This window comes from Nerophis lumbriciformis, linkage group LG22, assembly GCF_033978685.3.
Source record: "Nerophis lumbriciformis linkage group LG22, RoL_Nlum_v2.1, whole genome shotgun sequence".
NCBI lineage: Eukaryota > Metazoa > Chordata > Actinopteri > Syngnathiformes > Syngnathidae > Nerophis > Nerophis lumbriciformis.
Genome location: NC_084569.2, coordinates 21,453,567 through 21,597,745, shown reverse-complemented (window position 1 = coordinate 21,597,745; position 144,179 = coordinate 21,453,567). Strand labels below are relative to the sequence as shown.

General features: G+C 40.9%; 3 protein-coding genes and 2 long non-coding RNA genes across 14 annotated transcripts in view; 2 read left to right on the top strand and 3 right to left on the bottom strand.

The window, feature by feature from the left end:
• cabp5b (calcium binding protein 5b) overlaps positions 1 to 2,689 on the bottom strand; it is a 42,735-nt gene extending 40,046 nt beyond the window's left edge. For all 4 annotated transcript variants that reach the window (XM_061974082.2, XM_061974084.2, XM_061974080.2 and 1 more), the window contains exon 1: positions 2,630 to 2,689. The gene's annotated coding sequence lies outside the window, so the exon portion shown is untranslated. The remainder of the gene's footprint in view (positions 1 to 2,629) is intronic.
• Positions 1 to 51,488, top strand: part of LOC133615457 (uncharacterized) — a 62,926-nt gene extending 11,438 nt beyond the window's left edge. The window contains exons 3-13 of one of the 3 annotated variants that reach the window (XM_061974065.2): positions 20,590 to 20,635; positions 21,476 to 21,784; positions 28,597 to 28,920; positions 28,997 to 29,290; positions 30,261 to 30,572; positions 30,638 to 30,922; positions 32,495 to 32,821; positions 34,518 to 34,829; positions 34,898 to 35,185; positions 35,252 to 35,400; positions 51,224 to 51,488. In XM_061974065.2, the coding sequence (XP_061830049.2) occupies positions 20,590 to 20,635; positions 21,476 to 21,784; positions 28,597 to 28,920; positions 28,997 to 29,290; positions 30,261 to 30,572; positions 30,638 to 30,922; positions 32,495 to 32,821; positions 34,518 to 34,829; positions 34,898 to 35,185; positions 35,252 to 35,400; positions 51,224 to 51,256 (2,679 nt within the window). In that variant the 3' untranslated portion in view covers positions 51,257 to 51,488. Of the gene's footprint in view, positions 1 to 20,529; positions 20,636 to 21,475; positions 21,785 to 28,596; positions 28,921 to 28,996; positions 29,291 to 30,260; positions 30,573 to 30,637; positions 30,923 to 32,494; positions 32,822 to 34,517; positions 34,830 to 34,897; positions 35,186 to 35,251; positions 35,401 to 35,510; positions 35,607 to 35,899; positions 36,091 to 51,223 lie in introns of those variants that run through there. The other 2 variants (XM_061974067.2, XM_061974066.2) reach the window with 2 other exon arrangements.
• Positions 51,489 to 72,755: 21,267 nt separating this feature from the next.
• Positions 72,756 to 91,768, bottom strand: LOC133615470 (uncharacterized). 2 transcript variants are annotated; one of them, XR_012051085.1, is made up of 6 exons: positions 91,661 to 91,768; positions 85,727 to 85,870; positions 82,962 to 84,322; positions 75,209 to 75,656; positions 73,441 to 73,566; positions 72,756 to 73,376 (listed from the first exon to the last, which is right to left on the bottom strand). It is a non-coding gene; the product is annotated as an uncharacterized lncRNA (long non-coding RNA). The 2 variants fall into 2 exon arrangements; XR_012051084.1 differs by having other exon boundaries at positions 72,756 to 73,566.
• On the top strand, positions 82,943 to 131,284 carry LOC140676661 (uncharacterized). Of its 3 annotated transcripts, XM_072915695.1 has the most exons (13): positions 82,943 to 83,005; positions 83,076 to 83,392; positions 100,503 to 100,548; positions 101,389 to 101,697; positions 108,500 to 108,823; positions 108,900 to 109,193; positions 110,164 to 110,475; positions 110,541 to 110,825; positions 112,398 to 112,724; positions 114,349 to 114,660; positions 114,729 to 115,016; positions 115,083 to 115,231; positions 131,136 to 131,284. In XM_072915695.1, the coding sequence occupies exons 1-13, from the start codon at positions 82,963 to 82,965 to the stop codon at positions 131,166 to 131,168; spliced, it is 3,039 nt and encodes a 1,012-aa protein (XP_072771796.1). In that variant the 5' UTR covers positions 82,943 to 82,962; the 3' UTR covers positions 131,169 to 131,284. The 3 variants fall into 3 exon arrangements, with proteins under 3 accessions (XP_072771796.1, XP_072771795.1, XP_072771794.1); XM_072915694.1 differs by lacking the exons at positions 82,943 to 83,005; positions 83,076 to 83,392; positions 131,136 to 131,284 and adding an exon at positions 115,731 to 116,305 and having other exon boundaries at positions 100,436 to 100,548; XM_072915693.1 differs by lacking the exons at positions 82,943 to 83,005; positions 83,076 to 83,392; positions 131,136 to 131,284 and adding an exon at positions 115,342 to 115,437 and having other exon boundaries at positions 100,436 to 100,548.
• A 10,186-nt stretch (positions 131,285 to 141,470) lies between these two features.
• LOC140679712 (uncharacterized) overlaps positions 141,471 to 144,179 on the bottom strand; it is an 8,803-nt gene continuing 6,094 nt past the window's right edge. The window contains exons 2-3 of one of the 2 annotated variants that reach the window (XR_012051088.1): positions 142,946 to 143,178; positions 141,471 to 142,745 (exon numbers count right to left, since the gene is read on the bottom strand). This is a non-coding gene — a long non-coding RNA (uncharacterized lncRNA). The remainder of the gene's footprint in view (positions 142,746 to 142,945; positions 143,179 to 144,179) is intronic. The other variant, XR_012051089.1, reaches the window with a different exon arrangement.

Here is a 144,179-nt window from a genome sequence, read left to right as displayed (position 1 = left end):
CTTACAAGAAATAACTAGAATATAGGAAACTTCACCTGCAGTGTCCAGTATTTATTTCACAGTCACACTGCTTGTATTTTTGACTAAAAACTTTGGCTTAAAGTTACCCTTAATCGGCAATTATTATTTGAATCGAATCGTTGTAAAACGAATCATAACTCCCCTGATAAAATTAGTTTTTGTAATTGAGTTTATTATTAACACATCTTTGGACATTGACAATAAAGTGAACCGCATGAAAATCTGTCGAAATTAGGCAAGTTGTAATTTTTTTTCTTTCTTTTTCAAATACACAATACATTGAACATAAAACAAGAAACCGATGTGTACAAGAGGAAAAATGTGTGTGACAAAAAGATTATACTGTGTACATGCAGGGCAGCACGGTGGAGAGGGGTTAGTGCGTCTGCCTCACAATACGAAGGTCCAGGGTTCGATCCTGCGCTCGGAATCTTTCTGTGTGGAGTTTGCATGTTCTCCCCGTGACTGCGTGGGTTCCCTCCGGGTACTCCGACTTCCTCCCACCTCCAAAAACATGCACCTGGGGATATGTTGATTGGCAACACTAAATTGGCCCTAGTGTGTGAATGTTATCTGTCTATCTGTGTTGGCCCTGCGATGAGGTGGCGACTTGTCCAGGGTGTACCCCGCCTTCCGCCCGATTGTAGCTGAGATAGGCTCCAGCACCCCCCGCGACCCCGAAGGGAATAAGCAGTAGAGAATGGATGGATGGATGGATGTGTACATGCATAGACACTTTTATAGACATTTAAAAGTGGCTGTTCTCCACCAGTGCTGACGTGTCTAGGGTGCTCCGTCGTCCTTTTTTTTGGTATAATTTGTACATTATAAAATTTTGTTTTATGACGCGTTTATTGTTAGTTATTGTGTATTATCCCCCGCACAGTAAATGAGTAGTTAGTGGGACTGTAAGTTTAGACAGCATGTTGTGTAGTCAAGTACTCTTAACTGTTAATGACAAATAGGATTGCAGAGGTCTTAAATACAATATTGAGTGCACAATTGCGACAAGAAGAATTTTCACATTATTGTCGCGTGTGATTTTTATTATTAGGTAGTGGTTGCTGGGACATGAATCAGCGAATAGGCTGCAATGCAAGTTTTTCATGTGGGCAACATATTCATTCTGTAATTATATTGATTATATCGATGTTTGTAATCACAGCTGAGGACACATCTTCTGAACACTCTCACCCATCTATCAAGTCTTAGGAAGTAGTAATGATTAAGTCCGGGTCAGTAAAGTCAAAGTCCAAGTCGAGTTGCAAGTCTTGGATATTTTCAAGTTGAGTCCGAAGTCATCAAAATTGTGACTCAAGTCCACAACTCTGATCACAATAGAGCAAAACCATTCAAGCACCCCTGCCGTGTTGCCTGTGCTAATATTTTGTGACAAATGTACGCACTTTTATCAAACTCCAAAGTTTGACCCCAAAAGGCAAACAGACTTGAAATTTCTCATGCAGTTCAATGTGCTCTACAGTGGGTAAAAAAAACCTGCAACTTTATGTTGTGAAGCCAAATTGCCACAAAATGTGTTACAAATCTTCACCAGATGGACAAGGACATGTCTGCAAAATCTGACCAAGATTGGTTGAAAAAACATGGCAACCATTAAGCATAACATCTTTGATGGGGCACTGGTGCGACTTAGCAACTTATTGCCCATAAGTCAGTGACTATTGATTATACAACTTTGAGGATATCTGTGTTAGATGTATGGGCAACACAAATATTATTCAGTCACCTGATGGGGTGTTTTAATTATTCAATGTCAATGTATATATTATACAGTGACATTAGTTTCACTAACCTTAACAGATACAATTGTTGAGAGACACAATGTTTAACCCAGAGATTCTCAAACTGTGGTACGTGTACCACTTGTGGTACGCCAACGAATCACTTAATTAAAGTACAGTGTTATATTTTGCTATATTCAAAAACAGTGTTACTGTTCAAACTGTGTGAAATGTTAAGTCAGGCCAAAATGATTGAATGTACTTGTTAAATAAAACCCCTGGCCTGTTTTTAATGAATACTTAGCCCTACCATGCTAATTTATGGTATGTTGATCATTATGGTGGTACTTTTGAGAGCCAAATTTTTTCTGAGGTGGTACTTGATGAAAAAAGTACGAGACCCACTAGTTTAACCAATAAAACAACCTGTACAGGAATTTTTTTCGTCAAGTGTTTACATTTCCAACTGCCATGCAAGAGTAAAGACAATTTAACCAATGCAAAAAAAAGTTCTACATGAAACTGAAATAAAGTAAAACAACTTACTGCTTTGACTGTTCTCTCTGGACTTTTCCTTGATAACAGTTTGACATTTAAGACTTTGGTCAATGTTTTAGACATTCTTTGACTCTAAATTGTTGCTCTTTACCTTTGTAGGTATTGCTGTTTCTGTTTGAAAATATACTGTGTGCATCATATTTTTATTAAATATTATTACAATTGCTATTTATATATATATAGACACCTTACAGGCTTCTACAATTTGCTGTTCCAAAGTGTCGAAAAAATATATTTTGTACACATATACCCTGCCAAAAATAACATTTAGTATATTTCAAGTCTTTGTTAAATAAAAAATTTCCTACCTTTTTGTTTCTGTGTCCAAAAAAAATCCTCTGCTACATGCTCGACTGGTGTGGTTTTGGTATGGGCATGTGTCACTGTGGTTATACGACGGGGTGGGGTGGCACAGTGTTACACATCATAACAAAAACCTTTCATTATTCAAGCGGTGTGCACACCCTCTGATGCACATTGTTAGCTCTAAAAGGTTGATACGTATTTTCCCCAACTAAATCATAGTCAACTAAATGACTGTATAAACTTTTAGCTCAATTAAAAACAAGTTTATTTTAAACAAAACATTAACACTGTAAACATTAGACTTGAAACCATTAATACCTTTGCTAAGTTGTGAACTAAAACACATGTGTAGTTGTTTAGTTTGTATCACATGGCTGGAAATAAGATGTGTTAAAGATATGCATTTTGTGGATTATAAATTCTTAATATCACTAATCTGTAAAGACAAACTTTTGAACTTATTCTAAAACATTATGGTAACTATAAATTTACAATAATGGGTATGCATTTGGGCATACCAATCTGGCGCCCTAGGGGGGTGGGGGGGGGGGGGGGTGGGGGGGGGGGGGGTGGGGGGGGGGGCGTAATGTTGTAACAAATAATTTTTCTATTAAATAGGCTTTATTTTGCATTTTAATTAACATGGGATTATTTTTTGTATTTAGAAATAATAATACCAACTTTTTTTTTTTTTTTTTCCTTCTCCAACATTTGTGGCACTGGCGTGGCGCCCCCTGATGGACGGCGCCCTTAGCATTTGCCTATACGGCCTATGCCACGGGCCGGCCCTGCATTTGGGGTTTAACGAAACGCCATAATCCCGGTTTAGTAAATACCTTGGTTTTAATGTCACGGTTTGGTTCATCTTGGGGGCAGTAAGGGAACAAAAACGTAAACAAATTAAACTGCTATAGTCTTGTGTAGAATGCTTTAATGTTTTTTTTTTTTTTAATCATAACTATTATTAATCTATTTGCAAATTTACTGGTGCAATCTGGTTACTTTCTGTTGTAACTTCATTGACTAATTACATTTTTCATCACAATTATAAAAACAATACACAAATTGGCTGTCCGACAAAAGCTAACAATTCAATATTTAAATTAATGTACTATTTAATTTTAGTACATACAATATTTTTGAGCAATATACTTGTATAGAGTTATACTTGTATAGAGCTTTTCTACCTTCAAGGTACTCAAAGCGCTTTGACACTATTTCCACATTCACCCATTCACACACCTTCACACACTGATGGCAGGAGCTGCCATACAAGGCGCTACCACGACCCATCAGGAGCAAGGGTGAAGTGTCTTGCTCAAGGACACAACGGACGTGATTAGGTTGGAAGAAGCGGGGGATCGAACCAAGAGCCCTCCGGTTGCTAGCACGGCCACTCTACCAATACCACCCTACTAATAGTTTCGAGTAAAATACATTTGGAGGTGCAAAATAACCAAACATAAGTGAAAACAACTATTGGCTCTGATTTAAAGTCCTAAAGTCCCGTACACAACAACAAAACAACTAAGAATAAAAAATATGGATCTAATCACCGTAGTATTGACTATATACTGATACTACAGTAGACTTGGTATAATTACAGTCAATATTCGTATCAATTGGCCGCCGGCCCTTGTGTACATTCAAGAGATCTACCTTAGCATTGCTTCTTGTATAAAGTCCTAAACTCCTGTAAACAATAACAAAAGAATGACAGAATTTTTATTTATTTATAATAGTAAAAAAATATCGATCTAATCATTGTAGTATCAACCATATACCAATACTATACTTGGCATTGTTTCTGTCAAATATTTGTATCAGTCTGCCCACCCCTGTTTACATTCAAAAGCTCTAGTTTAGTGATTAGCATGGCTTATTGTGTCCTCCTCTGATGTTTAGTGCAGTATGTTTAGCTGTTCCTCATCCTCTAGTCCTCCAGTGATAACGTCACTTTAAAGAATGTTAATTTTATTGTTGCTTATTTTCTTGCCATGGAGGCTAGGATTAGTTAGCCACCATCTCACTTGCAAAGACATTGTCACGGCACGGTCTCGAACTCACAATTCTCCTGCAGCAAGATCCACCAACACTCAGGCTGGCAGTATGCCGGGCTCTTCACACCTACGCAACGCCACAGCTGCAGACTATTGGCTATCAGCGCACATGGCAATAATCAGGGAGACAGCATAAAGACCAGTGGACCCTTGGAATCAACGCCGGAACGTCGTTAACTCATCGTAGTAAGCATTTACGTCTCTGGCTTCCCTCCTGTTGTCCTCGCATTCGTTCTCCTCGTCCTCCTTGTTCCCTCGTCTCATGTTCCTTGTTTCTCCCGCAGTACCCGTACGTCTTGTCCCGTGTGCTCGAGCTCTGTGCCTCGACCTCCCTCCAGACTTTGGACTGCCTTCATCGATCCTCGACCCTTGCCCGGACACGGACCTTGTCGCTTCTCTCCTGCTCTCGACCATCTGCCTGCTTACGGACACCCTTTTTGCCTCGCTCTCTTGGCCTGCCGACAGATTCATCCGTCACGCACGTACAACATCGTCTGGTATTATTCACATGGTTAAAATCACACACAGTCCTGCAACAAACACAGAGTAGCATACACCTCCCACTCACTCATCAAAGGTTACAATAAACCCGGTAACCTGAGTTTCTTTGGGGTGTCGTCCCCCTCCACCCCTCACGTACATAACAGACAATGCGTTGAGGAAACGGTCATTCGCTTGTCGTTGTCAAATATGCGTAACATGACTAGAATGTGTCATTATCACAATAACACAATAGTATTAAAAACTCTATCGTCTATCATTTATATCATATATCTAAATATATATCCAAAACTGCAAGCACTAATTTTAAAAGATAAAATAAAACTGATATAATATACCATAGTTGCAACATTTCTTTGTTTTAGTCAAATGAAACAAAGCAGTAACTGTTTAAAAAAAGTATTTATTTTGATCTGCTTGTCTCTACCTGTTGAAATATTTCACAGACACGTTAACAAAACTGCAGAACTAAATAATTCTGAACAGCTCGGCATAATTTCTGCAAACCTCCTGCCCCGGGTTTAAGACCAACTTGTTGTGTTTTAGGCCTTTTTTTAAAAAGGTAATGCTAATGATGCTAACAATGTAAACAGCCAACATGCTAACAACAGATGTGGTACATTGTAATATAATGGAAGCATCTTTTGATTCAATCGATGGTTGCTAAATTGCAAAATGACCATGTGATATGCAAAATGCTAATTGGCTAAGGCTAGCATCTATAGAATGTACCAGAAGTGCAGTACCTGGACAAGTGGAAGGAGAGAGCTGATTGGAGGAGACACAAGGATCACGGCAAGACACAGGTGTACTAATGATGGAACAAGGTGTAGACCATGTAACAATGAGCACATGGACAACAAAGACAGCAGGAAACAAGGTAAAGAAGGCTTATATATAGTGTGAATTGAGTGAGCAAATAAATTAGCAAAATGCTAATAAATATCTCATAAAAGAAATGTTGAATTTCTTATAAAGCTTTTTGAATGTACAACTAATATCAACATCCTGTCTGGTTGATATTAATAAAAGACAGGAAGCGACAGTTTCTTCAACAGGTGTTTTGTAAGATAGCCAACAAACTGAAATATTGTAAGCCAAGAACACAACGGATAAAAAGATACATGTTGTCACCAGGACACAGGCAGATGCCTGGGGCCCCCAGATTTCCACGGGCCCCCAGAATTCTCAAAAAAACGATGATTAAAGTTTCCTTCTATTTAAAACAAGCATTTACTTATTTCTGTCTTAATTTATGTATTTAAAAATACTTAATCAAAGATGACTTGTCACGGCCAGGGCGCATTGGAATGCGTCCTCATCCTTGCGCGCTGCAAGAACCGCGGGACACGCCCACGACTGTGGCGCAGATCTAGGGACGCGCCGCGCACGTCTCCGCCCTGCAGCTGCCGCCAGCTGCAATCACTTGCCGGCAATCATCACACCTGCCTGGAATGAAGGAGCTGCCTTCATAAGCCTGGACATCTTGGCATGCCGGCGCCGGAATATAATCATCTGTTGGCGTATAGTAAGCGATCATCCTGCTTGATGCAATACTGTTCTCTCTGTCTGTTTTCCCTTCCGTGTTTCATTGTCGTGTCATCCTACTGCAGACCTCTGTTCCCGTGTTTTGACGTTGCTGTGTGTCTCGTTATTTCTCGTCGTCGTTCCCCTGCTTCTCGGACTGCTCCTTGGATCTCGACCTCCCGCTTGGACACGGATTCCCCTCTTCCCCTGGACTTCCTCATCTCTCGTTCAACACTTGGTAACGCACACCTCAGTTAAATACTACACATAGTCGTACACCATACACACTCTTGGATTTTGCCACACTCCATTTCCTTAGTTCATATATTTAGTGTTTATTATTATATATATTACTATATATAATAAATCATTGAACATTACTGCCATCTAGTGTCTGTTGCCGTCACCTCCTCTGCAAACCTTAACATGATTGTTGGGACAGATCTCCTCTCCCTTCTCACGCAATGGAGTATTACACGTTATTTACTGCCAGAGGTGTGGACTCGAGTCACATGACTTGGACTCGAGTCAGACTCGAGTCATGAATTTGATGACTTTAGACTCGACTTGACAAAATGTAAAAAGACTTGCAACTCGACTTAGACTTTAACATCAATGACTTGTGACTTCACTTGGACTTGAGCCTTTTGAATTGACATGACTTGACATGACTTGCTACTTTCCCCAAAACCCAAAGATGAAAAAGTTATTCGGGAGCGCCCCGTATTTTTCATTGTGTACTTGTCTATCAGCGTTGCGTGTGTCAGCTGGTGTGGTCTCAGTACAACAGCCAATCAAATTAGATCTACTTTGTTTTCATCACACAGCATTCATCCAATCAAATTGCAGGACAACCAAGGAAGAAGACATGTCCAAACCACACGCCAGTGAACAAAAAATGATACCTAAAATAATTTTGTTTGGGTATAAAAATTACGAGGTGGCAACACAAAACGGTTTGCAGTATGCAACACATGCGGTTCGAAAATTACTGATGGAGAGGAAACAACTTCCAACTTCGTCCGGCATTTGAAGTTGCACAAAGAACGGTAAGTTTTGAATGAAAGATAACGTTTATTGGCTAAGTAACGTGACTTTTATTTGCTGTGTAGTTAAATCAGTGAGGCTGTAAACTCACTGCTAACGTTATAACGTTATTGCAAACACGGGAATCTGTTGCAGTTCACTACCTTATTCATACTTTTTGTTCAGTGATTTTTTTTAAGCAGGGTTACGTTAGTCAATATATCACATGTAACGTTAGACGGCGGTCAGCAGCACCGCGTATTTTAGCCACCTAAAAAAAGACAAAAATAGTAAAATAAAGGTCAGTTAAAATGTATACTATATTATGAATATGTGTACCGTTTTAGCTAGCTTTCTGACATACTGTTGGTTGTTTACCTCAGTGGTCCCCAACCACCGGGCCACGGCCCGGTACTGGTCCGTGGATCGATTGGTATCGGGCCGCACAAGAATTTTTTCTTTTTTTTTCTTTTTTTAATTAAATCAACATAAAAAACACAAGATACACTTACAAGTAGTGCACCAACCCAAAACAACTCTCTCCCCCCTTTTGTTCTGGGCATTGAACATGAAGACTCTTCCTTCACTGTTCCGAGTGGCCATGAGAGTCTTGGCAGTGCCTGCCTCCAGTGCTCCAGTGGAGCGAGTTTTCAGCCATGGTGGCATCATACTACGCCCCCATCGTGCACAAATGACTGACAGACTCTTGGCTAATTTGGTCTTTTGCAAATGCAATGCAGCATAGGGCCCTGACATATAAAAAGTACAACTTTTTTGTTATGTTCACGTATATGTCATGTTTTTTCAATGTTAACACTTTTGTACAAATAAGTACATTTGCACTTTATTTTTCAATGTGTTTGTTCTGTAAAGGAATGAGTTAATGTTTAAAATGACTGGTTAATAGTGCTATTATAAAGTGCAATGTCAGCACAATTTTCTTTCCTGCAATTTAAAATGCACTTGTTTTAATAAATAAATACAGCGTTTGAAAAGCATACACAATCTGTGTTAATATATTAGTCTGTGGTTAAAAAGGACTTGAAAGGACTCGAAACTCAAAATTCAGGACTTAGGACTTGACTTGAGACTTTCCAGTCTTGACTTTGGACTTGACTCGGGGCTTGCCTGTCTTGACTCGGGACTTGACTCGGACTTGAGGGCAAAGACTTGAGACTTACTTGTGACTTGCAAAACAATGACTTGGTCCCACCTCTGTTTACTGCACATGTGCAGACTCGTTTCAGGAAGACATTCCAAAACAAACTTGTTGGCGCGGTTAGGAACAGTTTACCCAAGTGGAGCAGAGAACAGAAAAAGGTGAGAAGAAAATAGTTTTAATTGATGATTCAATGACACTGAATGTACTGTAGAATTCGGCGTCCAGTATCGCGGGTCCGGGGAACGGTACCGATTCATGACGTATTTGCTACATAGCCGCACAGAAACATTAAATCATTTATAAAGGACTGCATTTTCTCCGACTTAACTTTCGCCTGTCCCACGAGACACACCAATAAGATTGTTTATAGATGTACAATAAAACTCCTCATAGGAAGTTGCCATTTGTTACATTTGTTATAACTTTGTGACATGATACAATGCACATTAATGAACATCCATCCATCCATCCATTTTCTACCGCTTATTCCCTTTGGGGTCGCGGGGGGCGCTGGAGCCTATCTCAGCTACAATCGGGCGGAAGGCGGGGTACACCCTGGACAAGTCGCCACCTCATCGCAGGGCCAACACAGATAGACAGACAACATTCACACTTACATCCACACACTAGGGCCAATTTAGTGTTGCCAATCAACTTATCCCCAGGTGCATGTCTTTGGAAGTGGGAGGAAGCCGGAGTACCCGGAGGGAACCCACGCAGTCACGGGGAGAACATGCAAACTCCACACAGAAAGATCCCGAGCCCGGGATTGAACCCAAGACTACTCAGGACCTTCGTATTGTGAGGCAGATGCACTAACCCCTCTGCCACCGTGAAGCCCACATTAATGAACATATAAAATATAAATGTGACAGATTGTAGCTGAAGGCTGATTTCCATCTGCAGTCCCCAGTAGGTTACCATCAACCTGCTGGGGATCTCATTGCAAAGAAACTAGCCCCCCAGCGTTATAGTGAGTTGTATTTTTCTTGCACTTATTTTTGCTGTATTTTTCTGCCACAAATGGAAAGCCGGTCCCTGAAAATAATGTCTACATTAAATCGGTCCGTGGTGCAAAAAAGGTTGGGGACCATACTTGCCAACCTTGAGACCTTCGAATTCGGGAGGGGGTCTGGGTGGGCGGGGCCGGAGTTAAGGGGGGAGGAGTATATTTATAGCTAGAATTCACTGAAATTCAAGTATTTCTTATATATATATATATATATATATATATATATATATATATATATATGTCTTAATAAGGTTATCCAAAAAATAGTGCTCGATACCGTAGTAGAGCGCAATATATGTATGTGTGGGAAAAAAAATCACAAGACTATTTCATCTCTACAGGCCTGTTTCATGAGGGGGGGTTCCCTCAATCATCAGGAGATTTTAATGGGAGCATTCACATACCATGGTTTATATAGGGCACAGAGTGGGTGGGTACAGGCTGGCGTAGGGGCGTGGTGATTGGCTCATGTGTTACCTAGGAGGTGTTTCCGTCTGTGGCGGCATGCTGTTACAATTTCGCTGCGCTTGTTGAGGGATGACAGGTCTGGACGGTAAATAATAAACAGTTTCTCTTTCAAGCATAGGTTGCATCTTTTATTACCACTATTGTAAGGTGTGCTGGATGCAAGAATTTGCCATGTTATTGAATATTCAACATTATTGTCTTTGAGGTCCCAAATGTGTTGGCTGAGTTCTGTGGTATTCCGCAGGTTTTGGTTCCTGAAAGAAGCCTTGTGATTGTTCTATCTGGTTTTGAATTCTCCCTCGGTTAATCCTACATATGTGTCGGATGTGTTAATGTCCTTGCGTATTACCTTAGATTGGTAGACAACTGATGTTTGTAAGCACCCCCGTTGAGAGGGCAATCAGGTTTCTTTCGACAGTTACAGCCTTTGTTGGTTTTGGAGTCGCTCTGTCCGGGGGCCGACGGCTCATTTGCAATTGTTTTGTTGTGGTTTGAGATGATTTGTCGTATATTGTTCATACAGCTGTAGCTCAATTTAATGTTGTTCTTGTTGAATACTTTTCTTAGGGTGTTGTCTTTGGGAAAGTGTTTGTCAATCAGATTGAGGAATTTGTGTCCAATGTTAGTTGAGACGTTTTTGCTGTATGGGGGGTTGTACCAGATGATGTCGTTTCGTTTTCTGTTCTTTTTTGGCTGGTTTCCTGGCGTGGGTTCATAGGTGAGGGTGAAATTGTATCCGCTTTCATCAAGGGCTTTTTGGTACGGGGGGGTTGCTTGGTCAAATTCAGCTTTGCTAGATGACAGCATCGATAGCCTTTTATTAATTCCGGTAGGTATTCTTTTCGTGGTGGTGGGTGGGTGGTTGCTGTCATGGTGCACGTATTGGAGTGTTGTGTTGGGTTTCGTGAATGGTTGGTAGCTGTTATTTCTCAGGTTGAAAGTGACGTCAAGGAAGTTGACGGTTTGCTTGTTGGCTTCAATCGTGATCCGTAGGCCGTTCTCTTTGAAAATTTGGCATATGCGCTTCTTGGTATTCTCGCTGCTCCTTGGCGAGGCGCGACACACTGCCAGTCCGTCATCACGGTAAATACCAAGGTTCAGATTCAGGCTAGCGAGCTGGGAGAGGAGGAAACTCCCAACGAGTTCACACGTTTCTGCTCCGTCAAAACTTCCCATAGTGACGTCAAATGTTGCATTGTTCTTTTTTTGCCATGGTGTACTGTTGTGGATGAGAATGGAGTTTTTTGCGTGGATGATGATGTTTCTTTCGTTGCCTGTGATTGAGTCGTAGTCTGAGGCGAAGTCTAGTGCTTGAGTCAGTAGGTCTTGCGTGATGGAAGGGTAAAATTCTTCGATATCAAAGGAGATAAAGTTGTGCTGTTGTTTGTCTTGGATGTTGTTGAACCATTTGATTACTGCTGCTGGATTTCTCCATTGGTTGAGTGGTGTTTTGTACTTGATTTTTGTGTTGACTCTGGGGAAGCCAGCTTCAAGGGTTACATATATATATATATATATATATATATATATATATATATATATATATATATATATATATATATGTATGTGTGGGAAAAAAAAATCACAAGACCATTTCATCTCTACAGGCCTGTTTCATGAGGGGGGGTTCCCTCAATCATCAGGAGATTTTAATGGGAGCATTCACATACCATGGTTTATATAGGGCACAGAGTGGGTGGGTACAGGCTGGCGTAGGGGCGTGGTGATTGGCTCATGTGTTACCTAGGAGGTGTTTCCGTCTGTGGCGGCATGCTGTTACAATTTCGCTGCGCTTGTTGAGGGATGACAGGTCTGGACGGTAAATAATAAACAGTTTCTCTCAATAATGTTGAATATTCAATAACATGGCAAATTCTTGCATCCAGCACACCTTACAACAGTGGTAATAAAAGATGCAACCTATGCTTGAAAGAGAAACTGTTTATTATTTACCGTCCAGACCTCTCATCCCTCAACAAGCGCAGCGAAATTGTAACAGCATGCCGCCACAGACGGGAACACCTCCTAGGTAACACATGAGCCAATCACCACGCCCCTACGCCAGCCTGTACCCACCCACTCTGTGCCCTATATAAACCATGGTATGTGAATGCTCCCATTAAAATCTCCTGATGATTGAGGGAACCCCCCCTCATGAAACAGGCCTGTAGAGATGAAATGGTCTTGTGATTTTCTTCCCCCACACATACATATATATATATATATATATATATATATATATATATATATATATATATATATATATATGTAACCCTTGAAGCTGGCTTCCCCTATCCCGGGTCCGTCTAGTCCTCGGTCTCCCTATGAAGTCTCTGCGTTGTGTATTGTATTTTTTGTGTGCGTGAGAAGACGGAGAGAAAGACCAGGCAAGGAAGCATAGGATCTGGGTGGAGTCGTCTTTATCTCAATTCTTCACCTTTAGAAAAGACATGGAGTTGTCACAAAATACAAAATATGTCACACTATAACACTTTATATCTTAAAACACAATCAACTTCTCTCATCGTGACCAGTAATATACCCAGCAGGTAACGTGTGTGTGTGTGTGCGTGCGTGCGTGCGTGCGTGTAAGCATAAATGACTGAGTGAGTGGATAATCAATTGAAAAGAGCCAAAACACACACTGGCATAAAACTTAACAAAATCCACAGTCTCTTCACAATTTACAAAACCCCCAACTTAATATAACTCTTAGCCATCATATTTTGTGAATAAATCAGCTTAATAGTGCCAAACAATAACTTTTTTTAATCTTTTAACTGAGGAGCCTGTTAGAAAAGACATGGAGTTGTGACCTAAGATGGCCACAACCAACGAAGAAGAACATTCACAGACAACAGTGAACAGACCACAAAGTGGCGCCCCCTGGAGGTTTCCCTAACAACTGTCCCAACCTTCTGAAAGAACCTCTGCAGACTCCCCACATCAGTTCACGTCCTTACATATATATAAATAAAATAAATACTTGACTTTCAGTGAATTATATATATATATATATATATATATATATATATATATATATATATATATATATATATATATATATATATATATATATATATATATATATATATATATGTCTTAATAAGGTTATCCAAAAAATAGTGCTCGATACCGTAGTAGAGCGCAATATATGTATGTGTGGGAAAAAAAATCACAAGACTATTTCATCTCTACAGGCCTGTTTCATGAGGGGGGGTACCCTCAACCTCCTGATGATTGAGGGTACCCCCCCTCATGAAACAGGCCTGTAGAGATGAAATAGTCTTGTGATTTTTTTTCCCACACATACATATATATATATATATATATATATATATAGAAAAGAAATATTTGAATTTCAGTGTTCATCTACTCATTGTTGTATTTGAAAGAGCAATGCTTTGCAGCCAGTAGCAATGTGAAATTTAATTTACAGGAAAGGAGTGAGTGTAGGGTTGAATTTGTCCATCCTCGTTCTATTCTCTGTCACTCGTCGTCGCCATGACTGTCTCTTCTTCGTTCTTCTGCTTCGTCTCCTTCTTGTTGTGTGTGCAGTTGTGCACTCTCCAAAAGCCATAGATGTTATAACGTGACTGGGCCGGCACGCTGTTTATATGAAGGATAAGCGGACGTGACGACAGCCTGTCCTCACTCAGTTCCACACGGACCTGGAGGGGGCGTGACTTAAGTCCGGCTGGAAATCGGGAGAAATTCGGGAGAATGGTTGTCCCGGGAGATTTTCGGGAGAGGCACTGAAATTCGGGAGTCTCCCGGAAAATTCGGGAGGGTTGGGAAGTATGTTGGGGACCCCTGTGCAGATGCTCTACAACAGCACCAGTCAGAGGGCGTTGCTGCCTGTCAGGATGCAGAGGTGAAGTGGAGAGTGAAGCTTTCATCACAAACATGTGAGTATTGGTGCACTCAAAATGGTAACCTATTGTAACTCAGGCAGAGGTGGGTAGAGTAGCCAGAAATTGTACTCAAGTAAGAGTACTGTTACTTTAGAGATTTATTACTCAAGTAAAAGTAAGGAGTAGTCACCCAAATATTTAATTGAGTAAAAGTAAAAAGTATGTTGTGAAAAAACTACTCAAGTACTGAGTAACTGATGAGTAACGTACACACACACATACATATACATTGATATATACAGTATATAATTTATATGTATTTATTTTGCTGTTTTTGTTTACATGTTAAAGATGTTTTAATGAATATACATGCATGTTTAACATATAGATTCCTTTCTTTCATGAAGACTAGAATATAAGCTGGTGTATTACCTGATTCTGATGACTTGCATTGATTGTAATCAGACAGTAATGATGATAACGTCCACGTTTTCAAATGGAGGAGAAGAAAAGTTCCTCCTTTCTGTCTAATACCACATGAAAGTGGTGGGTTTTTGGCATCTTATTTGTACAGCTTCCATATTCGTTTTTATACACTTTACAAGAAATATATTGGCGTCAAACTCCTTAGCTTGCTAGCTTGTTTGCGCTGGCTTTCGGAGACTCTTGTTTTGAAAGCGCAGGCGCGATGGAGCGGCACTTTTATTGTGAAGACAGGAACTGTGCAGTCAGTCTTTAGGCTTTTGACGGGGTGTACGGTTGAAATATATCTTTTTTCCTTCACACTTTTGATTGATTGATTGGAACTTTTATTAGTAGATTGCACAGTACAGTACATATTCCGTACAATTGACCACCAAATGGTAACACCCCAATAAATTTTTCAACTTGTTTAAGTCAGGTCATGTGACCACCTGGCTCTGTTTGATTGGTCCAACGTCACCAGTGACTACATCTGATTGGTGGAACGAAGTGAAACGTCACCAGTAAGGCAGGCACTTTGAAGGTCTGTCTGACAGACCAAAACAAACAAAGCGTGCATTAACAGATCGATAAAAATTAGTAGCGAGTAGCGAGCTGAATGTAGATAAAAGTAGCGGAGTAAAAGTAGCGGAGTAAAAGTAGCGTTCCTTCTCTATAAATATACTTAAGTAAAAGTAAAAGTATGTTGCATTAAAACTACTCTTAGAAGTACAATTTATCCCAAAAGTTACTCAAGTAGATGTAACGGAGTAAATGTAGCGCGTTACTACCCACCTCAGAACTCAGGGTATGGTATAATATAGTGCTAGCTCAGCTGAAAGGCACGCTACATCAGTGTTGTTCTCAGTGCTGCCTTCAATATCATTGATCAGAACATTCTTTTAGACCGCATCAAATCGTGTATTGGTATGTCAAGTTTATCATGTTTAGCTACTACCTCACAAAAATAATTACCTAGTAAAGAGTAATGGGAAATAATCAATAAAATGGTGCTCGTAACACAGTGAATGGTGGGGAGAAAAAAGGCCACCTGAAGAGAGTGCATGGGTCCATCCAGCCATCCATCTTCTTCCGCATATCCAATGTCGGGTTGCGTTGACAGCAGCTGAAGCAGGGAAGCCCAGACTTTCCTTTACCCAGTCACTTTGTCCAGGTCCTCCCGGGGGATCCCGAGGTGTTCCCAGGCCAGCCGAGAAACACAGTCTACTAAACGTGTCCTGGGTTTCCCCCGTGGCCTCCTACTGGTCGGACATGCCCTAAACACCTCCCCAGGGAGTCGTCCGGGGGCATCCTGACCAGATTCCTGAACCACATCATCTGGCTCCTCTCGATGTGGAGGAGTAGTGACTTTACTTTGAGCTCCTTCCGAATTACAGAACTTCTCACCTTATCGCTAAGAAAGAGCTCCGCCACCCGATGGAGGAAACTCATTTTGGCCGCTTGTACCCAGGATTTTGTCCTTTCTGTCATAACCCAAAGCTCATGATCATAGGTGAGGATGGGAACGTAGATTGACCAGTAAATTGAGAGTTTTGTCGTCTGGCTCAGCTCCTTCTTGACCACGATGGACCGGTGTCCGCATCACTGCAGACGCCACACCGATCCGCCTGTCGATCTCACGATCCACTCTTCCCTCACTCGTAAACAAGACTCCCAGGTACTTGAACTTCTCCACTTGGGGCAAGACCTCTTCCCCAACCTGGAGATGACACTCCACCCTTTACTGCGCGAGAACCATGGACTCCGATTTGGAGGTGCTCATTCTCATCCCAGTCGCTTCACACTTGGCTGCGAACCGATCTAGTGAGAGCTGAAGATCCTGGCCAGATGAAGCCATCAGGACTATATAGTCTGCAAAAAGCAGAGACCTAATCCTACAATCACCAAACCGGATCCCCTCAATGCCCTGACTGCGCCTACAAATTCTGTCCATAAAAGTTACAAGCTCTGACACCGATCATACAGGAAGTGGACCACCACAATCAGACGGTCCAATACCCCATACTCTCTGAGCACTCCCCACAGGACTTCCAGAGGAACACGGTCGAAGGCCTTCTCAAAGTCCACAAAGCACATATAGACAGGTTGGACAAACTCCCATTCACCCTCAAGAACCCTGCCGAGAGTAAAGAGCTGGTCCACAGTTCCACGACCAGGACGAAAACCATACTGCTGCTCTTGATCCCAGGTTCGACTATCCGGCGTAGCCTCCTCTTCAGTACAACCAGATACAACTTACCGGGAAGGCTGAGGAGTGTGATCCCACGATAGTTAGAACACACCCTCTGTTTCCCTTTCTTAACGAGAGGAACCACCTGGCAATCCAGAGGCACCGGCCCGATATCCACACAATATTGCAGAGTCTTGTCAACCAAGAAAGCCCCACAGTATTCAGACCAGGGGTCGGCAACCCGCGGCTCCGGAGCCGCATGCGGCTCTTTGATCACTCTGATGCGGCTCAGCAGCTTACTTGCTGAACCCCCCGATTTTCCCGTGAGACTTCCGGACTTCAGTTTCTCTCGCAGAAATCTCCCCCGGGATTAATATTCACCGATTTTCACCCTTACAGCTATAATAAGGGCGTACCATGATGGTACAACATTTGGCGCCTTCTACAATCTATATCAACAGCGTGCTATCCCAACACTTGTTATACAATATACATCTTCTGCTTCCACACGTACGTGACAGCAAGGCATGCTTGGTCAACAGCCACACAGGTTACACTGACGGTGACCATATAAAACAACTTTAACACTCTTACTAATAATGCGCCACACTTTGAACCAAAACCAAACAAGAATGACAAACGCATTTCGGGAGAACATCTGCACCTTAACACAACATAAACACAACAGAACAAACACCCAGAATCCCATGCAGCCCTGACTCTTCCGGGCTATATGAGACACCCCTGCTAACACCAAACCCCGCCCCCACCCCAACCCTGCTCCCTCGCACATCAACCCCCCCCCACCCCCCCACCCCTCTCTGTGCGTCAGTTGAGGTGTTTGGTGTGGGTTCACAGTGTAGCGCATTATTAGTAAGAGTGTTGAAAAAATTTTTATACCGCCACCGTCAGTGTAACCTGTGTGGTTGTTGACCAAGTATGCGTTGCTGTCACCTACGTGAGCAAGCAAAAGCCACATACAACGTGAGGCTGATCAGGCACGCTGTTCATGGTGGGTGCTATATGCTGTACCAACACAGCACGCATGACGCTGACAAGCGCCATTCAGTTAAAACCCGCGTGCCGCACCAGCTTTCAGATCCTATATAAAAGGTGTGGGCAGCGTGTCTGAGACCCCTGGTTTAAACATAGCACAAAGTAAAAAAAAATCTCTGTATACAGTGTTATTTCATTTAAAATTTCATAAATTTTTTGCGGCTCCCATAGTTTTCTATAATTTGTGAAACTGGTCAAAATGGCTCTTTGACTGGTAAAGGTTGCCGACCCCTGATCCAGACCCTTAACAAACGCCGGGCAGATCTCATCCACCCCTGGGGCCCTGCCACCGAGGAGTTTAACTACCTCTGCAACCTCAGCCTCAGAAATAGGAGAGCCCACCATAGATTCCCCAGGCACTGCTTCTTCATAGGAAGACGTGTAGGTGGGATTGAGGAGGTCGTCAAAGTATTCCCTCTACCGATCCACAACGTCCTGAGTCAAGGTCAACAGCACACCATCCCCACCATATACGGTGTTGACAGTGCACTGCGTCCCTCTCATGAGGCGGCAGATGATGGTCCAGAATCACTTAAAAGCCGTCCAGAAGTCTTTTCCCATGGCTTCGCCAAACTCTTCCCATGTCAGAGTTTTGGCTTGTCAGTACCTGTCCGCTGCCTCTGGGGTCCCATGAGCCATGAGCACTTTCCAGTACTCCCTCGAGGGAATCCAAAAAGGGTGGGTACTCTGAACTGCTGTTTGGTGCATCAGCACAAACAACAGTCAGGACCCGTGCCCCGACCCGGATTCAAATCCAACGTACGGGCTTTGAGCCGAGGGGCAACAAGAATTTCCACCCCGGCCCATCTCCGCTCACTGCTTGCAACACCAAAGTGCATGGGTAATTTAGCAAATTTAATTCCAAAGCGTTGCACCAGCTCGTTACGTTTTAAGGAAGTTTTATGTGAGAGAGGCAACACACCACGAAGAAAAATAGACCTTGAGACTGCAGTATCACGTAAAATAGTAACTGGGACTTTTACGTTGCTATCAGACAGTGAGGCAGCACCCTTCATAATAAAAGGGGAATAAACAGCTGGATCCGCACACTCACTTTTAAAGGAATGTAGCACTGAAGGGGCCTTTACAAGAACTACTGGTTTTGATTTGGTTCACTTCAACAAGGGACAGCTGTTTATCAAAGACTAGGTTTCTTGCAGTATGTGCACATGAGCCTTACTTTAACTGTGCCATCAGTAGGCTAAATGAACCTCTTCAACATGTGCCATAGTTAGATGGTGCCACATGTTGCCTACTTATGTGATGGTGCGTGATTGGACCATGCTGCGATGGAGAAAAGGCTTTATTGAAGCTTCCTTTGTGGGTCAGAACATACTCGTCTGCTAAAATAGCAGCAGACATAGTATTAACTCTTTGTACCAAAATGGTTATTATTTTTGCATCTTAACTCCAAGAAAACGGACATGTTGGTTAATGTCCTGCTAGAAACAAGCACTTGTTTGCGGTTACCACTTTGAATTTCGATAATAAAACAATTGTCCAAAGCGACTCTGCAAAAAAATCTTGGCATTATTTATGACCCAACTTTCTTGTTTCTGCTGCATATTAAGAATGTTTCTAAAGCAGCAGTAATATCACTAAAATCAGAGTCAGAATCAGATTTATTGGCCTAGTGTGTTTAACACACAATTAGTTTGACTTGAAGACTGTGCTCTTTGTTCAATGTAAGAAATGTGTCCCATTTTGTCCATTTGTGACTTATAGATCATTATACATGCGTTTGTTACGTCTCGTATTAATCATTGTATTATTCTAGGGTCTCCCCATGTCCAGCTTTAAAATATTTGTGTTTCAAGTACGCAGGCTTATTAGAGACCACCAGTGCCCTAAAAAATGTTTGCAGGCATTAAAGTGTTTTCTATTCCGGCTGCATTCATCTTTCCTTCTACCCTGACCAGTCTCTGTGTTCCTGTCGCTGAAAATCATCCCCACAGCATGATGCTGCCACCACCATGCTTCAATGTGGAGCTGGTATTGGCCTGATGATGAGCGGTGCCTGGTTTCCTCCAAACATGACGCCTGGCATTCATGGCGAAAAATTAATCTTTGTCTCATCAGACCAGAGAATTGTGTTTCTCATGGTCAGAGTCTTTCAGGTGCGTTTAAGCAAACTTTTTACGAAGAAATGGCTTCCGTCTGACCACGAAACCATATAGGCCTGATTGGTGGATTGCTGCAGAGATGGTTGTCCTTGGAGAAGGTTTCCTTCTCTCCACAGAGGAATGCTGTAGCTCTGACAGAGTGACCATCAGGTTCTTGGTCACCTCCCTCACTAGACCAACATGTAGCGATCAGAATTAAACTTAAGGTAGCGGAGTGAAAGTGGTAAAAGTAAAGAGTATGTTGTATTAAAACTACTCAGACAAGTACAATTATCCAAAAAGTTACTTGAGTAAATGTATAACAAAATAAATGTAGCACATAACTACCCATCTCTGGTTATGCACACATATCCAAACACAATCAAAACGTTAGAGAGCACACCGGAAAAAATATCAAATCTCAAGGGAGTTGCTTGAGAAATAATTTTTGAGGAACAGCTTTTCCTGTGTTCATTTTTTTTTAATGTAATAGTATTTTCATTGTAAACACATTATGTTCTATCACTGTGACAGCTATGAGTACTTGGACTTCTGGGGTAAAGGAACGCAAGTCACAGTTACATCTGGTAAGTAATTCTTACGTCCTTTTGAGACATTTTTAATTCTATATTTGGAAAGTTTTTGTATTAGAATGCTCTTACTTTTTGTCACTGTGGTATTTGGACTACTGGGGAAAAGGAACCCAAGTCACAGTTACATCTGGTAAGTCAATATTTGTGGTAATTATATTCTACTGGAAAGGACAAGTACATTATTTTAATATTTCTGATTTAGTGCAATCATTTATTGATATCAAGTAGTTCCAGTATTCGAAGAGTAGAATTAGACCAATCTATCTTACGTTGACAAATATATGCTAAAATCTGTGAGATATTACAAAACAATTTAAAAAAAACACCTGAAATGAGTATAATGGTGCTTTGGCGAGTCCAATCTTCTTGGTTGTTTGACAGGTTATTATAGCATATATTAGCAAACTGATCTATCATCGACAGCAACAGAGTCTTATGAAATATGACAATGATTATTTTGCTCAAATTTGAGTTTCTGCGCTGTGGTATCTTAATAATCAAACAGTTTTTGTTTTTCTAAGCTTTTGAGTGAGCTATTCCATTTATAAAGATGTTTTGCAATGTTAAGAAAATGTTCACTCAAAATGTAAAATAAATAAAAATGAAATCATTTGTGATATTTAAAATAAAATAAGGTCTTTTGTGCAATTTGATCTACAATTTAAATATGGTTTGATATGGTGAGTGTTATCTCTTCACCATTTTCATGGAATTGTATCATAACCGACTACTTGTTTTCTTTTCCTACAATTTGAATATGGTTTAAAATGTGTCTTCCCTTTACTATTTTCATTTAATTTGATCTCAACTGACAACTTGCTTTTCCTTTCACAGGCACACCAGTCCCACCAGTCCCACCCACTGTCTTTCCTCTGATGCAATGTGGCTCCGGAGCAGGAGACATGGTCACTCTCGGCTGTCTGGCCACCGGCTTCAAACCCCTTCCACTGACGTTTGCGTGGAGCAAAGACGGGGCCGATTTGTCTGACTTCATTCAGTATCCTTCAGTGGAGACGGACAACCTCTACACGGGAGTCAGTCAGATCCGAGTGAGGCAAGCCGACTGGGACAGCAGGGCCAAATTTCGATGTGTCGCCAAACATTCAACTAAAACTGTTGATGCCGTGATCACCAAAACAGAAGGTAAGACGTGTTTACAGCATATCTTTTACTGTAGTCTTAAAATAGGTACAATGAATGTGACACAGCTAAAGGTAATCACAGTAATGTGCTGTCACTTTTGTAGTATATTTGGATTCGGTGTATTTGAAGTCGTTGAAAAAATATATATTGGTTTTTAGATGCCCCGGTTTTAGTATGATTCAAAGTGGGTTATTTTGCATTCTACACAAAATAACCCACTATGGAGCCAAATTAAGTTGTAGTGTACAGTAATAGTCAAATAAGAGCCCTAGAAGACGTATTTCCAGACTGTCACTGAATGCACCACACTGCTAGTAGCTCATCCTTGTCAGTAGTCCTCCAAAAAGGTAAACGTGAGGTTAAAAACTATACCTGTTTTTAAAAATATAATTAAGCTCTGCAAAAAGTGTTTTGTGTAAATATATTTGGATATCTGGAACGGGGTAATGAGAATTAGATGATTTTTTTATGTTAAAAATGTTTACACACAACACATTTATCTGAAAACTGCACATTATTTCATACTATCCATACAAATGATGTTATTGTTGGTGCTAAAGCCAACAGTAAGGTGGAAAGAAAGGTCTGACTCTTCCTTGTGCAGCTGCTTACTCTGCCTTGTCTGTCAGGGAAATAATTGTTGCAGCAGTTTTTTGCTTGCTTTTTGTTTCATCTACGCTTGCTTGTCTCACATGCAGGTTGTGTACGATCTAATCTTGCTGTTTTATTAGTGTCGACCCTTCAGAAGCCATGAGTAATAGCATTCAAATGACGTTTTGTGTTGTGTATATATATTTGTTGTGCAGACATATACTTAATATGTTCGTGTTTCAGAGTCCTTTTACAAGTTGCCAACTCTGAAAGTGTTGGCCTCCTCTCATGGTCAAGATGAGGCTTCAATCGTCTGCTTTGCCAAAGATTTTTCCCCAAATGTTTATGACTTCAAATGGCTGTATAACGAAGAGGACATCTCCCACGGAATAGAGCAGGTCATAACTTTGTCTAAGGACAGAAAGACTGCAAATGGAACAACGCTTTACAGCGCGGCGAGCCTCATCACGCTCAAGTCCGACGAGTGGTCATCTGGCACCACTGTAAGGTGCGAGTTTAAGGGGAGGGACGCACATGGAGATGTTTATATCAACTCATCTGTGAGCAACACGCATGCCACGGTTTCATATAGTGAGTACTTTTCTATTTGTTTATTTTAGGCTGTGTTCACACTTTGGGTAAATCAAACTCTGATTGCAAACAAAGCATGCAAAAATTACAAATATGTAAGACTCTTTGTGTGTGACAACAGGGTGTTTGTAAAAATTAGTGCGGTCAAATGATTAATTATTCAAATCTGATTAATCACACTTTTGAATTGGCATGAAATATACATTTTTACCTGCTTGCATTATTTAAATGACCCTAAAAAGGCCCCCGTAATTGGGCACAAATGTTATTTTTAACGTGACAATGACATACAGCAACATTTTAAAAAGGTTTTACTTGAATGCATTGCTCAAAAATTCAGAGAAAGTTGTATCCTAAGTCCCCTCGGGTATATTTTGGAAATAAATATGCCAGAGAGCACACCAGTCGGAGTCCTCTCACTCATCTCACTCTATAAATATACCAACCCACGCACCTTTCAGGTAAAAATCCACGGTTAAGATAAAGGAGCATGTGCGGTCAAAATAAATTGCGTGATTAATGAATGCAATTTTTTGGTTGATGAATCACATGAGTTAACTCGTTACATTTAACAGCATTAGTTTAATTATATTTTTACACCAAAAAATATTTTGCAAAAATTGATTTAAATCAAGCATTGATCCTCACCTCAAGAATTGGGTGCATTATGTTTGTGGTACAACAAAAAAAGTATGCCACCTTTCAAGTAACCATCTGCAGTTAAAGTAAAGGAACATGTATGCTCAAAACAAAATTTGTAATTAAAATCCGTGTACCCATGATTAATGCACTATGTTGTGATTAATCACATGATTTAACTGCCCTAGTACAAATATAAGCTGGTAAGAATAGCAAAGTCTAAAAAAACAACTCATTTTGGTTTGAAATAATTGAGGTAGGTCAATAAAGGTGTCCAATCAAGTCCTTCAATGCATATATTTTTTGTCCGAACCACCAGTGTGACCGCGGGCTAAAATGCAACACACTCAATGTAAATCGCACAACGGCCTTGAAAAAGTCTTCCTGTCCATTCAACAGGCGAAGGATGCCCGGAGGCGGATGTCGATATACAGATCAGCGGCCCCACAATGGAGGACATCTTTCTGAACAAAAAAGGCACCGTGATATGTCAGGTCAAAGTTAGCAGGCTATCTGTGCTGAGTATTTTGTGGGAGGACCAGGATGGCAACGAGATGGCCGGGACCTTGAAAGCCACCCCGCCGGGCCATTCGGGCCCATTTGAGACTCGTCTTGACATCACGTATGACGAATGGAGCAAAGGGGTAGTGCGCAACTGCGTGGTGAAGCATTCAAAGATTGCGCACCCAGTAAAGAAATCCTATAAAAGAACTGCTGGTAAGAAAACTGTAAATGATTGATACTACTTCCTGTGGTCAAATGTTGTTCTGTCGCACTTGCAGATAAATCACCTCAAAAACCTGCGGTGTTTATGATGTCTCCAGTGGAACAAACTGATAAAAACATGGTTACCCTGACTTGCTTAGTGAAAGACTTCTTCCCCCAAGAGGTTCTGGTGTCTTGGCTTGTCGATGACAACCCCGTAAACTCCACATACGTCACCAGGACCACCCAACCTGTAGAAAACCAAGGCGTGTATTCAGTCTACGGCCAGTTAACGCTCAGCCTTGATCAGTGGAAAAGGAACGGTGTGGTGTATTGCTGTGCCATTTACCACCAATCTGTGGCCAACACACCCAATGTCCCTGTCAGGTCCATTTCATACAGAACCACCGATAACGTCAACATGGACGACCCCAAATTGTGCAAGGCCCTGTAGATGTGTTCTGTGTCACTCTTGTCTTCTCTTCTTTGCTCTTGGTTGTTTGCTGCATGTTTAATGATAGTGTGTGTCCATTTAAAATCAAAAATAAATAAAAAAAATCACTTTGCAACTGTTGTATGTCGCAAGCTGTTCATGTTGTCGTTATTTTTAGCTACGTGTGACTTGCAGTGTCACTAATCATGCAACAAGGATTAATAGTATGTTGGAGTTTTGAAAGAGAGTATTAAAGTCCTTACTCGTAGAGATAGGTGGTCTGTGTGACTTGTCTTCGTACGCGTCTTCTTCCTCTCCTGGGTCTTGCCCTAACAAACACAAACACAAGAGAGATCATGTTTTAAAGACAAACACTGAATTAATGGAGTCTTTCAAAAGGCAATTCAGGGTCTCCAGTTATATAGCACTACTTGTACTCATAAAATCAACATTATAGGACACATTTGTTTGTATAAACACATAATACAGTAATAATAAATACAGTATGTATTGAAGTACTACTGTACATCCACCAGACTTCCTGGTGGAGATGAGCCACCAGTGGAACAATGCTGTGGAAGCCGAGCAAGATAACATGGGGAACACGGCGCTCACCTTCATCATTCTCTTTCTCATCACGCTGCTGTTCAGCATTGGAACAACTGTCTTCAAGGTAATAATACAACTTTTGTTTTTGAGTTGAACACTTAACTGCACCTTTACATACTGTAGGTGAAAATAAGTCTGCAATATTTCTGAAGAACATTGGTTGACGGTAAACATTTTGTACCCTAATGCACATTTTGGGGAATTTTGTCCATCAATCACAATCTTTCTGTGAGACCAAAACACACGTCATTCCTATTTTTCTTCATACTAAATAGTAAAAGACTGCTAGTAAAAGGCGGCGAACAATACAGGTAATTGTGGTACGATCTATTTCACCAACAAGCCCTTCAAAAAACATCCAAAAACCTCCCACACTGTTTTATACACATACTGTAAGTATGTACGTCATGTAGTAACAGGCACATTCATGATAACATGTAACTTGGTGCCACAACCTTCTACTATAATAATAATGGATTATATTTATATAGTGCTTTTCTAGACACTCAAAACGCTTACAGTGAGAACTTAGAACCCATCATTTATTCGCTAGTTGATGGTAGTAAGCTACATTTGTAGCCACAGCTGCCCTGGGGTAAACTGACGGAAGCGTGGCTGCCAATTTGCGTCCATTGGCCCCTCCGATCACCACCAAACATTCACTCACAATCATACACAGTGTGGGCGGCACTGGCAGCAAGGTGGGTGACATGTCTTGCCCAAGGACACAATGGCAGTAACTAAGATGGCAGAAGCTAGATTCGTACCAGGAACCCTCCAATTTCTGTACGGCCGCGCTACCATCTGAACCCTACCTTAGAAGCAATGCAGCAGAAAAAGCTAAAGCTCCTTCTTGTTTATTTTGTGGCGAGTCGCAGCCTACGTTGTTAGCAGCTCAAGCCAGCTAGTAGCTAGTAGCTGACTACGCACTATAGTGGTAGTTCTGTTTTTCTACGCCATAAAAGTAGTTCCTCTGTGTTACCTCCTATAATAACAATGTCGCTATAGGTCACGGCATGTAACTAGTGCATTGTTGGTGTTTTTTTTAAGAGCGCAGAGTAGATGAATCCGATAAGTCTGCATTGTTAGCCGCCTCTTATTAGCAGTTTTTCACCATTTAAAACGCACATACAAGATTGTCTGACATAAGGATTGTGGATAATGGGCAACATTTAAAAAAACAATTCCCTTTAAATTCTATAGACACTTTATAAAGTATTACTTTATTTGTTGGTTAGCCCTTGAACTGGAATTTAAATATAAATACTTATTTGTCCAAAAAGACAATAATACTGTAAAAAATTACACATTAATATTCAAGCAAGTAAATATTTAAAAACTTCAGTCTTAAATATAAATTACATACCAAATAGGCTATTGATTATGTACACAAATGTCTGCTTTTCAAAAAACTGCTCTACAATATATTGTACATATTATAATATTAACCCTTTAGAGTACAGTGGGTTTTATGTTGACAAAGTTACCACATTTTTGTCCAAACACACACATACAAGAGTCAAGACCGAAACTAATCATACCATTGGCCAATTTTTGTCCAAAGTCAATCAAAGTACATTTTTTGTTCAAATGTGAATACAATAAAAGCTTAAAAAACATTTTCTTCCCCACAACTTTTCCCTTTGTTCATCATCCTATTATCTCCTGTGTAATTTTCAAGCAAGAAAAACTTAAGTAACTTTAAGTTAAATTTGCAAGGTTTACAGTAGACCTATGCATTATTTTGGGTTTGACTTTGCACTTTGTTTGATAGACACACCATTATCCACCATCAATAGTGACACACACTTATCATTACAGTAGCAGGGCAGCCATGCAGAAATATTGCTGCATGCTTTGAATGGGAAAAAGTAGGGGTGTGACGAACGGGGCGCATGGTGATGGGGTTCGTTCTCTCAGGAATGCAGACGGGCGTCAGACACAGCGTGCAGGTAAGAAAGTATTTATTTAATAAATAAATTATACCGGAACAAAGAAAAGGGTGCTCATAGCACATAAGGCAAAAACTAAAAGAGCTAGCATGGGAGCTAGAAGGTAAAAAGGAGTCTAGCGTGGAAGCTAGCAGGTTTAGAGCAGGAAACAAAAGTCGTCATCTGTTGTATGAAAACAAACTAGGAAGCAAGACAGAATGACAGGGAAGGCAGGCTTAAATAATAATGTCAGTGATGACAAACAGGTGCGCGTCGGGAACACACGCGGCAGGTGAAAATAATAAGCAGCCATGGCAACAACTCAGGTGTACAAAACAGGCACTCAAGGAGTCCAAAACTAACAAAAAACACAAGTACCTCGAAAACGTAAACGAAAATATGATCCGGGCAGCGGATCATAACAAGGGGGAAGAAAAGTCTGGTGAAAAATATAAAAATTAAATAGAAAGAAGTAGAATGCCACTAGTCCAAATTGACATCTAAACATAAATTATTACATGAGTTTATGACAGGATAGTGTGAAATCAAAAATGGTGTTTTTATCGGTTTTAGAAGGAAATTTGTGTCACTGCAAACATATGTGTTGTTTTTTGTTTAGATGGTTGACAGATGGTGCAAATGGTTTGGAAAACAATTGAATTGCACAAAACATACTAAGGATCTCTTTTTGGATTTCCAATAGGATTAATGAGTCAGTCTGTTGTGTGTATTATTTGTGTATTTCTTTAATATATTTTTGGTTTTTTTCTCTTTCAGGTCAAATGAACATTTTTTTTTTAATGAACTGTAATATGTAAGTAATCATATTGATTTACAATTTAAAGAAAAATAAAAAATAAAATGTGAGTGATGCTTTTCTTGCAGTTTTTTCCTCAGAAATTCAGAATGACCTGAAAAAGCTGCAGCTAGAATCTACAAAAAAGGAAAATAAATTTTCAGTGTGTTATAAAAAAAACAAAAAAAAAACTTTAAAGATGTGTCCGTGTATGAAATGTATTTAAATATGTCATCATCTCTTCTCACACCTGGCTTTTGTCATGCACTGTTGCGCCTCGCTGAGTTTCACTTCTTCGTTTTTTCTGTACTTTTATTTCTTCTTTTTTTTTTAAATGTTGCTTATGCTCGCTCAAGCGGAACCCTTTCCACCTGACTGTTAGTACTATAAAACTACTTAAAACTAAAGTCACCTGCACATTTAGAATTGTGGCAACAATCTGAAGGTATGTGCAAGTAATTTGCTACATCTAGAGAAATAGCCACATGCGTCATATACGTATTTTCTATTTCAACAGAGAGGATGGAGAGGATTGTGTCTCCAAACATGACATTGTATCCGCTGTGGGAGGGCAACCTTGCAGGAGACTCCTCTGTCAAACTTAGGTGCGCCTTAAGTGGCTTCTTCCCGGACACGCTGAGTGTCGAGTGGCTGCAGGGCAACCGAATCATCGACGGCGTGCAAACCGTGAGCAAGTTTCAGAGTGTGACGGCCCCACAGACCTTCAGTCTAATCAGTGAGATTGAGCCTGATGTAAAAGAGTGGACAAACGGCTTAAGGTTTACCTGCAAGTTCACTCACAACAAGGTGGAAGAGAAAAAGTCAATCAGTATCTGTGAAAGTACGTATGTGTCTGCCGTCTCGCATTAACACAGCTATTGTCATCGTCTTGTAACAACGGACGTGTCGCCTGGCAGCACAGGCAAGCGTCCCACCTTCCGTTCATGTGGAGCTCCCCAGCTTCAAGGAAGTCATGACGGAAACATCCCAAATGAAAGCAACATGTTCGGTGCGCACCGCATTGGATGCCGTCGTCACATGGCTGCTGGACGGCAAAGCAGCCGGCGACCAAGCGAGCGCGTACGCTAATGCGTCTCACGTCATCAGTACTCTGACAGTGTTGCCTGATGTGTGGAGACAAGTCAGGATTCTCAAATGTAAAGCGGCGCATCTTTGCTTCCCGGACGTCGAGGAGACCGTACGTGTGTCAGGTAGGACGACTGAACAAAATCGGAGTAAGTCCACTCCTCACAACTCAACAAGTAGTCAGTGTACAGCTTGTCCATTTACTACGTACTGAAAAAATGACTCAACACTCGGCCATTATTGTCCAAACAGCTGGGAACAAAAGTGACTATACCAAGATAACATCATGGCCTGAAGATGCATGAGTACTGCCAGCACTGGTGAGCTGCGGTTCTTTAAGGGACATCCAACTGTGACATTGTGAAGTAGCCCACTTCCTCCACTGTAAAGTCAAACTACTGGCTGATAATTGGATTACTTGATATAAATATATTTACATTATGATGAAAAAGAGAGGACCTAAAATGGAACCTTGAGGAACACCACTAGTATAACTAAAGAAGTTGAACAAATGACTATTGACTGCACCTGAAGTAAACAAGCAACAGCAACACCTATAGTTACATAAAGTGCATTGCAAAAAAAAAATGTGTAACTGCCAAAAAGGACTTGAAAGGGTACCTTGAGGAACACCTCAGTTATGTAAATCACAAGGTTTGACCCCAGTTTTCTATGTTTGCTAGCAAGGTTGAAATGTCTGTGCAAAGATCTGCCAATGTGTTTACATTGGTCCAAGTTCCTCTATACTGTACAACAAGAGCATTCTTGTTTTTAGAAATTGGCTGCAAACATTTTTATTTGAAGATTTGAACTGAACTCGGGGGCCGATATGATGTCATTTTAATTTTCCTGAGGGAACTCTCCTGAAGGAATAAATAAAGTACTATCTATCTATTACCGGCGGCCGCCAGTTGAATAACCTTGCAGTACAAGATGTACACTGACTACTCTAAGTTTCATTTCCATCGTATTGTACTTTGAGACTATTAAATAAAACGTTAGCTGAAATGTGAGGGGTGTATTTACTGTACTCTGATGAGCTACTGTATCTTTGAGAGACTGAATTCCACCTTTTATCCTGTTATGATCACTTAGGTGTTGCAGTCACCGCTCCACTGGTGGAGATGAGGCGATCTCTTGCAGATTTACAGAATAACAACAGCGGCGTGTTCGAGTGTGACGTCACGCAACTGGACGCCATCGACCTCTACGTCACATTTCAAGCCGACGGTGTGGATATTTCTAACAAACAGTACGTCGATCTCCCTGAAGGCCTGGGCCCACATTCCATCCGTCCACGTTTCAGTTTGCACAAGTCCTACAGGAAGAGTGACGCAAATTTAACCTGCAAAGTGAACCAAGGCTTCTCCGACAGCTTCCGGTCAAACCCCATATACGGCCTTTTTGGTGAGAGTCTGACTCGTCAGAGCTGGATTCATTTGACACAATAATTTTAACTCATTTTCCAACAGTGGACCCATCAGTGGAACTCTTTCTGGCCCCCAGTGAGGAATCGAAACCTCAGAGGGTTCTGTGCTCTGGTCGGGGCTTTAACCCTCAAATTAAATGGTTCAGCGAGTCTAAGCAGAGAGCGCCATCAATTACTAGCATCAGCATGAGTGCGGATGGACGTGTGGCTGTGACCAGTCAACTCCACGTCCCACTGATAGAGTGGCAAACTGGGAAGGTCTTCACCTGTCGAGTGTCTGACAAGTGGCTGAATAAAAATGTCACCAACACCATCAGCATTTGCTCCGGTAAATAATCATAAGTACCCTATTGGCATGATGCATGAAAAAAAGACAACTCATAACATTGTCCTTCAAATATCTGCATTCGTTTGTCTCTCAAGAAAAATATTGTCTTCCTAAAAACTGCTGTGAAAATAATATTCAATATTTTTTCCACTTTAACTGTGACAGTCTTTCAAAATCACTTAAAAGCATTAAAAGAAATGTATACATACAGTATATATCATTTAACCCTTTGAAAGCAACTGTTTGCTGAACTATCCATCCATCCATCCATTTCACTACCGCTTATTCCCTTCGGGGACATGCACCTGGGGATAGGTTGATTGGCAACACTAAATTGGCCCTAGTGTGTGAATGTGAGTGTGAATGTTGTCTGTCTATCTGTGTTGGCCCTGCAATGAGGTGGCGACTTGTCCAGGGTGCACCCCGCCTTCCGCCCAATTGTAGCTGAGATATATTGTTCCTAAATTCAAAAACAAAAACTATTTCCATGAAATATATTTTAAGGAATATTTCCTTAATATTATTATCATTATCATTGTGCTTTATTTCAATATCATCATTATTATGATGTTTATTTTATATTATCATTAGGCCCTAAGATAGGTTAATGATTGACAACTTTATTAATTTTTCATGCATAAGTTCATTGCATTGTTTTTCTATTTCTTCAAAATAAATATTAAATATTCATTATATTTTGGGGCTTTAACCCTTCAAAAGCCATTATGCTTAAACCACACTAATATTTATTATTGGGAAATGAAATAAGAATAATAAAACACACGCTTGCCATTACAGTAAGGCACAAGTGCAGAATTGTTTTTCTGCTCGCTTTGAATAGGAAAAAATAGCGACATCTGGTGAACATTTAGGGCAGCACGGTGGAAGAGGGGTTAGTGCATCTGCCTCACAATACGAAGGTCCTGAGTAGTCTGGGTTCAATCCCGGGCTCGGGATCTTTCTGTGTAGAGTTTGCATGTTCTCCCCGTGACTGCGTGGGTTCCCTCCGGCTTTCTCCCACCTCCAAAGACATGCACCTGGGGATAGGTTGATTGGCAACACTAAATTGGCCCTAGTGTGTGAATGTGAGTGTGAATGTTGTCTGTCTATCTGTGTAGGCCCTGCGATGAGGTGGCGACTTGTCCAGGGTGTACCCCGCCTTCCGCCGGATTGTAGCTGAGATAGGCTCCAGCGCCCCCGCGACCCCGAAGGGAATAAGCGGTAGAAAATGGATGGGTGGATGGATGGGTGGACATTTATACAAATGTATACTGAAAGACCAGTAGTCCACATTAAGATCTAAACATAAACATTTGTAACTTCTGTTAAGATGAATGTCAAATCAAAGGTTGCATTTTTATTTGTTTTCATACAAGCATTTTTTGTCTTTAGATTACAACACTAGTGTAATAATAAAAAAAATAAATATCTTGCAAATTTTACCTACTGTATGCTCATTCATCACAACCAAAATGGCTTGCAAATAAAACCGTGAATGGCACAAAATGTTCAAAGATTTGAAAAGGATCTTAATATTTGTTCCTAATCTCACATTTCATGTTTTTTTTACAGTAACCCCAATATCATCCCAACAAGTTGGAGTGTTTGTTCACGGACCCCCACTCACAGAGTCTCAGCAGAGGGACAAGGTGACCATTACTTGTCTTTTGGTTGGCCCTCGACTTCATGATTTTGTCATCTCCTGGAAAGTAGATGGGAAGAAATACTCTCAGAATTCCCACACGGAGGAGCCGACTCGTCACAGCAATGGTACAGAGACCTTACGGAGCTTCCTCAGTGTGCCAGCAGATGACTGGGATGCATACAAACAAGTGTCCTGTGAGGGAAAACACAAGTGTTCCAACCAGGGCCATGAGGACTACATCAGCAAAAGCAGAGGTATTGTCTCAACATATATTCACATTTCCACCAGATAGCACTATGACACCATTGTTTTTCATCCTGGACAAGTATGTGTGTGTATTTGTATGAGTGTGTTTGCACAAATGTGTGTGTGTGTGTGTGTGTGTGTGTGTGTGTGTGTGTGTGTGTGTGTGTGTGTGTGTGTGTGTGTGTGTGTGTGTGTGTGTGTGTGTGCCATGTGGCATTTTGACACTGTTATAATTACACACTAAAAACAACATTGCATGTTTACTGAAAATAGCATTTTTTTCCCCTCTAAAACAACATGAGTTAAAAATGTTTACAGTTTTTATTTTTATGAAGGATAGTTGAGGTTTACGACTTTAACTAGTGAAGGTTTAAAGCAGATGGAAATAGTATTAATATAAAATTGTAAACATTAGGAAAAAAGTGCATTTTGATATTAACAGTATGAATGTAAGAATTTGACAAGGCATACTTAAAACAAAAAAAATCTGCTACCAGCAGAAAGAAACGCTGTTTCTTAAGAAAGTTGGTCTTTCACATAGGTTTAAAAAACTTTTCACATTGATCCTCCTTAGATTTCTCCTTTTTGCAGTTTAAAAAGTGAATTTTCCAGGTTTTAATAGTAACAAAAGAACACACACACACACACACACACACACACACACACACACACACACACACACACACACACACACACACACACACACACACACACACACACACACACACACACACACACACACACACAATGTAATTAAAAAAAACAACAACTCAGTTCATATTTTTTTGCAATATGAAGAGTTCAAACATTTAAAAACTAAATAATATACGTTTTTACAATTTGGACAAGTTTAGATTTATTTTAAAATGAAGTCTGAAAACAGTTGAAGATAATATCATATATTATATTTCAGTGCCCTCCAGGAATTTGCCAATTCACGCAAATTTGCACCGTCACCGCACATTTTGTCCTCCAGTGTAATTTTTGCCAATCAAATGTAATCATAATAATAATATTATGATTATTATTATTATTTTTGCCAATCAAATTTGTTTCTGTTCATCGCTCAAACGCGCACAGTAACTGTCTAACCAAAACTTATTTTTGTGTCTACAAAAGCAAGGACAGCAATGTGTAACAATATATTAACACTTTATTGCTCAAACCGCACAACTGTCATCCTCCCGTGTATAGCTCACACCTTCTTCTGGGTTCTGTCTATGGCGCTAAGCCTTCTGCGTAATGTAGTATAAGAACATTTAGCAACAGACCAGCGTCCCCACTTTCTAGTTTACTTGTATTTATATATTTAGCTAACCTTTTTTTATCCAGGGTAAGACAATCAAGAACAGATGCTTATTTGGAATATTGACCTAGCAAAGAGGCAGCATTTACATGTTAGAGATGTTGAAGTATGATGATAATCTCTCATCATCGTTTAATTACCAACAAAAATTACCGCAATAGAAACTCTCAACAGTTCACAAATGCTTTTAACGTGCGGGGATGAATGTGTTGGAATGTAAATGAATGTTTAAGAGAGATAAACTCTTTTCAAGTGTAAACTAAACATGGATAATGTCTCCAACTTCTGGCAGATGCACAATTAAGAGGTTTTTGGTCCTGTTTCTTTTGATAATTATTTGTAATTATCACTATTATCACTTGTCACTTATAAATGTGTTTTTGTGTTTCTCTTATCAGACATGTATCCACCAAGAGTGCACATAATACCACCGACCATCTCAGAGCTGTCACTGTCTGATGACCTCACACTGACTTGCCTAGTTTCTGGATATTTCCCAGATAACGTTATAGTGTACTGGGAGAAAGATGGTCAAAGATTGCTTGACTACACCAACAGCCCTTCGTGGAAATACAGCAGCAGCAATACTTATTCAATGAGCAGTAGAATTAATGTGTCTAAATCTGAGGACCACGAATCCAGCTATTCTTGCGCTGTCAGACATGAGTCATCTCAAAGTCCTTTTACGAGCACTATAGAGGACGTGTTTGGTGAGTGAAAGTCTTAACATGACTTTGTGTTTGCACTACATACTTCCTTACAACTTTCATCTCCACAGCCACAGTGACTCCTACCCAACCGTCAGCCATCTTGCTCCAGGGTCGTGGTGAACTGGTGTGTCTGGTGTTCGGCTTCAGTCCCGCGTCCGTTAACGTCTCCTGGTTTCTGGATGACACCAATGAGCTGTCGGACTTCAACACCAGTCAACCCAGCAGAGGCCCAGATGGGAAGTTCAGCATCCAAAGCCGCCTTCGTCTGTCTCAAGTCAACTTGTTACCTGGGGCGGTTCACACCTGCAGGGTGACACATGTGACCGTTACACTGACCTTGAATATAACCAATCCAGGTACTAATGAGCTGATTTCTGATTATCTTGCAGAAAAATAAACTCATTTAAAAAATAATTCCACAGTGATTTTGCCGGATTGCAACGTCTTGGATGACATCGCTCATGCAGTTGTTAACCAAGATATCAATGCGGAAAGCTGGTATATGTCTGCCACATTCCTTGTCCTCTTTCTCATCTCCACCATCTATGGTGTGGTGGCCACCCTGCTTAAGGTGAGATATAGAGAATAATTCTATTTTTAACATAATCTTTTTATTTTATACAAATGATAACATTTCATGTGAAATTTGACCTGACTTTATCCCGCTTTTTTCTCCTTTAGACTAAATAATTCTGTCAGTGGAACAGATGAATGCTTCCAAGACAGTGGATGTTTTATTGAACTACTTTTGACATATACATAAAGATTTGGTTCTAATACTGTATCACTGGATTATTTTTTGCTTTTAACAAAGCAGTATCACAACAACATAAAAAATAGAATATTGTTTCTGCATTAAAACAGTAAAAAAACAAAACTAAAACACCCTCAGTTACTCACATTGACCACAAGAGTGCACCAAAGTTTAAACTGTAGTAAAGCTTGCTTGCTTGACAGTTTCGTTATACATACTTGAAAATGTTAAGTATTGACAATACTTAACTAAATAACAATTTCTTTACAACAACAGATATGTGTTTTTTTATATATTATTTTCTTTCCATTTACAGCATTTTTGAAAGTATGTACACACTCCCACTATACTGTCTGCATGTGTTGTGTACATAGTGGGTTTAAAGGAATTTCCATCTTGGAGGGATGACAACTCAGCAACATCAAGGACAACTATTGGTTACCTCTGCTATGAATTGGCTTTGTCGATGTGTGATTGGCCCTGCGATGAGGTGGCGACTTGTCCAGGGTGTACCCCGCTGAGATAGGCTCCAGCGCCCCCCGCGACCCCAAAGGGAATAAGCGGTAGAAAATGGATGGATGGATGTGTGATTGGCCGGGGACTTGAGTTAGAAGCCCAAATTTGTGACGCTGTTGCTGGGATGTGGATGCAGCATGCGGATGCCATCCTAACTGCCAAGGGGCCGGTAACAGGGATGCATGGCATCAGGCCCACGGGACGGCCTGAGAGGGTGTCACTGTCTTTGACCACCGTCACATCCCATACTAACAAAACGAGTTACAGTATATTTGATAGGGAATTATGCTAATGTTTAGTACAATGTAGTAATGCATATGTGATTTGTAAAATAAACAGTCTTGACGCATCTATAAGATGGTATTTTTTACTATATGAAAAAACTCTGAAAAGATGGGTGTCTTGGAAATGTATACATGCTAACCACAGGTGTCACCAAACAACTTTTGTCCCCTTGCACTTTACACTCACATCCATAACCAAGGTTGGCTAGTTTTTGCGGCATAAAATAAAATGTAGTTTGTGGCTCCATTTCGGTCTTCATTATTACAAGGATTTGATTTGTAAGTAGCAAATCAAAGTGAACCCGCCAAAGTTTCAAATGTCACTAGTTATTGAAAATATAAATAGTGTGCATCTAAATTTAGACATAATACTTTGCACCAGAAGTGTAATTTTCCTCTGTCAATGGTAATGATCCTGCCACATGTTCGCTCTATATCTCCTCCCTCTTGGAGAGATTTTTAAGAGGCATGGAGTGTCTTATCACTTTTATGCAGACGACTGTCAAATTTACATGCCTATTTCAAAAGGCCACGGCCCCCTGACACCCCTTCTCAACTGTCTATGCGACGTCAAGGCTTGGTTAGCCCAGAATTTTTTAATAATGAATGAGGGAAAAACGGAAATTTTAGTGTTTGGTCGGGCCCTCACTGACTTGGGACCATTGCAAAATTATGTGCGTCCCAAAGTCACCGGCGTCACTATAGACAGCGATTTTAAACTTGACAAACAAGTCAATGGCGTTTTAAAATCGTGTTTTTATCATCTTCGTCTTTTAGCAAAGGTAAAACCGTTTTTATCTTTTAACCTTTTTGAACAAGTCGTGCATGCTTTTATTTCAAGTCGCCTGGACTACTGCAATGCACTTTATGCTGGCATTAGCCAAAAAGCTCTCTCCCGGTTACAGTTAGTCCAGAACGCGGCAGCACGACTTTTAACAGGAGCCAGGAGACGCCAGCATATAACCCCAATTCTTGAGACTTTGCACTGGCTCCCTGTTCATTTTAGAATTGATTTTAAAACCTTGTTTGTTTTTAAAGCTTTACATGGACTGGCACCTCAGTATATCTCGGACCTCATCCAAACTTACAATCCTGCGCGCGCTCTGAGGTCTGAGAGCCAGCTCCAGCTCGTAGTGTCCAAGACGAGACTTAAAACCAGGGGAGACAGGGCCTTCTCTGTGGTCGGCCCTAAGCTCTGGAACACTCTGCCCCTCCATGTTCGAACTGCTCCCACAGTAGAGTGTTTTAAGTCTCGTCTTAAGACCCACTTTTATTCTCTGGCTTTTAACACTACGTGAGTTGTGTGGTCCTCTGTGTTTTTAAAATTTTGATTTCTATTTACTGTTTTAATTGGTTTTACCCTTTGAAATTGTTTTTAATCATATTTATTTTATATTGTTTATAACTGTGTTTAATATTGTTGTGCAGCACTTTGGAAACATTTTGTTGTTTAAATGTGCTATATAAATAAAGTGGATTGGATTGGATTGAACATACAGAAACTTTGTTAAACTTTTACTTCCTCTATTTAAGTTTGATTTCTTCTCTGCGATGCGCCAAAGCCAAGGAACTCACTAAACTATGCAATCGCTACCGTATTTTTTTGTTTATCCGAGTGGTTGCAACTTTTTTTTCAGGTGGAAAAAATCGCAAATGTGATCTCTGTTTTGTTCACTTCAAAGAAACTCTGGATTTTTTAAATACATTTCTTTAGTTCACTTCTAATACACCTTTTCGGACATGCTATAATATAAACCTGAAAATATGGGCTGTATTGCATTGTTCAAAATAAACTGATACCACTACCACTTTGAAGGAATCACCAGATAGTGGCTAGATTCACATTAATGTGGCGTTACTGACACCTAGTGATCCATCAGTATAATTACTACCATATTCCACAATCTGTTTATTGCTCTTTTTAAAAAACATTGATTCAACTGATCATCAACTGTGGGCAAAATTTAGCAAATCAGAATCAACTATAAGAAGAAGACAGCCCTCGATATTAGAATATAGTAATGCACAAGTTTATGTATATATACCATCCAAACATATACGAAAAGGAGTAGGAAGTAGCATACGCTTACTTGCATCTTATCTTACCCCTTCTCCATACTTCAGTAAAACTACTTGATGTTTGAATGTTATCACTGATGTTCTCAATGTCTGGGGGCCCCCAGTGGCAAAAGCAGTCACTTAGGGCACATAGAGAGCCCGCAATTCTAAAAATAAATAATTATAAACTACTCAGGAAACATAAGCGATATGCAGCTTTTGGGTAAAATATTAAGATATACCTTACATTTATATTATGCAGTATACATTTTACAGATAAACTTAATTCAAAACCCTTGCACATGTCCAACTGTCTCAGTACTTTTTACACAACTTGCCAACCCTCCCGATTTTCCCGGGAGACTCACGAATTTCAGTGCCCCTCCCCAAAAATCTCCCGGGGTAACCATTCTCCCGATTTCCACCCGAACAACAATATTGGGGGCGTGCCTTAAAGGCACTACCTTTAGCGTCCTTCCACAACCTGTCGCCACGTCTGCTTTTCCTCTATACAAACAGCGTACTGTTGTGTACTAGGCAAAGGGAAGGAGGCGACACCAAGGCAGAACTGCGTTTTTGAAGGTTTATTTAAACCTTTGATGAATGTGTGGGAAGTGTATGCTACCACTAGTGAGTGAATGCAGACTATGTGTGGAATTAACAATGTAGAGTTTACCAGAGGGTGTTGTCGGTGCGTGTTGGATGTATCTTTCGTCGAATCCAAAGGGGAAGGCGAAGGGGTAGTCAGCAGGAAGGCAAGCAGTCGGGGGCTGGAGAGAGGCAACGATGTCAGGGTCCAAAACAGTGGTCAAGGATCGGGGAAGGCAAGCAACAATCCGGGAGGAGGTCGTGAGGCAAGACACGATCACGGAAAACACTGTGGAAGACACAAAAGACATCAAAACAGAAACGAGGAAGAGCACAATGAAGGCGAGCAAGGAACGAGGGAGAGGTGCCAGACGTGATGCTTACTCAGGTGAGATTGGCTACGTTCTGGCAAAGGTCGAGGAGCATCAGGATTGGAGCGGTAGAAATCCTCTAGAAGTGAGGGATCGGCAAGATAGGAGGCTGGTACCCAAGACCTGTCCTCTGGTCCATAACCCTCCCAGTCGACCAGATACACAAGCCCCCTACCCTGTCGACGGACCCTGAGGATTTCTTTAACCGTCCAAACCTGATCTCCATTTTCCAGGAACCTAGAGGGAGGGGGGGCAGGGACAGGGGGAGACAGAGCGCTCTCCGCTACCGGTTTTATCTGTGAAACATGTACTACCGAGTGTCTCTTAACCGAGGGTGGGAGAGCTAGCTTGATAGATACGGGGTTAATTATAGAGATGATGGGGAATGGACCAACGTAACGGGGTGCTAACTTCTTAGAAGGTACCTGAAGATTAAGGTCCTTGGCCAATAACAAGACTTGTTGGCCCGGCCGATAGGATGGAGCCGGGACGCGATGACGGTTGGCGTTGCAGCACATCTTTGCAGAAGCCTTCTCTAAGGCTGCTCGAGCGGCTCTCCACACCCTCTGACACTTCCTTATGTGGGCCTTAGTAGAGGGCACTGCAATCTCCAATTCTTGCTGGGGAAACAAGGGGGGTTGATAGCCCAAAGAACATTCAAAAGGTGACATACCGGTAGCGGAGCTCCTCAAGGAGTTGTAGGAGTATTCCACCCAAGGAAGGAACTTGCTCCAGGTAGTGGGCTTCTTACTGGCAACGCAGCGGAGCATGGTCTCCACGCTCTGGTTCGACCTTTCAGCCTGCCCGTTGCTCTGGGGGTGGTATCCCGAAGTGAGACTGACCGAGGCCCCAATCCCCCTACAAAAGGCTCTCCAGACTTGTGAAGAAAACTGGGGGCCCCGATCAGACACAATGTCTACAGGGATACCATGCAATTTGATGACGTGAAGGGTGAGGAGGTCAGCCGTCTCCGAAGCAGAAGGTAGTTTGCCAAGAGGAATGAAATGGGCTGCTTTGGAGAATCGGTCTACAATGGTTAATATGGTAGTGTTACCTCTGGAGGCTGGAAATCCTGTGATGAAATCCAAGGCGATGGGTGACCAAGGGCGGGCAGGGATGGGGAGCGGGTGAAGGAGACCAGCTGGGGGTCTGTGTGATGCTTTGCTGCGGGCACAAGAAGAACATGCTGCGATAAACTCACGCGTGTCTCTGGCCATGGATGGCCACCAGAAGCGTCTACGAAGCAGTAAAAGGGTTCTTTGGAATCCAGGATGGCACGAAAACAGGCTAGAGTGGCCCCAATCCAGGACTCTGGATCGCAGTTCCTGATGGACAAAGAGCTTGTTGGGTGGTCCACCCCCAGGTCCTGGATTGGAGCGCAGTGCAGTTTTAACAAGTTCCTCCACTTTCCAGGAAACCATCCCCACAATGCGAGAGGGAGGAAGAATGGGGACATCCACTGGGCGCTCAGAAGGTTCCTCCATAAACACTCTGGAGAGAGCGTCCGCCTTAGCGTTCTTGGATCCAGGTCTGAAAGACAGCAAGTAGTCGAAGCGGGAGAAGAATTGTTGCCATCTTGCCTGTCGATTATTCAGCCTCCTGGCAGAGCGGATGTGGAGGAGATTGCTGTGGTCAGTTAGGATCTGGAACTGGTGACGAGCCCCCTCCAACCAGTGTCTCCATTTGGCAAGAGCTTCGTGGACCGCCAACAGTTCTCTGTTCCCAGCGTCGTAGTTCCGCTCTGCCAGGGATAGGCGTCTGGAAAAAAATGCAACTGGGTGAATGAGATTGTCAATCTTAGAGCGTTGAGAAAGTACAGCTCCAATCCCGGAATCTGAAGCGTCCACCTCCACAAGAAAGGCAACGTCCAAGTCAGGGTGGACGAGGACAGGAGCGGAGATGAATCTCTTCTTCAGCTCTTCGAAAGCCTTGTTAGCAGTATGAGACCAGACAAAAAAACCTTTAGGAGAGGTGAGGGCATGGAGTGGTGCGGCAATCCGGCTGAAGTCCTGGATGAAGCGTCGGTAAAATCCAGCGAAGCCGAGAAATCTCCGCAACTCCGTTTTAGAAGATGGCTGAGGCCAATCCACTACAGCATCCACTTTCTTGGGGTCGGCTCGGATGTGTCCCTTCTCGACTACAAAACCGAGGAATTCCACTGAAGAGGTGTGAAAGTTGCACTTCTCGGCCTTGACAAAGAGCCGGTTCTCTAAAAGTCTCTGGAGTACGAGTAACATGTTCCTGGTGTTCAGCCAAACTCTGGGAAAAAATCAGAATGTCATCAAGATAAACAACGACAAATTTATCAAGCATATCACGCAGAATGTCATTGACGAGGGCCTGAAAAACAGCTGGGGGGTTCGTGAGTCCAAAAGGCATGACCCGGTATTCGAAGTGCCCAAGGTGGGTGTTGAACGCTGTCTTCCACTCGTCCCCTTCCTTAATCCGCACAAGATGATAGGCGTTCCGGAGATCCAATTTAGAGAAGATGGTGGCTGGTGCCAATGGTTCGAAGGATGAGTTGAGAAGAGGCAGGGGGTACTTGTTCTTAATAGTAATGTTGTTGAGATGACGGTAGTCGATGCAAGGCCTGAGTGAACCGTCCTTCTTGGAGACAAAGAAGAATCCAGCTGCCAGTGGAGACTTAGATTGAGTGATGATTCCCGAAGCTAGACCCTCCGTGATGTATGTCTTCATGGCCTCTTTCTCGGGGAGTGACAGATTATAAAGCCGGCTTGCAGGTAGCTTAGCCTCCGGGAGTAGCTCAATAGCACAATCGTATGGCCTATGCGGGGGTAGACCCTGTGCTTGCTCCCTGTTGAAAACCTCCGCTAGGTCATGGTAGCAGGCAGGTACACGGGACAGATCCGTCTGGGGGGTAGCAACACTGGGAACGTGGACCGGAGGGGAGGCAGCCCTGAGACAGTTAGCGTGGCAGGGTGTGCTCCATGCCAAGATCCTGCCAGAAGACCAAGAGACGTGGGGGTCATGTTGACGGAGCCAAGATCTACCCAGCACCAGCGGGGCGACGGGGGTCTCCAGAACCCAAAGACTGATGGTCTCGCTGTGGTTTCCTGAAATGGTCATGGTAATGGGTTCAGTATGAAACCTGATGGGTCCCAAAGGTCGTCCGTCCAGGGCTTGAGCAGGAAGTGACCGGTTCAGGTGGACCAGGGGAATGCCCATCCTTTGGGCAAATTCATAGTCCAGGAGACTCTCATCGGCTCCAGAGTCCAAATAAGCCTTTACTTGGATAGATTTAGAGCCCCACGCTAGGGTAGCGGGTATCACGAAGTCGGGGTTTTCCTTATCTTGGGGAAAAGAAGTATGGCTCACCAGGACCCCCTCAGCTGGCGAGCCTGGTCTTTTGGTTTAGCCGGACAAAAACGAAGGATATGTCCGGTTAGACCACAGTAAAGACAAAGACGTTGTCTGAACCTTCTCTCTCTCTCTTCAATGGTCAGCCGAGTCCTTCCCATCTGCATGGGCTCCGGGGCTGTCAGCATGGTGGTTGGAGCCATATGTAGCGGGGCTGGAGCTTCAAAAGTGGGTAGCAGTTGAGGCCGGGTACTGATCCTTGTGGCTCCCTGGGCTCGCTCAGCCGCACGTTCCGTCAATCTCTGATCGAACAAGAGTGCAAGTTCGATGAGGTCCCTGCAGGATCTGGGTCTGTCCCTCAGTAGTCCGTCCTTAATCTCCTCCGAAAGTCCTCGACGGAACGCGCTCTGGAGCGCCCGATCGTCCCATCCGCTGTCATCCGCCAGGGTCCGGAATTCCAGAGTGTAGGCCGCCACCGAGCGAAGTCCCTGCTGGATGGAATGTAGGTGTCCCGCGGCGTCCCCCCCATCCTTGGGGTGGTCAAATACGGCCCGAAATTCGGCCCGGAAGGCAGCGTAGTCTGTGCTTAGCCCCAAGGTCCTGTCCACGGCAGCCGTAGCCCACTTGAGTGCAGGTCCCGTGAGTAGGGCAAAAATAAAAGCGATCTTAGCCCCATCAGAAGAATAGCGTGAAGGCTGGTGTTGAAAAATAAGATCACACTGAACAAGAAATCCCCTGCACAGCTCAAAATCACCCTCAAAGGGTCTAGGACAAGCTATTTTGGGCTCTCGTTCCAGACCGCAGCGTTCCGGTCTTTGGACTGGGGAAGTGAGCTGCGGGGTAGCTGCAGTGGGGGTCACTCTAGGCATAAGGCAGTCCAGCCTAGAGTGAAGTTTAGAAAAAGCTCTCTCAAAATTGTCCTCAAGGGCAATAAAACGCTCTTGGTGCTCGTTAACCACAGCACTAAGCATGGACAAGCCAGAAGTCCTGGGGGATCGAGACAGGGCTTCTCGGGTGTCGCCCGGTTCCGCCATGTTTTTGGCCAGAACGTACTGTTGTGTACTAGACAAAGGGAAGGAGGCGACACCAAGGCAGAACTGCGTTTTTGAAGGTTTATTTAAACCTTTGATGAATGTGTGGGAAGTGTATGCTACCACTAGTGAGTGAATGCAGACTATGTGTGGAATTAACAATGTAGAATTTACCAGAGGGTGTTGTCGGTGCGTGTTGGATGTATCTTTCGTCGAATCCAAAGGGGAAGGCGAAGGGGTAGTCAGCAGGAAGGCAAGCAGTCGGGGGCTGGAGAGAGGCAACGATGTCAGGGTCCAAACAGTGGTCAAGGATCGGGGAAGGCAAGCAACAATCCGGGAGGAGGTCGTGAGGCAAGACACGATCGCGGAAAACACTGTGGAAGACACAAAAGACATCAAAACAGAAACGAGGAAGAGCACAATGAAGGCGAGCAAGGAACGAGGGAGAGGTGCCAGACGTGATGCTTACTCAGGTGAGATTGGCTACGTTCTGGCAAAGGTCTCCTGGCTTCGCTGTCTCTTTATGCCGCTCCCTCTCGTCAAGCCCAGGTGTGATGATGAGTGATTGCCGGCAGCCTTGTCGCTGCCCAGCGTGAGCGGGGGCGTGTCCGAGCGAGCAGCCAGAAGAGGAATTGTGACACTCAGAATTATGAGAGACACGGGTTCGAATCCGCGCCGTGACACGTACAGGCCCATTCATATAATATATGCAGCTTTAACACACACATAAGTGAATGCAACGCATACTTGATCAACAGCCATGCAGTTCACACTGAGGGTGGCCGTATGAACTACTTTAACACTGTTACAAATATGCGCCACACTGTGAACCCACACCAAACAAGAATGACAAACACATTTCGGGAGAACATCCGCACCGTAACACAACATAAACACAACAGAAAAAAATACCCAGAACCCCTTGCAGCACTAACTCTTCCGGGACGCTACAATATACACCCCCGCCCCCTCAAAAAATCCCCCCTCCCCCATCTCCCGAATTCGGAGGTCTCAAGGTTGGCAAGTATGCTTTTTACACAACTTGCTATTCTCTATTAAGCAGCTTAACTGTAAAATATACAGCAGGTGCATTTTTAAAAAAAGTATTTTTACAGAAAAACATACTGAACAGCAGTGTTGGGTTAGTTACTGAAAACCAGTAACTAGTTACAGTTACTAGTTACTTTATTTCAAAAGTAACTCAGTTACTAACTCAGTTACTTACACCAAAAAGTAATTTGTTACTGTGAAAAGTAACTATTTAGTTATTTATTTTGTTCTTCTTTTTTTTTAAAGCTCCCATTAATGCCCTTTTAGCCTTCATTTCAGTACTGTTGTTGCACTGGAGAATAATACAATCTGTTGATCAACTTGACATGCATTTGTATCTTCTTTTTAACATAATTAATGAAAAACAGTGCAACATAAAAGGCACTTCTCCTTTCTTTAAACTTGGACCAACGACCATTAATAAAAAACAACTTAAAGTACAACATAAGGCATATCATCTTCCTTGAAACATAGGTAGTGAAATAAAGACTGACGTCTGGAGTGATGGTGCTGTTTTCCACACTTGGAGCCATGGATTGTACAATCCTTGTTTTCAGTGGCAGGATCATTGACACAGATGGTGAAGTTTCAGTGCTCAGTAGAGATGTAACAGTTTTGAGGGGTTCAAGCACCTGGAGAACCTCCTCTGCCGCTCTCTCATCATCATCAGACTGGATGATATCTTTGACATTTGTCTTCAGGGTCTTGTGGGTCAATGCAGAGTATATAGCTGCTTGTGTAATCGCCCTGAGAAGGGAGATGTTTGAGTATACAGATACGAGTACACAACTTTGTTCTGCTCACGTCTGTATTGACTGCCAACAAATCAAACACCAAACATGTACAAGTACACAGTATTGCAACAAACATAAAATGCACTCCAGTATTATCATACAGATTTTACTTTCAAATAATCGAGTAGGTTTTCCTGTTCTTTGCACTAATAGACTTTACCTTATTGTAACAGTATTTGAAGATGTCTCAACAAGTAAATACAAAGGTTCACCCACTACAGTAAGCCTATATTGTTTTAGTAACAAAAGTCACTTATCATTCCTTAAGATTAAACAAACTACACTGAATTAGTCCCAGAAACTGTAGTAAATACACATTTCATCAGCAATATACACAGATTAATAATTAACTACGCACAGTACCTTTCTATATATTTAACACTGTTGCATCTGCTTGGTCATCGGCAGTGCAATTAGCTTTAGCATTAGCTTGGTCATGTATAAAGCCATGTCGACTGAAAAGACACATATCATAAAAATATACTCTTTCAAACATGTTTAAACACTATAAAGATACATTCAGGGTAGAACTATGTACATAAAAACATTTGTACCTGAGAAGGGAGATGTTTGAGTATACAGATACGAGGACACAACTTGGTTCTGCTCACGTCTGTATTGACTGCAAGCAGGAAGTCAGGTGTCCCCTAGTATAGCTCCTAGCACAACGCGCCCCCTGCTGGAGCCGTCCAGTACTACAATGGCTCTTATTAATGCTGGCATTACAATAACATTAGCTCCATATTCTACAAATAACGGTGCTTTACTGTTGTCATTAACAATAAACATTTTTAAGTTGTGAATATAAAATGACATAGTAATACAACTCAAGAGCTTACTTTGCTACTTACAATCACTGTATTCTACTTGTAACTGTATTCTACTAGTAACTAAATGTACATCCTGTCACACTTGCTGCTCCAACATATCATAAGTGGAGTTCCACCTTGTTGGGACATCATGTATGAGTGTATGAGTAGGCAGCTTTAGCGTTTCTTGTTTTGTCTTAAGCACATGAGCAGCTGTTGTGCTTGGGTGGAAGTAGGAAACCTCCTTCCTGATCCTCCCAAGGAGGCGCTCCATCCTATTGAGTGAGATTCCCTTCTGTGATGCCAAATTCACTACATGTGCAAAGCACCTAACTGTGGTTCCAGTCCTGCCTCATTCACTGCAATTATTTGATTTTGGGCATTATCACGTGTGACTGGGATATCTTTATCTTCCATTCCTCCACTGCTTGTGTCAGTACCTGAGCAAGGTGACTCCCGTAGACGGGGCGTGTCTTGTCATCTGCCAGTCTGCTGTGATGAAGTGAGCGCTTATCGTCACCTAGTTCCCCTGGACGTCCACCCGTCTGTCATGAGTGTCATATAAGTTGCTGTCATGAGTGTCATATAAGTTGCGTGTATATGTATGTGCTGCTGTTGCTTTAATGACGTTGCGACAGCTGCCGTAAAGGAGGTGCGTTGCTAGCGTGGTTGCTATGGTTTTGCGGTGAGTCGTAAAAGTGTTCGTCACATGTGTGTACCCTGCTAAAATCTGAGTAAAGTTATTCATTGGATATACCTTTTGTTTTTGAACATTATTACATGGTGTCAGAAGTAACGGACAATCACGTCGCGGCAAGGAAATGGCCAAGTTTAATCCTCCGGATAGTTTTGCGTTCGACCGACCAAATGAATGGGGAGATTGGAAACAACGTTTCCAACGGTATCCCATAGCAACAAAACTAGCAAAGGAGGACAGCGAAGTACAGGTCAGTTGCCTGATATATGCTATGGGTCCAAGGGCTGAAAACATTTCAAGTCGTTCACGTTGTCAGAGGATGATCAGAAAAAGTTTGACGTTGTGTTAGGAAAATACGACGAGTACTTTTATCCCAAACGGAACGTGATCCACGAGCGCGCATGTTTCTACCAGAGAGGACAGTGGCCCGGTGAGAAAGTTCAAATGTTTATCAGAGCTCTATATGATTTATCCGAACACTGTGACTTTAGAGCAGCAAGGGACGACCACATTCGTGACCGCATAGTTGTGGGTATTGTGGACAAAGACCTTTCACGCAAACTGCAGCTGGAGGCTGGTTTGACGCTAACCCAAACTATACAGACTGTTCGCCAGTCCGAAGAGGTGAATGCACAAGTGCACCAGCAACAAGGAGAGGCGTGCACGGCGGTGCAGGAGATCGCCCGCGGACGTGGGAAATTTGCATATAGAGAAAAACAACAGTGGAGAAATAAAAGGGAAAGTGGACAGCAAGAAGCACCAAAATGCCTGTGGCAGATGTGGAAAAACTTAACTTCCTTGGCCAAGTGATTGACAAAACAGGTGTGAAACCGGATCCCAATAAAGTCGAAGCCATCAGAGAGCTACCACCACCACAGAACGTACAGGAACTCAGACGTGTCCTTGGAATGTTCACGTTCCTGGGAATATATATCCCAAATCTGTCAACAGTGGGCCAGCCACTTTATGAACTGTTGAGATCCCAAACCGAATGGACGTGGGACCATGCACAGCAGGAGGCGTTCCAGCGCATCTAGGACATCCTGTCTACTTCTCCAGTTCTAAAGTTCTACGACGTGAATCGACCTACAACAGTGTCGGCTGATGCTGGTAGCTACGACATCGGCGGAGTGCTGCTGCAACTACACGATGGAGACTGGAAGCCAGTCGCTTATTGCTCACGTCGTCTGTCTGAGGCGGAAACCAGGTACGCCCAGATCGAAAAGGAGTGCCTGGCAAGCGTCTGGGCATGTGAAAGGTTTGAGAAGTACCTTGTGGGCCTTGAGAACTTGCCCTTGGTGGTGCTAATGAACAAGAAAGATTTGGATAATGTTCCGATACGGTGCCAGAGACTGTTAATGAGACTAATGAGATTCAAGCCAACCGCCGAATATGCACCAGGAAAGACCTTGACTCTAGCGGACACCCTGTCGCGTAGTCCACTGCAGAATGTGACAGAGGTGACCGACACTCACTCGGATGTGGAATGTTATATTTCAGCCGTTGTTGACAACATGCCAGCTACACCACAAAAGCTTGGGACCATAAGAGCAGCCACAGCAGCTGACAGCAACTTGCAGATGGTGCTTAAATGTGTCAAGTCAGGATGGCCGGACTATGTGGCTGATGTTTCACTTGCCATCAAAGACTATTACCCTATAAGGAGTGAACTGTCGGAGTACAACGGAATCATCACATGATAATCCCAAGCCCTCTAAGAGCAGATGTCCTGGATCGAATCCATGTTGGACATCAAGGACTGTCAAAATGCAGAGAGCGGGCTAAAACTTCAGTGTGGTGGCCTGGCATCTCAGTTGAAATCAAGCAGAAAATCCAGACCTGTCAGGTTTGTCATGAGATGAGACCCACTTAGCGCAAAGAGCCCCTCATCTCGACCCCTCTACCTGACCGGCCCTGGAAGAGAATTGCTATGCATTTATGTGATCATAACAAACATACTTACCTCGTCGTGTCAGACTACTTTTCCAGGTTCCTTGAGATACTCCACATGCCTACAACCACTGCCTCACAGGTGGTGTTGAAGTTAAAAGCAGTATTTGCCAGATTCGGTTGCCCAGACCAAGTAATTAGTGACAATGGGCCCCAGTTCACATGTGAGGAGTTCCGAGAGTTCGGTAGAGAGTACGACTTTGAGCACATTACCTCAAGTCCCCATCATCCACAAGGAAACGGACATGCTGAGAGAGGACTCCAAATTGCAAAGACTATTCTAAAACAAAAAGATCCTCTACTCGATCTCATGTGCTACCGCTCTACACCCTGCACCTCCACTGGTGCAAGCCCAGCTGAACTGCTTATGGGCAGGAAGATAAAAACAACACTTCCAACACTTGAGAAAAACCTACTTCCTAGATGGCCTAACCCATACTTGCCAACCTTGAGACCTCTGATTTCGGGAGGTGGGGGGCGGGGGGCGTGGGAGGGGGGGCGTGCTTGGGGGCGTGGTTAAGAGGGGAGGAGTATATTTACAGCTAGAATTCACCAAGTCAAGTATTTCATATATATATATATATATATATATATATATATATATATATAAGAAATACTTGACGAAATACTAAGTCAAGTATTTCATATATACATATATATATATATATATATATATATATATATATATATATATATATATATATATATATATATATATATATATATAAGAAATACTTGACGAAATACTAAGTCAAGTATTTCATATATATATATATATATATATATATATATATATATATATAAATATATATATATATATATATATATATATATATATATATATATATATATAAATATATATATATATATATATATATATATATATATATATATATATATATATATATATATATATATATAAATATATATATATATATATATATATATATATATATATATATATATATATATATATATATATATATATATATAAGAAATACTTGACTTTCAGTGAATTCTGGCTATAAATATAATTTGAAAAATATAATTTGAGAAATACTTGAATTTCAGTGTTCTTTTATTTACACATATACACACACAAAACACTCATCTACTCATTGTTGAGTTAAGGGTTGAATTGTCCATCCTTGTTCTATTCTCTGTCACTATTTTTCGAACCATGCTGAACACCCTCTCTGATGATGCATTGCTGTGTGGCACACACAAAAGTGCTTTCATCAAATGCACTAGATGGCAGTATTGTCCTGTTTAAGAGTGTCACAACATTGCTGTTTACGGCAGACAAACTGCTTTACGGTAGACAAAAACGTGACTGCTGTTGTTGTGTGTTGTTACCGCGCTGGGAGGACGTTAATGAAACTGCCCTCGATCATTCTACAGTTATAACGTCATTGGGCAGGTACGCTGTTTATATTGTGGGTTAGCGGACTCAGGTCCGCATGGACCTGAGTCCGCCTGAATTTCGGGAGATTTTCGGGAGAAAATTTGTCCCGGGAGGTTTTCGGGAGAGGCGCTGAATTTCGGGAGTCTCCCGGAAAATCCAGGAGGGTTGGCAAGTATGGCCTAACCTGAAAACCGTCAGGAGCAAAGATGCAGAGGAGAAGGAGAAACACGCGTTCTACTTCAACCTCCGACATGGAACAAAGCCCGTGCCGTCGCTGAGACCTGGTGATCCTGTCCGCGTCAAACTGGACAATCAGCACGCCTGGGGAACACCCGCTGTCATCACCGCTGACTGCGCAACGCCAAGATCATACATCATCGAGACTCAACAGGGGGCGACATTGAGGCGCAACCGTCGTCACCTGCAATAGGTTCCTGAGCCAACTGGAGACACAGCAACTCTACCTCCAGATGGACAGCTACTTGACACTGCTACGCAGCAGCCTTCCCCCGTCATTACTACTGACACTGTTTCACCAACACTCAATGCTCGTCCACCTCCTGCAAAAGATGGACTGTACACACGCTCAGGCAGACTGATAAAACCTGTGGTCAAACTGACTCTGTGAAATTGAGAGACTTACCAAAAAAAAAAAAAAGGGATGTGAAACAGGTACGTTAAATGTTGTGCATTCAAAAGTTTAGAGACCGTCAAATTAAGTTCACCTATAAACTTTATATCTGACAACAATTCCTGCATCTTTCTTCAGGAAACTCCGCCATTTCGTCCTTCCTTCCCATGAGCTTCTTCCAATTCCTGTATGACCTTCCATGAGAAAATAAAACTCTACGGTATACTGCCGGCAGCTGGAGCCACACAGCTTCCCCGTCCACTAGGTAAACCTCGGTTAACATTGATGACTGTAACACACATTCTGCAGCTTGCAAAAAGTCAGGCCAGCAACCTGCAACACTTGCTTGACCATGATATTGTTGTGTAGGACTGGGGAAGGAGACGGCACGACGACAGTAGATCAAGCTCAACAGATTTATTGAGTGCTTGATGAGTGCATGGGGTGTGTATGCTACTATGCGTTTGAATGGAAAACTACGTGTGGAAATTAACCATATGTAAATACCGTAAGGTCTGTTGAGGTGCGTGTTGGATGTACAGCGTCCAAGTCCAAGGGGAAGAAGCAAAGAGGTCCAAAGTCCGAGCGGGGTCGTAGGCAGGAGGGAGAAGTCCGGAAGTCCAAAACGGGGTCAAGGATCAGGAAGAGCAAACAGGGTCCAGGAGGGAAAAGCAGCAGCGGAGGCACACAGTGAAAGCTGAGACACGGGTGGCTGTAGGGAGAACGAGAGACAAAATGGGATCAGGAAAAAGGCATGAGGAAAAAAGCAAACGAGCGAGATCAGGAGGGAAGTCAGACAAGCGAAGCTTACTGATAGCAGAGCTACGTTCCGACGAAGAGAAGTCAGCGGCGAGGCTCTTTATCTTGTCGTCCCTCATCAAAGCCAGGTGTGTTGGTCGTTGATTGCTTCCGGCTGCGGCGGAGGCAACCACCACTGTGGTTGTTTTGGTGTGGAACACATTAAAGCCTTCTACAGAAAGCTAGGAGTAATCAACAACAATTTCAAGTTAGAAATAGTCTGAGCTGACGAGGTGCTTAATAAATTGAGCGCGCTCCACCTAAACAAGGCCACCGGCCTTGACAATTTTCCCTCCAGATTCCTCAGGGACTATGCCACCACCATTGCTCCTATCATCACACACATAATTAACCTCACAATTAAACAAGGCCACGTACCCAAGGATTTCAAGATAGCAAGAGTAAACCCCCTTTTTAAAAAAGGTAGCAAATTAGAACCTGGTAACTACCGACCTGTTTCTATTCTCAGGTCCATTTCAAAAGTAATGGAAAAAATAGTTTATGAACAGGTCGATAGATACCTTGTGTGGGGAGGCGGAGCCGGCAGACCGACTGCGAAGCGTGTCCCGCCGGGGCCGACTCCGAGATGGCGGCGAGGAGGTGTGGCTGGCGGTCCAGCGGCGAGGCAAGGCACACCGGAGCCCGCTCCAAGATGGCGGCGAGGAGGCGTGGACGACGAGCGAGAAGCGAGGCGGGGCGCGCCGGGAGCGACGCCGCAATCGAAATGGACTGCAGGTGCGTGGAACGGGCAGCTGGGCACAATTAATTAACTTCCTCTCACTGAATGAAAAGGGGAGCAGCAGAGGAGGACGGAGAGAGAAAGGAGACGGAGAGAGACGGAAAGAGACAAACACAACGAGAGGCGGATGCGGAGCAAGAGCGCAGGAGAGCCAGAGGGAGACGAAGACGCGCGCGGCTGAAAAGCAGGCGGTGGAGCGAGCAGCAGGTGGAGCCGGAGCTGAAAAGCGCCCGGAGAAAGAAGACAAAGGTTTATTGGAAACATAAAGAAGTCTAAACCTGCCTGCAGCTATGTTCTTCCTTGATGGTCCTAAGAACCCCGACGACAGCTGGAGTCTGTCACACCTTGCTACTGATAAACTCATGTACAAATTCCAATCCAGCTTCAGAACTAACCACTCCACTGACACATGCCTTCTCTATCTGACCGACCACATCAAACATGAGGTGGAGGCGGGCAAATACTGCGGCATGGTCATGCTGGACCTTCAGAAGGCCTTTGACACCATTAACCACGCTATACTGTTGGATAAGCTCAGAGCAATCGGATTTGACAAAACCTCATCGAGCTGGATGCAATCTTACTTGGAGGGGAGGGAACAGGTGGTAGAGGTGAACGGCACCGTGTCACCCCCCTCTCAGTAAGCTGTGGAGTCCCCCAAGGCAGTATACTAGGGCCTTTACTGTTCCTAATATACGTAAATGACATGTCATCAGCATGCGACTGAATTTTTCTTGTTTGTGGATGACTCGGCCCTGCTGGTATCCGGCAAGGACAAGTCACAGGTGGAGAAAATCCTCAGTGCTGAACTCCTTAGTATTTGTACCTGGCTTGCTGACAATAAACTATCCATACACTTGGGTAAAACGGAATCCATCCTATTTGGGTCCCACATAAATCTCAAGATTGTCAGTGACTTTACTATAAAAGTGGGGGACATTGTTATCACCAGGAAAGATGAGGTCACCTACCTAGGTTCCATTCTAGAGGCGAATCTTTCCTGTGATAAAATGGCAACCAAGGTAATCAGAAAGGTCAACCAACGATTACGCTTGCACCTCCAGGTACCCTAGCACCTCCAAAACCCTCAAATCTAGACTCCAAACATCCCAGAACAAGCTAGTCAGGTTACTTTTAGACCTCCACACCAGATCACACCTCACTCCAAACCACTTCTCCAAAGTGGGCTGGCTCAGGGTGGAGGACAGAGTAAAACAACTTGCCCTGAGCCTAGTCTATAAAATCCACTACACCTCCTTGATACCGAAGTACATGTCAAACTACTTCCATAACCTAAATGACCGCCATAACCACAACACCAGGGGGAGCTCCACAAACCACGTTAAACCCAGATTCCGATCTAACAAAGGTCTTAACTCATTCTCCTTCTATGCCACATCAATATGGAATGCACTCCCAACAGGTGTAAAAGAAAGTGCATCTCTATCCTCCTTCAAAACCGCACTAAAACAATACCTCTAGGCAACTTCAACCCTTGACTAACAATATTGTCGGCCATAAACACATCACCAAAACATTAGTAAAAAAAATGATATCTAGCAAAAGTGGTCATTTTCTGCAGTACAAACCAGACCAAAAGCAACTTTGTTATATCAACAGCAGCCACTCGCTCTTTCTCACGTGTGCCAACACTTGCACATATGGCACTTAGCCAGTGATGCGTTTACAGCCACACAAAAAGTCAGACAACTCCAACACCACACATAAAGTGTAATTCCAGGTCGTTACACTATGATTTACCAATCAAATGTGTGCTTATTCTAGTGTCATTTATTAGGAATCTTAATTTATAAATATTAATTATTAAATGATGTTAGTATATTAAATAAATACTAATAAAAATATATTTTTTACAAACAGGAAGTTGCAGGAATGTACACATGATCCCCTGCTTACATCTCATTGTGCAACATGTGAATGTTTTAATGGGAACTAAATGAAAGGGGTACAAACTATTTCCAAAGCAGGACCTCCACCCAGACAAACAATACAAGTACACAGTTCATGAAAAACAATATTTGTTGTTATTGTCATTGTAAGTGGGCCTAAACACTTATGTTAGAAATGGAAGTGACTGATGTCATTTGATTATAATAATAAGAGAATGTTGTCTGTGTATCTGTATTGGCCCTGTGATGGGGGGGGGACTTGTCCAGGGTGTACCCTGCCTTCCGCCCGAATGCAGCTGAGATAGGCTCCTGCCACCCCGAAAGAGACAAGCGGTAGAAAATGGATGGATGGATGGAGATTGAACTTGTTATTTAGTCAGGTTTGGGACAGGTGTGCTGCTGGTGTAGCCACAGTGTGCACATGTGATGTTGCTCACATGGGCTCCACTCATGCTCAGGGAGTTTTTGCGTTTGCTCACACACATCAACAATTAGAGGGAACATTGATTGACAGAGTGTGTGTACCTTCAGCGGTGAATGATGAGAAGAGGCATAGTTAATCCTTAAATGGTGGAGGTGAAGTGGCATCAGAGTCTCTGTCTCTCTTTACTAGCTTCGTCGAAGCATGTTGCTATGTAGCTTGTTTCAGCAGATTTGAATTGCTGTTTTGGGCAGTAGATGGGATCTTTGATCCAAAGCACAATTCACATTTAACTAAAATGTTATTTTCTTTGTGCTCGACAAAAGAAAAGTAGTGAAAATATCTCCATGTTAGCAAACTCGACTTCGGGCTCCGCCATGATCAGACACGCCCCCCTCCCCTCCCCACACACCCACACAGAGCGCATGTCTCTCTCTCTTCTCCGGCTTGTGACACAAGAAGAATCAGAACGATGACACAGCAGCGCTCCGATAAAACACACTTTATGCTACATAAAAAGTAACGTAAAATAACGCAGTAACGCATCATGTAGTAACGGTAACTGAGTTACTGAATATAAAAAAATAACGCGTTAGATTACTAGTTACCGCCGAAACTAACGGCGTTACAGTAACGCGTTACTTTGTAACGCGTTAGTCCCAACACTGGAAATGAATGTGTCGCTGTATGCTTGAAATGAGCAAAATACGTAATTACATTACGTTATTATGAATGTGCCTGTTACTACATTACATATATACTTACAGCATGGATATAAAACATTGATGGAGGGGTTTGGATATTTTTTAGACCGCTGAATAGGCGGAATATAGCGACTCACCGTGACTCAATTGTTAGCTGACTTTTGCTAACCTTTATTTACGATTTACAAAGCATAAAAAAAGAAAAACATGTGTCCTTGTCTTACATAAGGACTGCGAATGATAGGCACAATTCCCAAAAATTGCAGTCCCCTCTTAGAAATGAGTATTTTATTGTTTGTTTGTTTTTTGTTTTTTAACAAAAAATTTGCATGTTTTTAATGTTTCAAGTACCAGTCCAGGCACTGTTTAAGCAACTGCACTGTTTTTCAAGTACCAATTTTATACTATTGTCAATTAAAATATAAAACAATAATAGGGGTGTACAATTTGTTTTAACGATTTGAATCAAATCATAATTTGATTTTGCCGATATGATTTAGGGACTATATTAGTTTATTCAGAATAATAGGATCTGAAAGGATTCAGTGAGTTGAAATCAATTCAGTAACTTTTTAAGAAAAAAAATTCAACCAGTGTGACTTTGAAGTAGATACTGGACACTGCATGTGAAATGATCTATATTCCTCTGATTTCTTCTAAGGAATTAGGTGAACGAATTATGGATGCAAACAAGCAAGTAAACAACAACATGGCCAATGCATTAACATGTTATTTGAATAAAGTGCAACCAACACTTCAGGTTGAATTAACAAGAAGAAAAGTTTTCTACTTACATTTTTAATATTCAAGAAATGATATATAAAAGTACAGTAACCAACATTTTAACAGTTTATTTACTTGCTACATTTGCTGTTGTTTTTCAACATAAAATGCAACCAACATCTCTTCAGGGTTGAATGAAAGGGAGGTGTACGAGAGAAATTAGGCGCAACCAAATCTTTTCAGATCAGATGGTTTGACCTCCTTATCTTAATACGTTTTATTGTTATTTAAACAGCTGCGGTAGCCGAGAAAAACAATTCAAATACAAATGCCACAACACAACAACTATAAGACAAAACATAACAATATAACTTCCTAAGATGTAAAGTTAAAAACGGTGTAATGATTGAGATTGGAAAAGTACGTGAAGTGTGACCATTTTTTAGTCATAAATAACTTTTTTTTTCTTTTTTTAATAATACCAATAATTATGTTCATTACACTTCTGCCTCACTAGGTCCGTCAGCAAAACTTGCTCCGCTGTCACTTCCATTGTGTCTGTTGCTTCCTTTGTGGCTTAAAGTTGTGTTGTGGCTTTTTGATTGATTGAAACTTTTATCAATAGATTGCACAGTACGGTACATATTCCGTACAATTGACCACTAAATGGTAACACCCAAATAAGTTTTTCAACTTATTTAAGTCGGGGTCCACGTTAATCAATTCATGGTGTTGTGTTGTAGTGTTTGTATTTGTTGTGGCTTTTGCAATCGTGCCGTAGCAAAAAGTCATTTATTAGTAAGTAAACAAACAAAGGCTCCTATTTTAGCTGCTGACATATGCAGTAACATATTGTGTCATTTTCCATTCTATTATTTTGTTTAAATTATTAAGGACAAGTGGTAAAAATGAATTATTAATCTACATGTTCATTTACTGTTAATATCTGCTTACTTTCTCTTTTAACATGTTCTATCTACACTTCTGTTAAAATGTAATAATCACTTATTTTTCTGTTGTTTGGATGCTTTACATTAGTTTTGGATGATACCACAAATATAGGTATCAATCCGATACCAAGTCATTACAGGATCATACATTGGTCATATTCAAAGTCCTCATGTGTCCAGGGACATTTTTAAAAAACGAAAAAAGATTTTGTGATGCTAAAAAATATTGATGTAATCATAGTAGTATCGACTAGATACGCTCCTGTACTTGGTATCATTACAGTGGATGTCAGATGTAGATCCACCTATGGCATTTTTTTTACATTTTGTAGTGAAGCATGTTTAGCTATTCCTCGTCCTGCAGGGATGATATTCGTAAGAAACTCACTTTGTCGCCATGTTGGCGAGGATTGGTTGGGGGACCTTACTTTTTAGAGGCGGGATAGTACCGAAAATGATTAATTAGTATCGCGGTATTATACCAATACTGGTATACCGTACAAACCTACTTGAAACATTATCCAATCCGAAATGTGCTGTCAACATAAATTATACCAGCTCAGTGGCCTTGCGGTTAGAGTGTCCGCCCTGAGACTGGGAGGTTGTGAGTTCAAACCCCGGCCGAGTCATACCAAACACTACAAAAAATGGATCTGGATTATGGATCTAACTAAAGCATTTGACACAATTAATCACAATATTTTAATCAAAAAACTAGAACGATATGGCATCAGAGGGTTAGTCTTAAACTGGATAAGAAGTTATCTAATGAACAGGAAACAATACGTGAAGGTAGGCGAACACACCTCTACAACGTTAAATATATCCTGTGGTGTACCTCAGGGATCAATACTAGGACCTAAATTATTCAATCTATATATAAATGACATTTGTAAAGTTACAAAAGATTTAAAGTTAGTATTATTTGCGGATGATACAACAGCGTTTTGTTCAGGAGAGAACACACAGAAGATACTACAAATAATAACAGAAGAAATTAACAAATTAAAAAGATGGTTTGACAAAAACAGACTATCGTTGAATCTCAGTAAAACTAAAATAATGCTATTTGGTAACAGTAGAAGAGAAAGTCAAACACAAATACAAATAAACGGAATAGAAATTGAAAGAGTAAATGAAACCAAATTTCTAGGTATAATGATTGATGATAAATTGAACTGGAAATCTCACGTAAAAAATATACAACATAAAGTAGCAAGAAACACGTCAATAATGAATAAAGCAAAACATGTTCTAGACAAAAAATCACTTCATATTCTCTACTGCTCACTAGTGTTACCATATCTGAGTTATTGTGCAGAAATATGGAGAAATAATTACAAAAGTACACTTCATTCATTAACGGTGTTACAAAAAAGATCAGTTAGAATAATACATAATGTTGGATATAGAGAACACACAAATCCTTTATTTATTGAATCAAAGATTCTGAAACTCTACGACATAGTGAATTTGCAAACAACTAAAATTATACACAAAGCAAACTATAACCTGCTACCCAAGAATATACAACAATTTTTCTCAAAAAAAGAGGAGAAATATAATCTTAGGGAGAAATGTAATTTAAAACATTTGTATGCACGTACAACACTTAAGACCTTCAGTATATCAGTATGTGGAATTAAATTATGGAATGGATTAAGCAAAGCAATCAAACAATGTACTAATAAGATCCACTTCAAGAAACTCTTCAAACTTAAAGTGTTTACAAAGTACAAAGAAGAAGAACCATGATAAACATTCTGAATTTATTTAACTCATCCATTCTTTCATTCTTTTACTCACAAAATAATCTTACTTATTTCAACATATGAAATGTAACTTACTTCACCAATTATTATTTATTTACTTATTTTATTGTGATTACTTATGGAGTATATTGCGAATAAATTGAGAACAGGAAGTGAACAAAAGTTTTAGCAACTGTTATGTAAAAGAAAAGGGGTAGGATTAAATAAGCTCTGCTTCTTCCTACTCCTTTTCGAACATGTTGAAAAGAGAAACTGGAGATTGTGATGTATCATGTTGTATACTTGCATGTTCGAAATAAACTCAAACTCAAACTCAAACTCAAACTCAAAAATGGGACCCATTACCTCCCTGCTTGGCACTCAGCATCAAGGGTTGGAATTGGGGTTTAAATCACCAAAATGAATGCCGAGCATGGCGCACGCTGCTGCTCACTGCTCCCCTCACCTCCCAGGGGGTGAACATGGGGATGTGTCAAATGCAAATTTCACCACACCTCGTGTGTGTGTGACAATCATTGGAACTTTAACTTTATATCGTTGTCTTGTCAGGTGCCGCCCGCATGGCTTTGTTAGCCGTGGGGGGCCCGTTTTGTGAGAAAAAGCGCACTTCAAATGTAAATTACTTAATGACAAGGCGCTTCACATGAAATTTTATACATGCACTGATTAGAACATGAAAACAAATTTCTCCTCATAACTCTTGGTGGAACGTGTCATTAGCACTGAAGCTACAAAGTAGAGACCGTGGGTTCAATTCCATGTCGAGGTATAAATTATGTTAAGTTTTCAAATTGATGTTTCAATGATGTTAAAACTGTTTATTACATTAAATGTCAGCATAGTAATTAAAAAAGTGTATTGTTAATTGTGTTGCTGAAGGTAATATTGTTTATATGCTGCTAGATACCCATGATTTCAGCCTTTCAAAAGCTCCTCTTGGACCACCAAAGTTTTGACCTCGGTATTTGTCAAATCCTGGTTACGGCCCTGCACTAGACCAGTGATTCTCAAACTTTTTTCCACCCCAGAAAAAACTTGACTCTGCAAGTACCACCATGACGATCGACATTGAACTACAGTAGTGTAGTAGGCCAAAGTATTCATTAAAAACAATGCAGAGACTTTATTTAACAGGTGTTTTTGTATTATTTTTGGTCACTGTAACATTACACACAGTTTGAACAGTAACGCTGTTTAAATATCGAAAAATAAAACACTGCAGTGTTTCTTTGGCGCACCACTGATGGAGCCCGTGTACCACTACTGGAACATGTACCACAGTTTGAGAATCACTGCACTACAGTGCTGTTGGAAATTATCTTGACTAGCTTTTTTGTAGTAGGTCCTTAATAAAAGCAGAGCACTCCTGTAACTCTGACAAACTAAATAGACCAAAATGTCTACTGTAGAGCAGCAGTCCACAACCACCGGGCCGCGGCCCGGTACCGGTCCGTGGATCGATTGGTACCGGGCCGCACAAAAAATAAATAAAAAATATATTTTGTTAAAAAATGTTTTATTAAATCAACATAAAAAACACAATATACACTCACAATTAGTGCACCAACCCAAAAAACCTCCCTCCCCCATTTACACTCATTCACACAAAAAGGTTGTTTCTTTCTGTTATTAATATTTCTGGTTCCTCCATTAGATCAATATAGTCTGCAGGGATACAGTCCGTAAGCACACATGATTGTTGAGTTGAGTTGAGTTTGAGTTTATTTCGAACATGCAAGCATACAACATGATACATCACAATTTCCAGTTTCTCTTTTCAACATGTTCAAAAAGGAGGAGGAAGAAGCAGAGCTTATTTAATCCTACCCCTTTTCTTTTACATAACAGTTGCTAAAACTTTTTGTTCACTTCCTGTTCACAATTTATTCACAATATACTCCATAAGTAATCACAATAAAAATAAATAAAAATAATAATTTAATAATAATAATTGGTGAAGTAAGTCATATTTCATATGATGAGATAAGTAAGATTATTTTGAGAATGAATGGATGGATGGATGAAATAAATTGAGAATGTTTGTCATGGTTCTTGTTCTTTGTACTTGGTAAACACTTTAAGTTTGAAGAGTTTCTTGATTGCTTTGCTTAATCCATTCCATAATTTAATTCTATACTGATATGCTGTATTTTTTTATGACAAAAAAAAATACCATAAACCCCCTGGACACTTCTTGGTAAATGTTATATAAAACAGTACTGTATTGAAATGTTGTCCAAAAAAAAATGTATATTAGAATTTTTTTGTTGTGTGATTAATAACATAACACCTTATATCTGAGAGCTAACGTCAATATGTAAGAAGACTCCACTATTGTTTTTCTATTTAACACTTCCAGATTTGCATAATTTCAAAATTAGAAAAAGAAAAAACAAAAACAAAATAAAATACAAAAAAAACCAACAGAAAAATATACCTACTGTATACATACAGAAGTATATATATACACATATATATATACATACACATATACACAGTACATATACATATACCCGCTGCCTTGTTGTACCTTTGGGAGAAGGAAAGGCTATGGGAGTAAACCCAGACAGAAAATCAGGAGTGGAGCCCCTGAGGCGGCTGGGTGTCATTGCTGACCCCCTGCCGGCAGCTCCTGCAGCCAAGCCGATGCCAGACGTATTGCCTTGCTTTCCTCTGGGCCACATCAACACGGCCGAGAGGGGGATCTTGATGACTGGGCAACCCAGGATCTCCAAATTTTCTGCCCAGGCATGCGCCACGGAGAGGTCACTCCAGCCTCCCCCCTAAAGGGAGGAAACAACACGGAAGCTGGCAGTCCTAAACTCCACCCGATTGGCGCCAACTACGACGGTGGGAGGAAGACTTCCCCCAGGCGCAACCCATCGTCACTACTGACGGACGGATGCCTATAATGATAATAATAATAATAATAATACATATATATGTATCATAGATTTGCATTTGTTTTTATTATTTCCCCATTTTAATACACAAATTTTGCCAAAAACACACACCATATTTCTGCAAAAAATTTATTAAGTTGCACTTTTAGCTTGTCTCTTTGAATATTTTGCTTGGAATTCCTGGAAATGTGACTTATGGGTCTCCTTGACGCCCCTTTGAGGAAGATGCAGGCTTGTTTCTGGCGATCATGTCTGCTTTTGTAAAGAAATATATATTTAAAAAAGCACGTATTTTATGTATGTGTGTATATACAGGTAAAAGCCAGTAAATTAGAATATTTTGAAAAACTTGATTTATTTCAGTAATTGCATTCAAAAGGTGTAACTTGTACATTATATTTATTCATTGCACACAGACTGATGCATTCAAATGTTTATTTCATTTAATTTTGATGATTTGAAGTGGCAACAAATGAAAATCCAAAATTCCGTGTGTCACAAAATTAGAATATTACTTAAGGCTAATACAAAAAAGGGATTTTTAGAAATGTTGGCCAACTGAAAAGTATGAAAATGAAAAATATGAGCATGTACAATACTCAATACTTGGTTGGAGCTCCTTTTGCCTCAATTACTGCGTTAATGCGGCGTGGCATGGAGTCGATGAGTTTCTGGCACTGTTCAGGTGTTATGAGAGCCCAGGTTGCTCTGATAGTGGCCTTCAACTCTTCTGCGTTTTTGGGTCTGGCATTCTGCATCTTCCTTTTCACAATACCCCACAGATTTTCTATGGGGCTAAGGTCAGGGGAGTTGGCGGGCCAATTTAGAACAGAAATACCATGGTCCGTAAACCAGGCACGGGTAGATTTTGCGCTGTGTGCAGGAGCCAAGTCCTGTTGGAACTTGAAATCTCCATCTCCATAGAGCAGGTCAGCAGCAGGAAGCATGAAGTGCTCTAAAACTTGCTGGTAGACGGCTGCGTTGACCCTGGATCTCAGGAAACAGAGTGGACCGACACCAGCAGATGACATGGCACCCCAAACCATCACTGATGGTGGAAACTTTACACTAGACTTCAGGCAACGTGGATCCTGTGCCTCTCCTGTCTTCCTCCAGACTCTGGGACCTCGATTTCCAAAGGAAATGCAAAATTTGCATGGTTGGGTGATGGTTTGGGGTGCCATGTCATCTGCTGGTGTCGGTCCACTCTGTTTCCTGAGATCCAGGGTCAACGCAGCCGTCTACCAGCAAGTTTTAGAGCACTTCATGCTTCCTGCTGCTGACCTGCTCTATGGAGATGGAGATTTCAAGTTCCAACAGAACTTGGCGCCTGCACACAGCGCAAAATCTACCCGTGCCTGGTTTACGGACCATAGTATTTCTGTTCTAAATTGGCCCGCCAACTCCCCTGACCTTAGCCCCACAGAAAATCTGTGGGGTATTGTGAAAAGGAAGATGCAGAATGCCAGACCCAAAAACGCAGAAGAGTTGAAGGCCACTATCAGAGCAACCTGGGCTCTCATAACACCTGAGCAGTGCCAGAAACTCATCGACTCCATGCCACGCCGCATTAACGCAGTAATTGAGGCAAAAGGAGCTCCAACCAACACAGTAAATTCCATTGTGTCAAATCAACACTTAAAGAGTTAAATTTAACACTTTTCCCGAGTCTATATGGTCCTAACCTAAACTGGTGTTAAATTTACTCTTTCCATAGTGTTAAATTTATAGAGTTAAATGAACACTACATAGAGTCAAAAATTGTAACACTGTAGAGTGTTGTCTGGTGTTAAATTTACTCTTTCCATAGTGTTAAATTTATAGAGTTAAATGAACACTAAATAGAGTCAAAAATTGTTACACTGTAGAGTGTTGTTCAACTTATTTTTTAACTCTGATTAGTGTAAATATTACTCTTGAGTAGTGTTGATAAATTACTCTTCTGTGGTGATAAATGTACACCAAGTTAAATGTATTTGCTCATTAACACTGCTTTGGTGTTCAAAAAACTCTGATAAGGTTTCATAATATGTTGATTATTCACTCCCTTGCAGTGAAGAAAAAAATATTTAGTAAATAGTAAAAATGCTTTAACATTGCAGTGTTTATAAAACCTCACACTATTTCTGGAAAAAAAAATGGTGCTCGTTCTACTTGATTTACTCTTGTGCAGTGTCAAATTAAGTCTCAACAACTTTGTCTTGTAAATAGCAAGTGAGTGCAAAACACAGTAATACAATATCATACGTTTAATTACCTTTATTTCTTTGTCAGGCAGAACAATCAACTTTAGGGAGAGAATACAGAAAGGGTGACCTTAGGTCTGCATGAAATGGCAATATGGGACAACATACAATGTGGAACATGATGTTCCATACGCCATTTGAACATCAATTGGTTTGGAGTAAGGCAGTTTCTTTATGTCCAAAACCTTAACAACTTTGTCTGGATGCAACCTGACCTTATAGGCATGGTAATGCTCCTCAAAACATAGTTTCCCACAGAGCAATACATTATCAGCTTTGACAATAATATTTTTTATCTTACAAAACACAGGCATGTCAAATGCCACTTCTGAACAGACAATGAAGTCACAGCGGTACTCTGTACACTTCCTCCATGGATGAGACAAAACCATTCATAGTAGACTGACTTAATCCAGCTACCTTAAATTGTGCAACAGCAGTGGTACACATATCCAGACTGCTCCTATTAGCTTGTCTCGACTGTTCAGATGTTGTGGCTGACTCATCTACATTAACTGACACTGTCTCTTCTGTCCTGTTTAAGTGAACAAAGGTGCCAATCTGTAGTTCAGTACACTGAGTGTTTTGTTTTCAAATGCTTCCTAAAACCAGAGAAAGTACCAAACACACCACCACATCCAGTTTGAACGCATTTAAGGTTAAGATTTTTTCCAGGCAGGTAACCGTGAACTAAACGTAAATGTCGAACAAGCATGTTTGAACTAGGGAACTCAGCCTGACAAACAAAACACTTAATGGTGCAAGACAAAAGTCAAACACTACAGAAGCAACCTTGTCCTAATTTCAGCAACACGAGGACTCTATTTGACCTTCCCAACATCAATGTTGTACAAAGTAGTCTGGATGATTGTGTACATGTTGTGGAGCATGGTGTGGTATGATGTTGCAAACACAAAGTGTGCTTTAAACAGTTCATCAAAAGCACCAAGAGAGGAGTGTGACCTGCAAGGTATGGCATTCTTGTCGAGAATTATGAACTCCAACAGCCAGGAGATAGGGTTGAGTGCTGGTAGTAATGGTGTCAAGATGTTCTTGGATGCTTGTTCCAGTCTACGGAGAGAAGAATAAAAAAATCAACATGGTTGTGGTTATATTATAGAAATTATTACATAAATTATTGTAAACTAAAAATCCTTTATTAGAGAACAATACAAACCTTCTTGAAGACCACAAGATGCTTCTCAGCCCGGGATGCAGAAACTTTTCCTGGCCTCTTCCGACCTAGAGCAGTCGGTGGGATCAAGTGTAAGAGCAGCAAAATCGATGAGAGGTCATTGTCCCAACCTGAAACAGAACAAGTTTGATAGCCTACTTCAAATGTGGACCAACAATTTAATTTAATACACTGCAAGGTCAGTGGCATTTTCATTACTATATATATATATATATATATATATATATATATAAATAAAATATGGCACTTTAAAAACACCTGAAGAAGCCCTTTTTTTCCAAAAAATATCTTCTTGGTGAGGCCAAAGACTTTGGAATTTTGTTCTAATTATGGTTGTAAGTCTGCATTTTGAACATGCTTCCTCATTTAAATGAATGTATCCTTACAAACATCTTACCAAAGTCAACGTTCACTTCAGCCCCATCCTCAGGAGGGTCAGCTGCCATCAGGAGTTTCTCAAGCTCAGTGATGGAGGGAAGCTTTCTGCATTGTTGGATGATCTTCTTTTTGAATGTGGTTGGCTACTTCTCCAGAAACTTGCCCGATACATCCTCTCCAAACAATAGAACAAAATCCTGTTCAACCTGTAGTGGGAAGTTAGGTACCAATTTTAAAATTACACAGTAAACGACAGTTAAAATGTGCAATAGTTGTACAACATTAATACAGAAAATGTTGATGAGATAATTACCAAGCCTTTGATGTCTTTAAAACGAGGAAAATAAGATTGTTGCTTGACTGCTGTGGGTCCAGGACCATGTTATGCAGATGGGCAAATGTCAGCTTCATCTCTTTGATGACCATGTCCACGTCAGCCGAATGTTTCATCAGTGACATCGCTTCCTTGCACTCATCTTCAGACAGGACAATCTCTGGAATGAATTGGGTAACTTGTCCAACAGTTGGTCCTCCCGACTTGTCTTCATCAGATGGTCCTTCCGCCAAAGCTAAACAATATGGAGACATACTACTCATGACAATCACATACAGTTCAAAACACTTTGTCAGCTGGATTTGACCCAACTTTTATGAAAAAATGTTTGGCTACTAGCTGAAAAGCATTGCAACAAATGCAACAAAACCAATAAGTGCTCATATGACTATTCTATTTAATACATTTTTCAAGAATAATATAGGATTACCTCCAAATGATGATCGCCTTTCTTTAGCACTGCATCTCTGAATAGTTTTAATTCTCCAGGCCAAGTACCCAGTACCACTGTTGCTATCATAAAAATGTTCCTTTGAGAAAATTGCAAAAATAGGCACTATTAGTCACAACATACTCTGGGACGACTCAAAATAAAAACTATAACAACAATTAAGAGTGTGTAACTCACATAGCCATTCGTGAAAAATGGGTCTTTGAGGTTGGGGAACAACTTTACAATTCCTTGTGCATACATTTCCTTCACCTGTCTAGACGGAGATGTACAAAAAAAAAAAAATCACATTCAAGTTTATTTGTCATACACACGTTTTGTAAGATGTAGTGAAATATTTATTATTTAGATTTAAAATTACTCTGAAACCTAAATAAGAACACATGCGCCAATCAAAACCAATAAACAACTTACCCATTCTTCTCCGTCATCTCAGCTGCCAGTATATTCACCAATTTTCTTCTGCTCTCATCTGTCAAGGACTTAGTTTGGTTGTATTCATTTATTAAACATTCTCCACCCGATTTCTTGGTAAGAATGGATTTCACCAGCTGAAATAAAAATATCAAACAAAAATATAAAACAATTTAAGAAATCTATATTTAGTAAAATACAATGTTAAAATCTGGACATAACTTAAACATAGCCCTCATACGATGCAATTTAAGATCATTGTTCGAACCATTTTAATCCTTGTTCAATAGAGAGCGTTAGTGCCTGTATGAAGTCTTACTTGCACAGCTTCAAAGTCCAGCCTCTGACGCTTTCTGGTAGGAGTGTCTTCAAGGATGATTGTGTCTGAGTCCGATGAACAAACGGATGATTGGGACTTTGGAGACAGATTCTAACCACCATTGCAAAAAGTAGAAAGAAGACATGTTGGACACAATTTGCTCATAAACCCACACCTAATCTAATGGAGAATATCGGTTTGCTTTGAAAAAAAAAGTTACTTAGCTTGATTATAAATAAAGATTTACCTCTTCTCACTATTGGAATAAAAATGTTAATATACCTTACAAATTTAAAGCGGTAACAAACCTGTTTCGTATTTGATGGTTAGTACCCCAGTGGATGGATCCTTCACAATTTCCTCAAAAACATCATCTATCTCAGTCCCTGAACTGTCAACAACTTTGACACCTTCTGTTAAAGCTGGGACACCGAATTTGGAAAATGCTAGGAAACAGAAAAAAAGCAGAAACCGACAGGTCATTTGATATATTTTTAAAATGAGTTTCAAATCAGTTATTTTGAAGCAAAACATACAGCCAAAGTTGAAAGGCCCAGTCAAAACAAATACTGTATACACAAATATAAGAAAAATGATCATTAGAAAAACCTAATGACTTGATACTCCTATATATAATTTCAAATAGGGCTACCAAAAAAAAGGGCCAACAAATGTGAAATTGCACACTCAATTCAAAAAACACATAAAATGAAACATGATTTATGGTACCTGTAATCTTATCTGCATATCTTCACGCTGGTAAGCTAACGGGTGATTGTTTAGTAACCTCGCCATTAACAATGTAGAAGCAAAAATATTTACACACACACCTCATGATTTTGTGCTCTGGCCACCTATGCTCAATAGTGCCTAGACCAGGGTTACTCACTATTTAATTTTGTGTGTTTTGGAGTATTTTGTGTGTTTTTTAAGTAATTTCATGGGTTTTTGTAGTGTTGTGTGTGTTTTGTGGGGTGTTTTATGTGTTTCAAGTCATTTTCTGAGTATATTGTGTTTTTAAGTCATGTTGTGGGTTTTTTAAGTCATGTTGTTGTTTGGGGTATTTTATGTGCGTTTTAAGTCATTTTCTGAGTTTTGTGAGTATGTTGTGTGGTTTTGTAGTGTTTTGGGGGTATTTTATGTGAGTTTTAAGTCTTTTTATGCGTTTTTGTAGTATTCCGTGTGTTTTTTAAGTCATTTTGTATGTTCTTTGAGTATTTTGTGTGTTTTTGGGGTATTGTATGTGTGTTTTAAGTCTTTTTATGGGTTTTTGTAGTATTCTGTGTGTTTTTTAAGTCATTTTGTGTGTTTTTTGAGTATTTTGTGTGTTTTGGGGATATTGTATGTGTGTTTTAAGTCTTTTATGGGTTTTGTTGTATTCTGTGTGTTTTTTTAAGTCATTGTATGGGTTTTTGTAGTATTCTGTGTGTTTTTTAAGTCATTTTATGGGTTTTTGTAGCATTTTGTGAGTGTTCGAAGCCATTTTGTGTTATAACAACATAGAATACGGAGTGTTATATGGATTTTTGGAGAGTCCATCTTCCTATGCCAAATTCTTACGGGATAAGATTTCATGCGCAATTCGACTGTCGTCATTTAGAAATGTTTTTATTTTGCAAAAAATCTGTAATGGAAACCCAGTTACAGACACTAAATTTGGAATTAAAACCTATCATTTGAGTTATAATATAAACTTTGTGCTTACCATTAGTTATAAAGTGAGAGCAGATTTCTATAACTAAATTCAACTGAATTTTAATTTAATTGAAACAGTGCTATTAACTAACATACAGCTTTTTAGGAGCAACATTCAAGCTATTTTCCAGCACTTTCAAGATAAAATGTAAACTTTTTAAAGAAGCCAAAGCTTTAAATAGACTATATACATCTATATATACAGTATACTGCATGACAAATAACTGGGCTTGCCCCACCCAGACACATTTGATGCTTACACCGGGAGCAACACAATTACATCAAACTATACATTTTTAAATTATGACACTGGCCATCATTGAGTAGATCCAGCATTTTCCAGCACACATATATATATATATATATATATATATATATATATATATATATATATATATATATATATATATATATATATATATATATATATATATATATATATACATATACATATACATATACATATAAATATATATATATATTTTTTTTCGTTCATTGTTTCAGAGAAAGCAGTTTATCGGAGTCAAATTCCTTGTGTGTTATACATGGCCAACAAAGATGATTCTGATTTGAAACCTGGAAAACCCTATATTTCCAGACATTCAAGGCTGTGTACAAACTCTGCTCATAGCACAGTTAAAGCTTGTGTGCAAACATCACATTCACAATATCAAATTCCTACCTGCATTCAAAAAGTCCGACAAATTTGGTTTCGTTATTCTAACAACTTTTTGGACATCACCCAGTCTCACTTTTACCAGCATTTTCCCTGTAGAAAGTACATAACACATAAGCAGGATTGGAGCAACATAATAAAGATCCATCCACATGCACATTTCATTCAGAATGCCGGAAAAGAAGTCAACGTATCACAGTTCTGGGTATATGTGATACAGCAGCCTTTTTTTAAATTATTATTTTTATGAACTGCAATGCATTTGTGAAAGTAAGTTATAAATACTTATATATATATATGCATCTATACTGTAACAGACTGAGCCCTATGTTAGTTTATTTAATAGTTACAAATGTTCTGGTTTCAGATATAAACTTGAAGCCAATTGTTACATGCAGTTTACAGAGCAAGGGGAGGTTCAAGTTTGGTCTGTGTGTGTAACGAAGAACAGAGTAAAAGCCGGTTTCTGTGCGTTCATTATTATATATTTATTTTGGCGTTGAATACAGCTTACATTCATTCACTGTTAATAACGGCGCGAGTGACGTCCTTACAATACTTACATCTTTAAACTCTCCCTTTCCCAGCCTGCACACGGAGCATATCGTCACAAGATTATACAATGATAAAATTACCCGCCCGGCACACTAACCTGATATTAGACATAGAAACACTGTGGTATTTATACGAGTTCCTCTTTTCGCTTCGTGGCAGCGGCGGTCAACTCACCTGTCCGCCCAGAGCTCTGCGAGCCTCGTCTGCTAGTTACGTCTGTTAGCCAGGCGGCTAACATACTTAGCTTCCACTGTTGTGGGCGCGGAATGACAAAGGTACTCCCTTATTTGGACTGGGTGCAAAAATAATCTATTTTTGGGCTTAAATGTTTCCTGTAAATGTAACAAACGTGTTAAAATGACTCTTCTAATGTTGTGCTCCGTGGTCGAAAAACCCTCGTATTAAAAGTTAGAAAAATAAATACATTAAAAAAAAAAAAAAATATATATATATATATATATATATAATTAAAAGATATAAGTACTGAAGCACTCCATTAGGCATTTGAAGTACTCAAGTACAGGGATCAATGTACATCACTATACTACAGTGAAAACCGGTATTGTGTGAATAAGTGAGTAAAATTAGTTTTCCAGGTTTATACAGTATATAATTATGCACAATTTACATATCAAATATTCTATTTCACATAATGTTTGAAATTGTCCCACATCCCGCGCAAAAACAAAGTCTGAGGTGCCTAACATTTAAGCTAACATTCACTGGGTGACATTAGCCCTTTTAGAATACCATATTTATTAGATACAAAACCGTACACAAATAACTCAATTACATATTGAGCAACAATATAAAGTAAATTCTGACATGATGCTACAAATGACAAATAATTGATTTAGTAAGAGAGGAGAAGCAACTTACCACAGTCCTTAAACATCCAGAATATGGCGTACAGAAAATTCTTCAGGCCTGAAGAATTTTCCACACCCGGGTGTGGACACGAGGAGTGGCTGGAGGGCGGGGCTAATCAGAGTACCTCTAACACTGTCTCGTTTAACGATGGAAATCAACACCAACACTGGGGGGCGTTTTACTCCAGCTGTTGTTGTAATAACTCTGATAGATGTAATTCATGTTGACACTGCATATTTAACACTGGGGATTTTACTGTGAAGTATTGAGTATTGTACATGCTCATATTTTTAATTTTCATACTTTTCAGTTGGCCAACATTTCTAAAAATCCCTTTTTTGTATTAGCCTTAAGTAATATTCTAATTTTGTGACACACGGAATTTTGGATTTTCATTTGTTGCCACTTCAAATCATCAAAATTAAATTAAATAAACATTTCAATGCATCAGTCTGTGCAATGAATAAATATAATGTACTAGTTACCAGAGGTGTGGACTCGAGTCACATGACTTGGACTCGAGTCAGACTCGAGTCATGAATTTGATGACTTTAGACTCGACTTGACAAAATGTAAAAAGACTTGCAACTCGACTTAGACTTTAACATCAATGACTTGTGACTTCACTTGGACTTGAGCCTTTTGAATTGACATGACTTGACATGACTTGCTACTTTCCCCAAAACCCAAAGATGAAAAAGTTATTCGGGAGCGCTCCGTATTTTTCATTGTGTACTTGTCTATCAGCGTTGCGAGTGGCAGCTGGTGTGGTCTCAGTACAACAGCCAATAAAATTAGATCTACTTTGTTTTCATCACACAGCATTCATCCAATCAAATTGCAGGACAACCAACGAAGAAGACATGTCCAAACCACACGCCAGTGAACAAAAAATGATACCTAAAATAATTTTGTTTGGGTATAAAAATTACGAGGTGGTCAACACAAAACGGTTTGCAGTATGCAACACATGCGGTTCCAAAATTACTGATGGAGAGGCAACAACTTCCAACTTCGTCCGGCATTTGAAGTTGCACAAAGAACGGTAAGTTTTGAATGTAAGATAACGTTTATTGGCTAAGTAACGTGACTTTTATTTGCTGTGTAGTTAAATCAGTGAGGCTGTAAACTCACTGCTAACGTTATAACGTTATTGCAAACACAGGAATCTGTTGCAGTTCACTACCTTATTCATACTTTTTGTTCAGTGATTTTTTTTTAAGCAGGGTTACGTTAGTCAATATATCACACGTAACGTTAGACGGCGGTCAGCAGCACCGCGTATTTTAGCCACCTAAAAAAAAAGACAAAAATAGTAAAATAAAGGTCAGTTAAAATGTATACTATATTATGAATATGTGTACCGTTTTAGCTAGCTTTCTGACATACTGTTGGTTGTTTACCTCAGTGGTCCCCAACCACCGGGCCGCGGCCCGGTACTGGTCCGTGGATCGATTGGTATCGGGCCGCACAAGAATTTTTTTTTAATTTTATTTTTTTTAAATTAAATCAACATAAAAAACACAAGATACACTTACAAGTAGTGCACCAACCCAAAAAAACTCTCTCCCCCTTTTGTTCTGGACATTGAACATGAAGACTCTTCCTTCACTGTTCCGAGTGGCCATGAGAGTCTTGGCAGTGCCTGCCTCCAGTGCTCCAGTGGAGCGAGTTTTCAGCCATGGTGGCATCATACTACGCCCCCATCGTGCACAAATGACTGACAGACTCTTGGCTAATTTGGTCTTTTGCAAATGCAATGCAGCATAGGGCCCTGACATATAAAAAGTACAACTTTTTTGTTATGTTCACGTATATGTCATGTTTTTTCAATGTTAACACTTTTGTACAAATAAGTACATTTGCACTTTATTTTTCAATGTGTTTGTTCTGTAAAGGAATGAGTTAATGTTTAAAATGACTGGTTAATAGTGCTATTATAAAGTGCAATGTCAGCACAATTTTCTTTCCTGCAATTTAAAATGCACTTGTTTTAATAAATAAATACAGCGTTTGAAAAGCATACACAATCTGTTAATATATTAGTCTGTGGTTAAAAGGACTTGAAAGGACTCGAAACTCAAAATGCAGGACTTAGGACTTGACTTGAGACTTTCCAGTCTTGACTTTGGACTTGACTCGGGGCTTGCCTGTCTTGACCCGGACTTGAGGGCAAAGACTTGAGACTTACTTGTGACTTGCAAAACAATGACTTGGTCCCACCTCTGCTAGTTACACCTTTTGAATGCAATTACTGAAATAAATCAAGTTTTTCAAAATATTCTAATTTACTGGCTTTTACCTGTATGTATGTATGCTGTCTTTATTGAGTGTGCGTATGTTGAGTGTCAAATGTGATCACTTGCTGATGTGTGTATGTCAAAGAGGAGGGATGAAGTCTCTGGTGGATTATCTCTGCAGCTTTGGTCTGGAAAAGAAACATGGGCTTAATGATGTACATATACACATTTGCAATGTTGTGTGTACGGTGCACATTCAGACAGGGACATCATTTGACGTAAAACCAAGGAAAATGGGAATAGGATAGAACAACTTACATTGAAAATGGATTTTTGTTGTTGTTAAAAGTTAAAGGAGCTGTTTGCAGCTTGCTCAAAGTTCAATTTTGTTAAGCCAAAAATGAGAACAAGAACAGAACATATGTATTTTTAAATATTTTTCACAATAAAAAATGCTTGTCGGCCCGAGAAAATTGTCTGCTGTTTAGGCTTGTTACTCACTCAAAAGTAACAACTAACAATTTGCAGTCATGCTGTTATGATAGCTGAACCGCTAACACACAAAGCTAATGGATGTAGTAAGGATGTAAAAGCTGTAAGATGGTTAGATATAATACTTCAAACTATGAGTGTCCTGATACAACTTTTTCACTTCTGATACGATAGAAATATTAGAGCCTTGAGTATTGACCGATACTGATATGAATTGATACATTTTTTCAGACCATAGGGCACATCGATTATAAGGCGCACTGCCGATGAGCGGGTCTATTCTAGGGCTGGGCGATATGTCGAGTTTGTAAGACATCGATATATTTTTAAACAAGATATGAATTAAGAAAATATCGTAATATCGATATAATTTATTTCACGTTCAAATTACCAAACGCCGCTTATTTGTTGTGTTCCTTGTACTCCCCCGCTCCACCTCCATGGGCTTCTAAACCCCTCCCCTTCCTCCTTCCAAGACGTGCTTGCACGTATAAGAACATCCATGATTGGTTGGTTGTTTACTATGATGAGTCACGATTGGTTAGGGACAGGCCAATCGGAGGTAAGATAGGGCGGGTCATCGAACCAGGAAGGGAAATCACAAAGTCCCTGCCTGCAAATGTATTTATTTATCTGAGTTTGATACATTTTGTATTATTTGCACAACAATGGTATTCATTTTACATAAAAATAATATTTTTCTATTTTATTTATGTTGTTTAATTTTGTACTACTTACACAGTTTGTGTTCTGTGCTGTTAATACCCATCTTGACTAACTGGGTTAATAAAAGTGCCACTGACTGTTTACAGTACAGTTCTCATTCACTTCAATTTCAGTGAAAATCGCTCAAAAAATTAATATCTTTACATGTATACTTTCACCGAAAAGTATATTGCGATATATATCAAATATCGAGTTGAAGTAAAAAAGATGTAGGAGTGACATTTAGATGTTAGCTTTGCACAAGGCAACGACCTGTAGGACTGCTTATGTCAGAGGACATTTTACATGCAAGCCAATATCATCCGCTACTTGTTATTTTGCTGATATTGGACCGATATCAATATTGAATTGGGCCACCAATGGAAAATTAGCGCCCTAAAGGCATCTGTTATGGTTACAGAGGGAGTGTAGACGGCACAGACCACATGGGAGCAATATATATATATATATATATATATATATATATATATATATATATATATATATATATATATATAAATAAAACAAACAATATATTAATTAACAAGGGTTTGGAGTGAGACAAAATCCAAGGGAGTGTGTGTGTGTGTGTGTGTGTGTGAGACTGTGTGTGAATTAACTGCTGAGTGTTACCGTAATGTTGAACGAGAGGAGGGACAAGGCAGATCTCGGAGTTCCGTGAAACAGGCATGTAGTCTGAGGGGTCAACAGATCCGTTTCCAGAGCGGGGGTCCAGGATCGAGGGAGGCAGTCAGAATCCAGAGGGGGTCCAGGGAAGTGAGGCGCACAGCTCACTTCCAAGGCGATGGAGTATAGGTTCTCGAACAGCTGATTTACGTTCTGGCCCCGGATAGCAGGTTGAGCAGGCTTTTGAAGGCAGTCCTCTGATGATCAGCTTCAGGTGCGCTGATTGCCGGTGAATGATTGCAGCTGCCGGCTGCAGCAGTGCGGACACGCGCCTGGTGCGCTCCTGGAAGTGTGCGGTCGTGGGCGTGTCCCGAGGTGCGCTCTTGGAGGCGCAACTAGCAGAGCACACAGATGAGGGCGCATTGGAATAAGCCCTGGCCGTGACAGCATCTGCCTAAAGGTTGCAAATAGCCCCTTTATTATTATGTATATTTAGCAATGCTTCATATAGATCACATGTTAAACTTTATTTACTGTACCTCTTTAGTTTACACGGATGCCTTTACTCCTAACTCAAGTTCCACTACTTTTGTTTTACTGTGAATATCTGGTGACAGCTGTCAGTTATTTTTGCCGTAAAATCCACTGACATTTTTTCTCACAGTGTACACAAACATTTTTAGAAAAATGTTTTACCTAAACGCACTACATTTATTTGCTCAAAAAATTTGGCAACTGTATTATCTTAAGTCCCCTAACGCAGGGGTGTCAAACTCATTTTAGATCGGGGGCCACATGGAGAAAATTTTTACCGGACTGGTAAAATCACGGCACGATAACTTAAAAATAAAGACAACTTCAGATTGTTTTCTTTGTTTAAAAATAGAACAAGCACATTCTAAAATTGTACAAATCATAATGTTGTTGGGTTTTTTCTACACTTACATGTGGCGGTTAATAGTGTTCTACCTTTATTTGTCGTTATTTATATTTTCTGAATAAATGATGTGATAATGTTCATCAGTCAACTCATTGGTGTTAATTTTCAATCTATCAAGATAAAAAAAATTACATCAAAATTAAATTACAGGATGTTATTTATGTAGTTTGATCATTTTCCTCGACTGATGTACTAACATCATGTGGTTTATTTTGTACATATGTAGCATCATCTACAAAGATACTAAGAATTGCAATTGCGACATCCAGTGGACACATTTAGAACAGCAGTTTCTTTCATTCTAAAATTTCAGGTTAATTTTTAGACTTCACAAACTCATCCCACGGACCGGATAAAACCTGTTTGCGGGCCCGATCTGGCCCTCGGGCCGTACGTGTGACACCCCTGCCCTAACGTGTATTTTGAAGCTACATTTGCTGTTCAGATAACCTTTCGCGGTTGAGGTAAAGGGAATTTGCTGTCTAAATAGATTAGATGACTAATCTGGATTTATGTAAGATTAACGTGATGTATACTTTTTTAGATTATTTGCATGTGTTAATGCCTATGTGTCAAAGTCAAGGCCCGCGGGCCAGATCCAGCCCATAAATGAATTATCTCTGATTAGCATTAGAAACGGCCCACAGGCCACAGCCCCCTGCTGCTATTTTGCGCGCACCGATACTCCATCAGTTTACAAAATTATCAAGTCATAAAAATGGGGTCCCACAGTAAATTTTTGGGGTGCCTTTTTTTGTAACCATTTTGAAAAAAAATGATAAATGTATGCAGTAGGGTTGTACGTTATACCAGTATTAGTATAGTACCGCGATACTAATGAATCATGTTCGGTACTATACCGCCTCTGAAAAGTACCGGTGAAGTTATAACACTGAAACGCCCTCAGGAAGAGGTGCTTTAAGACATGGCTAGTCTAGTCCCAGTCGGGGCTGGATTTATTTGGCCATATTTTAGCTACTTCTAAATCACTAATCCTGGTCTCCATGGCGACAAAAAAAGTAAGTTTCTTACAAGTATCATCCCTGCAGGACAAGGAATAGCTAAAAATGCTTCAATACACACCGTAGCTCACCGGCTTCACAATGTAAACAAACGCCATTGATGGATCTACACCTGACATCCACTGTAATGATAGCAAGTACCAGTCGATACTGCTATGATTACGTCGATATTTTTGGCCTCACAACATCTTCTTCCGTTTTTTAAACATTTATGTTATGTTTATAAACTCAGGAAATATGTTCCTGGACACATGAGGACTTTGAATATGACCAATGTATGATCCTGTAACGACTTGGTATCGGATTGATACCCAAATTTGTGGTATCATCCTAAACTAATGTAAAGCATCAAACAACAGAAGAATAAGTGATTATAACATTTTAATAGAAGTGTATATAGAACATGTTAAAAGAGACAGTAAGCAGATATTAACAGTAAATGAACAAGTACATTAATAATTAATTTTCTACCGCTTGTCCTTAATAATTTTGACAAAATAATACAATGAGAAATGACACAATATGTTACTGCATATGTCAGTAGACTAATTAGGAGCCTTTGTTTGTTTATTTACTACTAAAAGACAAGTTGTCTTGTATGTTCACTATTTTATTTAAGGACAAACTTGCAATAAGAAACATGTTTAATGTACCCTAAGATTTTTTATTAAGATAAAGCCAATAATACAATTTTTGTGGTCCCCTTTATTTAGAAAAGTACCAAAAAGTATCAAAATAATTTTGGTACCGGTACCAAAATATTGGTAACTAGTATGCATTATCCTGTTATATCTCACATTCTATAATGTGTTTTGTAAAAAAGGTTGTCATAAACGTTACTTAATTCATTAAAAAAAAAAAAATACAATAGAAAACACATTTTTATGAATATGTAAATTTATTCAGTTGTAAACATTCATTCACTTTCTTCTTTCCTTTATGGCTCTAAACTTTACTGCTGCCGGTATTTTTTTTTCTATATTCTTATTGTAATATTTTCAGAAATTCTTTGTTCTATTTTCGGCCAAAGTAAGACAAAGAAAACAATCTGAAGTCGTCTTTAATTTTTTGTTTTAATGCCATGATTTTAATAGTCCAGTGCACAGATTTTCCTCCATGCGGCCCCTGAGCTCAAATGAGTTGGACACCCCAGCATAAATGCATTAACTTTGACATCTCTAAATATGACACTTTTTCTAGCAGTATTTTATTTGGAGCTTCACCCCCATGAATATTTTTCCAACACAGAAGGTGACCAGAACGCCATTTGTTTACACCCGAATGGAATGCTTACGTGGGGGATTCTGACTATTTTGGACGATGCTAACAAGTGGAAATTGCTGTTTTGCATCCAAACACTTGTTTTTCTCACTACGATGGAGCGAAACCATCCTTGCCCAGGCACGCCCTTCTCGTTTTGGAGTATAAATATTTGGGCTTTTGGCACCAGCCGCTAGACTAGATCTGACCAAACTAAGTCAATGAGCATGAACTGATGAAGCCTACTTGGATGAAAGGCGAAACGTCTTCTCAGACAAACCAAACAGTCCATTTGCAATCGATTGAACGCCCTGAGGTACAAAATATATGATAAACAGTGCCTTGATTAAAAAATAAAGAAACATACTGTATCAATTCAATCTCTGTAGGACTCCCCCTACTGTTGAAAAATATGAATGTATTTAATATTATTTAATTTATTTATTTCATATTTATTTATTTAAGTGTTCAATCTAAAAACATATCTAAGCAATAATAAATATTTGGTAGGTCCTGTAAATTAGACTTATAAACTATACTGGACTGTCAACCTTTATGATTAAGGGAATCATAAACATATATTTGAAAAAAGGGCATAATAACATTTTCAAGCTTTTAAGCACAATAAATATTGAATTTTGCTTAAATTTCAAACAAAATAAATGACAAGTGAAGGTTAACCAACAAGGGTTGTTTGATGTAGATGTTCTTTTTTTTAATGATTGTACGTAATAACATACAATTTCAAAACTAGTACAATACATGTCACATTTACACATGTAGTGTGAAGATACAAAATAATAAAGCGTTGGAAAAAGGAATATTAAAACTTGAATCATAAACATTTAAAGTTTTGATAGCTTTTTGTGTGTCCAGTTTGCTCAGCAGATGAAACTATCCATCCCTTTCAATATTGTATTCTTTGTGTTCTCTATGACTAATTGCATTTGTGGATAGATAGTTAATACATTAGTTTAGAATATATTTCACATTATTATCATTGTCTCTAACATACACTAACTATATTGCCAAAAGTATTTGGCCACCCATCCAAATGATGAGAATCAGGTGTCCTAATCACTTGGCCCGGTGTATAAAATCAAGCACTCAGGCATGGAGACTGTTTCTACAAACATTTGTGAAAAGATGGGCCGCTCTCAGTGATTTCCAGCGTGGAACTGTCATAGGATGCCACCAGTGCAACAAATCCAGTCGTGAAATTCCCTTGCTCCTAAATATTCCAAAGTCAACTTTATTATAGGAAAAGTGAAGAGTTTGTGAACAACAGCAAGTCAGCCACCAAGTGGTAGGTCACATAAACTGACAGAGAGGGGTCAGCGGATGCTGAAGCGCATAGTGCAAAGACTTTCTGCACAGTCAGTTGCTACAGAGCTCCAAACTTCATGTGACCTTCCCATTAGCCCACGTACAGTACGCAGAGAGCTTCATGGAATGGGTTTCCATGGCCGATCAGCAGCATGTAAGCCATACATCACCAAGTCTAATGCAAAGCGTGGCATGCAGTGGTGTAAAGCACGTTGCCACTGGACTCTAGAGCAGTGGAGACGCCTTCTCTGGAGTGATGACTCACGCTTTTCCATTTGGCAATCTGATGGACCAGTCTGGGTTTGGAGGTTGCCAGGAGAACGCTACATTTTGGACTGCATTGTGCCGAGTTTGAAATTTGGTGGAGGAGGAATTATGGTGTGCGGTTAGTTTTTCAGGAGTTGGGCTTAGCCCCTTAGCTCCAGTGAAAGGAACTTTGAATGCTCCATGATACCAAAACATTTTGAACGATTCCATGGGATGGCACTTCAAGTTCATATGTGAGTAAAGGCAGGTGGACAAATACTTTTGGCAATATAGTGTACCTAAATGCAGTTGGTGTTTACTTAGTTGAGCCGTTGCTTTTTTTATTAAAAAAAAACAAAAGGTGATTTAATGATTCAAAACCATAAGAGGTGTGAATGTATGCATTAAAAACTATGTGGCAAATAGAATCGGTTACAAAAAAACACATGGACAAATATAGATACATTGTTTTTCAATTTGCTTGGCAAAAATATATGAATATATGTAAAGCACATATATATATGAATGCATATAAAATATATATACATATATATTTTTTTGCACTTTGAGTGAAGATATATGCAAAAAAAACAACAAAAAAAACCTGTCGAACCAAAAAAATAAAAAATGTTCTGAGCTTTTTCAGTTTCCAAACACATCCTCTGGCTGCACCCCTGGGACACCACCTGCTGCTTTGAAACTGGACCCATAAAAACATATTCTATGTCCTCACCCTGTTTTCCACACAAAAATAATTTGCGTGTTGAATAAATATTGTGAAAGTGTACTATAGATGTGCAAAAAGGTCGTAGGAATGAAAAATGTGCATCTCTTAGAAACAAGGTGACCATCTGTTGTTGGACCAACCATGCTTGACACCGCTGTTTTGCATTTGGACTGAGAGAGTTGAGATGACTGACAGAAAAAAAAAAAAGATTTTCGGTTTGACTTTAGGTAAAACCAAGAATCACCTAACATTTGTGAGGGCAGAGGTCACCACATGTGGTTATTATTTTAGTTCTAGTTCCTGCATAAATGTTTTCAATTGAACTAACTCAATCACGTCTTAACGGATCCCATGTTGGAACAGAAAAGGATATTCTGACGTCCCCACAAAGTCGGAAACATTCAATTGTCTCAAAGAAGAAAATGCCGTCAGATATAAATTATCCTGAATTTATCGTAATCATCAATTAAGTACACAGTAATACATTATTGCTTAATTTATATCAGTTTATTTCTCCTGCATTTATCAAATATTTAATTTCAGCTGCAACAGGCGTCTCTAACTCATTTAATAAGAATTCACTTCAGAATCATGTTTTAGCCACATGACAACATTTTTTTAACTACTTCTACCTGAGATATGGTAGGCCTTAAGTCACATTAATTTTAAAATTGCATGTACAAGTTGTATATTTTCAAAGTGTTGAGTCCCCCAGGAAATGGTTATTCCGCTTGCTTATAGGAAGTTGTTCTTTGTTTTGCCCAATGTGTTTTTTGGGCTGTCATTTTTGTGTTTATGTATAACAACACCTTATGCAATAATGTAATACATTTTCAACTCATTATGTAATAACGCCACATTTTTTAATAATATAACGCATTTTGTAATAAACCATGAAGCATTCCGTAATATATTTGTTAAATATGGTATAAGTTATTACAAAGTGATTCATGATAATCTGCATATTTACATGATTATTCCAATATTTTTAGACCAAAAATGCAAAAAAAAAAAATGCTACAAGTTTTGGAATGTGACTCTGGGAGTGAACGTGTTTCTTCTTTAATGTACCTTTTTTTTAATAAAAGTTTTTAGAGAGAATAAATATACATATACACATTTTTGTGGAAGTGTACATCATTTATTTCTTTCACCCGGAGAGTGAAAGAGTTTTACTGTCATGACTGTATTTCTTTTTACTCCTGTGGTAAATTTTAATGTCTTAAACAATGGTTCTTAAACTTTTTTTTTTAACCAAGTACCACCTCAGAAAAAAACTTGGCTCTCCAAGTACCACCATTATGGCCAACAATAAAATACAGTAGCGTAGTAGGCCTTAATATACATTAAAAACAACAAAGAAGTTTACTTTAACAAGTATATTTGCTTATTTTGGCCATTGTAACATCAAGGACAGTTTGAACAGTAACAGTGTTTGAATACAGGAAAATAAAACAAAACTATCTTTGTCAATCGATGTCAGATTGCGTGGCTGATAGACGAACATATGCAGGTAATACAAGATAAGATCATTCATTATCTAAGACAACGCTTGTTTAAGAAAATAATACAATTCAAAGGAAATAGTGTATAAATACAGTATGTGTAAAAAAAAGAGTGCTGAAATGTGATCTTAGGACTGAAAGTGTTTCATTTTTTAATTTAATTTATTTTTTTATAAATCTATAAATAGACCTGATAAAGAAAAATAAAAAAACATATCTTAGTTGAACCTGTGAAAAACTTAAAAAATGAAATACATCCATCCATTTTTTTTTTTAACTTATTTTCCTTCTCAATTGTAATACTTAAAAAAAAACTGAACAAAAAAAACAAGGATATTATAATACAAAAAGGAATACACTAAATATATATATATGTTTGTGGGAGCAAACATACATTTTTGTTTTACCTTGGGAGTGATTACAGTCCTAATTTTTTACTCCAGTGGGGATATTTAATATCCTAGAATAATACAAATAGTGATAGGTATTAATTGTATTCATAAGCACAAATCTAAGCAAAGTCACTGTACCAACAATGAAACTATTGCAATAACAACGTCAATAAAAAAGATCAATAGTAAACATGATTGTAAAATGTATTGCAGCTTACGTAATGAGCGGCCATCTTGCAGCACACCTGTAGTGCCACTATATGCAAAGTGACCCTCCCACCATGCAGCGTGCTATAAAAGCTGCACACATTCCATCCCATCAGAACAACTTGAGTAGCAACCATGTTCCGTGTAGTTGTGCTGCTGTTGCTGGCTGCAGGTTCCTGTGAGTGTCACTGAGGCACACATGACCATAGATCCGTTACATCCCATATCTAATAACTTTTCCTCCGCAGGTGTTGAGTGTGAAGAGTTGACCCAGCCACCGTCTGTCACTCTGCAGTCTGGTCAGAGTCTGAGCATCAACTGTAGGGTGTCTTATTCTGTGGGTGCTGGTGGCTACTACACAGCGTGGGTCAGACATCCCGCTGGGAAAGGACTGGAGTGGATTGGGATGGCGTATACTGGCAAATCTTACTACAAAGACTCACTGAAGAACCAGTTCAGTATTAATGTGGACCCCTCCACCAAGACAGTGACTCTAAATGGACAGAATATGCAGCCTGGAGACACGGCTGTGTATTACTGTGCCAGACAACCACAACAACACAAAGCATCAGCAGACTCGAACAAAAACAACAACACTGTGCAGCGTGACAAACATGTTCTAGTCACTCGTCAAATGGAATCCAGTCCCAGGGGCCTCAAAGCAGAGTCGAGGCAGAGTCTGCATGAGAAAAAGAACTGTATTTACTTTAAAATCACGTTTTAACCTCGTGACTAAATGTGTTAACTACTTCTACCTGACCTATGGTAGGTTTGACGTTATCATGAATGTAAAACTGCACGTTCGCAGCTGAGTGTGAAGCGACTGGGATGAAAATCAGCACTTCCAGGTCTAAGTCCGTGGTTCTCACCCGGAAAAGGGTGCAGTGACAATTTCGGGTTGGGGATGAGAACCTGCCCCAAGTGGAGGAGTTCAAGTACCTTGTGTCTTGTTCACGAGTGAGGGAAGAGTGGATTATGAGATCGACAGGCTGGTCGGCGTCTGCAGTGATGCGGAGCCTGTATCGAGCAGTCTGGTGAAAAAGCAGCTGAGCCGGAAGGCAAAGCTCTCAATTTACCGGTCGATCTACGTTCCCATCCTTACCTATGGTCATGAGCTTTGGGTTATGACCGAAAGGACAAGACCACGGGTACAAGCGGCCGAAAAGAGTTTCCTCAGTCGGGTGGCAGGGCTCTCCTTTAGAGAGAGGGTGAGAAGCTCTGTCATTCAGGAGGAGCTCAGACTAAAGCCCCTGCTCCTCCACATCGAGAGGAGTCAGATGAGGTGGTTCGGTCATCAGCTCAGGTTGCCCCCGGAAGTCTTCCTGGGGAGGTGTTTAGGGCGGTAGAAGGCCACGGAGAAGACCCAGGACACCGTGGAGAGACTAGATCTCCCATTTGGCTTGGGAACGCCACAAGAGCCACCAGGACGAGCTGAACGAAGTAGCTGGGGAGAGGGAGGTCTGGACTTGTCTGCTTAGGCTGCTGCCCCCGCGACCTGATTTTGGATAAGCGGACAAAGATGAATGAATGGATAAAATTATATGTAAAATTGTCACATTTTCACACTGATGAGTTGCCAAGAAATGGTCATACCGCTTGCTTACAGGAAGTTGCTCTTTGTGACGCCCGATGTTTTAATTGAGCTTTCACTTTTGTGTTTGCACTGTGTTGCAACACATTATGTAATAACAGTGCATTATGTAACAATGTAATACATTTTCACCTCATGTAATAACGCCACATTTTGTAATAACGTTGACGCTTTTTGTAACATTAGTCTGTTTGTATACATGATTAATAATTGATGATCATGATGAATATTACGATATGTTTTGTGACTATTCATGAGTTGATTTATTATTTTCGACAGCACTTGTTTACCTTTTATTTAACTTAATATTTTATCTGCAATTTAGAGGGAAACATATACAGTAACTTGATTATAAAAAAAACCCCAATACATATCTGAGTTTGAACTTGTGCAAATCTTAAAAGAAGTAATACATCCATCCATTTGTTTTTACTGCTTGTCCCTCTCAAGTGTAATACTGTTTTTAGAAAATAAAAAACATAAGGATAATAATATTAACCTCTTAAGGCCCAAGCTGCTTATTTACATGCTGTTTTTTATTTCTCATTGCTATTTGGGCTTATTGGACCCTAATTAGAATAAAAACAAAGAATCATCTTTTTATATGATGTACTTAGTCCATAAGTACACAAACGTGTACTTCATGTTTAGTGACATGCTAATTCTTATTTTTACACTTTTTTTCCCCAAATTCCATTGTATGTTATACTCTTCTATCAATCTTCAATCAATCAATCAATCAATCAATCAATCAATCAATCAATCAATCAATCAATCAATTCTGACACCACCAGATGGCAGTATAAGTATCCACACAAGCGGCCATAAGACCCCAATTCAGTAGTGTACAGAATTTTGGAAATAAGAGCTAAAAGGTGCTGTCCATGCATGTGGCCACTAAGCCTTTAGATTAATATAACAAAAAATAATATTAATAATAATACATAAGAAAAATGATAATGTTTGTGTGAGTGAACATAAATTATTTCACCCTGGGTGTGAAAGTTTGTTGATATTACTGTCCTCATTTTTGATGATATTTAATATCCTAGAATAATACAAATAGTGATAGGTATTAATTTTATTCATAAGCACAAATCTAAGCAAAGTCACTGTACCAACAATGAAACTATTGCAATAACAATGTCAATAAAAAAGATCAATAGTAAACATGATTGTAAAATGTATTGCAGCTTACGTAATGAGCGGCCATCTTGCAGCACACCTGTAGTGCCACTATATGCAAAGTGAGCCTCCCACCATGCAGCTGCACACATTCCATCCCATCAGAACAACTTGAGTACCAACCATGGTCCGTGTAGTTGTGCTGCTGTTGCTGGCTGCAGGTTCCTGTGAGTGTCACTGAGGCACACATGACCATAGATCCGTTACATCCCATGGTAGGCCTGAAGTTAATATATGTCTGCTTAGGCTGGTGCCCCCGCGACCTGACTTTGGATAAGCAGACAAAGATGAATGGATGGATACAATTGCATGTACAAATTTTACATCTTCACACTGTTGAGTTTGTCAGGAAATGGCTCGATAAACTTCTGCTTGCTTACAGGAAGTTGCTCTTTGTGTTGCCCAATGTTTGTTTGTTGTGCTGCCATTTTTGTGTTTACAATGTTATTTCAATGTAATTTCAGAAAGCCGAGGACCGGGGGCCCTGACTTGTCCCTTCACTTTTAGTCTTATTTTGTATATTCCAGAGAACCACTGTCCTCTGCAGTAGACATTTGATTTTTGTCTATTTATTTTGTCAGATTTACAGGAGCGCTCCGCTGTTTTTAAGGACATTCTGCGAAAAAAGCTAGTCAAAGATCATTTCTATGACAGCAATTTAATGTTGGAAAAAATCTGCAAAAATGTGAGTTTGTCAGGTTTATCACTGACAGTTTAGTTATGTTTTGAGTTTTTTCCTCTGTCTGTCTTTATTTCCTGTAAGCGCTCTTATTTTGTCTTTATTTCCTGCTTGTATCCCTGAGTGCTTTTTCCCCTCAGCTGTGGCTGATTGGCACCTGGCCACACCTGCTGTCAATCAGCCAGCTATTATTTAGTCCTGCTTTGCCCTCCAGTCAGGGCTGGAGTATTGTCGCTGTCATTATGATTGTCAATGTCATTAATACTTGTCGTTGTAGCTGTGTCTACTTCGGTTCACTCTGCTCATGTCATAGTTCCTTCGTGTCACAGTAAGTGTTTTTGTTTCTTGTCCACAGTTAGCCTTTGTGCTAGTTTTTATTCATAGCCAAGTTTGTTCTCCGCCTTGTGCGCGCCTTTTGTTTGTACCCTTTTGTTTGTTCTTGTTTTAGTGTTAAATTAAATCATGTTTTCCTGCACCAAGCCTGTCGTCTCTGCATCTTGGGGTTCGTCACCCACACACTGTGACAGAATACTCCAGCCTCCTAACACGAATCCCGCAGAGACTTCGATGGCGGAGAGGCTTGACAGGATTCTTGGGATAATGGCTAAATTAAAGAAAAGTTTGGCCACTTTTCAAGCCCTCTCCCAGATAGGCCCTCGTCTGTGGGCCTATCTGGGGACGTCTGGGATCCGTCCCTTGAGGGGGGGGCTAAGAGTAGCTGTGCAGCTGAGGAGGCACAGCTACTCCTCACACAAGTGGGTCTGCAACAGACGCCACCATGCAGTCCGGTGGGCCGGCAGACGCCACCATGCAGTCCGGTGGGCCGGCAGACGCCACCATGCAGTCCGGTGGGCCGGCAGACGCTACCATGCAGTCCGGTGAGCCGGCAGATTCCACCATGCAGTCCGGTGAGCCGGCAGACGCCACCATCATCTCCGGTGGGTCTGCAACCTACGCCGCCATCATCTCCGGTGGGTCTGCAACCTACGGCGCCATCATCTCCGGTGGGTCTGCAACCTACGGCGCCATCATCTCCGGTGGGTCTGCAAACTACGGCGCCATCATCTCCGGTGGGTCTGCAACCTATGGCGCCATCATCTCCGGTGGGCCGGCAGACGCCACCATCATTTCCGGTGGGTCTACAACAGACGGCGCCATCTTCCTCTCCGGTGGACCAGCAGGGGTCGCCACCATCCTCTCCGGTGGACCAGCAGGGGTCGCCACCATCCTCTCCGGTGGACCAGCAGGGGTCGCCACCACCCTCTGCGGTGGGCCAGCAGGGGTCGCCACCACCCTCTGCGGTGGGCCAGCAGGGGTCGCCACCACCCTCTGCGGTGGGCCAGCAGGGGTCGCCACCACCCTCTGCGGTGGGCCAGCAGGGGTCGCCACCACCCTCTCCGGTGGGCCAGCTGGAGTCACCACCACCCTCTCCGGTGGGCCAGCAGAGGGCGCCACCATACTCTTGTCGGCGACGGATGTGGTCGTTTCACGGACGACCGCCTCACATGTGGCAGCGTTCAACTCGCCGTCGCCACCTGACTCTTCCCCGCTGGTTGCGGGGACACTTGGCCTGGCGGCCCATCATTTTCCCCTCAACTGTGGCTGATTGGCACCTGGCCACACCTGCTGTCAATCAGCCAGCTACTATTTAGTCTTGCTTTGCCCTCCAGTCAGGGCTGGAGTATTGTCGCTGTCATTATGATTGTCAATGTCATTAATACTTGTCGTTGTAGCTGTGTCTACTTCTGTTCACTCTGCTCATGTCATAGTTCCTTCGTGTCACAGTAAGTGTTTTTGTTTCTTGTCCACAGTTAGCCTTTGTGCTAGTTTTTGTTCATAGCCAAATTTGTTCTCCTCCTTGTGCATGCCTTTTGTTTGTACCCTTTTGTTTGTTCTTGTTTTAGTGTTAAATTAAATCATGTTTTCCTGCACCAAGCCTGTTGTCTCTGCATCTTGGGGTTTGTCACCTACACATTGTGACAGAGTTACTCACAAGTTTTTTTTAACTACACTCGTGGTCCACCAGTTGAATAATCCAAATGATGAAAAAGAGAGGACCTATAGAGGTGCCTTAAGGAACGACTCAGTCATGTAAATCACAAGTTTGGACACCCGTGTTGTATGTTTGCTAGCAAGGTTAAAATGTCAATGTGTTTACGGTGGTTTGAGTTCCTCTATACAACAGGAGCACTCTGTTTTTAGGAATTTGCTGCAAAAATATTTCTTTTTCTCCCAAGTTTTGAACTGAACTCAGGGGCCAGTATGGTGTTATTGGAGTTGATTGGAAAGTTGAATAGAACACAATTACAGTATATTAAAGAAATCCACATCACACTTCTGCCAAACATATTTTATCATCTGTGGTGTTTCACATATTGTCTTTCAAAAGAGTGCTTTAAACGCCCTACACCTCGGACGCTAGAAGTTGCAGGTCAAACCACTGTTCATTTAACGTGAAGAGATTTGGTTACACTTAAATGTTTACATTAATGCTGGATTTGAATTATTTCTATATTAGACAACAGCAAAAGTCGTCGGTAAATCTACTGCAAATTCAACTTACAGATATTTTGGTTGCACTTTTGATATTACTGAAAATGAGAGCACAAAAGTTACTCACAAGTTTTTTTTAACTACACTCGTGGTCCACCAGTTGAATAATACAAATGATGAAAAAGAGAGGACCTATAGAGGTGCCTTAAGGAACGACTCAGTTATGTAAATCACAAGTTTGGACACCCGTGTAGTATGTTTGCTAGCAAGGTTAAAATGTCAATGTGTTTACGGTGGTTCGAGTTCCTCTATACAACCGGAGCAAATCTACTGCAAATTCAACTTACAGATATTTTGGTTGCACTTTTGATATTACTGAAAATGAGAGCACAAAAGGTTTACTCTTGTTAATTCAACCGAAAGTGATGGTGGCACCTAAATAAGATGTGAATGCATTGGCCATTAATTGTAGTTTACTTGCTTGTCTGCATCCATAATTCATTTATGTCTAATTCCCTTACAAGAAATAACAAGAATATAGGAAACTTCACCTGCAGTGTCCAGTATTTATTTCACAGTCACACTGCTTGTATTTTTGACAAAAAATTTGGCTTAAAGTTACCCTTAATCGGCAATTATTTGAATCGAATCGTAAAACAAATCATTACTCCCCCTGATAAAATTTGTTTTTGTAATTGAGTTTATTATTAACACATCTTTGGACGTTGACAATAATGTGAACCGCATGAAAATCTGTCGAAATTGGGCAAGTTGTGATTTATTTTCTTTCTTTTCCAAATACACAATACATTGAACATAAACCAAGAAACCAATGTGTACAAGAGGAAAAATGTGTGTGTAAAGTGACAAAAAAAAATAAAAAATTGAAATATAATAATGTATTTTCATTATACTGTGTACATGCATTGACACTTTTATAGACACTTAATGTCAGGCTGTTCTCCACCAGTGCTGACATGTTTTGGGTGTTCCGTCGTCCTTTGCGTCGCAATTTGTACATTATAAAGTTTTGTTTTATGACGTGTTTATTGTTAGTTATTGTGTATTATTCCCCGCACAGTAAATAAGTAGTTAGTGGGACTGTAAGTTTAGACAGCATGTTGTGTAGTCAAGTACTCTTAACTGTTAATGACAAATAGGATTGCAAAGGTCTTAAATACAAGATTGAGTGCACAATTGCGACAAGAAGAATTTTCACATTATTGTCGCGTGTGATTTTTATTATTCGGTAGTGGTTGCTGGGACATGAATCAGCGAATATGCTGAAATGCAAGTTTTTCATGTGGGCAAGATATTCATTCTGTAATTATATTGATTATATCGATTTTTGTAATCACAGCTGAGGACACATCTTCTGAACACTCTCACCCATCTCTCAAGTCTTAGGAAGTAGTAATGCTTAAGTCCGGGTCAGTAAAGTCAAAGTCCAAGTCGAGTTGCAAGTCTTGGATATTTTCAAGTTGAGTCCGAAGTCATCAAAATTGTGACTCAAGTCCACAACTCTGATCACAATAGAGCAAAACCATTCAAGCATCCCTGCCGTGTTGCCTGTGCTAATATTTTGTGACAAATGTACGCACTTTTATCAAACTCCAAAGTTTGACCCCAAAAGGCAAACTGACTTGAAATTTCTCATGCTCATTCTCAATGTGCTCTACAGTGGGAAAAAAAACTGCAACTTTATGTTGTGAAGCCATATCGCCTCAAAATGTGTTGCAAATCTTCACGAGATGGACAAGGACATGTCTGCAAAATCTGACCAAGATTGATTGAAAAAACATGGCAACCATTAAGCATAACATCTTTGATGGGGCACTGGTGCGACTTAGCAACTTATTGCCCATAAGTCAGTGACTATTGATTATACAACTTTGAGGATATCTGTGTTAGATGTATGGGCAACACAAATATTATTCAGTCACCTGATGGGGTGTTTTAATTATTTAATGTCAATGTATATTTTATACAGTGACATTAGTTTCACTAACCGTAACAGATACAATTGTTGAGACACAATGTTTAACCCAGAGATTCTCAAACTGTGGTACGTGTACCACTTGTGGTACGCCAAAGAATCACTTAATTAAAGTACAGTGTTATATTTTGCTATATTCAAAAACAGTGTTACTGTTCAACTGTGTGTAATGTTAAGTCAGGCCAAAATGATTGAATATATTTGTTAAATAAAACCCCTGGCCTGTTTTTAATGAATACTTAGCCCTACCATGCTAATTTAAGGTATGTTGATCATTATGGTGGTACTTTTGAGAGCCAAGTTTTTTCTGAGGTGGTACTTGGTGAAAAAAGTATGAGACCCACTAGTTTAACCGATAAAACAACCTGTACAGGCATTTTTTTAGTCAAGTGTTTACATTTCCAACTGCCATGCAAGAGTAAAGACAATTTAACCAATGCAAAAAAAAGTTCTACATGAAACTGAAATAAAGTAAAACAACTTACTGCTTTGACTGTTCTATCTGGACTTTTCCTTGATAACAGTTTGACATTTAAGACTTTGGTCAATGTTTTAGACATTCTTTGACTCTGAATTGTTGCTCTTTGCCTTTGTAGGTATTGCTGTTTCTGTTTGAAAATATACAGTGTGCATCATATTGTATTAAATATTATTACAATGGCTATTTATATATATATATATATATATATATAAATATATATATATATATATATATATATATATATATATATATATATATATATATATACACACACACACCTTACAGGCTTCGATGTTTCTACTATTTGCTGTTCCAAAGTGTCGAAAAAGAATATTTTGTACACATATACCCTGCCAAAAATAACATTTAGTATATTCCAAGTCTTTGTTAAATATAAATATTTCTTACCTTTGTTTCTGTGTTCAAAAAAAATCCTCTGCTACATGCTCGACTGGGGAGGTTTTGGTATGGGCATGTGTCACTGTGGTTATACTACGGGGTGGCACAGTGTTACACATCATAACAAAAACCTTTCATTATTCAAGCGGTGTGCACACCCTCTGATGCACATTGTTAGCTCTAAAAGGTTGATACGTATTTTCCCCAACTAAATCATAGTCAACTAAATGACTGTATAAACTTTTAGCTCAATTAAAAAGAAGTTTATTTTATACAAAACATTAACACTGTAAACATTAGACTTGAAACCATTAATACCTTTGCTAAGTTGTGAACTAAAACACATGTGTAGTTGTTTAGTTTGTATTACATGGCTGGAAATAAGATGTGTTTAAGATATGCATTTTGTGGATTATAAATTCTTAATATCACTAATCTGTAAAGACAAACTTTTGAATTTTTTCTAAAACATTATGGTAACTATAAATTTACAATAATGGGTATGTATTCGGGGTTTAACAAAACGCCATAATCCCGGTTTAGTAAATACCTTGGTTTTAATGTCACGGTTTGGTTCATCTTGGGGGCAGTAAGGGAACAAAAACGTAAACAAATTAAACTGCATAAGTCTTGTGTAGAATGCTTTAATGTTTTGGTTGTTTTTAATCATAACTATTATTAATCTATTTGCAAATTTACTTGGTCAATCTGGTTACTTTCTGTTGTAACTTCTTTGACTAATTACATTTTTCATCACAATTATAAAAACAATACACAGAATGGCTGTCTGACAAAAGCTAACAATTCAATATTTAAATTAATGTATTATTTAATTTTAGTAAATACAATATTTTTGAGCAATATACTTGTATAGAGTTATACTTGTATAGAGCTTTTTGACCTTCAAGGTACTCAAAGCGCTTTTTGACACTATTTCCACATTCACCCATTCACACACTGATGGCAGGAGCTGCCATACAAGGCGCTAACCACGACCCATCAGGAGCAAGGGTGAAGTGTCTTGCTCAAGGACACAACGGACGTGATTAGGTTGGAAGAAGCAGGGGATCGAACCAAGAGCCTACCGGTTGCTAGCACGGCCACTCTCCCAACCGCGCCAAGCCGTCCCCTAATATTTTCGAGTAAAATAAATTTGGAGGTGCAAAATAACCAAACATAAGTGAAAACAACTATTGGCTTTGATTTAAAGTCCTAAAGTCCCGTACACAACAACAAAACAAATGAAAAATATATTTTGTGATAATAAAAAAAATGGATCTCATCACTGTAGTATTGACTATATACTGATACTACAGTAGACTTGGTATCATTACAGTCAATATTCGTATCAATTGGCCGCCGGCCCTTGTGTACATTCAAGAGATCTACCTTAGCATTGCTTCTTGTATAAAGTCCTAAACTCCTGTAAACAATAACAAAAGAATGACATAATTTTTTTTTTTTATAATAGTAAAAAATATCAATCTAATCATTGTAGTATCAACCATATACCAATACTATACTTGGCATTGTTTCTGTCGAATATTTGTATCAGTCTGCCCACCCCTGTTTACATTCAAAAGCTCTAGTTTAGTGATTAGCATGGCTCATTGTGTCCTCCTCTGATGTTTAGTGCAGCATGTTAACTGTTCCTCATCCTCTAGTCCTCCAGTGATAACGTCACTTTAAAGAATGTTAATGTTATTGTTGCTTATTTTCTTGCCATTGTCACGGCGCGGTCTCGAACCCACAATTCTCCTGCAGCAAGATCCACCAACATTCAGGCTGGCAGTATGCCGGGTGCTTCACGCCTATGCAACGCCGCAGCTGCAGACTTTCCGCTATCAGCACACCTGGCAATAATCAGGGAGACATCATAAAGACCAGTGGACCCTTGGAATCAACACTGGAAAGTCGTTAACTCATCGTAGTGAAAATTTATGTCTCTGGCTTCCCTTCTGTTGTCCTCGCATTCGTTCTCCTCGTCCTCCTTGTTCCCTCGTCTCATGTTCCTTGTTTCTCCCGCAGTACCCGTACGTCTTGTCCCGTGTGCTCGAGCTCTGTGCCTCGACCTCCCTCCGGACTTTGGACTGCCTTCATCGATCCTTGACCCTTGCCCGGACACGGACCTTGTCGCTTCTCTCCTGCTCTCGACCATCTGACTGCTTACGGACACCCTTTTTGCCTCGCTCTCTTGGCCTGCCGACAGATTCATCCATCACGCACGTACAACATCGTCTGGTATTATTCACATGGTTAAAATCACACACAGTCCTGCAACAAACACAGAGTAGCATACACCTCCCACTCACTCATCAAAGGTTACAATAAACCCGGTAACCTGAGTTTATCGGGGTGTCGTCCCCCTCCACCCCTCACGTACATAACAGACATTGTGTTGAGGAAACGGTCATTCGCTTGTCGTTGTCAAATATGCGTGACATGACTAGAATATGTCATTATCACAATAACACAATAGTATTAAAAACTCTATCGTCAACTAAATTTACATCATTTATATCATATATCTAAATATATATCCAAAACTGCAAGCATTCATTTTAAAAGATAAAATAAAACTGATATAATATACCATAGTTGCAACATTTCTTTGTTTTAGTCAAATGAAACAAAAAAGTAACTGTTTAAAAAAAGGCTTTCTTTTGATCTGCTTGTCTCTACCTGTTGAAATATTTCACAGACACGTTAACAAAACTGCAGAACTAAATAATTCTGAACAGCTCGGCATAATTTCTGAAAACCTCCTGCCCCGGGTTTAAGACGAACTTGTTGTGTTTTAGGCCTTTTTTTAAAAAGGTAATGCTAATGATGCTAACAATGTAAACAGCCAACATGCTAACAACAGATGTGGTACATTGTAATATAATGGAAGCATCTTTTGATTCAATCGATGGTTGCTATATTGCAAAATGACCATGTGATATGCAAAATGCTAATTGGCTAAGGCTAGCATCTATAGAATGTACCAGAAGTGCAGAACCTGGACAAGTGGAAGTAGAGAGCTGATTGGAGGAGACACAAGGATCACGGCAAGACACAGGTGTGCTAATGATGGAACAAGGTGCAAACCATGTAACAATGAGCACATGGACAACAAAGACAGCAGGAAACAAGGTAAAGAAGGCTTATATATAGTGTGAATTGAGTGAGCAAATAAATTAGCAATATGCTAATAAATATCTCATAAAGGAAATGTCAAATTTCTTATAAAGCTTTTTGAATGTACAACTAATATCAAAACACAGAAAAAATGTTTCCAACATTCTGAACATGTGGTTATCAACATCCTGTCTGGTTGATATTAATAAAAGACAGGAAGCGACAGTTTCTTCAACAGGTGTTTTGTAAGATAGCCAACAAACTGAAATATTGTAAGCCAAGAACACAAAGGATAAAAAGATACACGTTGTCACCAGGACACAGGCAGATGCCTGGGGCCCCCAGATTTCCACGGGCCGCCAGAATTCTCAAAAAAACGATGATTAAAGTTTCCTTCTATTTAAAACAAGTATTTACTTATTTATGTCTTAATTTATGTATTTAAAAATACTTAATCAAAGATGACTGTTGGGACAGATCTCCTCTCCCTTCACACGAAATGGAGTATTACACGTTATTTACTGCACATGTGCAGACTCGTTTCAGGAAGACATTCCGAAACAAATGCTACATCAGTGTTGTTCTCAGTGCTGCCTTCAATACCGTTGATCAGAACATTCTTTTAGACCGCATCAAATCGTGTATTGGTATGTCATGTTTATCATGTTTAGCTACTACCTCACAAAAAGAATTACCTAGTAAAGAGTAATGGGAAATAATCAATAAAATGGTGCTTGTAACACAGTGAATGGTGGGGAGAAAAAAGGCCAGCCGAAGAGAGTGCATGGGTCCATCCATCCATCCATCTTCTTCCGCATATCCAATGTCAGGTTGCGTTGACAGCAGCTGAAGCAGGGAAGCCCAGACTGTCCTTTACCCAGTCACTTTGTCCAGCTCCTCCCGGGGGATTCCAAGGTGTTCCCAGGCCAGCCGGGAGACACAGTCTCCCAAACGTGTCCTGGGTTTCCCCCGTGGCCTCCTACTGGTCAGACATGCCCTAAACACCTCCCCAGGGAGTCGTCCGGGGGGCATCCTGACCAGATTCCTGAACCACATGATCTGGCTCCTCTCGATGTGGAGGAGCAGCGGCTTTACTTTGAGCTCCTTACGAATTACAGAACTTCTCACCTTATCGCTAAGAAAGAGCCCCGCCACCCGATGGAGGAAACTCATTTTGGCCGCTTGTACCCAGGATTTTGTCCTTTCGGTCATAACCCAAAGCTCATGACCATAGGTGAGGATGGGAACGTAGATTGACCAGTAAATTGAGAGTTTTGTCGTCTGGCTCAGCTCCTTCTTGACCACGATGGACCGGTGTCCGCATCACTGCAGACGCCACACCGATCCGCCTGTCGATCTCACGATCCACTCTTCCCTCACTCGTAAACAAGACTCCCAGGTACTTGAACTTCTCCACTTGGGGCAAGACCTCTTCCCCAACCTGGAGATGACACTCCACCCTTTACTGCGCGAGAACCATGGACTCCGATTTGGAGGTGCTCATTCTCATCCCAGTCGCTTCACACTTGGCTGCGAACCGATCTAGTGAGAGCTGAAGATCCTGGCCAGATGAAGCCATCAGGACTATATAGTCTGCAAAAAGCAGAGACCTAATCCTACAATCACCAAACCGGATCCCCTCAATGCCCTGACTGCGCCTACAAATTCTGTCCATAAAAGTTATTATGCGGACCAAGCTCTGACACCGATCATACAGGAAGTGGACCACCACAATCAGACGGTCCAATACCCCATACTCTCTGAGCACTCCCCACAGGACTTCCAGAGGAACACGGTCGAAGGCCTTCTCAAAGTCCACAAAACACATATAGACAGGTTGGACAAACTCCCATTCACCCTCAAGAACCCTGCCGAGAGTAAAGAGCTGGTCCACAGTTCCACGACCAGGACGAAAACCATACTGCTGCTCTTGATCCCAGGTTCGACTATCCGGCGTAGCCTCCTCTTCAGTACAACCAGATACAACTTACCGGGAAGGCTGAGGAGTGTGATCCCACGATAGTTAGAACACACCCTCCGTTTCCCTTTCTTAACGAGAGGAACCACCTGGCAATCCAGAGGCACCGGCCCGATGTCCACACAATATTGCAGAGTCTTGTCAACCAAGACAGCCCCACAGTATTCAGACCAGGGGTCGGCAACCCGCGGCTCCGGAGCCGCATGCTGCTCTTTGATCACTCTGATGCGGCTCAGCAGCTTACTTGCTGAACCCCCCGATTTTCCCGTGAGACTTCCGGACTTCAGTTTCTCTCGCAGAAATCTCCCCCGGGATTAATATTCACCGATTTTCACCCTTACAGCTATAATAAGGGCGTACCATGATGGTACAACATTTGGCGCCTTCTACAATCTATATCAACAGCGTGCTATCCCAACACTTGTTATACAATATACATCTTCTGCTTCCACACGTACGTGACAGCAAGGCATACTTGGTCAAAAGCCACACAGGTTACACTGACGGTGACCATATAAAACAACTTTAACACTCTTACTAATAATGCGCCACACTTTGAACCAAAACCAAACAAGAATGACAAACACATTTCGGGAGAACATCTGCACCTTAACACAACATAAACACAACAGAACAAACACCCAGTATCACATGCAGCCCTGACTCTTCCGGGCTATATGAGACACCCCTGCTAACACCAAACCCCGCCCCCACCCCAACCCTGCTCCCTCACACATCAACCCCCCCCCTCTCTCTGTGCGTCGGTTGAGGTGGGCGGGGTTTGGTAGCGGGGGTGTATAATGTATCCCGGAAGAGTTAGGGCTGCATGGGATTCTGGGTATTTGTCCTGTTGTGTTTATGTTGTGTTAAGGTGCAGTGGTTCTCCCGAAATGTGTTTGTCATTCTTGTTTGGTGTGGGTTCACAGTGTAGCGCATTATTAGCAAGAGTGTTGAAAAAAATTTTATACCGCCACCGTCAGTGTAACCTGTGTGGTTGTTGACCAAGTATGCGTTGCTGTCACCTACGTGAGCAAGCAAAAGCCACATACAACGTGAGGCTGATCAGGCACGCTGTTCATGGTGGGTGCTATATGCTGTACCAACACAGCACGCATGACGCTGACAAGCGCCATTCAGCTAAGTGCCGCACCAGCTTTTAGATCCTATATAAAGGTGTGGGCAGCGTGTCTGAGACCCCTGGTTTAAACATAGCACAAAGTAAAAAAAAATCTCTGTATACAGTGTTATTTCATTTAAAATTTCATAAATTTTTTGCGGCTCCCATAGTTTTCTATAATTTGTGAAACTGGTCAAAATGGCTCTTTGACTGGTAAAGGTTGCCGACCCCTGATCCAGACCCTTAACAAACGCCGGGCAGATCTCATCCACCCCTGGGGCCCTGCCACCGAGGAGTTTAACTACCTCTGCAACCTCAGCCTCAGAAATAGGAGAGCCCACCATAGATTCCCCAGGCACTGCTTCTTCATAGGAAGACGTGTAGGTGGGATTGAGGAGGTCGTCAAAGTATTCCCTCTACCGATCCACAACGTCCTGAGTCAAGGTCAACAGCACACCATCCCCACCATATACGGTGTTGACAGTGCACTGCGTCCCTCTCCTGAGGCGGCAGATGATGGTCCAGAATCACTTAGAAGCCGTCCAGAAGTCTTTTCCCATGGCTTCGCCAAACTCTTCCCATGTCAGAGTTTTGGCTTGTCAGTACCTGTCCGCTGCCTCTGGGGTCCCATGAGCCATGAGCACTTTCCAGTACTCCCTCGAGGGAATCCAAAAAGGGTGGGTACTCTGAACTGCTGTTTGGTGCATCAGCACAAACAACAGTCAGGACCCGTTCCCCGACCCGGATTCAAATCCAACGTACGGGCTTTGAGCCGAGGGGCAACAAGAATTTCCACCCCGGCCCATCTCCGCTCACTGCTTGCAACACCAAAGTGCATGGGTAATTTAGCAAATTTAATTCCAAAGCGTTGCACCAGCTCGTTACGTTTTAAGGAGGTTTTATGTGTGAGAGGCAACACACCACGAAGAAAAATAGACCTTGAGACTGCAGTATCACGTAAAATAGTAACTGGGACTTTTACGTTGCTATCAGACAGTGAGGCAGCACCCTTCATAATAAAAGGGGAATAAACAGCTGGATCCGCACACTCACTTTTAAAGGAATGTGGCACTGAAGGGTCTTTACAAGAACTACTGGTTTTGATTTGGTTCACTTCAACAAGGGACAGCTGTTTATCAAATGACTAGGTTTCTGGCAGTATGTGCACATGAGCCTTACTTTAACTGTGCCATCAGTAGGCTAAATGAACCTCTTCAACATGTGCCATAGTTAGATGGTGCCACATGTTGCCTACTTATGTGATGGTGCGTGATTGGACCATGCTGCGATGGAGAAAAGGCTTTATTGAAGCTTCCTTTGTGGGTCAGAACATACTCGTCTGCTAAAATAGCAGCAGACATAGTATTAACTCTTTGTACCAAAATGGTTATTATTTTTGCATCTTAACTCCAAGAAAACGGACATGTTGGTTAATGTCCTGCTAGAAACAAGCACTTGTTTGCAGTTACCACTTTCGATAATAAAACAATTGTCCAAAGCGACTTTGCAAAAAAATCTTGGCATTATTTATGACCCAACTTTCTTGTTTCTGCTGCATATTAAGAATGTTTCTAAAGCAGCAGTAATATCACTAAAATCAGAGTCAGAATCAGATTTATTGGCCTAGTGTGTTTAACACACAATTAGTTTGACTTGAAGACTGTGCTCTTTGTTCAATGTAAGAAATGTGTCCCATTTTGTCCATTTGTAACTTATAGATCATTATACATGCGTTTGTTACGTCTCGTATTAATCATTGTATTATTCTAGGGTCTCCCCATGTCCAGCTTTAAAATATTTGTGTTTCAAGTACGCAGGCTTATTAGAGACCACCAGTGCCCTAAAAAATGTTTGCAGGCATTAAAGTGTTTTCTATTCCGGCTGCATTCATCTTTCCTTCTACCCTGACCAGTCTCTGTGTTCCTGCCGCTGAAAATCATCCCCACAGCATGATGCTGCCACCACCATGCTTCAATGTGGGGCTGGTATTGGCCTGGTGATGAGCGGTGCCTGGTTTCCTCCAAACATGACGCCTGGCATTCATGGCGAAAAATTAATCTTTGTCTCATCAGACCAGAGAATTGTGTTTCTCATGGTCAGAGTCTTTCAGGTGCGTTTAAGCAAACTTTTTACGAAGAAATGGCTTCCGTCTGACCACAAAACCATATAGGCCTGATTGGTGGATTGCTGCAGAGATGGTTGTCCTTGGAGAAGGTTTCCTTCTCTCCACAGAGGAATACTGTAGCTCTGACAGAGTGACCATCAGGTTCTTGGTCACCTCCCTCACTAGACCAACATGTAGCGATCAGAATTAAACTTAAGGTAGCGGAGTGAAAGTGGTAAAAGTAAAGAGTATGTTGTATTAAAACTACTCAGACAAGTACAATTATCCAAAAAGTTACTTGAGTAAATGTATAACAAAATAAATGTAGCACATAACTACCCATCTCTGGTTATGCACACATATCCAAACACAATCAAAACGTTAGAGAGCACACCGGAAAAAATATCAAATCTCAAGGGAGTTGCTTGAGAAATAATTTTTGAGGAACAGCTTTTCCTGTGTTCATTTTTTTTTAATGTAATAGTATTTTCATTGTAAACACATTATGTTCTATCACTGTGACAGCTATGAGTACTTGGACTTCTGGGGTAAAGGAACGCAAGTCACAGTTACATCTGGTAAGTAATTCTTACGTCCTTTTGAGACATTTTTAATTCTATATTTGGAAAGTTTTTGTATTAGAATGCTCTTACTTTTTGTCACTGTGGTATTTGGACTACTGGGGAAAAGGAACCCAAGTCACAGTTACATCTGGTAAGTCAATATTTGTGGTAATTATATTCTACTGGAAAGGACAAGTACATTATTTTAATATTTCTGATTTAGTGCAATCATTTATTGATATCAAGTAGTTCCAGTATTCGAAGAGTAGAATTAGACCAATCTATCTTACGTTGACAAATATATGCTAAAATCTGTGAGATATTACAAAACAATTAAAAAAAAACACCTGAAATGAGTATAATGGTGCTTTGGCGAGTCCAATCTTCTTGGTTGTTTGACAGGTTATTATAGCATATATTAGCAAACTGATCTATCATCGACAGCAACAGAGTCTTATGAAATATGACAATGATTATTTTGCTCAAATTTGAGTTTCTGCGCTGTGGTATCTTAATAATCAAACAGTTTTTGTTTTTCTAAGCTTTTGAGTGAGCTATTCCATTTATAAAGATGTTTTGCAATGTTAAGAAAATGTTCACTCAAAATGTAAAATAAATAAAAATGAAATCATTTGTGATATTTAAAATAAAATAAGGTCTTTTGTGCAATTTGATCTACAATTTAAATATGGTTTGATATGGTGAGTGTTATCTCTTCACCATTTTCATGGAATTGTATCATAACCGACTACTTGTTTTCTTTTCCTACAATTTGAATATGGTTTAAAATGTGTCTTCCCTTTACTATTTTCATTTAATTTGATCTCAACTGACAACTTGCTTTTCCTTTCACAGGCACACCAGTCCCACCAGTCCCACCCACTGTCTTTCCTCTGATGCAATGTGGCTCCGGAGCAGGAGACATGGTCACTCTCGGCTGTCTGGCCACCGGCTTCAAACCCCTTCCACTGACGTTTGCGTGGAGCAAAGACGGGGCCGATTTGTCTGACTTCATTCAGTATCCTTCAGTGGAGACGGACAACCTCTACACGGGAGTCAGTCAGATCCGAGTGAGGCAAGCCGACTGGGACAGCAGGGCCAAATTTCGATGTGTCGCCAAACATTCAACTAAAACTGTTGATGCCGTGATCACCAAAACAGAAGGTAAGACGTGTTTACAGCATATCTTTTACTGTAGTCTTAAAATAGGTACAATGAATGTGACACAGCTAAAGGTAATCACAGTAATGTGCTGTCACTTTTGTAGTATATTTGGATTCGGTGTATTTGAAGTCGTTGAAAAAATATATATTGGTTTTTAGATGCCCCGGTTTTAGTATGATTCAAAGTGGGTTATTTTGCATTCTACACAAAATAACCCACTATGGAGCCAAATTAAGTTGTAGTGTACAGTAATAGTCAAATAAGAGCCCTAGAAGACGTATTTCCAGACTGTCACTGAATGCACCACACTGCTAGTAGCTCATCCTTGTCAGTAGTCCTCCAAAAAGGTAAACGTGAGGTTAAAAACTATACCTGTTTTTAAAAATATAATTAAGCTCTGCAAAAAGTGTTTTGTGTAAATATATTTGGATATCTGGAACGGGGTAATGAGAATTAGATGATTTTTTTATGTTAAAAATGTTTACACACAACACATTTATCTGAAAACTGCACATTATTTCATACTATCCATACAAATGATGTTATTGTTGGTGCTAAAGCCAACAGTAAGGTGGAAAGAAAGGTCTGACTCTTCCTTGTGCAGCTGCTTACTCTGCCTTGTCTGTCAGGGAAATAATTGTTGCAGCAGTTTTTTGCTTGCTTTTTGTTTCATCTACGCTTGCTTGTCTCACATGCAGGTTGTGTACGATCTAATCTTGCTGTTTTATTAGTGTCGACCCTGCAGAAGCCATGAGTAATAGCATTCAAATGACGTTTTGTGTTGTGTATATATATTTGTTGTGCAGACATATACTTAATATGTTCGTGTTTCAGAGTCCTTTTACAAGTTGCCAACTCTGAAAGTGTTGGCCTCCTCTCATGGTCAAGATGAGGCTTCAATCGTCTGCTTTGCCAAAGATTTTTCCCCAAATGTTTATGACTTCAAATGGCTGTATAACGAAGAGGACATCTCCCACGGAATAGAGCAGGTCATAACTTTGTCTAAGGACAGAAAGACTGCAAATGGAACAACGCTTTACAGCGCGGCGAGCCTCATCACGCTCAAGTCCGACGAGTGGTCATCTGGCACCACTGTAAGGTGCGAGTTTAAGGGGAGGGACGCACATGGAGATGTTTATATCAACTCATCTGTGAGCAACACGGTTTCATATAGTGAGTACTTTTCTATTTGTTTATTTTAGGCTGTGTTCACACTTTGGGTAAATCAAACTCTGATTGCAAACAAAGCATGCAAAAATTACAAATATGTAAGACTCTTTGTGTGTGACAACAGGGTGTTTGTAAAAATTAGTGCGGTCAAATGATTAATTATTCAAATCTGATTAATCACACTTTTGAATTGGCATGAAATATACATTTTTACCTGCTTGCATTATTTAAATGACCCTAAAAAGGCCCCCGTAATTGGGCACAAATGTCATTTTTAACGTGACAATGACATACAGCAACATTTTAAAAAGGTTTTACTTGAATGCATTGCTCAAAAATTCAGAGAAAGTTGTATCCTAAGTCCCCTCGGGTATATTTTGGAAATAAATATGCCAGAGAGCACACCAGTCGGAGTCCTCTCACTCATCTCACTCTATAAATATACCAACCCACGCACCTTTCAGGTAAAAATCCACGGTTAAGATAAAGGAGCATGTGCGGTCAAAATAAATTGCGTGATTAATGAATGCAATTTTTTGGTTGATGAATCACATGAGTTAACTCGTTACATTTAACAGCATTAGTTTAATTATATTTTTACACCAAAAAATATTTTGCAAAAATTGATTTAAATCAAGCATTGATCCTCACCTCAAGAATTGGGTGCATTATGTTTGTGGTACAACAAAAAAAGTATGCCACCTTTCAAGTAACCATCTGCAGTTAAAGTAAAGGAACATGTATGCTCAAAACAAAATTTGTAATTAAAATCCGTGTACCCATGATTAATGCACTATGTTGTGATTAATCACATGATTTAACTGCCCTAGTACAAATATAAGCTGGTAAGAATAGCAAAGTCTAAAAAAACAACTCATTTTGGTTTGAAATAATTGAGGTAGGTCAATAAAGGTGTCCAATCAAGTCCTTCAATGCATATATTTTTTGTCCGAACCACCAGTGTGACCGCGGGCTAAAATGCAACACACTCAATGTAAATCGCACAACGGCCTTGAAAAAGTCTTCCTGTCCATTCAACAGGCGAAGGATGCCCGGAGGCGGATGTCGATATACAGATCAGCGGCCCCACAATGGAGGACATCTTTCTGAACAAAAAAGGCACCGTGATATGTCAGGTCAAAGTTAGCAGGCTATCTGTGCTGAGTATTTTGTGGGAGGACCAGGATGGCAACGAGATGGCCGGGACCTTGAAAGCCACCCCGCCGGGCCATTCGGGCCCATTTGAGACTCGTCTTGACATCACGTATGACGAATGGAGCAAAGGGGTAGTGCGCAACTGCGTGGTGAAGCATTCAAAGATTGCGCACCCAGTAAAGAAATCCTATAAAAGAACTGCTGGTAAGAAAACTGTAAATGATTGATACTACTTCCTGTGGTCAAATGTTGTTCTGTCGCACTTGCAGATAAATCACCTCAAAAACCTGCGGTGTTTATGATGTCTCCAGTGGAACAAACTGATAAAAACATGGTTACCCTGACTTGCTTAGTGAAAGACTTCTTCCCCCAAGAGGTTCTGGTGTCTTGGCTTGTCGATGACAACCCCGTAAACTCCACATACGTCACCAGGACCACCCAACCTGTAGAAAACCAAGGCGTGTATTCAGTCTACGGCCAGTTAACGCTCAGCCTTGATCAGTGGAAAAGGAACGGTGTGGTGTATTGCTGTGCCATTTACCACCAATCTGTGGCCAACACACCCAATGTCCCTGTCAGGTCCATTTCATACAGAACCACCGATAACGTCAACATGGACGACCCCAAATTGTGCAAGGCCCTGTAGATGTGTTCTGTGTCACTCTTGTCTTCTCTTCTTTGCTCTTGGTTGTTTGCTGCATGTTTAATGATAGTGTGTGTCCATTTAAAATCAAAATAAATAAAAAAAATCACTTTGCAACTGTTGTATGTCGCAAGCTGTTCATGTTGTCGTTATTTTTAGCTACGTGTGACTTGCAGTGTCACTAATCATGCAACAAGGATTAATAGTATGTTGGAGTTTTGAAAGAGAGTATTAAAGTCCTTACTCGTAGAGATAGGTGGTCTGTGTGACTTGTCTTCGTACGCGTCTTCTTCCTCTCCTGGGTCTTGCCCTAACAAACACAAACACAAGAGAGATCATGTTTTAAAGACAAACACTGAATTAATGGAGTCTTTCAAAAGGCAATTCAGGGTCTCCAGTTATATAGCACTACTTGTACTCATAAAATCAACATTATAGGACACATTTGTTTGTATAAACACATAATACAGTAATAATAAATACAGTATGTATTGAAGTACTACTGTACATCCACCAGACTTCCTGGTGGAGATGAGCCACCAGTGGAACAATGCTGTGGAAGCCGAGCAAGATAACATGGGGAACACGGCGCTCACCTTCATCATTCTCTTTCTCATCACGCTGCTGTTCAGCATTGGAACAACTGTCTTCAAGGTAATAATACAACTTTTGTTTTTGAGTTGAGCACTTAACTGCACCTTTACATACTGTAGGTGAAAATAAGTCTGCAATATTTCTGAAGAAGATTGGTTGACGGTAAACATTTTGTACCCTAATGCACATTTTGGGGAATTTTGTCCATCAATCACAATCTTTCTGTGAGACCAAAACACACGTCATTCCTATTTTTCTTCATACTAAATAGTAAAAGACTGCTAGTAAAAGGCGGCGAACAATACAGGTAATTGTGGTACGATCTATTTCACCAAACAAGCCCTTCAAAAAACATCCAAAAACCTCCCACACTGTTTTATACACATACTGTATGTATGTACGTCATGTAGTAACAGGCACATTCATGATAACATGTAACTTGGTGCCACAACCTTCTACTATAATAATAATGGATTATATTTATATAGTGCTTTTCTAGACACTCAAAACGCTTACAGTGAGAACTTAGAACCCATCATTTATTCGCTAGTTGATGGTAGTAAGCTACATTTGTAGCCACAGCTGCCCTGGGGTAAACTGACGGAAGCGTGGCTGCCAATTTGCGTCCATTGGCTCCTCCGATCACCACCAAACATTCACTCACAATCATACACAGTGTGGGCGGCACTGGCAGCAAGGTGGGTGACATGTCTTGCCCAAGGACACAATGGCAGTAACTAAGATGGCAGAAGCTAGATTCGTACCAGGAACCCTCCAATTTCTGTACGGCCGCGCTACCATCTGAACCCTACCTTAGAAGCAATGCAGCAGAAAAAGCTAAAGCTCCTTCTTGTTTATTTTGTGGCGAGTCGCAGCCTACGTTGTTAGCAGCTCAAGCCAGCTAGTAGCTAGTAGCTGACTACGCACTATAGTGGTAGTTCTGTTTTTCTACGCCATAAAAGTAGTTCCTCTGTGTTACCTCCTATAATAACAATGTTGCTATAGGTCACGGCATGTAACTAGTGCATTGTTGGTGTTTTTTTTAAGAGCGCAGAGTAGATGAATCCGATAAGTCCGCATTGTTAGCCGCCTCTTATTAGCAGTTTTTCACCATTTAAAACGCACATACAAGATTGTCTGACATAAGGATTGTGGATAATGGGCAACATTTAAAAAAACAATTCCCTTTAAATTCTATAGACACTTTATAAAGTATTACTTTATTTGTTGGTTAGCCCTTGAGCTGGAATTTAAATATAAATACTTATTTGTCCAAAAAGACAATAATACTGTAAAAAATTACACATTAATATTCAAGCAAGTAAATATTTAAAAACTTCAGTCTTAAATATAAATTACATACCAAATAGGCTATTGATTATGTACACAAATGTCTGCTTTTCAAAAAACTGCTCTACAATGTATTGTACATATTATAATATTAACCCTTTAGAGTACAGTGGGTTTTATGTTGACAAAGTTACCACATTTTTGTCCAAACACACACATACAAGAGTCAAGACCGAAACTAATCATACCATTGGCCAATTTTTGTCCAAAGTCAATCAAAGTACATTTTTTGTTCAAATGTGAATACAATAAAAGCTTAAAAAACATTTTCTTCCCCACAACTTTTCCCTTTGTTCATCATCCTATTATCTCCTGTGTAATTTTCAAGCAAGAAAAACTTAAGTAACTTTAAGTTAAATTTGCAAGGTTTACAGTAGACCTATGCATTCTTTTGGGTTTGACTTTGCACTTTGTTTGATAGACACACCATTATCCACCATCAATAGTGACACACACTTATCATTACAGTAGCAGGGCAGCCATGCAGAAATATTGCTGCATGCTTTGAATGGGAAAAAGTAGGGGTGTGACGAACGGGGCGCATGGTGATGGGGTTCGTTCTCTCAGGAATGCAGACGGGCGTCAGACACAGCGTGCAGGTAAGAAAGTATTTATTTAATAAATAAATTATACCGGAACAAAGAAAAGGGTGCTCATAGCACATAAGGCAAAAACTAAAAGAGCTAGCATGGGAGCTAGAAGGTAAAAAGGAGTCTAGCGTGGAAGCTAGCAGGTTTAGAGCAGGAAACAAAAGTCGTCATCTGTTGTATGAAAACAAACTAGGAAGCAAGACAGAATGACAGGGAAGGCAGGCTTAAATAATAATGTCAGTGATGACAAACAGGTGCGCGTCGGGAACACACGCGGCAGGTGAAAATAATAAGCAGCCATGGCAACAACTCAGGTGTACAAAACAGGCACTCAAGGAGTCCAAAACTAACAAAAAACACAAGTACCTCGAAAACGTAAACGAAAATATGATCCGGGCAGCGGATCATAACAAGGGGGAAGAAAAGTCTGGTGAAAAATATAAAAATTAAATAGAAAGAAGTAGAATGCCACTAGTCCAAATTGACATCTAAACATAAATTATTACATGAGTTTATGACAGGATAGTGTGAAATCAAAAATGGTGTTTTTATCGGTTTTAGAAGGAAATTTGTGTCACTGCAAACATATGTGTTGTTTTTTGTTTAGATGGTTGACAGATGGTGCAAATGGTTTGGAAAACAATTGAATTGCACAAAACATACTAAGGATCTCTTTTTGGATTTCCAATAGGATTAATGAGTCAGTCTGTTGTGTGTATTATTTGTGTATTTCTTTAATATATTTTTGGTTTTTTTCTCTTTCAGGTCAAATGAACATTTTTTTTTAATGAACTGTAATATGTAAGTAATCATATTGATTTACAATTTAAAGAAAAATAAAAAATAAAATGTGAGTGATGCTTTTCTTGCAGTTTTTTCCTCAGAAATTCAGAATGACCTGAAAAAGCTGCAGCTAGAATCTACAAAAAAGGAAAATAAATTTTCAGTGTGTTATAAAAAAAAAAAAAAAAAAACTTTAAAGATGTGTCCGTGTATGAAATGTATTTAAATATGTCATCATCTCTTCTCACACCTGGCTTTTGTCATGCACTGTTGCGCCTCGCTGAGTTTCACTTCTTCGTTTTTTCTGTACTTTTATTTCTTCTTTTTTTTTTAAATGTTGCTTATGCTCGCTCAAGCGGAACCCTTTCCACCTGACTGTTAGTACTATAAAACTATTTAAAACTAAAGTCACCTGCACATTTAGAATTGTGGCAACAATCTGAAGGTATGTGCAAGTAATTTGCTACATCTAGAGAAATAGCCACATGCGTCATATACGTATTTTCTATTTCAACAGAGAGGATGGAGAGGATTGTGTCTCCAAACATGACATTGTATCCGCTGTGGGAGGGCAACCTTGCAGGAGACTCCTCTGTCAAACTTAGGTGCGCCTTAAGTGGCTTCTTCCCGGACACGCTGAGTGTCGAGTGGCTGCAGGGCAACCGAATCATCGACGGCGTGCAAACCGTGAGCAAGTTTCAGAGTGTGACGGCCCCACAGACCTTCAGTCTAATCAGTGAGATTGAGCCTGATGTAAAAGAGTGGACAAACGGCTTAAGGTTTACCTGCAAGTTCACTCACAACAAGGTGGAAGAGAAAAAGTCAATCAGTATCTGTGAAAGTACGTATGTGTCTGCCGTCTCGCATTAACACAGCTATTGTCATCGTCTTGTAACAACGGACGTGTCGCCTGGCAGCACAGGCAAGCGTCCCACCTTCCGTTCATGTGGAGCTCCCCAGCTTCAAGGAAGTCATGACGGAAACATCCCAAATGAAAGCAACATGTTCGGTGCGCACCGCATTGGATGCCGTCGTCACATGGCTGCTGGACGGCAAAGCAGCCGGCGACCAAGCGAGCGCGTACGCTAATGCGTCTCACGTCATCAGTACTCTGACAGTGTTGCCTGATGTGTGGAGACAAGTCAGGATTCTCAAATGTAAAGCGGCGCATCTTTGCTTCCCGGACGTCGAGGAGACCGTACGTGTGTCAGGTAGGACGACTGAACAAAATCGGAGTAAGTCCACTCCTCACAACTCAACAAGTAGTCAGTGTACAGCTTGTCCATTTACTACGTACTGAAAAAATGACTCAACACTCGGCCATTATTGTCCAAACAGCTGGGAACAAAAGTGACTATACCAAGATAACATCATGGCCTGAAGATGCATGAGTACTGCCAGCACTGGTGAGCTGCGGTTCTTTAAGGGACATCCAACTGTGACATTGTGAAGTAGCCCACTTCCTCCACTGTAAAGTCAAGCTACTGGCTGATAATTGGATTACTTGATATAAATATATTTACATTATGATGAAAAAGAGAGGACCTAAAATGGAACCTTGAGGAACACCACTAGTATAACTAAAGAAGTTGAACAAATGACTATTGACTGCACCTGAAGTAAACAAGCAACAGCAACACCTATAGTTACATAAAGTGCATTGCAAAAAAAAAATGTGTAACTGCCAAAAAGGACTTGAAAGGGTACCTTGAGGAACACCTCAGTTATGTAAATCACAAGGTTTGACCCCAGTTTTCTATGTTTGCTAGCAAGGTTGAAATGTCTGTGCAAAGATCTGCCAATGTGTTTACATTGGTCCAAGTTCCTCTATACTGTACAACAAGAGCATTCTTGTTTTTAGAAATTGGCTGCAAACATTTTTATTTGAAGATTTGAACTGAACTCGGGGGCCGATATGATGTCATTTTAATTTTCCTGAGGGAACTCTCCTGAAGGAATCAATAAAGTACTATCTATCTATTACCGGCGGCCGCCAGTTGAATAACCCTGCAGTACAAGATGTACACTGACTACTCTAAGTTTCATTTCCATCGTATTGTACTTTGAGACTATTAAATAAAACGTTAGCTGAAATGTGAGGGGTGTATTTACTGTACTCTGATGAGCTACTGTATCTTTGAGAGACTGAATTCCACCTTTTATCCTGTTATGATCACTTAGGTGTTGCAGTCACCGCTCCACTGGTGGAGATGAGGCGATCTCTTGCAGATTTACAGAATAACAACAGCGGCGTGTTCGAGTGTGACGTCACACAACTGGACGCCATCGACCTCTACGTCACATTTCAGGCCGACGGTGTGGATATTTCTAACAAACAGTACGTCGATCTCCCTGAAGGCCTGGGCCCACATTCCATCCGTCCACGTTTCAGTTTGCACAAGTCCTACAGGAAGAGTGACGCAAATTTAACCTGCAAAGTGAACCAAGGCTTCTCCGACAGCTTCCGGTCAAACCCCATATACGGCCTTTTTGGTGAGAGTCTGACTCGTCAGAGCTGGATTCATTTGACACAATAATTTTAACTCATTTTCCAACAGTGGACCCATCAGTGGAACTCTTTCTGGCCCCCAGTGAGGAATCGAAACCTCAGAGGGTTCTGTGCTCTGGTCGGGGCTTTAACCCTCAAATTAAATGGTTCAGCGAGTCTAAGCAGAGAGCGCCATCAATTACTAGCATCAGCATGAGGACGGATGGACGTGTGGCTGTGACCAGTCAACTCCACGTCCCACCGATAGAGTGGCAAACTGGGAAGGTCTTCACCTGTCGAGTGTCTGACAAGTGGCTGAATAAAAATGTCACCAAGACCATCAGCATTTGCTCCGGTAAATAATCATAAGTACCCTATTGGCATGATGCATGAAAAAAAGACAACTCATAACATTGTCCTTCAAATATCTGCATTCGTTTGTCTCTCAAGAAAAATATTGTCTTCCCAAAAACTGCTGTGAAAATAATATTCAATATTTTTTCCACTTTAACTGTGACAGTCTTTCAAAATCACTTAAAAGCATTAAAAGAAATGTATACATACAGTATATATCATTTAACCATTTGAAAGCAACTGTTTGCTGAACTATCCATCCATCCATCCATTTCACTACCGCTTATTCCCTTCGGGGACATGCACCTGGGGATAGGTTGATTGGCAACACTAAATTGGCCCTAGTGTGTGAATGTGAGTGTGAATGTTGTCTGTCTATCTGTGTTGGCCCTGCAATGAGGTGGCGACTTGTCCAGGGTGCACCCCGCCTTCCGCCCAATTGTAGCTGAGATATATTGTTCCTAAATTCAAAAACAAAAACTATTTCCATGAAATATATTTTAAGGAATATTTCCTTAATATTATTATCATTATCATTGTGCTTTATTTCAATATCATCATTATTATGATGTTTATTTTATATTATCATTAGGCCCTAAGATAGGTTAATGATTGACAACTTTATTAATTTTTCATGCATAAGTTCATTGCATTGTTTTTCTATTTCTTCAAAATAAATATTAAATATTCATTATATTTTGGGGCTTTAACCCTTCAAAAGCCATTATGCTTAAACCACACTAATATTTATTATTGGGAAATGAAATAAGAATAATAAAACACACGCTTGCCATTACAGTAAGGCACAAGTGCAGAATTGTTTTTCTGCTCGCTTTGAATAGGAAAAAATAGCGACATCTGGTGGACATTTAGGGCAGCACGGTGGAAGAGGGGTTAGTGCATCTGCCTCACAATACGAAGGTCCTGAGTAGTCTGGGTTCAATCCCGGGCTCGGGATCTTTCTGTGTAGAGTTTGCATGTTCTCCCCGTGACTGCGTGGGTTCCCTCCGGCTTTCTCCCACCTCCAAAGACATGCACCTGGGGATAGGTTGATTGGCAACACTAAATTGGCCCTAGTGTGTGAATGTGAGTGTGAATGTTGTCTGTCTATCTGTGTAGGCCCTGCGATGAGGTGGCGACTTGTCCAGGGTGTACCCCGCCTTCGGCCGGATTGTAGCTGAGATAGGCTCCAGCGCCCCCGCGACCCCGAAGGGAATAAGCGGTAGAAAATGGATGGGTGGATGGATGGGTGGACATTTATACAAATGTATACTGAAAGACCAGTAGTCCACATTAAGATCTAAACATAAACATTTGTAACTTCTGTTAAGATAAATGTCAAATCAAAGGTTGCATTTTTATTTGTTTTCATACAAGCATTTTTTGTCTTTAGATTACAACACTAGTGTAATAATAAAAAAAATAAATATCTTGCCAATTTTACCTACTGTATGCTCATTCATCACAACCAAAATGGCTTGCAAATAAAACCGTGAATGGCACAAAATGTTCAAAGATTTGAAAAGGATCTTAATATTTGTTCCTAATCTCACATTTCATGTTATTTTTACAGTAACCCCAATATCATCCCAACAAGTTGGAGTGTTTGTTCACGGACCCCCACTCACAGAGTCTCAGCAGAGGGACAAGGTGACCATTACTTGTCTTTTGGTTGGCCCTCGACTTCATGATTTTGTCATCTCCTGGAAAGTAGATGGGAAGAAATACTCTCAGAATTCCCACACGGAGGAGCCGACTCGTCACAGCAATGGTACAGAGACCTTACGGAGCTTCCTCAGTGTGCCAGCAGATGACTGGGATGCATACAAACAAGTGTCCTGTGAGGGAAAACACAAGTGTTCCAACCAGGGCCATGTGGACTACATCAGCAAAAGCAGAGGTATTGTCTCAACATATATTCACATTTCCACCAGATAGCACTATGACACCATTGTTTTTCATCCTGGACAAGTATGTGTGTGTATTTGTATGAGTGTGTTTGCACAAATGTGTGTGTGTGTGTGTGTGTGTGTGCCATGTGGCATTTTGACACTGTTATAATTACACACTAAAAACAACATTGCATGTTTACTGAAAATAGCATTTTTTTCCCCTCTAAAACAACATGAGTTAAAAATGTTTACAGTTTTTATTTTTATGAAGGATAGTTGAGGTTTACGACTTTAACTAGTGAAGGTTTAAAGCAGATGGAAATAGTATTAATATAAAATTGTAAACATTAGGAAAAAAGTGCATTTTGATATTAACAGTATGAATGTAAGAATTTGACAAGGCATACTTAAAACAAAAAAAATCTGCTACCAGCAGAAAGAAACGCTGTTTCTTAAGAAAGTTGGTCTTTCACATAGGTTTAAAAAACTTTTCACATTGATCCTCCTTAGATTTCTCCTTTTTGCAGTTTAAACAGTGAATTTTCCAGGTTTTAATAGTAACAAAAGAACACACACACACACACACACACACACACACACACACACACACACACACACACACACACACACACACACACACACACACACACACACACACACACACACACACACACAATGTAATTAAAAAAAAAACCAACTCAGTTCATATTTTTTTGCAATATGAAGAGTTCAAACATTTAAAAACTAAATAATATACGTTTTTACAATTTGGACAAGTTTAGATTTATTTTAAAATGAAGTCTGAAAACAGTTGAAGATAATATCATATATTATATTTCAGTGCCCTCCAGGAATTTGCCAATTCACGCAAATTTGCACCGTCACCGCACATTTTGTCCTCCAGTGTAATTTTTGCCAATCAAATGTAATCATAATAATAATATTATGATTATTATTATTATTTTTGCCAATCGAATTTGTTTCTGTTCATCGCTCAAACGCGCACAGTAACTGTCTAACCAAAACTTATTTTTGTGTCTACAAAAGCAAGGACAGCAATGTGTAACAATATATTAACACTTTATTGCTCAAACCGCACAACTGTCGTCCTCCCGTGTATAGCTCACACCTTCTTCTGGGTTCTGTCTATGGCGCTAAGCCTTCTGCGTAATGTAGTATAAGAACATTTAGCAACAGACCAGCGTCCCCACTTTCTAGTTTACTTGTATTTATATATTTAGCTAACCTTTTTTTATCCAGGGTAAGACAATCAAGAACAGATGCTTATTTGGAATATTGACCTAGCAAAGAGGCAGCATTTACATGTTAGAGATGTTGAAGTATGATGATAATCTCTCATCATCGTTTAATTACCAACAAAAATTACCGCAATAGAAACTCTCAACAGTTCACAAATGCTTTTAACGTGCGGGGATGAATGTGTTGGAATGTAAATGAATGTTTAAGAGAGATAAACTCTTTTCAAGTGTAAACTAAACATGGATAATGTCTCCAACTTCTGGCAGATGCACAATTAAGAGGTTTTTGGTCCTGTTTCTTTTGATAATTATTTGTAATTATCACTATTATCACTTGTCACTTATAAATGTGTTTTTGTGTTTCTCTTATCAGACTTGTATCCACCAAGAGTGCACATAATACCACCGACCATCTCAGAGCTGTCACTGTCTGATGACCTCACACTGACTTGCCTAGTTTCTGGATATTTCCCAGATAACGTTATAGTGTACTGGGAGAAAGATGGTCAAAGATTGCTTGACTACACCAACAGCCCTTCGTGGAAATACAGCAGCAGCAATACTTATTCAATGAGCAGTAGAATTAATGTGTCTAAATCTGAGGACCACGAATCCAGCTATTCTTGCGCTGTCAGACATGAGTCATCTCAAAGTCCTTTTACGAGCACTATAGAGGACGTGTTTGGTGAGTGAAAGTCTTAACATGACTTTGTGTTTGCACTACATACTTCCTTACAACTTTCATCTCCACAGCCACAGTGACTCCTACCCAACCGTCAGCCATCTTGCTCCAGGGTCGTGGTGAACTGGTGTGTCTGGTGTTCGGCTTCAGTCCCGCGTCCGTTAACGTCTCCTGGTTTCTGGATGACACCAATGAGCTGTCGGACTTCAACACCAGTCAACCCAGCAGAGGCCCAGATGGGAAGTTCAGCATCCAAAGCCGCCTTCGTCTGTCTCAAGTCAACTTGTTACCTGGGGCGGTTCACACCTGCAGGGTGACACATGTGACCGTTACACTGACCTTGAATATAACCAATCCAGGTACTAATGAGCTGATTTATGATTATCTGGCAGAAAAATAAACTCATTTAAAAAATAATTCCACAGTGATTTTGCCGGATTGCAACGTCTTGGATGACATCGCTCATGCAGTTGTTAACCAAGATATCAATGCGGAAAGCTGGTATATGTCTGCCACATTCCTTGTCCTCTTTCTCATCTCCACCATCTATGGTGTGGTGGCCACCCTGCTTAAGGTGAGATATAGATAATAATTCTATTTTTAACATAATCTTTTTATTTTATACAAATGATAACATTTCATGTGAAATTTGACCTGACTTTATCCCGCTTTTTTCTCCTTTAGACTAAATAATTCTGTCAGTGGAACAGATGAATGCTTCCAAGACAGTGGATGTTTTATTGAACTACTTTTGACATATACATAAAGATTTGGTTCTAATACTGTATCACTGGATTATTTTTTGCTTTTAACAAAGCAGTATCACAACAACATAAAAAATAGAATATTGTTTCTGCATTAAAACAGTAAAAAAACAAAACTAAAACACCCTCAGTTACTCACATTGACCACAAGAGTGCACCAAAGTTTAAACTGTAGTGAAGCTTGCTTGCTTGACAGTTTCGTTATACATACTTGAAAATGTTAAGTATTGACAATACTTAACTAAATAACAATTTCTTTACAACAACAGATATGTGTTTTTTTATATATTATTTTCTTTCCATTTACAGCATTTTTGAAAGTATGTACACACTCCCACTATACTGTCTGCATGTGTTGTGTACATAGTGGGTTTAAAGGAATTTCCATCTTGGAGGGATGACAACTCAGCAACATCAAGGACAACTATTGGTTACCTCTGCTATGAATTGGCTTTGTCGATGTGTGATTGGCCCTGCGATGAGGTGGCGACTTGTCCAGGGTGTACCCCGCCTTCCGCCCGATTGTAGCTGAGATAGGCTCCAGCGCCCCCCGCGACCCCAAAGGGAATAAGCGGTAGAAAATGGATGGATGGATGTGTGATTGGCCGGGGACTTGAATTAGTTGGCCCAAATTTGTGACGCTGTTGCTGGGATGTGGATGCAGCATGCGGATGCCATCCTAACTGCCAAGGGGCCGGTAACAGGGATGCATGGCATCAGGCCCACGGGACGGCCTGAGAGGGTGTCACTGTCTTTGACCACCGTCACATCCCATACTAACAAAACGAGTTACAGTATATTTGATAGGGAATTATGCTAATGTTTAGTACAATGTAGTAATGCATATGTGATTTGTAAAATAAACAGTCTTGACGCATCTATAAGATGGTATTTTTTACTATATGAAAAAACTCTGAAAAGATGGGTGTCTTGGAAATGTATACATGCTAACCACAGGTGTCACCAAACAACTTTTGTCCCCTTGCACTTTACACTCACATCCATAACCAAGGTTGGCTAGTTTTTGCGGCATAAAATAAAATGTAGTTTGTGGCTCCATTTCGGTCTTCATTATTACAAGGATTTGATTTGTAAGTAGCTAATCAAAGTGAACCCGCCAAAGTTTCAAATGTCACTAGTTATTGAAAATATAAATAGTGTGCATCTAAATTTAGACATAATACTTTGCACCAGAAGTGTAATTTTCCTCTGTCAATGGTAATGATCCTGCCACATGTTCGCTCTATATCTCCTCCCTCTTGGAGAGATTTTTAAGAGGCATGGAGTGTCTTATCACTTTTATGCAGACGACTGTCAAATTTATATGCCTATTTCAAAAGGCCACGGCCCCCTGACACCCCTTCTCAACTGTCAATGCGACGTCAAGGCTTGGTTAGCCCAGAATTTTTTAATAATGAATGAGGGAAAAACGGAAATTTTAGTGTTTGGTCGGGCCCTCACTGACTTGGGACCATTGCAAAATTATGTGCGTCCCAAAGTCACCGGCGTCACTATAGACAGCGATTTTAAACTTGACAAACAAGTCAATGGCGTTTTAAAATCGTGTTTTTATCATCTTCGTCTTTTAGCAAAGGTAAAACCGTTTTTATCTTTTAACCTTTTTGAACAAGTCGTGCATGCTTTTATTTCAAGTCGCCTGGACTACTGCAATGCACTTTATGCTGGCATTAGCCAAAAAGCTCTCTCCCGGTTGCAGTTAGTCCAGAACGCGGCAGCACGACTTTTAACAGGAGCCAGGAGACGCCAGCATATAACCCCAATTCTTGAGACTTTGCACTGGCTCCCTGTTCATTTTAGAATTGATTTTAAAACCTTGTTGTTTGTTTTTAAAGCTTTACATGGACTGGCACCTCAGTATATCTCGGACCTCATCCAAACTTACAATCCTGCGCGCGCTCTGAGGTCTGAGAGCCAGCTCCAGCTCGTAGTGTCCAAGACGAGACTTAAAACCAGGGGAGACAGGGCCTTCTCTGTGGTCGGCCCTAAGCTCTGGAACACTCTGCCCCTCCATGTTCGAACTGCTCCCACAGTGGAGTGTTTTAAGTCTCGTCTTAAGACCCACTTTTATTCTCTGGCTTTTAACACTACGTGAGTTGTGTGGTCCTCTGTGTTTTTAAAATTTTGATTTCTATTTACTGTTTTAATTGGTTTTACCCTTTGAAATTGTTTTTAATCATATTTATTTTATATTGTTTATAACTGTGTTTAATATTGTTGTGCAGCACTTTGGAAACATTTTGTTGTTTAAATGTGCTATATAAATAAAGTGGATTGGATTGGATTGAACATACAGAAACTTTGTTAAACTTTTACTTCCTCTATTTAAGTTTGATTTCTTCTCTGCGATGCGCCAAAGCCAAGGAACTCACTAAACTATGCAATCGCTACCGTATTTTTTTGTTTATCCGAGTGGTTGCAACTTTTTTTTCAGGTGGAAAAAATCGCAAATGTGATCTCTGTTTTGTTCACTTCAAAGAAACTCTGGATTTTTTAAATACATTTCTTTAGTTCACTTCTAATACACCTTTTCGGACATGCTATAATATAAACCTGAAAATATGGGCTGTATTGCATTGTTCAAAATAAACTGATACCACTACCACTTTGAAGGAATCACCAGATAGTGGCTAGATTCACATTAATGTGGCGTTACTGACACCTAGTGATCCATCAGTATAATTACTACCATATTCCACAATCTGTTTATTGCTCTTTTTAAAAAACATTGATTCAACTGATCATCAACTGTGGGCAAAATTTAGCAAATCAGAATCAACTATAAGAAGAAGACAGCCCTCGATATTAGAATATAGTAATGCACAAGTTTATGTATATATACCATCCAAACATATACGAAAAGGAGTAGGAAGTAGCATACGCTTACTTGCATCTTATCTTACCCCTTCTCCATACTTCAGTAAAACTACTTGATGTTTGAATGTTATCACTGATGTTCTCAATGTCTGGGGGCCCCCAGTGGCAAAAGCAGTCACTTAGGGCACATAGAGAGCCCGCAATTTTAAAAATAAATAATTATAAACTACCGTACTCAGGAAACATAAGCAATATGCAGCTTTTGGGTAAAATATTAAGATATACCTTACATTTATATTATGCAGTATACATTTTACAGATAAACTTAATTCAAAACCCTTGCACATGTCCAACTGTCTCAGTACTTTTTACACAACTTGCCAACCCTCCCGATTTTCCCGGGAGACTCACGAATTTCAGTGCCCCTCCCCAAAAATCTCCCGGGGTAACCATTCTCCCGATTTCCACCCGAACAACAATATTGGGGGCGTGCCTTAAAGGCACTACCTTTAGCGTCCTTCCACAACCTGTCGCCACGTCTGCTTTTCCTCTATACAAACAGCGTACTGTTGTGTACTAGGCAAAGGGAAGGAGGCGACACCAAGGCAGAACTGCGTTTTTGAAGGTTTATTTAAACCTTTGATGAATGTGTGGGAAGTGTATGCTACCACTAGTGAGTGAATGCAGACTATGTGTGGAATTAACAATGTAGAATTTACCAGAGGGTGTTGTCGGTGCGTGTTGGATGTATCTTTCGTCGAATCCAAAGGGGAAGGCGAAGGGGTAGTCAGCAGGAAGGCAAGCAGTCGGGGGCTGGAGAGAGGCAACGATGTCAGGGTCCAAACAGTGGTCAAGGATCAGGGAAGGCAAGCAACAATCCGGGAGGAGGTCGTGAGGCAAGACACGATCACGGAAAACACTGTGGAAGACACAAAAGACATCAAAACAGAAACGAGGAAGAGCACAATGAAGGCGAGCAAGGAACGAGGGAGAGGTGCCAGATGTGATGCTTACTCAGGTGAGATTGGCTACGTTCTGGCAAAGGTCGAGGAGCATCAGGATTGGCGCGGTAGAAATCCTCTAGAAGTGAGGGATCGGCAAGATAGGAGGCTGGTACCCAAGACCTGTCCTCTGGTCCATAACCCTCCCAGTCGACCAGATACACAAGCCCCCTACCCTGTCGACGGACCCTGAGGATTTCTTTAACCGTCCAAACCTGATCTCCATTTTCCAGGAACCTAGAGGGAGGGGGGGCAGGGACAGGGGGAGACAGAGCGCTCTCCGCTACCGGTTTTATATGTGAAACATGTACTACCGAGTGTCTCTTAACCGAGGGTGGGAGAGCTAGCTTGACAGATACGGGGTTAATTATAGAGATGATGGGGAATGGACCAACGTAACGGGGTGCTAACTTCTTAGAAGGTACCTGAAGATTAAGGTCCTTGGCCAATAACAAGACTTGTTGGCCCGGCCGATAGGATGGAGCCGGGACGCGATGACGGTTGGCGTTGCAGCACATCTTTGCAGAAGCCTTCTCTAAGGCTGCTCGAGCGGCTCTCCACACCCTCTGACACTTCCTTATGTGGGCCTTAGTAGAGGGCACTGCAATCTCCAATTCTTGCTGGGGAAACAAGGGGGTTTGATAGCCCAAAGAACATTCAAAAGGTGACATACCGGTAGCGGAGCTCCTCAAGGAGTTGTAGGAGTATTCCACCCAAGGAAGGAACTTGCTCCAGGTAGTGGGCTTCTTACTGGCGACGCAGCGGAGCATGGTCTCCACGCTCTGGTTCGCCCTTTCAGCCTGCCCGTTGCTCTGGGGGTGGTATCCCGAAGTGAGACTGACCGAGGCCCCAATCCCCCTACAAAAGGCTCTCCAGACTTGTGAAGAAAACTGGGGGCCCCGATCAGACACAATGTCTACAGGGATACCATGCAATTTGATGACGTGAAGGGTGAGGTCAGCCGTCTCCGAAGCAGAAGGTAGTTTGCCAAGAGGAAGGAAATGGGCTGCTTTGGAGAATCGGTCTACAATGGTTAATATGGTAGTGTTACCTCTGGAGGCTGGAAATCCTGTGATGAAATCCAAGGCGATGTGTGACCAAGGGCGGGCAGGGATGGGGAGCGGGTGAAGGAGACCAGCTGGGGGTCTGTGTGATGCTTTGCTGCGGGCACAAGAAGAACATGCTGCGATAAACTCACACGTGTCTCTGGCCATGGATGGCCACCAGAAGCGTCTACGAAGCAGTGAAAGGGTTCTTTGGAATCCAGGATGGCACGAAAACAGGCTAGAGTGGCCCCAATCCAGGACTCTGGATCGCAGTTCCTGATGGACAAAGAGCTTGTTGGGTGGTCCACCCCCAGGTCCTGGATTGGAGCGCAGTGCAGTTTTAACAAGTTCCTCCACTTTCCAGGAAACCATCCCCACAATGCGAGAGGGAGGAAGAATGGGGACATCCACTGGGCGCTCAGAAGGTTCCTCCATAAACACTCTGGAGAGAGCGTCCGCCTTAGCGTTCTTGGATCCAGGTCTGAAAGACAGCAAGTAGTCGAAGCGGGAGAAAAATTGTTGCCATCTTGCCTGTCGATTATTCAGCCTCCTGGCAAAGCGGATGTGGAGGAGATTGCTGTGGTCAGTTAGGATCTGGAACTGGTGACGAGCCCCCTCCAACCAGTGTCTCCATTTGGCAAGAGCTTCGTGGACCGCCAACAGTTCTCTGTTCCCAGCGTCGTAGTTCCGCTCTGCCAGGGATAGGCGTCTGGAAAAAAATGCAACTGGGTGAATGAGATTGTCAATCTTAGAGCGTTGAGAAAGTACAGCTCCAATCCCGGAATCTGAAGCGTCCACCTCCACAAGAAAGGCAACGTCCAAGTCAGGGTGGACGAGGACAGGAGCGGAGATGAATCTCTTCTTCAGCTCTTCGAAAGCCTTGTTAGCAGTATGAGACCAGACAAAAAAACCTTTAGGAGAGGTGAGGGCATGGAGTGGTGCGGCAATCCGGCTGAAGTCCTGGATGAAGCATCGGTAAAATCCAGCGAAGCCGAGAAATCTCCGCAACTCCGTTTTAGAAGATGGCTGAGGCCAATCCACTACAGCATCCACTTTCTTGGGGTCGGCTCGGATGTGTCCCTTCTCGACTACAAAACCGAGGAATTCCACTGAAGAGGTGTGAAAGTTGCACTTCTCGGCCTTGACAAAGAGCCGGTTCTCTAAAAGTCTCTGGAGTACGAGTCTAACATGTTCCTAGTGTTCAGCCAAACTCTGGGAAAAAATCAGAATGTCATCAAGATAAACAACGACAAATTTATCAAGCATATCACGCAGAATGTCATTGACGAGGGCCTGAAAAACAGCTGGGGCGTTCGTGAGTCCAAAAGGCATGACCCGGTATTCGAAGTGCCCAAGGTGGGTGTTGAACGCTGTCTTCCACTCGTCCCCTTCCTTAATCCGCACAAGATGATAGGCGTTCCGGAGATCCAATTTAGACAAGATGGTGGCTGGTGCCAATGGTTCGAAGGATGAGTTGAGAAGAGGCAGGGGGTACTTGTTCTTAATAGTAATGTTGTTGAGATGACGGTAGTCGATGCAAGGCCTGAGTGAACCGTCCTTCTTGGAGACAAAGAAGAATCCAGCTGCCAGTGGAGACTTAGATTGAGTGATGATTCCCGAAGCTAGACCCTCCGTGATGTATGTCTTCATGGCCTCTTTCTCGGGGAGTGACAGATTATAAAGCCGGCTTGCAGGTAGCTTAGCCTCCGGGAGTAGCTCAATAGCACAATCGTATGGCCTATGCGGGGGTAGACCTTGTGCTTGCTCCCTGTTGAAAACCTCCGCTAGGTCATGGTAGCAGGCAGGTACACGGGACAGATCTGTCTGGGGGGTAGCAACACTGGGAACGTGGACCGGAGGGGAGGCAGCCCTGAGACAGTTAGCGTGGCAGGGTGTGCTCCATGCCAAGATCCTGCCAGAAGACCAAGAGACGTGGGGGTCATGTTGACGGAGCCAAGATCTACCCAGCACCAGCGGGGAGACGGGGGTCTCCAGAACCCAAAGACTGATGGTCTCGCTGTGGTTTCCTGAAATGGTCATGGTAATGGGTTCAGTACGAAACCTGATGGGTCCCAAAGGTCGTCCGTCCAGGGCTTGAGCAGGAAGTGACCGGTTCAGGTGGACCAGGGGAATGCCCATCCTTTGGGCAAATTCATAGTCCAGGAGACTCTCATCGGCTCCAGAGTCCAAATAAGCCTTTACTTGGATAGATTTAGAGCCCCACGCTAGGGTAGCGGGTATCACGAAGTCGGGGTTTTCCTTATCTTGGGGAAAAGAAGTATGGCTCACCAGGACCCCCTCAGCTGGCGAGCCTGGTCTTTTGGTTTAGCCGGACAAAAACGAAGGATATGTCCGGTTAGACCACAGTAAAGACAAAGACGTTGTCTGAACCTTCTCTCTCTCTCTTCAATGGTCAGCCGAGTCCTTCCCAACTGCATGGGCTCCGGGGCTGTCAGCATGGTGGTTGGAGCCATATGTAGCGGGGCTGGAGCTTCAAAAGTGGGTAGCAGTTGAGGCCGGGTACTGATCCTTGTGGCTCCCTGGGCTCGCTCAGCCGCACGTTCCGTCAATCTCTGATCGAACAAGAGTGCAAGTTCGATGAGGTCCCTCAGTAGTCCGTCCTTAATCTCCTCCGAAAGTCCTCGACGGAACGCGCTCTGGAGTGCCCGATCGTCCCATCCGCTGTCATCCGCCAGGGTCCGGAATTCCAGAGTGTAGGCCGCCACCGAGCGAAGTCCCTGCTGGATGGAGTGTAGGTGTCCCGCGGCATCCCCCCCATCCTTGGGGTGGTCAAATACGGCCCGAAATTCAGCCCGGAAGGCAGCATAGTCTGTGCTTAGCCCCAAGGTCCTGTCCACGGCAGCCGTAGCCCACTTGAGTGCAGGTCCCGTGAGTAGGGCAAAAATAAAAGCGATCTTAGCCCCATCAGAAGAATAGCGTGAAGGCTGGTGTTGAAAAATAAGATCACACTGAACAAGAAATCCCCTGCACAGCTCAAAATCACCCTCAAAGGGTCTAGAACAAGCTATTTTGGGCTCTCGTTCCAGACCGCAGCGTTCCGGTCTTTGGACTGGGGAAGTGAGCTGCGGGGTAGCTGCAGTGGGGGTCACTCTAGGCATAAGGCAGTCCAGCCTAGAGTGAAGTTTAGAAAAAGCTCTCTCAAAATTGTCCTCAAGGGCAATAAAACGCTCTTGGTGCTCGTTAACCACAGCACTAAGCATGGACAAGCCAGAAGTCCTGGGGGATCGAGACAGGGCTTCTCGGGTGTCGCCTGGTTCCGCCATGTTTTTGGCCAGAACGTACTGTTGTGTACTAGACAAAGGGAAGGAGGCGACACCAAGGCAGAACTGCGTTTTTGAAGGTTTATTTAAACCTTTGATGAATGTGTGGGAAGTGTATGCTACCACTAGTGAGTGAATGCAGACTATGTGTGGAATTAACAATGTAGAATTTACCAGAGGGTGTTGTCGGTGCGTGTTGGATGTATCTTTCGTCGAATCCAAAGGGGAAGGCGAAGGGGTAGTCAGCAGGAAGGCAAGCAGTCGGGGGCTGGAGAGAGGCAACGATGTCAGGGTCCAAACAGTGGTCAAGGATCGGGGAAGGCAAGCAACAATCCGGGAGGAGGTCGTGAGGCAAGACACGATCGCGGAAAACACTGTGGAAGACACAAAAGACATCAAAACAGAAACGAGAAAGAGCACAATGAAGGCGAGCAAGGAACGAGGGAGAGGTGCCAGACGTGATGCTTACTCAGGTGAGATTGGCTACGTTCTGGCAAAGGTCTCCTGGCTTCGCTGTCTCTTTATGCCGCTCCCTCTCGTCAAGCCCAGGTGTGATGATGAGTGATTGCCGGCAGCCTTGTCGCTGCCCAGCGTGAGCGGGGGCGTGTCCGAGCGAGCAGCCAGAAGAGGAATTGTGACACTCAGAATTATGAGAGACACGGGTTCGAATCCGCGCCGTGACACGTACAGGCCCATTCATATAATATATGCAGCTTTAACACACACATAAGTGAATGCAATGCATACTTGATCAACAGCCATGCAGTTCACACTGAGGGTGGCCGTATGAACTACTACACCAAACAAGAATGACAAACACATTTCGGGAGAACATCCGCACCGTAACACAACATAAACACAACAGAAAAAAATACCCAGAACCCCTTGCAGCACTAACTCTTCCGGGACGCTACAATATACACCCCCGCCCCCTCAAAAAATCCCCCCCCCCATCTCCCGAATTCGGAGGTCTCAAGGTTGGCAAGTATGCTTTTTACACAACTTGCTATTCTCTATTAAGCAGCTTAACTGTAAAATATACAGCAGGTGCATTTTTTTAAAAAGTATTTTTACAGAAAAACATACTGAACAGCAGTGTTGGGTTAGTTACTGAAAACCAGTAACTAGTTACAGTTACTAGTTACTTTATTTCAAAAGTAACTCAGTTACTAACTCAGTTACTTACACCAAAAAGTAATTTGTTACTGTGAAAAGTAACTATTTAGTTATTTATTTTGTTCTTCTTTTTTTTTAAAGCTCCCATTAATGCCCTTTTAGCCTTCATTTCAGTACTGTTGTTGCACTGGAGAATAATACAATCTGTTGATCAACTTGACATGCATTTGTATCTTCTTTTTAACATAATTAATGAAAAACAGTGCAACATAAAAGGCACTTCTCCTTTCTTTAAACTTGGACCAACGACCATTAATAAAAAACAACTTAAAGTACAACATAAGGCATATCATCTTCCTTGAAACATAGGTAGTGAAATAAAGACTGACATCTGGAGTGATGGTGCTGTTTTCCACACTTGGAGCCATGGATTGTACAATCCTTGTTTTCAGTGGCAGGATCATTGACACAGATGGTGAAGTTTCAGTGCTCAGTAGAGATGTAACAGTTTTGAGGGGTTCAAGCACCTGGAGAACCTCCTCTGCCGCTCTCTCATCATCATCAGACTGGATGATATCTTTGACATTTGTCTTCAGGGTCTTGTGGGTCAATGCAGAGTATATAGCTGCTTGTGTAATCGCCCTGAGAAGGGAGATGTTTGAGTATACAGATACGAGTACACAACTTTGTTCTGCTCACGTCTGTATTGACTGCCAACAAATCAAACACCAAACATGTACAAGTACACAGTATTGCAACAAACATAAAATGCACTCCAGTATTATCATACAGATTTTACTTTCAAATAATCGAGTAGGTTTTCCTGTTCTTTGCACTAATAGACTTTACCTTATTGTAACAGTATTTGAAGATGTCTCAACAAGTAAATACAAAGGTTCACCCACTACAGTAAGCCTATATTGTTTTAGTAAAAAAAACACTTATCATTCCTTAAGATTAAACAAACTACACTGAATTAGTCCCAGAAACTGTAGTAAATACACATTTCATCAGCAATATACACAGATTAATAATTAACTACGCACAGTACCTTTCTATATATTTAACACTGTTGCATCTGCTTGGTCATCGGCAGTGCAATTAGCTTTAGCATTAGCTTGGTCATGTATAAAGCCATGTCGACTGAAAAGACATCCATCCATCCATTTTCTACCGCTTATTCCCTTTGGGGTCGCGGGGGGCGCTGGAGCCTATCTCAGCTACAATCGGGCGGAAGGCGGGGTACACCCTGGACAAGTCGCCACCTCATCGCAGGGCCAACACAGATAGACAGACAAGACACATATCATAAAAATATACTCTTTCAAACATGTTGAAACACTATAAAGATACATTCAGGGTAGAACTATGTACATAAAAACATTTGTACCTGAGAAGGGAGATGTTTGAGTATACAGATACGAGGACACAACTTGGTTCTGCTCACGTCTGTATTGACTGCAAGCAGGAAGTCACGTGTCCCCTAGTATAGCTCTCAGCACAACGCGCCCCCTGCTGGAGCCGTCCAGTACTACAATGGCTCTTATTAATGCTGGCATTACAATAACATTAGCTCCATATTCTACAAATAACGGTGCTTTACTGTTGTCATTAACAATAAACATTTTTAAGTTGTGAATATAAAATGACATAGTAATACAACTCAAGAGCTTACTTTGCTACTTACAATCACTGTATTCTACTCGTAACTGTATTCTACTAGTAACTAAATGTACATCCTGTCACACTTGCTGCTCCAACATATCATAAGTGGAGTTCCACCTTGTTGGGACATCATGTATGAGTGTATGAGTAGGCAGCTTTAGCGTTTCTTGTTTTGTCTTAAGCACATGAGCAGCTGTTGTGCTTGGGTGGAAGTAGGAAACCTCCTTCCTGATCCTCCCAAGGAGGCGCTCCATCCTATTGAGTGAGATTCCCTTCTGTGATGCCAAATTCACTACATGTGCAAAGCACCTAACTGTGGTTCCAGTCCTGCCTCATTCACTGCAATTATTTGATTTTGGGCATTATCACGTGTGACTGGGATATCTTTATCTTCCATTCCTCCACTGCTTGTGTCAGTACCTGAGCAAGGTGACTCCCGTAGACGGGGCGTGTCTTGTCATCTGCCAGTCTGCTGTGAAGAAGTGAGCGCTTATCGTCACCTAGTTCCCCTGGACGTCCACCCGTCTGTCATGAGTGTCATATAAGTTGCGTGTATATGTATGTGCTGCTGTTGCTTTAATGACGTTGCGACAGCTGCCGTAAAGGAGGTGCGTTGCTAGCGTGGTTGCTATGGTTTTGTGGTGAGTCGTAAAAGTGTTCGTCACATGTGTGTACCCTGCTAAAATCTGAGTAAAGTTATTCATTGGATATACCTTTTGTTTTTGAACATTATTACATGGTGTCAGAAGTAACGGACAATCACGTCGCGGAAAGGAAATGGCCAAGTTTAATCCTCCGGATAGTTTTGCGTTGGACCGACCAAATGAATGGGGAGATTGGAAACAACGTTTCCAACGGTATCCCATAGCAACAAAACTAGCAAAGGAGGACAGCGAAGTACAGGTCAGTTGCCTGATATATGCTATGGGTCCAAGGGCTGAAAACATTTCAAGTCGTTCACGTTGTCAGAGGATGATCAGAAAAAGTTTGACGTTGTGTTAGGAAAATACGACGAGTACTTTTATCCCAAACGGAACGTGATCCACGAGCGCGCATGTTTCTACCAGAGAGGACAGTGGCCCGGTGAGAAAGTTGAAATGTTTATCAGAGCTCTATATGATTTATCCGAACACTGTGACTTTAGAGCAGCGAGGGACGACCACATTCGTGACCGCATAGTTGTGGGTATTGTGGACAAAGACCTTTCACGCAAACTGCAGCTGGAGGCTGGTTTGACGCTAACCCAAACTATACAGACTGTTCGCCAGTCCGAAGAGGTGAATGCACAAGTGCACCAGCAACAAGGAGAGGCGTGCACGGCGGTGCAGGAGATCGCCCGCGGACGTGGGAAATTTGCATATAGAGAAAAACAACAGTGGAGAAATAAAAGGGAAAGTGGACAGCAAGAAGCACCAAAATGCCTAAATGTGGCAGATGTGGAAAAACTTAACTTCCTTGGCCAAGTGATTGACAAAACAGGTGTGAAACCGGATCCCAATAAAGTCGAAGCCATCAGAGAGCTACCACCACCACAGAACGTACAGGAACTCAGACGTGTCCTTGGAATGTTCACGTTCCTGTGAATATATATCCCAAATCTGTCAACAGTGGGCCAGCCACTTTATGAACTGTTGAGATCCCAAACCGAATGGACGTGGGACCATGCACAGCAGGAGGCGTTCCAGCGCATCTAGGACATCCTGTCTACTTCTCCAGTTCTAAAGTTCTACGACGTGAATCGACCTACAACAGTGTCGGCTGATGCTAGTAGCTACGACATCGGCGGAGTGCTGCTGCAACTACACGATGGAGACTGGAAGCCAGTCGCTTATTGCTCACGTCGTCTGTCTGAGGCGGAAACCAGGTACGCCCAGATCAAAAAGGAGTGCCTGGCAAGCGTCTGGGCATGTGAAAGGTTTGAGAAGTATCTTGTGGGCCTTGAGAACTTGCCCTTGGTGGCGCTAATGAACAAGAAAGATTTGGATAATGTTCCGATACGGTGCCAGAGACTGTTAATGAGACTAATGAGATTCAAGCCAACCGCCGAATATGCACCAGGAAAGACCTTGACTCTAGCGGACACCCTGTCGCGTAGTCCACTGCAGAACGTGACAGAGGTGACCGACACTCACTCGGATGTGGAATGTTATATTTCAGCCGTTGTTGACAACATGCCAGCTACACCACAAAAGCTTGGGACCATAAGAGCAGCCACAGCAGCTGACAGCAACTTGCAGATGGTGCTTAAATGTGTCAAGTCAGGATGGCCGGACTATGTGGCTGATGTTCCACTTGCCATCAAAGACTATTACCCTATAAGGAGTGAACTGTCGGAGTACAACGGAATCATCACATGATAATCCCAAGCCCTCTAAGAGCAGATGTCCTGGATCGAATCCATGTTGGACATCAAGGACTGTCAAAATGCAGAGAGCGGGCTAAAACTTCAGTGTGGTGGCCTGGCATCTCAGCTGAAATCAAGCAGAAAATCCAGACCTGTCAGGTTTGTCATGAGATGAGACCCACACAGCGCAAAGAGCCCCTCATCTCTACCCCTCTACCTGACCGGCCCTGGAAGAGAATTGCTATGCATTTATGTGATCATAACAAACATACTTACCTCGTCGTGTCAGACTACTTTTCCAGGTTCCTCGAGATACTCCACATGCCTACAACCACTGCCTCACAGGTGGTGTTGAAGTTAAAAGCAGTATTTGCCAGATTCGGTTGCCCAGACCAAGTAATTAGTGACAATGGGCCCCAGTTCACATGTGAGGAGTTCCGAGAGTTCGGTAGAGAGTACGACTTTGAGCACATTACCTCAAGTCCCCATCATCCACAAGGAAACGGACATGCTGAGAGAGGACTCCAAATTGCAAAGACTATTCTAAAACAAAAAGATCCTCTACTCGATCTCATGTGCTACCGCTCTACACCCTGCACCTCCACCGGTGCAAGCCCAGCTGAACTGCTTATGGGCAGGAAGATAAAAACAACACTTCCAACACTTGAGAAAAACCTACTTCCTAGATGGCCTAACCCATACTTGCCAACCTTGAGACCTCTGATTTCGGGAGGTGGGGGGCGTGGGGCGTGGGAGGGGGGGCGTGCTTGGGGGCGTGGTTAAGAGGGGAGGAGTATATTTACAGCTAGAATTCACCAAGTCAAGTATTTCATATATATATATATATATATATATAAGAAATACTTGACGAAATACTAAGTCAAGTATTTCATATATACATATATATATATATATATATATATATATATATATATATATATATATATATATATATATATATATATATATATATATATGTATAGAAGAAATACTTGACGAAATACTAAGTCAAGTATTTCATATATATATATATATAAGAAATACTTGACGAAATACTAAGTCAAGTATTTCATATATATATATATATATATATATATAAGTCAAGTATTTCATATATATATATATATATATATATATATATATATATATATATATATATATATATATATATATATATAAGAAATACTTGACTTTCAGTGAATTCTGGCTATAAATATAATTTGAAAAATATAATTTGAGAAATACTTGAATTTCAGTGTTCTTTTATTTACACATATACACACACAAAACACTCATCTACTCATTGTTGAGTTAAGGGTTGAATTGTCCATCCTTGTTCTATTCTCTGTCACTATTTTTCGAACCATGCTGAACACCCTCTCTGATGATGCATTGCTGTGTGGCACACACACAAGTGCTTTCATCAAATGCACTAGATGGCAGTATTGTCCTGTTTAAGAGTGTCACAACATTTCTGTTTACGGCAGACAAACTGCTTTACGGTAGACAAAAACGTGACTGCTGTTGTTCAGCCCTTTGAGACACTTGTGATTTAGGGCTATATAAATAAAGATTGATTGATTGATTGATTGATTGTTGTGTGTTGTTACCGCGCTGGGAGGACGTTAATGAAACTGCCCTCGATCATTCTACAGTTATAACGTCATTGGGCAGGTACGCTGTTTATATTGTGGGTTAGCGGACTCAGGTCCGCATGGACCTGAGTCCGCCTGAATTTCGGGAGATTTTCGGGAGAAAATTTGTCCTGGGAGGTTTTCGGGAGAGGCGCTGAATTTCGGGAGTCTCCCGGAAAATCCAGGAGGGTTAGCAAGTATGGCCTAACCTGAAAACCGTCAGGAGCAAAGATGCAGAGGAGAAGGAGAAACACGCGTTCTACTTCAACCTCCGACATGGAACAAAGCCCGTGCCGTCGCTGAGACCTGGTGATCCTGTCCGCGTCAAACTGGACAATCAGCACGCCTGGGGAACACCCGCTGTCATCACCGCTGACTGCGCAACGCCAAGATCATACATCATCGAGACTCAACAGGGGGCGACATTGAGGCGCAACCGTCGTCACCTGCAATAGGTTCCTGAGCCAACTGGAGACACAGCAACTCTACCTCCAGATGGACAGCTACTTGACACTGCTACGCAGCAGCCTTCCCCCGTCATTACTACTGACACTGTTTCACCAACACTCAATGCTCGTCCACCTCCTGCAAAAGATGGACTGTACACACGCTCAGGCAGACTGATAAAACCTGTGGTCAAACTGACTCTGTGAAATTGAGAGACTTACCAAAGAAAAAAAAGGGATGTGAAACAGATACGTTAAATGTTGTGCATTCAAAAGTTTAGAGACCGTCAAATTAAGTTCACCTATAAACTTTATATCTGACAACAATTCCTGCATCTTTCTTCAGGAAACTCCGCCATTTCGTCCTTCCTTCCCATGAGCTTCTTCCAATTCCTGTATGACCTTCCATGAGAAAATAAAACTCTACGGTATACTGCCGGCAGCTGGAGCCACACAGCTTCCCCGTCCACTAGGTAAACCTCGGTTAACATTGATGACTGTAACACACATTCTGCAGCTTGCAAAAAGTCAGGCCAGCAACCTGCAACACTTGCTTGACCATGATATTGTTGTGTAGGACTGGGGAAGGAGACGGCACGACGACAGTAGATCAAGCTCAACAGATTTATTGAGTGCTTGATGAGTGCATGGGGTGTGTATGCTACTATGCGTTTGAATGGAAAACTACGTGTGGAAATTAACCATATGTAAATACCGTAAGGTCTGTTGAGGTGCGTGTTGGATGTACAGCGTCCAAGTCCAAGGGGAAGAAGCAAAGAGGTCCAAAGTCCGAGCGGGGTCGTAGGCAGGAGGGAGAAGTCCGGAAGTCCAAAACGGGGTCAAGGATCAGGAAGAGCAAACAGGGTCCAGGAGGGAAAAGCAGCAGCGGAGGCACACAGTGAAAGCTGAGACACGGGTGGCTGTAGGGAGAACGAGAGACAAAATGGGATCAGGAAAAAGGCATGAGGAAAAAAACAAACGAGCGAGATCAGGAGGGAAGTCAGACAAGCGAAGCTTACTGATAGCAGAGCTACGTTCCGACGAAGAGAAGTCAGCGGCGAGGCTCTTTATCTTGTCGTCCCTCATCAAAGCCAGGTGTGTTGGTCGTTGATTGCCTCCGGCTGCGGCGGAGGCAACCACCACTGTGGTTGTTTTGGTGTGGAACACATTAAAGCCTTCTACAGAAAGCTAGGAGTAATCAACAACAATTTCAAGTTAGAAATGGTCTGAGCTGACGAGGTGCTTAATAAATTGAGCGCGCTCCACCTAAACAAGGCCACCGGCCTTGACAATTTTCCCTCCAGATTCCTCAGGGACTATGCCACCACCATTGCTCCTATCATCACACACATAATTAACCTCACAATTAAACAAGGCCACGTACCCAAGGATTTCAAGATAGCAAGAGTAAACCCCCTTTTTAAAAAAGGTAGCAAATTAGAACCTGGTAACTACCGACCTGTTTCTATTCTCAGGTCCATTTCAAAAGTAATGGAAAAAATAGTTTATGAACAGGTCGATAGATACCTTGTGTGGGGAGGCGGAGCCGGCAGACCGACAGCGAAGCGTGTCCCGCCGGGGCCGACTCCGAGATGGCGGCGAGGAGGTGTGGGTGGCGGTCCAGCGGCGAGGCAAGGCACACCGGAGCCCGCTCCAAGATGGCGGCGAGGAGGCGTGGACGACGAGCGAGCAGCGAGGCGGGGCGCGCCGGGAGCGACGCCGCAATCGAAATGGACTGCAGGTGCGTGGAACGGGCAGCTGGGCACAATTAATTAACCTCCTCTCACTGAATGAAAAGGGGAGCAGCAGAGGAGGACGGAGAAAGAAAGGAGACGGAGAGAGACGGAAAGAGACAAACACAACGAGAGGCGGATGCGGAGCAAGAGCGCAGGAGAGCCAGAGGGAGACGAAGACGCGCGCGGCTGAAAAGCAGGCGGCGGAGCGAGCAGCAGGTGGAGCCGGAGCTGAAAAGCGCCCGGAGAAAGAAGACAAAGGTTTATTGGAAAAATAAAGAAGTCTAAACCTGCCTGCAGCTATGTTCTTCCTTGATGGTCCTAAGAACCCCGATGACAGCTGGAGTCTGTCACACCTTGCTACTGATAAACTCATGTACAAATTCCAATCCGGCTTCAGAACTAACCACTCCACTGACACATGCCTTCTCTATCTGACCGACCACATCAAACATGAGGTGGAGGCGGGCAAATACTGCGGCATGGTCATGCTGGACCTTCAGAAGGCCTTTGACACCGTTAACCACGCTATACTGTTGGATAAGCTCAGAGCAATCGGATTTGACAAAACCTCATCGAGCTGGATGCAATCTTACTTGGAGGGGAGGGAACAGGTGGTAGAGGTGAACGGCACCGTGTCACCCCCCTCTCAGTAAGCTGTGGAGTCCCCCAAGGCATTATACTAGGACCTTTACTGTTCCTAATATACGTAAATGACATGTCATCAGCATGCGACTGAATTTTTCTTGTTTGTGGATGACTCGGCCCTGCTGGTATCCGGCAAGGACAAGTCACAGGTGGAGAAAATCCTCAGTGCTGAACTCCTTAGTATTTGTACCTGGCTTGCTGACAATAAACTATCCATACACTTGGGTAAAACGGAATCCATCCTATTTGGGTCCCACATAAATCTCAAGATAGTCAGTGACTTTACTATAAAAGTGGGGGACATTGTTATCACCAGGAAAGATGAGGTCACCTACCTAGGTTCCATTCTAGAGGCTAATCTTTCCTGTGATAAAATGGCAACCAAGGTAATCAGAAAGGTCAACCAACGAAAAAGATTTCTCTACAGAATCTCCTCTGGTCAACAAAAGCACCTTGAAGATTCTAGCGGGAACTCTCGTTCAACCCTTTTTCGATTACGCTTGCACCTCCAGGTACCCTAGCACCTCCAAAACCCTCAAATCTAGACTCCAAACATCCCAGAACAAGCTAGTCAGGTTACTTTTAGACCTCCACACCAGATCACACCTCACTCCAAACCACTTCTCCAAAGTGGGCTGGCTCAGGGTGGAGGACAGAGTAAAACAACTTGCCCTGAGCCTAGTCTATAAAATCCACTACACCTCCTTGATACCGAAGTACATGTCAAACTACTTCCATAACCTAAATGACCGCCATAACCACAACACCAGGGGGAGCTCCACAAACCACGTTAAACCCAGATTCCGATCTAACAAAGGTCTTAACTCATTCTCCTTCTCTGCCACATCAATATGGAATGCACTCCCAACAGGTGTAAAAGAAAGTGCATCTCTATCCTCCTTCAAAACCGCACTAAAACAATACCTCTAGGCAACTTCAACCCTTGACTAACCCCCCCCCCCCCCCCCCCCCCCACCCCCCCCACCCCCCCCACCCACCATATCCTACCAAGTTACGGTAGTCCTACACTGTTTCAATGTCCATTTCTCTGAGGATGCAATTGTTGATGACTGAAGTGTTGTTATCAACCAAACCCTCCTCATCCCACTCCCCGGATTGTAAATAATGTAAATAATTCAATATATATACTCTGATGATTAACTTGTGTGATGACTGAATTATGATGATAGTATATATTTGTACCATTAATTGATTTATGTGGACCCGACTTAAACAAGTTGAAAAACTTATTCGGGTGTTACCATTTAGTGGTCAATTGTACGGAATATGTACTGTACTGTGCAATCTACAAATAAAAAATTCAATCAAGTCAATCAATCAATGCTGCAAAATTTATGACATTTTGTTGTGGATTGTATTATTCATTTTTGAAAGTATTACGTTTGATTTATATAAATAAAATATTGAAATTGCTAGTCTATTCAGCTTGAATGTCACAAAGTCAAAGACAATTTTTTTTGTAAATTTTAAATATTGGAGCCTTTTTTTTTTGTAAAATTCAAAATTCCTATGTTAGACAAACACATTTATGATCTTCTTTTTTATATGCATTCTAAATTGTAAATAAACGTAAAAGCTAAATTCAGCTAACAATGGAGTCAATAGGAGCAACTGTATTATGCCCACAAAGCCATCTAAATAACCATTCAAAAACCACCAATAACAGTCCATTTATATCTTGTGACCTGATTATTATTATTGTTAATCGAAATTTTGTGCAACATGTTCAACAGAGCTAACTAACAAATCGAGAAGTGGTCAAAGACACGAAAAGATTGTTAGCGGAAACTTTTATTTTTCAACCTTTTGTGGGGATTATGATTAATTCTTCATCTAAACGGGAAGATATGAACATCATACTTGCCAACCCTCCCGATTTTCCCGGGAGACTCCCGAATTTCAGTGCCCCTCCCGAAAACCTCCGGGGGCAACCATTCTCCCGAATTTCTCCTGATTTCCACCGTACAACAATATTGGGGGCGTGCCTTAAAGGCACTGCCTGTAGCGTCCGCTTTTCCTCCATACAAACAGCGTGCCGGCCCAATCACATTATATATGCGGCCTTTACACGCATCTAAGTGATTGCAAGGCATACTTGATCAATAGCCATACAGCTCACACTGAGGGTTGCCGTATAAACAATTTTAACACTTTTACAAATATGTGCCACACTGTGAACCCACACCAAACAAGAATGACAAACACATTTTGGGTAAAAATTTGCACCGTAACGCAACATAAACACAACAGAACAAATACCAAGAATCCATTGCAGCAGTAACTCTTCCGGGACGCTACAATATACACCAAACTCCACCCCCCCTCATCTCCCGAATTCGGAGGTCTCAAGGTTGGCAAGTATGATGAACATTCCACCAGTTGGCATCCCAGTGAGAGTAGACACTGTAGAGTGTTTGTTTGTTATGTTCGTAGTATACTTAGGTTTAACTCAAGCTGCATCTGTTTTGCACACAGCTTCTAAAACTTGTTGCTCATCCTTCTTATATTCAGGCTAAACATTTTTCAGGTTGTGGATCATAAATTGTTTCAAATGCCGTGAATAGTAGATTTGTCATTGAAGGGAAAAGCAAATGTTGAGATACATCTGTGAAATGAACAGTGTTGGGTTAGTTACTGCAGAGCAGTAACTAGTTACAGTTACTAGTTACTTCATTTCAAAAGTAACTCAGTTACTAACTCAGTTACTTACACCAAAAAGTAATGCGTTACTGTGAAAAGTAACTATTTAGTTACTTCTTTTTTTCTTCTTTTTTTTTTTTTTAAAGCTCCCATTAATGCCCTTTTAGCCTTCATTTCAGTACTGTTATTGCACTGGAGAATAATACAATCTGTTGATCAATTTGACATACATTTGCATCACTGAACTCTGTTAAGCAATGTGCTCTACATACAACACACAAAGACAAAGATATGTTACAAAGGCCAATTTGTTTCTGGCCAGAACAAATTGACAAAACTATTTTAAATAGCTGCAACATAACGTACATAAGTAACAAACAGCATAATAACAGCATAGATGTAAACCAAGAAAGGCACACACTACATACACAAAGCCTAACCAGGCATTTTCTTTACTGAGCAAAACTCTTTATTGTCGGCCATAAACACATCACCAAAACATTAGTAAAAAAAATGATATCTAGCAAAAGTGGTCATTTTCTGCAGTACAAACCAGACCAAAAGCAACTTTGTTATATCAACAGCAGCCACTCGCTCTTTCTCACGTGTGCCAACACTTGCACATATGGCACTTAGCCAGTGATGCGTTTACAGCCACACAAAAAGTCAGACAACTCCAACACCACACATAAAGTGTAATTCCAGGTCGTTACATTATGATTTACCAATCAAATGTGTGCTTATTCTAGTGTCATTTATTAGGAATCTTAATTTATAAATATTAATTATTAAATGATGTTAGTATATTAAATAAATACTAATAAAAATATATTTTTTACAAACAGGAAGTTGCAGGAATGTACACATGATCCCCTGCTTACATCTCATTGTGCAACATGTGAATGTTTTAATGGGAACTAAATGAAAGGGGTACAAACTATTTCCAAAGCAGGACCTCCACCCAGACAAACAATACAAGTACACAGTTCATGAAAAACAATATTTGTTGTTATTGTCATTGTAAGTGGGCCTAAACACTTATATTAGAAATGGAAATGACTGATGTCATTTGATTATAATAATAAGAGAATGTTGTCTGTGTATCTGTATTGGCCCTGTGATGAGGGGGGGACTTGTCCAGGGTGTACCCTGCCTTCCGCCCGAATGCAGCTGAGATAGGCTCCAGCGACCCCGAAAGGGACAAGCGGTAGAAAATGGATGGATGGATGGAGATTGAACTTGTTATTTAGTCAGGTTTGGGACAGGTGTGCTGCTGGTGTAGCCACAGTGTGCACATGTGATGTTGCTCACATGGGCTCCACTCATGCTCAGGGAGTTTTTGCGTTTGCTCACACACATCAACAATTAGAGGGAACATTGATTGACAGAGTGTGTGTACCTTCAGCGGTGAATGATGAGAAGAGGCAAAGTTAATCCTTAAATGGTGGAGGTGAAGTGGCATCAGAGTCTCTGTCTCTCTTTACTAGCTTCGTCGAAGCATGTTGCTATGTAGCTTGTTTCAGCAGATTTGAATTGCTGTTTTGGGCAGTAGATGGGATCTTTGATCCAAAGCACAATTTACATTTAACTAAAATGTTATTTTCTTTGTGCTCGACAAAAGAAAAGTAGTGAAAATATCTCCATGTTAGCAAACTCGACTTCTGGCTCCGCCATGATCAGACACGCCCCCCTCCCCTCCCCACACACCCACACAGAGCGCATGTCTCTCTCTCTTCTCCGGCTTGTGACACAAGAAGAATCAGAACGATAACACAGCAGCGCTCCGATAAAACACACTTTATACTACATAAAAAGTAACGTAAAATAACGCAGTAACGCATCATGTAGTAACGGTAACTGAGTTACTGAATATAAAAAAATAACGCGTTAGATTACTAGTTACCGCCGAAACTAACGGCGTTACAGTAACGCGTTACTTTGTAACGCGTTAGTCCCAACACTGGAAATGAATGTGTCGCCGTATGCTTGAAATGAGCAAAATACGTAATTACATTACATTATTATGAATGTGCCTGTTACTACATTACATATATACTTACAGCATGGATATAAAACGTTGATGGAGGGGTTTGGATATTTTTTAGACCGCTGAATAGGCGGAATATAGCGACTCACCGTGACTCAATTGTTAGCTGACTTTTGCTAACCTTTATTTACGATTTACAAAGCATAAAAAAAGAAAAACATGTGTCCTTGTCTTACATAAGGACTGCGAATGATAGGCACAATTCCCAAAAATTGCAGTCCCCTCTTAGAAATTAGTATTTTATTGTTTGTTTGTTTTTTGTTTTTTAACAAAAAATGTGCATGTTTTTAATGTTTCAAGTACCAGTCCAGGCACTGTTTAAGCAACTGCACTGTTTTTCAAGTACCAATTTTATACTATTGTCAATTAAAATATAAAACAATAATAGGGGTGTACAATTTGTTTTAACGATTTGAATCAAATCATAATTTGATTTTGCCGATATGATTTAGGGACTATATTAGTTTATTCAGAATAATAGGATCTGAAAGGATTCAGTGAGTTGAAATCGATTCAGTAACTTTTTAAGAAAAAAAATTCAACCAGTGTGACTTTAAAGTAGATACTGGACACTGCATGTGAAATGATCTATATTCCTCTGATTTCTTCTAAGGAATTAGGTGAACGAATTATGGATGCAAACAAGCAAGTAAACAACAACATGGCCAATGCATTAACATGTTATTTGAATAAAGTGCAACCAACACTTCAGGTTGAATTAACAAGAAGAAAAGTTTTCTACTTACATTTTTAATATTCAAGAAATGATATATAAAAGTACAGTAACCAACATTTTAACAGTTTATTTACTTGCTACTTTTGCTGTTGTTTTTCAACATAAAATGCAACCAACATCTCTTCAGGGTTGAATGAAAGGGAGGTGTACGAGAGAAATTAGGCGCAACCAAATCTTTTCAGATCAGATGGTTTGACCTCCTTATTTTAATACGTTTTATTGTTATTTAAACAGCTGCGGTAGCCGAGAAAAACAATTCAAATACAAATGCCACAACACAACAACTATAAGACAAAACATAACAATATAACTTCCTAAGATGTAAAGTTAAAAACGGTGTAATGATTGAGATTGGAAAAGTACGTGAAGTGTGACCATTTTTTAGTCATAAATAACTTTTTTTTTCTTTTTTTAATACCAATAATTATGTTCATTACACTTCTGCCTCACTAGGTCCGTCAGCAAAACTTGCTCCGCTGTCACTTCCGTTGTGTCTGTTGCTTCTTTTGTGGCTTAAAGTTGTGTTGTGGCTTTTTGATTGATTGAAACTTTTATCAATAGATTGCACAGTACGGTACATATTCCGTACAATTGACCACTAAATGGTAACACCCAAATAAGTTTTTCAACTTGTTTAAGTCGGGGTCCACGTTAATCAATTCATGGTGTTGTGTTGTAGTGTTTGTATTTGTTGTGGCTTTTGCAATCGTGCCGTAGCAAAAAGTCATTTATTAGTAAGTAAACAAACAAAGGCTCCTATTTTAGCTGCTGACATATGCAGTAACATATTGTGTCATTTTCCATTCTATTATTTTGTTTAAATTATTAAGGACAAGTGGTAAAAATGAATTATTAATCTACATTTTCATTTACTGTTAATATCTGCTTACTTTCTCTTTTAACATGTTCTATCTACACTTCTGTTAAAATGTAATAATCACTAATTTTTCTGTTGTTTGGATGTTTTACATTAGTTTTGGATGATACCACAAATATAGGTATCAATCCGATACCAAGTCATTACAGGATCATACATTGGTCATATTCAAAGTCCTCATGTGTCCAGGGACATTTTTAAAAAACGAAAAAAGATTTTGTGATGCTAAAAAATATTGATGTAATCATAGTAGTATCGACGAGATACGCTCCTGTACTTGGTATCATTACAGTGGATGTCAGATGTAGATCCACCTATGGCATTTTTTTACATTTTGTAGTGAAGCATGTTTAGCTATTCCTCGTCCTGCAGGGATGATATTCGTAAGAAACTCACTTTGTCGCCATGTTGGCGAGGATTGGTTGGGGGACCTTACTTTTTAGAGGCGGGATAGTACCGAAAATGATTCATTAGTATCGCGGTATTATACCAATACTGGTATACCGTACAAACCTACTTGAAACATTATCCAAACCGAAATGTGCTGTCAACATAAATTATACCAGCTCAGTGGCCTTGCGGTTAGAGTGTCCGCCCTGAGACTGGGAGGTTGTGAGTTCAAACCCCGGCCGAGTCATACCAAAGACTACAAAAAATGGGACCCATTACCTCCCTGCTTGGCACTCAGCATCAAGGGTTGGAATTGGGGTTTAAATCACCAAAATGATTGCCGAGCACGGCGCACGCTGCTGCTCACTGCTCCCCTCACCTCCCAGGGGGTGAACATGGGGATGGGTCAAATGCAAATTCCACCACACCTAGTGTGTGTGTGACAATCTTTGGAACTTTAACTTTATATCGTTGTCTTGTCAGGTGCCGCCCGCATGGCTTTGTTAGCCATGGGGGGCCCGTTTTGTGAGAAAAAGCGAACTTCAAATGTAAATTATTTAATGACAAGGCGCTTCACATGAAATTTTATACATTCACTGATTAGAACATGAAGACAAATTTTTCCTCGTTACTCTTGGTGGCACGTGTCATTAGCACTAAAGCTACAAAGTAGAGACCGTGGGTTCAATTCCATGTCAAGGTATAAATGATGTTAAGTTTTCAAATTGATGTTTTAATGATGTTAAAACTGTTTATTACATTAAATGTCAGCATAGTAATTAAAAATGTGGATTGTTAATTGTGTTGCTGAAGGTAATATTGTTTATATGCTGCTGGATACCCATGATTTCAGCTTTTCAAAAGCTCCTCTTGGACCACCAACGTTTTGACCTCGGTATTTGTCAAATCCTGGTTACGGCCCTGCACTAGACCAGTGATTCTCAAACTTTTTTCCACCCCAGAAAAAACTTGACTCTGCAAGTACCACCATGACGATCGACATTGAACTACAGTAGCGTAGTGTGCCAAAGTATTCATTAAAAACAATGCAGAGGCTTTATTTAACAGATGTTTTTGTATTATTTTTGGTCACTGTAACATTACACACAGTTTGAACAGTAACACTGTTTAAATATCGAAAAATAAAACACTGCACTTTAATCCAGTGTTTCTTTGGCGCACCACTGATGGAGCCCGTGTACCACTACTGGAACATGTACCACAGTTTGAGAATCCCTGCACGAGAGTGCTGTCGGAAATGATCTTTGACTAGCCTTTTTGTAGTAGGTCCTTAAAAACAGCAGAGCACTCCTGTAACTCTGACAAACTAAATAGACCAAAATGTCTACTGTAGAGCAGAGGTCCCCAACCACCGGGTCGCGGCCCGGTACCGCTCCATGGATCGATTGGTACCGGGCCACACAAGAAATTTAAAAAAAAATACATTTTTAAAAAACATTTTTTTATTAAATCAACATAAAAAACACAATATACACTCACAATTAGTGCACCAACCCAAAAAACCTCCCTCCCCCATTTACACTCATTCACACAAAAGGGTTGTTTCTTTCTGTTATTAATATTTCTGGTTCCTACATTAGATCAATACAGTCTGCAGGGATACAGTCCGTAAGCACACATGATTGTTGAGTTGAGTTGAGTTTGAGTTTATTTCGAACATGCAAGCATACAACATGATACATCACAATTTCCAGTTTCTCTTTTCAACATGTTCGAAAAGGAGGAGGAAGAAGCAGAGCTTATTTAATCCTACCCCTTTTCTTTTACATAACAGTTGCTAAAACTTTTTGTTCACTTCCTGTTCACAATTTATTCACAATATACTCCATAAGTAATCACAATACAAATAAATAAATAAAAATAATAATTTAATAATAATAATTGGTGAAGTAAGTCATATTTCATATGATGAGATAAGTAAGATTATTTTGAGAATGAATGGATGGATGGATGAAATAAATTGAGAATGTTTGTCATGGTTCTTGTTCTTTGTACTTTGTAAACACTTTAAGTTTGAAGAGTTTCTTGATTGCTTTGCTTAATCCATTCCATAATTTAATTATATACTGATATGCTGTATTTTTTTATGACAAAAAAAAATACCATAAACCCCCTGGACACTTTTTGGTAAATGTTATATAAAACAGTACTGTATTGAACTTTTGTCCAAAAAAAAAAAGTATATTAGAATTTTTTTGTTGTGTGATTAATAATAACATAACAACAACTTATATCTGAGAGCTAACGTCAATATGTAAGAAGACTCCACTATTGTTTTTCTATTTAACACTTCCAGATTTGCATAATTTCAAAATTAGAAAAAGAAAAACAAAAAAAACTACAAAAAAAACAACAACAAAATATACATACTGTATATATACAGAAGTATATATACAGAAGTATATATACACATGTATGTACATATATATACACAGTACATATACATATACCCGCTGCCTTGTTGTACCTTTGGGAGAAGGAAAGGCTATGGGAGTAAACCCAGACAGAAAATCAGGAGTGGAGCCCCTGAGGCGGCTGGGTGTCATTGCTGACCCCCTGCCGGCAGCTCCTGCAGCCAAGCCGATGCCAGACGTATTGCCTTGCTTTCCTCTAGGCCACATCGACACGGCCGAGAGGGGGATCTTGATGACTGGGCAACCCAGGATCTCCAAATTTTCTGCCCAGGCATGCACCACGGAGAGGTCACTCCAGCCTCCCCCCTAAAGGGAGGAAACAACACGGAAGCTGGAAGTCCTAAACTCCACCCGATTGGCGCCAACTACGACGGTGGGAGGAAGACTTCCCCCAGGCGCAACCCATCGTCACTACTGACGGACGGATGCCTATAATGATAATAATAATAATAATACATATATACATATATGTATCATAGATTTGCATTTGTTTTTATCATTATTTCCGCATTTGAATACACACATTTTGCCATAAACACACACCATATTTCTGCAAAAAATGTATTAAGTTGCACTTTTAGCTTGTCTCTTTGAATATTTTGCTTGTAATTCCTTGAAATGTGACTTACTTGTCTCCTCGACGCCCCTTTGAGGAAGATGCAGGCTTGTTTCTGGCTCATGTCTGCTTTTGTAAAGAAATATATATTAAAAAAGCACGTATTTTATGTATGTATGTATATATGAATGTATGCTGTCTTTATTGAGTGTGCGTATGTTAGGTTTCAAATGTGATCACTTGCTGATGTGTGTATGTCAGAGAGGAGGGATGCAGTCTCTGGTGGATTATCTCTGCAGCTTTGGCCTGGAAAAGAAACATGGGCTTAATGATGTACATATACACATTTGCAATGTTGTGTGTACGGTGCACATTCAGACAGGGACATCATTTGACGTAAAACCAAGGAAAATGGGCATAGGATAGAACAACTTACATTGAAAATGGATTTTTGTTGTTGTTGAAAGTTAAAGGAGCTGTTTGCAGCTTGCTCAAAGTTCAATTTTGTTAAGCCAAAAACGAGAACAAAAACAAAACAAATGTATTTTTAAATATTTTTCACAAGTACTTATTACATTGAATAAAAAATGCTTGTCGGCCCGAGAAAACTGTCTGCTGTTCAGGCTTGTTACTCACTCAAGAGAAACTACTAACAATTTGCAGTCATGCTGTTATGATAGCTAAACCGCTAACAACACACGAAGCTAATTGTTCTGCCCTCACTATATGTGTTGAGGTTGTACATCTTGGCAGACAGCTAACAACCAATCCAGGACGTTCCAATAAAGTTCCAAAGCAGATGAATCCATTTAGGCTCTTTATTGTTGTTGATATTGCTTTGTCTTGCACTGGACTTTTATTTTATTTGTAAAAAGACTTATCTTTTCCAAGGCTTGTAAGAGTTAACACAACTCGTCTACTTCTCATTGTTTATGAACTGGGCTAACATCGTAAACCGGAAGTGACCAAACTTATGACGCGCAGCATTTCCCATCGCCACAAGGTGTCAGTAATAGTCCACAATCAAACGGCATAACACTCCCCGCTTGGTATAATGTTTTATACCACTATACAGTCTCTTTACGAAGGAGCAACACGACCTCTAAAACAGGTCTAGTGTAGATTCTTGGAGTACCTTGTTGGATGATCTTGACGTCTACTTTTCTTACTTTGTTGTCATGGCTGTTGATAGACTTGACGATGAGTCCAGTGGGCCATTCATTTCTTCTCACCTGGCCGTCTTTCAGTAGTACTAGGTCTCCAACTTGCAGGTTAGGCCTTTCTGCACACCATACTTGCCAACCTTG

Excerpts from the sequence above, each read along its gene's own strand:
- LOC140676661 (XM_072915695.1), top strand. The coding sequence starts at position 82,963 with ATGTTCCGTGTAGTTGTGCTGCTGTTGCTGGCTGCAGGTTCCT. Across the intron at positions 110,826-112,397 it reads GACCATCAGCATTTGCTCCG|TAACCCCAATATCATCCCAA; the intron begins GTAAATAATCAT and ends TTATTTTTACAG. Across the intron at positions 115,232-131,135 it reads TGGTGGCCACCCTGCTTAAG|GAAACTCCGCCATTTCGTCC; the intron begins GTGAGATATAGA and ends ATCTTTCTTCAG.